The 126,724-nt window shown below is 44.9% G+C and overlaps 8 protein-coding genes, 2 long non-coding RNA genes and 2 pseudogenes across 11 annotated transcripts; 7 read left to right on the forward strand and 5 right to left on the reverse strand.

The window, feature by feature from the left end:
• The first annotated feature begins 7,964 nt into the window (after positions 1-7,964).
• LOC136521825 (early nodulin-93-like) lies at positions 7,965-8,889 on the forward strand. Its single transcript, XM_066515589.1, has 3 exons — positions 7,965-8,130; positions 8,246-8,307; positions 8,451-8,889. The coding sequence occupies exons 1-3, from the start codon at positions 8,067-8,069 to the stop codon at positions 8,670-8,672; spliced, it is 348 nt and encodes a 115-aa protein (XP_066371686.1). The 5' UTR covers positions 7,965-8,066; the 3' UTR covers positions 8,673-8,889.
• A 2,741-nt stretch (positions 8,890-11,630) lies between these two features.
• On the forward strand, positions 11,631-13,068 carry LOC136521823 (thaumatin-like protein 1b). The gene is made up of 3 exons (XM_066515587.1): positions 11,631-11,789; positions 11,935-12,646; positions 12,752-13,068. The coding sequence occupies exons 1-3, from the start codon at positions 11,714-11,716 to the stop codon at positions 12,900-12,902; spliced, it is 939 nt and encodes a 312-aa protein (XP_066371684.1). The 5' UTR covers positions 11,631-11,713; the 3' UTR covers positions 12,903-13,068.
• A 2,901-nt stretch (positions 13,069-15,969) lies between these two features.
• On the reverse strand, positions 15,970-16,719 carry LOC136521824 (uncharacterized). Its single transcript, XM_066515588.1, has 3 exons — positions 16,632-16,719; positions 16,194-16,544; positions 15,970-16,100 (listed from the first exon to the last, which is right to left on the reverse strand). The coding sequence occupies exons 2-3, from the start codon at positions 16,497-16,499 to the stop codon at positions 15,981-15,983; spliced, it is 426 nt and encodes a 141-aa protein (XP_066371685.1). The 5' UTR covers positions 16,500-16,544; positions 16,632-16,719; the 3' UTR covers positions 15,970-15,980.
• Positions 16,720-20,719: 4,000 nt separating this feature from the next.
• Positions 20,720-21,406, forward strand: LOC136521826 (early nodulin-93-like; annotated as a pseudogene).
• Positions 21,407-44,020: 22,614 nt separating this feature from the next.
• On the forward strand, positions 44,021-85,662 carry LOC136523414 (early nodulin-93-like; annotated as a pseudogene).
• LOC136522580 (uncharacterized) lies at positions 46,940-50,998 on the reverse strand. Its single transcript, XM_066516387.1, has 9 exons — positions 50,824-50,998; positions 50,656-50,748; positions 50,479-50,580; positions 48,802-49,227; positions 48,620-48,712; positions 48,457-48,495; positions 48,271-48,366; positions 47,988-48,179; positions 46,940-47,199 (listed from the first exon to the last, which is right to left on the reverse strand). Exons 1-8 carry the CDS (start codon positions 50,899-50,901, stop codon positions 47,994-47,996), a joined length of 1,113 nt encoding a protein of 370 aa, XP_066372484.1. The 5' UTR covers positions 50,902-50,998; the 3' UTR covers positions 46,940-47,199; positions 47,988-47,993.
• Positions 76,418-79,669, forward strand: LOC136521343 (auxin-induced protein 5NG4-like). The gene is made up of 7 exons (XM_066515070.1): positions 76,418-76,738; positions 77,016-77,078; positions 77,178-77,294; positions 77,801-78,044; positions 78,484-78,642; positions 79,117-79,268; positions 79,398-79,669. Exons 1-7 carry the CDS (start codon positions 76,545-76,547, stop codon positions 79,549-79,551), a joined length of 1,083 nt encoding a protein of 360 aa, XP_066371167.1. The 5' UTR covers positions 76,418-76,544; the 3' UTR covers positions 79,552-79,669.
• Positions 85,663-89,382: 3,720 nt separating the features above from the next.
• On the forward strand, positions 89,383-91,063 carry LOC136523415 (glutathione S-transferase T3-like). The gene is made up of 3 exons (XM_066517103.1): positions 89,383-89,448; positions 90,005-90,418; positions 90,503-91,063. The coding sequence occupies exons 1-3, from the start codon at positions 89,383-89,385 to the stop codon at positions 91,061-91,063; spliced, it is 1,041 nt and encodes a 346-aa protein (XP_066373200.1).
• A 1,757-nt stretch (positions 91,064-92,820) lies between these two features.
• LOC136523416 (protein ALP1-like) lies at positions 92,821-93,444 on the reverse strand. The gene has a single exon (XM_066517104.1). The coding sequence runs from the start codon at positions 93,442-93,444 to the stop codon at positions 92,821-92,823; it is 624 nt and encodes a 207-aa protein (XP_066373201.1).
• A 6,976-nt stretch (positions 93,445-100,420) lies between these two features.
• LOC136522290 (early nodulin-93-like) lies at positions 100,421-101,542 on the forward strand. Its single transcript, XM_066516118.1, has 4 exons — positions 100,421-100,562; positions 100,723-100,784; positions 100,895-100,970; positions 101,145-101,542. Exons 1-4 carry the CDS (start codon positions 100,505-100,507, stop codon positions 101,288-101,290), a joined length of 342 nt encoding a protein of 113 aa, XP_066372215.1. The 5' UTR covers positions 100,421-100,504; the 3' UTR covers positions 101,291-101,542.
• Positions 101,543-106,256: 4,714 nt separating this feature from the next.
• LOC136522291 (uncharacterized) lies at positions 106,257-107,162 on the reverse strand. The gene is made up of 3 exons (XR_010775845.1): positions 107,081-107,162; positions 106,907-107,005; positions 106,257-106,821 (listed from the first exon to the last, which is right to left on the reverse strand). It is a non-coding gene; the product is annotated as an uncharacterized lncRNA (long non-coding RNA).
• A 1,195-nt stretch (positions 107,163-108,357) lies between these two features.
• LOC136522293 (uncharacterized) lies at positions 108,358-112,259 on the reverse strand. 2 transcript variants are annotated; one of them, XR_010775847.1, is made up of 3 exons: positions 112,183-112,259; positions 108,830-108,902; positions 108,358-108,716 (listed from the first exon to the last, which is right to left on the reverse strand). It is a non-coding gene; the product is annotated as an uncharacterized lncRNA (long non-coding RNA). The 2 variants fall into 2 exon arrangements; XR_010775848.1 differs by lacking the exon at positions 112,183-112,259 and adding an exon at positions 109,043-109,280.
• Between the last annotated feature and the right edge of the window lie 14,465 nt (positions 112,260-126,724).

Here is a 126,724-nt window from a genome sequence, read left to right on the forward strand (position 1 = left end):
GTCGTTCTTTGTCTTTCCGGTGGGTGGACAGAGATTCCCTCCAAGATCAAGGGATCCTGCCTTTCAATGACAAGCGTCCTATGCTTGGCCCTGGTGACAAGGTAGGCCTCTCCCAGTTGATGGGCATGCCGATCTTTGGCCTCCTTTAGAGCTTCTGACATGATAGTCTCATGACTCTCTACGGCTACCACACTGGCATGCGCTTTAGCGAGCTACACCTAGAGCATCCTAGAGAAGATCTTGACTTGCTCAGCTTGTTGGAGGCACTTCCTCAGCTTCGAGGCTCGCCGGTCATACTGCTCATCCAGAGCAAGCAAGTACGTGGTCAAGTGCACCACGGTGGGACTGTCTTCTTGCGTGTCCCACCCTTACAAAGCCTCCATGCGAGCCCTCCATACCCATCAATTCTTTTCCAAAGGTGGAAATAACCTCATGGAGGTATGAGCAATGGGCTCTTCATAGACCTAGCAAAGATGCCATAAGGCTTTGTGGGCCATAACTTGGTAGGTGTCAACGAAGCAAAACTCGGTTACGGTCACATTCTAGGCTTCAGTGATATCGGGGAACTCTTCACTCTTCCCAATATAGACAGTAACCTCACACCGCTGAGTGCCATGCTTCTCATACTCATGGCCCTCATACTCGGGATGATCTTTGACTCTGAGCTTTTGCAGGGAGGCATACAAAATTTTGGGAAAATCCTCAATGTTCAGGCAGTAACTGCTAACCCAGGCTCCTACCATCCCTGGTGGGTGGTTGCAAGGGAGGATTGAGTGAAAAGCTTGCTCAAAAGGAAAAGGTAGGCGAGCTGGAGTGCGTCGAGTGGTGGTACCATATGGCTAGGTCAGGCCCTTTTGTAATGGCAGAGTGGTCAGTGATCCTGGCGTAGTCCACCTTCGGTTCCTGCGCGAGGTCACTACAAATAAGACAACCAAAATTTTGCGCGCTCGATACGAGCGGTGTCTGAGGCCATAAAGGACTAGTATGGCTATAGGGCAAGGGTCCGACAAGAGCGCAGAGAGGAGTATGGAAAGACATGAGTTACGGTAGGCGTGAACCATAGGCGAACGTGAAGCACGAAGCCATAGTATAGCAGTAATTCCCGAACAAGGACTGGTTAGTTGTGCATAATGCGACACGCGTGATGCCTATAGATGGCGCACCTGCAAGCAATACGGGCATGACAACTAAGGCAGTACCAACGCGACAGACTTAAGGATTGTATACTGCGCGAGCGTTAGTCCACCAGAGAAAGCCTAGTTAAACCTATTCTGAATACTTAACCATGACAATAGGGCTACTTATACACTTCGTATGCAAACGTCCTAACTTATTTCAAAAATAGGTTATCAAATTTTAGTTTAGAAAAGGGTTTTGAAGCTTTATTTCCTCATTTATGCTCTGATATCACCTATGGTAGAACCGCCTAATCTAATGCCCTCTCAAGAGTACTTGTCTTCCATTAGACATGAAGTACCCAAGAGAGTGCACTAAATTGTGCCGTTCCATCGAGCACACCCCAAGGAAGAACTCAAAAATCCACATTTTTTCGTACATTAATTGCTATTGAATCTACAAGTTCCTAGCAACAAAGAAAAAGGAAAAACAATTAGGAAATACATTTTAAAAGGCAATGGACCGGCGCCAACCATTCGGCCCAGTGACCCGGCTTGGCCCAACGCGGGACGCGAGCACGCGCAGCAGGTCGGCCTAGCAACGGCCCAAGGCGGGCAACCCGCGCGCGCGGCACTTTTGCAAAAGAGAACCTGATCTTTTCTGAAACTATGTCGCCATTGTTTATTATTTCCCTCTCTCTCTAACTAATTCATTTCACCCCTTGGCTTCTTCCTAATTTCCCCACGCACGTCCCCAAAGCAGGACACGCGGTGGCGCGGCGAGCACGGGCACCGAACGGTCATGCTGGCCATCTAGGGTTTGCGCGGACTTACCTAGAGGGTCGATTGCAATCCCTGACCTAAGCGGCTATGCTGGGTGGCGGTGGAGAGCTAGGAGGTGCTCTAGCACATGCTGCAGCGGCGGGTAGTGGTGTACGGTGGCGGCACAGCCATTCCGGTGAACTAGAGCAGCTACCAGCCTATACAGTTATTGATTGAGCAGTAGGGGCTTACTACAAACCTAGCCATGGTGATGGTTCAACCGAGGATGCCCCGAGCAAGGCTAGCCACGTACGCGCGACGAGCGCGGCGACGAGTCGTGGTGGACACGACCGCATCAGCGGCGCCGAGGAGGTGGTAGCGGTTTCGCCGACGTGCGCAGGGTGGAGAGGGAGTCAGGATGAGGCCATTGGTGCAGCTGGTTGAGCCCGAATGGCAACTAGAGCGGGTTGCCTCCCACAATGGTCGAACATGGCCTTAACGGCTCGGCGGCGGGGAAACTCCAAAATTGGAGCTCAACCGGGCGCCATTTAAGGCAGGGTGGGGATGGGTAGCTGGGTGGGTTAATGGCGAGGCCGTGGACGCATTGAATCTACCCGAGATGACCTATCCTGCTAGACCGTGGACGACATTGTGACAACGGAAACTACAAGGGAGGGAAAATAGGGGGGGTCGGCCTGCTCTCGGCATGACATTCATAAAAGGCGAGGGCGATTGGGGGTGGTACGGCTGTCGTGGTGGGGTTATACGCACGTGGCAGCCACGGCTGTGGGCACGGCCAAGTGTCAGTGCCACGAGTGCGCCATGTGCGCACGGCAGGGGGCAGTGCCATCGGGCTGGGCCAGCGGCGGCACAGAGGCGTGAGGGGGAAGCACGGACGCGACGACGAGGCAGCCGCACAACTCAAGGTAGGGAGGGCAACGGGTGGGGCAGCCGCGCGGTAGGGCGGCAGCGGCGGCCGAGGAGGGTGCCAAGGCCATTAGCTAGCAGCAGGCGCCACAGCCAAAGATGGCCAAGCCACGGCCACGCCACGGCCAGGCCAAGGGTGGCCCCCACCAACCTGTGGCCACACGCGCGCACGACCAAGTGCAGCCATGGGGCGCACCAAAACGCAGTGACCGCGCACTCTAGGCCGAACGGGCAGACAACGTGCTATGCATGAATTTTAAAGCGTCAAAACCAACCGCTTAGAGCCCTGTTGAGATTAAAACCCGAGCTCAAGATTCTAGTAGACCCTAAGGGCTTCTCGTTCGAACAACGAGCACGGCCGGAGGATGAGCATCGAGGGAGATAGAGAGGTGCCCACGACATGATCTAGCACGTTCCAACGAAGTTTGAGAATTTTTTAAGAGGGCAACGTGACACCCAACCCCAGTACAACCTATACCATGCCCAAGTACCCACTTAGAGGCAACCAACCATACGAAAACATGAAGCTAGTGTTTAAACATTTTAGTTAGAATTTAATTACCAAAATAGCATTGTCTACAATCCTTTTTAGACTTAGAAAAAGGGCAAGGGTTCATAAATGACCATTAACACTTTTGCCATAATTTTTAAAATGTCTAAATCTTATTAACTTCAACCAACAAGTATTTCATGCAATAGTTCATACTCCATACCAACCCATAGGAACAGATTATTTAAGCACTCTTTAATTATTTTGCTCGATATAATTCGCCAAAAATGGTACTTTAAACAATAGTTCAAGTGTTTGCCGACTTAACAAAAAAGCTTATCTTAATTTCAAATTTGATCTTTGAGCTCTCCAGAACACTAATTAACAACATATGTTTTCAAGAATTAAAGTTGCATTTTCCACTACATCACTTGCTCACCATCTTCACATAAGCACTATACACAAGTCATATTTTATTTTGTTTATAGAAATTGTTTTTGGTACCAAACAATTAACTACTTATTTTATTCTTTTTGTTAGTATTTCCATAGTATTTTTACGCACCGAGTAAATTAACTTAGATTTTATTTGATTTCCCTCAACCATAAAGGTAGGTCGCACAGGGTTTGTTTATCATTTCATACGTGATTTTAAAATTTTCAACTCGAGAACTTGTTTTGCTAATTTCCCTAAGACCTTAACCTAGGTGCTAAGCAAGCTCGTAACACCAGAGGTGTTACAGGATCCGCGCCCTCTTCTCCGACTCGCGCGGCGTGTCCTTATTCTCGGCTCCAGCACGCGCGGCGGCGCCCACGTCCTCATCATTCATCGGTCAGCCAACGTCCTTGTCCTTGGCTCCGACGTGCGCGCGGCTCGCGCCCTCTTCTCTGGCGCGAGCAGCGGGCCCTCGTCCTCGTCTTCCCGACGCGCGCGGCGGCGCCCTCATCTCGTCCTTCGTAGGTCGGCCGGACTCGCCCTTGTCTTTGGCTCCGGCGCGTGCGGCGCCCTCATCCTCCTCTCCGGTGTGCGTGGCGGTTCCATTGCCCTCCTTGTCTCTGGCCTCGCCCTCATCTCCAGCAGCGCCTTCATCTCCGGCCTTGACATCGTCTCCGCCAGCGCCTTCTTCGTCTCCGGCCGCGGCCTTGACCTTCGTCTACTGCCAGGTGGTAATACTCGTTGCCAACCCCTTGTCATCCCTTCGTGTTGTGTGAAACCGGGCTTGGAAAGATGCTGAATTTTGATACATAGGGTTTATTGATGTGAATTTTGGTATATACAGACTTATAAAAAAATTGACTTCAATGATATACATATATGAATTTTGATATATTGACGTGTTACGCATTTTGATATATTGACTTATGTGATATGAATTTTGATATATAAAGTTTATTGATGTGAATTTTGATATATAGACTTATAAAAAAATTTGACTTCAGTGGCATACATATATGAATTTTGATATATTAACTTTAGAGTTTATGCATTTTTGTATATGATAAATATTGACTACACAGTGATTTGAATTTTGATATATAGGGTTTAGTGATGTGAATTTGGATATTTGTAAACTTATGAAAAAAATGACTTTAGTGATATGCATTTTTGTGTTTGAAAAATATTGTCTCCGCGATATGATTTTTGATATATTGACTTTAATGAGAAGAGATGGTTGGACGTAGTCGTCTCCCTCCGTCGGAAGTAACAGGTTTCAATGGCTATGTAAAGTGGATGGGATTCGATCCAGTATTGCCGGATGTATCGTTTAATCATCCAAGCATAGTAAGCAACTCTATATGTTTCCAATAAATTAATGTGTCAAATACGCTTGTATAAATATATTTTTTGATATGTATATATATGTGATTCTTAAATGGACCGTAGGTAATTGACCCAATCATTTGGCTTAAAGAGACACTCTCAAATTTTGGGGTTTAGGAAGTGGTTGTTCAGACCTTTCATGTAGATAATGGTCCATTAATCCAATATCGAATTGGCTTTTCCATCGCCGCTAGGATGGGTAGAGGTGTTGTACAAATCTCAGAGATGGGAATAAGGACACCCCAGCAGACTGTTGCACAAAAATATGTTGTCATTGCATGTGTAACTAAGCTTAAGAAATATTGGGTACACCTTGCCTACACTATCCTCCGTGCTGATACAAGCTATAAATATGGACATGCATCATGATGTTGAGGGCTTTTGTGCAAGCATTGCTCGGAATAACCGAAATGATGTGGTAAAGTCGAAGTCGATCTCATAGCTTATATCTGTATTTGTTGTTATATGTTGCAAAGCTTGGTTTTCATAACCTTTTTTCTGCCAACACTTACAGGTTGAGGACTATGACTTAACCTACAAAGGGTGCAGTTTTGAAGCCATTCTAAACCAGACAATGTATTAATTGGGTTATGATTGGAAATATGCTCATGAATGGCCAACACTCACTATGGAAGGATTTCAGGCAAAGTTGCTTGCGACTAAGAGGGGAGACCCACTAACTTCTCGAGCACCGTTAAACGTCATTAGTAGACCCTATGCTCGTAGTTGTGAAGCAAGAGAGAGTGCACTAGTTAAAGCGTTGGTCTTCATCAATGATATTTTTGGATACCACATCGGTGACCTACACTTCACCGAATTGAAAATACAAGAAAGTCAACTTCATTAGGTAGTAGTGGTGACATACGGGGGTGTTTGGTTTGGCTTTTGGCTGTAGCTTTTGCTCCTAAAAGCCCAAAAGCCAACCAAAGGCCCTATGGTAGATCTACAGCTTTGGCAAAAGCCAGCTTTCACGTAGTTCATTTTCTAAAGCAGTGGGAGAGCTGCTTCCACCGACTGTGGGGTGAAAAATTACCTGCAATGCCATCATTATGTGCGTACTGGTTCGATTTGCTCGTGGCTCGTCTTCTTCCGCGTGAAAGAAAGAGCGCCGCTCCTCCGCAAGCAGGCTCGGGCCGGCGGCGCATCTCCCCTCTGGCAGCCTCTCCTCTCTGGCGGCGCCCCTCTCCTCTGCAAGCAGGCTCGGCCAACGGCGCATCTCTCTCTCCCACTTGCTCGCTCTCACTCTCCCTCTCTGCCATCTCCCAGGCGCACACGGCATTGCCTCCCACACGAGCTCCGCCGACCAAATTCGCCACCATCATACCGCCTCCTCCCAATTTGCCGTGCACACAGCTCCGCCTTGACTCCCTCCTTCCTCCCCATAGGTTTGCGCCGTCGCTCATCTAGGGTTGAGGCCACTCAGGCCGGTTTTCGCCGCTGTGCCACCATTGCGCCTGAGCTCAAGCTCAGCGTGGCCAGGCCATCTCTGACCGTTTCTCTCCCTCCTAGTGCTTGGATCTAGGCGCGGCCACATCCCCAGTGCCGGCGAGCGCTGGCGTGGCCTCGTCCCATCCTCGGCACCGGCGGATGCGGGCGCAGCTCCGTCCCGTCCCCAGCTATGGCGGCGCAGGCGCGGCCCCGTCCTCGGCACCGGCGGACGCGAGCTATGGCCCTGCCCCAGGCTCTCTGGGCTCGCGGGAGCACCACCCCTCACCGGCCTCTTGTTCCCCGTGCTCATGGATAGACGAAGACGCGTATAGAAAAAAAACATGAGAAAAATATGTTGAGTGACTGACAAGTGGGGTCGGCTGAGACATGGGACCTGCTAACAGCTGCTTTTCCAAAAAGCTACAGCCGCTCAACCAAACGACTTTTGGCTTTGTCCACGGCTCACATCTCACAGCTGCTTTTCCAACAGTTACAGCTCACAACAGCTTTCTAAAAGCTACAACTCAACCAAATAGGCCCTATGTTTGCATGAACTTTGGGGAGTACTTGGACATGTAGTGTGTAATGACTTGGTTTAAATTTATTATGGTTTGTATGAAATTTAATTGTGGGATAGATGATCATTGTAGTATACAACATCTTATTTAATTAGTTTTACTCTTAATATGTGCGCACAATATTCAATGCAAAGAAACTGTAAAAGAAAAAAAGAGAGACATTCAGTCCCGGTTGGTAATACGTGGCAGCGCCTGGGGCCAGGCTAGAGCCGCCTTTACTTCCGGTTGGTATTACCAACCGGGACTGAAAGTCCCAAATCAATCCTGGTTAAGAGGACCGGGACTAAAGCCGGGCCTGTAGTCCCAGTTGAGAAACCGAGATTAGAGGGGATTTTCCAACCGGGACTGAAACCCACTCCTATACCAGTGTTACTCTTCTCTACTGCTAGTTTTCTTTTGAACCTTGAGTCGAAATAGCACACAGATGCCCAAGCTAGTCTAGTACCCACATCACAGCGACAGCATTATAATCCGTGGGTTGGGTTTTTTAACCTTGACCTGCACGTGGTTAGGCTTCAAATCTAACCCTCTAATCTACTAGCTAGTTTCGCGAGGATCGATCGATCAAGCTCCAAGGCCGGTGACGTGGCAAGTACTAGTCCCATGCACATGGTGTCATGCGACGTCTCTCTGTCCTGTCTATGCAGGCCAGCGAGTGGATAGCAGGTGAAACCGTGGTCCCCCTGCAACCAATCTCCTGCGCTGCAGACATGGCCTCCAAAACCACGTCCGCGCCCGCCCGCCCCGCCCACCGCTTCTCTCCACGTCAGCCGATCGTTTGGGGTCCTTGATGCCGCCTATAAATCCTCGCCCTCCTCTGCTTCTGGCAACACATCCATCGTCCTCACATCCTCTTCGCTCACTCCAACTTTCAGTGCCCCTCACTGCTGACAGAGCTGCTTCTTTTCACTAGCCAAGCCAAGTCTGCAACCGCAAAGATCCGAGATGTCGACGGTGAGCCGTGCATCCCTTGACCAGAAGCTTGCCCTCGCCAAGCGGTGCTCGCGAGGTAACTGCACATACTGCATGCACTAACTGGCCTCAAACACTAAACTTGGCTTAAAATAAAGGGCTATGTAGTATGTACACTGACCTGACTCATGCTTTTGTATGGATGTTTGCAGAGGCGACCCTTGCCGGAGTTAAGGCGGCAGCTGTGGCAACTATCGCCTCCGCTATTCCCACCGTGAGTTTCCATACTTTCATGCCATTCCATCCTATAAATCTCAGTTTTTTTTCCTTATGATGCTGGCTAGAGCACACGCGTAATCGCGAAACAGCCCTTATCTATATACATCTCTAACTTATCGTTTTGCTGCGGTTGTTCAGTTAGCGAGCGTGAGGATGCTGCCGTGGGCAAAGGCCAACATCAACCCCACCGGCCAGGTACTCATCATCTCAACGGTTGCTGGGATGGCCTACTTCATCGCCGCCGACAAGAAGATTCTCTCGCTGGCGAGGCGGCACTCGTTTGAGGAAGCTCCTGAGCATCTCAGGAACACCTCCTTCCAGGGCACCGGTCGCCCGCACCCGGCTTTCTTCAGGCCATGAGAATGGGATGAGACATACGCGTCGAGCTACCTCTTCAATTCGTCAGTAGTACAAGCATCAGATGCCGCTGATGTCTGAATAAACTGCTAGGCTGACGCTCTAGTAGCGCACTAAACATCGATGCACTAGTAAAAGTATTCTAGCGTTGTAATTACCTTGTACTATTGGTGCTCAATTCAGAAGATATAATGAATGCGAATTTAATTTCTGTTACCAATTACCTTGTACTATTGAAAGATTGTAAAGAATCATCTCCATACCGACAGTTAGTGGCCAAATATGTTGCCTTTGCAGGAAAAATAGAGATTATATACTAAATACTATTACTAATTAGAGAGAGTTTGATAAAACCTTACAGAATGATCATAAGAAAGCTCTACAAAATTATCATATAGAAATCAGAAACGTCATCCGGTAACCCCTGACAATAATAGCTATAGGATAATCCTTATATGTCATTACAAAAAAAAAACTCGATCCGTGGTGGCTAGACAACCCCAGGTATTCTAGCTTAAAAAGAAGATCTTTTCACGTAGATCGAGAAAACCCTGGACTTCTGCCCCACTCATACACAACGGCCCTTATCTGTCACTATAAAAAACACAACATAAGATAATCCCTAAATTTAAATTTACATTACCACCACCTCTGCAATTTTGAAAGATAGTATGACATCTAAAATAATCCTACTATAAATATCTAATTATCTATTATTACCATTACAATAGAATATAACCTATATAAGCCATCTTTACCGTAAGGGGGATCCGATCTGGTCACCGGAAACCTATACACAGAAAATAGGCATGTGTCTGCAAGGGATAAGCTATCCCTCAGTGGGCAGCACGTGGGCAGTCACCAGCGCGCGGCAGCCCAGTCACACTCAGATATACTGCCGCTGCCGAGCTGAAAACTGGGAGCGCCACACCAGTGAGTCCGAAAACTGAGGGCACAGCCACCAACCACCGTCATTTAGAAAATGCTTGTTTCTTTTGATCGGTGTTGATAGAATATTGTTGGTAGTCCTCCGAGGGTATTCCATGAAGGTAGATTGATCGGTAGAGAGGCGTGTAATCAAGAACAATAAAGCAACAGAGACACACGAGTTCGACAGGTTCAGGCAGAGAGGCGATGCCCGGAGTAGAGCCTGACGGCGCAACTGTTGTCGGAGAAGCAGGCCTGACAATTTGCTATGGCTCACTCCTAGGTGCTACCGTGCTACAATGTTGAATCATATAGGAAATGAAATCCTCCATTTTTCCTATAAAATTCCTGTAAACCAAAGTAGACCTAAGTTTCGGAAATCTGGTGGATGTTCTCTACGCACTTTAGCACACCTCGCTCATGGCTCATGGTCCTGATACAATTAGCTGAGAAAATGGTAGTAATTAAATTTCCACGAAGACGGCAGATTACTGAAGAACTTAATTACATATTGATGCCGGACCAACTTGGTGACAACTATCCTTAAATCTCAGCTAAAGGCACCGCACCTTTTAAATAATGGAGCGAATTCTATTAGCTGGTGTCCCTTTCTTTTTCGCCGGGATTTTGACTGAACAAGGACAGTGCTTTAGCCTCAGTGCACCCTTTTCATGGAAATAATGGTCATAAGACAACACAAAAGCATAGGACTTCTTTCTTACGAATTAAGCATTGATCAAGCATACTAATAAAAAATGGTGCACAGTTCCGCTTAAGCTAGCATGGGCGTACATGATCTTTTTTAGCAAGCAGACTTAGCCTGGTTTTGCATAGCTAGCTTGTGCAGGACAGTGGACTCTTTGGTTTTCTTTTGAATTTGATTTAAAGATTGGTCCACTATAATTTCCCGAAAGTATATAGAACATGAAAGTTCGCTGTGACCACGACGGTGGTAAATAATTTTTTTTGGTTATGATATATGTTAGGAAAAAAATGAAGCCATCTCCGATCCAATGCAAACAATTTCCGAACCGTCATTTACTCATTTTGCATTGCTGATGGCTTAATATTGCCTTGTTTCTCACTTAACTATTAGGACTTCCTCTATGTACCTTCTTGCACTCTATTGTACACGCATAAGCATTTAATTTAATATTCTATGCCATAGCACAATTGAAACATACACATAGGCGAAAGATGACATATTATCGTGTTAACACAATGATTATCACTACTATAGAAACAATTTCAGGAGATAGGGTTTTTATTTTAAGAGGCGGCACTTTTACCCAACTGCCTCTATAAATGATTCTAGGAGACAAGAGATCTAGGGAGAAGTTCAAAGCATATCCCACTTCTGAAAAATGGATTTTTAGAAGTGGATTTCTTAACTTGACCGCCTCTATAAATGTGCATTTAAAAAAATGGCTATAATAAAAGGCTTGTCTATGGAAATCCCTAGGGCATCTCGAACGAATTGGATGTCGAGCTCAATGTGCTTGGTTTCTCAATGATGTACGTTACTCCTGGACTTAAAAACCGATGAGATGATGTCGCGGACCGCCACGGTACCCTTAGGAATGTTGTAGTGTAGTTCACCTAGCAGTTGTCGGAGAGATGAGTGTGCATGCATACATGAGCATGTCTTAACGTGATTGAGCGAAAGAAAACGGACCGACAACTTTCATCCTCCGGTGGGCTAAATTGCCATGCATGAGGCCGAATCCAATCACAAGGCATATGTTGCGCGAATATACTATAATATCACGTAAATCGACACGCACTGGACTTTTGATTTGTTTATGGGAGTATGTTATATATAATAACAAAGTAATAGCACACATGAAAATAGGAAAGGCGTCTTGTTACAATAATCACGGAAATGCCAGGCCCCCAAGCATTTCGTCGCCGCCTACCGCCACTGGTCCCCAATGAGACCGTCGTGACCGTGTAGGGAGAGGGAGAGAGAACATGTATAAGTAGAGGACCGGGGGGACGACACCTACGACTCATTAGCAGCGCACCAGTCAGCACTCGCCGCCATTGCCAAGTTGAAGCTCAGCTCCTCACGTACTCGATCTTCTCATTTGCCCCTCACTTAGCTTAGTTGACTCGCAATGTCGGGGCAAGCACACCAAGCTCCATTCGCCCTACTCCACGTCATCCTCGTCATCATCTCCTTCCGAGCTGGAGGTACCGTATTATAACTAAGCTGCCAATCCATATAGTACAACATATGCACGTCGTCAAAGAGGACCTAGTGACCTACTTGTGCTCATTTAATTCTTTCTTTTTTCTTTCCCTTGCACTGTGTCTGTCTGGTTCGATCGATCATCAGGTGTTTGCGCGAGAACATTGACCATCACGAACCACTGCGGGCACACGGTGTGGCCGGGCATCCTGTCCAGCGCGGGCTCGCCGGCGCTCGAAACCACGGGCTTCGCCCTAGAACCGGGCCAGTCACGGTCGCTGCCGGCGCCGCACGGGTGGTCGGGCCGTCTCTGGGGCCGCACGCACTGCTCCGTCGACGCCGCAGGGAGGTTCGCCTGCGTCACGGGCAACTGCGGCTCCGGCCGGCTGGACTGCGCTGGCCACGGCGCCAAACCGCCCGCCACGCTGGCCGAGTTCACCTTCGACGGCCACGAAGGCCTCGACTTCTACGACGTCAGCCTCGTGGACGGGTACAACCTGCCGATGCTGGTAGAGCCGCACGCACCGCACGGCGGCGGCGGGGGCGCCAGCTGCCTGCTGACGGGGTGCGTGATGGACCTCAACGCCGCGTGCCCCGCCGAGCTGCGGGTCCGGGACAGCGCCGCCGGTGGCGCCGCCGTGGCGTGCAAGAGCGCATGCGAGGCGTTCGGGACCGCGGAGCACTGCTGCCACGGGGAGCACGGGAATCCCGACGCGTGCTGGCCGACGGCATACTCGCAGTTCTTCAAGAAGTCCTGCCCGCGGGCCTACAGCTACGCGTACGACGACGCCACCTCCACCTTCACCTGCGCCGGCGGCGGCACGTCGTACGCCATCACGTTCTGCCCGAGCACGACAAGGTGATCGATGCTGCAAATTCCTCCCACTAGTGCTAAAATTTTATCCATCTGCAGCGTAAGAATATCTCGCTAATCGTCTGGTTTTTGCTTCGTTGTTAACTGCAGTGTGAAATCGGTAGGAACAGATCCGCAAGTACGAGCGGCCGTCGGTGGCGGGCGACTGGCGTCGTCGTCGTGGCGCACCATGCCGTCCATTATTGAATCCAGCCTTGCCTTCCTCGGCGTCGCCATGGCGGCGCTTTCGTATGTCTTTTAATTTATAAGAAGTATCAACCGAGGAGCGAGTGGTTGCACACATGGGAAAGGGAAGAAATAAAGAGCCCTAGGGGCAGGCTGATTCATGCCATTTTTCTTAATTTATTTGTTAATCTGGAGCATACAGAGATTAAAAAAATCGCGACCAAGTAGTCATCAAATCAAATGGAATGAATTCATTGATCTCTACGGCATCATAATCTCTCACTGTCCATACAATAGAAGCTACTGAATCAACCTTTTTCATTTTTCTATATCCAGTATTATTAAAAGAAGACACGCATCACCTGTACAAGTCAGTCCTATGTATGATGAGGTGATCGAATCACTTACAGCGTGTGTGGTTAACGGATTGAGCCCATTCGGTATGAGTTGCTCCCGCATGCAAGTAGAATGGGTTTGTCCGTCTCTTTTCTTGGAATGGACCTCTCCTGCAGAAGCGATATATATATATATATATATAAGGAACCTCTTCTTGCTGGATACATCGAACTCGCGCTGCGAACCAAACAACGCCGCAGCTAGGTTCGGTCTCTCATCAGGCAACTCATGTGTGTAAGCTTCATGTATAATGAAACACATGCAGTAAGCTTCCATCTCTTCGAGAACATATTGAACCAGCACATTCTAAAATTAGACCCAAAAACTCCATCAAAAGTACGTACACGTCATGAGGCAAAACAAGTATGCACAACCAACACTTTATTAACTAAATCAACTGAAGGTTTAAACCCTCACTCACCTCATCAGGCAACGAAGACAAAGAAAATAATTAAAAGAACATGAACATACACCAAAAAGAGTCCCACCGACAACTGTTGTTTATAGTTAGGTTACAACAAAGGGCCACACATGAACCCTCCCCGATGATAACAAGAGACAAAAGCCTTACCTACTTCCCTACACCCTCCCTAACCAACCCCCACAAACGCAAAAACATATGTAGCCTCGCTCCAAACATATTTTTTGGTAATATTTCTTGTCCATAAATTATCTATTTCTAGAAACTTCTATAGTAACTTTTCTTTCAAAAAACATAGGGACAAACCCTTCACTCACCCCATCACGCAACGAAGACAAAGAAAATAATAAAAATAACAATAGATCGACAAAAAAGTGCATGGTGGACTGACTATTGCATACGGTTATGTTACGACAAAAGACACAAATGCACATGGTCCGACAACAAGCGGCAAGCACCTTCCCTACTTCCCTACGCCGTGTGATGACTAACCCCCTAACAAGGATTATAAGCTGGTCCTCACCCTTTTAAAATTTCAAGGTGGCACTAAACCAACCAACCAACTACAACCACACAACGGCCAACTATTACATGCTACCGATGGGCTGTGATGTTACACCTTTCATGCGTCTCTAACCTTGTTCTATGACAATTACATATTTTGAATCATAAATCTATCGCGTTACTTTGTATGTCACAAAGATTTATGACATTTTTAGTCACAGATTCTTTGACCGTGCCACGTAGGAGAAAAAACATAATAAATGTTGATGTGGCGCTAACTTGGCGGTTCATAAAAATGCCATAAACATAATCGTGGCATGTTAAACTCTGTGTTGCAGGTAGGCTTATAATGGGTCAAGCCCATTGTTAGAGCTAGTTTTTTCGGTCTAGCCCACATTTTAATATTTATGATTCTTTGGTCCATTTCCCATTTATTTTTACACATCTCACACCAATAGGCCATATAGATTAGAGATTAGTCCAACCCATATAGATCATAGATAGGTTAGCACAACCCATTTAACATCACATAGAGGCCAAGATCAATATATTTAATCAATAGTTCAAATACATAATTAACATATCTCGTCACATTTTAGTAATGACCAAAAGCAAAGAAACAACAAATATATTATCATATTCTATTAACACCATTTTCCTATATAATGAAACACCTACAACAACATGAACCAGCACATCTTGAGATTAGACCAAAAAAACCATCAAAGTACATAAGTCATGAGTTAAAACAAGTTCGCACAACCAACAGTTAATCAACTCAAGGTTAAACCCCTCATTCACCTCATTAGGCAACGAACACAAAGAAAATAGTTAAAAGAACATGAAACAGACACCAAAAACAAGTCTCATCGACAACTATTGCTTACAGTTATGTTATGACAAAGGGTCACATATGAACCCTCTCCGACAACAAGCGACAAAAACCTTCCCTACTTCCCTATACCCCTAACCTACCCCAGCAAGTGCGGAAACGTATATAGTCTCGCTCCAAACATTATTTTTTGGTAGCGTTTCTTCTCCACCATAACATAATCTATTTCTAGAAATTATTATAGTAATTTTATTTAAATAAGCACAGGGACAAACCCTCCACTCAACCCATCACATAACGAAGACAAAGAAAATTAAATAACCAAAAAGAACATGGCATAGATAAAAAAAAGTGCCTCGTGGAGATTTTTTTTAATTTTAACCCTTTTTTAATATAATTTTAAATCTAACACTGACGAATTTTTTTAAAACTAACACTTTTGGCCGCGCCTATTGCCCTGGCGCGGCCAAATGCCTGTGCCGCGCCATGCATGGTGGCGCGGCACAGGGCTGACGTGGCGTGGGGCGGCCGGGGGGTCGCTGATGTGGCGCGTCAGTGCCGCGCCGTGTTGCGTGGCGCGGCAGGACCAAAGATACCGCACGAGCACCCACACCTGCCGCTGCGCCCGCCGCTGGCCCGGGCTACCTGGATGGTAGAATCGAAACGCGTCGCGCCAGTATATTGTTCAGTTTTTTCACGGTCGAATAGAGAATTTGATAAGCCAATGATTAGTTTTTCGTCTTTCATAATACCGTTATGCACCATTTTAACTAATCAATTACAAAAAATTGCTACCGGTGTCCAGATACGCCGGGACTGCCGGTTCCCGAACGCAGGGTACTTAATCTCGTCGGCAGTGCTGCCACGACTCAACGAAACGAATAAGAAGCAAGTTGACAAGCTGCCACATAACATATTCATTGTTTTGACATAAGTTTGACATAAAATAACCAAATAAACCCACAAGTTTCGGATGTCACTATTCGATTGACCAAAACAAACTAAGACCTAGGAGTGTAAGGATCCCTCGGACGCCTCTGTCTCTTCGGATTTGTTGGCAACACATTGGGAGTGTAGCCAACGTCGGTATGGTCACGTCGACGGTGCGTACGGCTCGTATCCTACAGGTATATGATACGCACGATTACTTATAGTTCTTTATGATCGTTAGTTCATGGAGCCTACGTACTGAAACAAACTATCTTTGTTAGTACCTGTGAGGCTCCTTGGGTGCCAAACGGGGCACTACCTAGCTGAGACATGCCGATCTCGTCCTGCGGCCATTCGTCCCACTGGCCGTGCTGTCCGTGGAAGCCCGGGGGTTCGTCGTCGTCGTCATCGTCGTCCTCCTCGTCCTCGGCTGCAGGGTCCTTCCCAGCGCTAAGATGTGGTGGTGTACGCACTGTGGAAGTGGCACCCTGCGTCATCGCCTGAGAAGAGCCGGCTGGTGTCCTCAAAGAGGCTGAAGACGCGCCACCCGACCGCGCGGGGAGTGGCGGTTCCTCATAAGGGGTGTCCATGCAGCTCAACTTCTGAGCTAGCTTCCTGCAGCTCTTCTTCACCTTCTGCATAAATAGACGTTAAAGTTAGTTCATTAGCCAAACGCATATACAATAAAGAAATATTTTTGAAACGGACAAGTTTATGTTTACCTCCACAAAAGCCGCGAGAACGCCTGGCCCCTGCCCTCTAGACTCGTGAAGCTGGAACGCTGCTTCGTTGGACAGCCTTGACAATTGTGTCACCTGGGTACAGAAACGCGGTGGGACAGTTTTAGTACATATACTTAATACCAAAAGGATAACAAATTGTACCATTTAAGTATCTTACCACGTATCTTTGAAGCGGGGCTCTCTGTAGCTGTGTGTCCTCCCTAGTGGTGACGTCATACACATCTTCGATGACATCTTCCTCTGAGTCCTCGTCAATCGCCACGTCAATGTACGGGGGCTTGATATGTGTCCTCGTAGACCTATGAAGCCACCGCATGTACTCGTCGAAGGTGTGCTGGTCGTGTGGAGAACCCTCAAGGACCACATGTGGTACCCTGGTCTACCACAAATGGATGTACGAGCTGTGTGTCGCGCGCCAATCCTTGGTCTTATACCTCTTCCTGCGGTCAAACCTACAGCAAAACGATGTTAGTTGTACCAAACACACCTCTGAATTGTAGCATTGTTATTAATCGATAACGCACCCATGCAATTCTTGATTGGTGGAGTACAGCGGTGGTGGGCACCATGTCATTCTTCCGAACCGTCTGCAGACCCGGATGGGCAAGTGAATCTCGACCACATGGAAGAAAATAAGAGGGACGTCGTAGCGATACTCGTGTGACTCATCCCTAGTGATAGGACTCAGATAGTCCTGGAGCTCTGGAGAATCCTAAGGACACCAAAACACCTGAAATTTCGTAATTGTGTTAGGTTGTGATATAGTGTACATCGAAGAAGACACTGCTACGATAGTATAGAGAGCGTAACCTGGTGCTGTGTCAGGACGTCGAGACCGTTCGTATACTCCCCGTACTTGCGCCACGCATTCCCTCTAACTAACTGTGCTTCGGTTTAGATATACAGAGCTGTAGGGAGTGTATCATGCCCGTTCCATTGCTGCATTGAATACGATAACGAATTAGCAACAAATAATCTAATCATATTTAATTGCCTAGAAGAATATAATGAACCGAAGTACTTACCGGTAAACCATTATTAAGGGGCCTCCCAACGGGCAATCGTTCCCAACACCAAACCTGGAGTAGGTAGGAGCAACCCCCAAGGTTCGCATGTCCTGAGGTGCGACGACAGGCAACACATAGCTGTCGATACGTCCATGCCAGGACTGCGCTGCCCCAGTTGTACCCCGCTATGTTCTCCCACGGCTGGCGAAGTATGTCAAGGAAGATCCAGCTGATGGTGTTGCCCGAGGCGTCTGGAAAGAGGAAAGCACCAAGAAAGTGCCAGAGCCACACTCGAGCGAACCTATCGATCTGTGCCTCCTCAGCTTGTGGGTCCAAGTACTCAAAGCGCTCTGTGATCCAGGAGGACGAAACACCAAAACTTTTCCTGTAATTGATCAAAGAAAATGAGACTCGATTGTTGCAGGAAAGCAATGCAAGTATTAAATAGGCTTGAATTTCTCACTTATTTTTCTTAGAAGCCTCGTCGTCCGGTGGAAGAAAACCAGTAAACTAAGCCACCAGCTCCCTCTAGTGATCGTTGTCAACTATCCCTGTCACTGGAAGTCCCCCCAACCGAAGGCCTAAAATAGCCTTTACGTCCTGCAACGTCAAGGTCATCTCGCCACAAGGTAGGTGGAACGTGTGGGTCTCAGGCCTCCACCTGTTATAAGAATAGAACGACTGTTAGTTGCCTCCAATTTGTTACAAGAAAGTTTACGTACAAAGAATGCACTCGCACCTGTCTACAACTGCAGTAAGTAGTGCTGGGTTAAGGGGCGAAAGACCGTGGTTGACAACACGGACAAGCTCGAGGAAGCCGGCACGCCGTATGTACGGCGTATAACGCTCATACCACTGATGTGCCCTGGTGTGAGTGCGGGGCCTCAAAGGAGGCAAGGACACCTCTGCGTCGTTGTCACTCAAGATGTGTGCTCGGTGCTGGTCGTCGTACTCCACCTCTAGAATGGGGTACAACGGGTGCTACATGGGAGGGGCCATCCTGTTACAAATTGATAAACAAAGCGTTAGAGTATTCAAATTAACAAAATTTAAATTAACATTATGTAGCATTGCAAAATTTAAACTACTTGTAATGCAATATGAAAACACATGTATATATCGGCACAAGGCTAAGATAAACAAGCGAGCAAAAGAGGTAAAGCCCGATGGTCATGTGCTATGGACGTGGATAGGGGCTAGAGATCGTAAAATAAACACCAGCCAAGAAGCGAGGGAGCGAGTTACGCTCAGCGTTACGGCCACGGTAGGATTAACCCACGATCGAAACGTTCGAATGAATTACGATCCATCGACCGGCTCGCTACGATCCCTAACTAAATAACTAACTACAAACTAAATAATAAATACCTAATCAATCACCAACTAAATATCCTAAAACAATAATAATCACAAACTAAATAATCAATACCTAAAATCTAAAAACTACCTACGTAAATTACAAACTAATTATCCTAATACAATAATAATCAAAATAACTTTAAATCAAGAGAGGTACCTTAGGAGCGAGCGGCCTTGACGCGCCGGCGTTCGTGGCGCGGCCGGCGAGGGTACTGCGAGGCGCGGGTGGCCACGGCTGGCGGGAGCGGCCGGTGAGGGCGCGGGCGGGCGCGGCGTGGGCGGGCACGGCCGCGTGCGGGCGCTGGAGGCGTGCGCTGGGCGGCGGCGGGGCGCGGCGGCTGGCTGGCGGCGTGCGCGGGCGAGCAGGGGTGCGTGCGGGCGGGGGGCTCGCGCGCTATATTTATTTGGCCTTGCCGCGCCCTGATCCATGGCGCGCCCATGATGGGTGGCGCGGCAGGACCGGCCACGTCAGCGGCCCCCTGCCGCGCCATGATGGGTGGCGCGGCAGGACCGGCCACGTCAGCGGCTCCCTGGCCGCCCCACGCCACGTCAGCCCTGTGCAGCGCCACCATGCATGGCGCGGCACAGGCATTTGACCACGTCAGGGCAATAGGCGCGGCCAAAAGTGTTAGTTTAAAAAAAAATTCGTCAGTGTTAGATTTAAAATTATATTCAAAAAATGATTAAAATTAAAAAAAAATCCTCGTGGACTGACCAAAGTACACATATGCACCCGCTCTAACAACAAACGACAAAGCACCTTGCCTACTTCCCTACACCTTGTGACAAGGATTATAAGCCCGTCCTCACATCATTTATACAGAATTGTTATCATCAGAAAACGAGTGACTGTTTTTTTACTATTAAGAAACAGAAGAAAAATTATGTCTTTTTTACCTTTCCATTTGAGTCTGCTCACGTTTAATTTGTTTATACAGTTCAAAGTTTGTAGTTACAGCGCTGATAATTTGTTTATTTGCATACTTTTATACCTTTTATTTACACCAGTGGCCAGTTCTGTGTGTGTAGACCGGCACGCTTCACACTTGCATGCAGAGCGCATGCAGTGACAACACGTCTCGTTTGGCTGTTGTTGTCATGTCTCCCCCGTTGCATGCACCGCGTCATCACATCTTACAGATCATGCTTCATGGTCGCTTATCTTTCTGATACTTGTAGCACACAGATGCCGCCGCTCGAATCCACAGGCTTTACCTTCCTTTTTCCAATCAAAACCACGTAAGTCCCAATGGTTAGGTTTCGTTTCGGCAACCGACACAGAAGGCAGCATCATCTCGTGTGAGGCGATGCAAACAAACAGCCTGCATGCAGAGCAGAGCACACTGGCGAGTGCTACTGATAGGAAAGTGTGCAGCGGACGTGGCCGAGGACGTGAACCGCGCGCGCGCACCCTGCCCGTCCGGGCGGGCTACCACCGTTTCTGCTCACGCCCCGCGTGCGCACCCAGCGCCTTCTCAGGCCGCGATCTGGCCATCCGGACGTGCGCTTCGTCTGGGCCCCAAAACCACGTCCGCCGCGCCGACGACGCGCCCACCGGACATGTGCCGCCTCCTATAAATGGACAGCCCCCTCCAGCGTCTCCTGCATCCCAATCTTCCTCGGCCCTTCTATACTCATCAGTCACCAGTCATCAGTCATCACAACTGAGAGCGACTAGCTAGCTCTGCGCTCAGGATCACCATGCCGAACACCGTGACCTCCGCGTCCGTCGATCAGAACCTTGCGCCAAGCAATGCTCGCGAGGTATAGATTCAAACATATACGCGCATCTACACTGTGGACACAAAGACTGAATACTTTGGTGATGCTTTTGCTTATTACACGATGATCGGTTTCTTTGTGCACTGATGCTTGAGTACATGTCTATGCATGCAGAGGCCGCCCTCGCAGGGTTCAAGGCAGCAGCTATCGGGACCGTCGCCACTGCAATTCCCACCGTGAGTGTTCATCTATGATCGATCTATCTCAGCATGTAAATCTAATCGCCATATAGCATAATAAACCTGTACTATGTGATTTTGATATCCTCTCTGTTGTTCAGCTGGCTAGCGTCAGGATGCTGCCATGGGCTAAGGCCAACATCATCCCCGCTGGCCAGGCCCTCATCATCTCCACAGGTACATATATCTCACTCCTCTACGGCCTAGATGCCTTCACATGTCAGTGAAATAAACATGTTCTGTATATGCCTGTTTTGGTCCAGGAAAACTGGATCCTGCAGTTGCTGGCATGGCCTACTTCATCGCGGCGTTTAAGAAGATCCTCGCGCTGGCGAGGCAGCACTACTACGAGAACGCACCTGAGCACCTCAAGGACACCTCCTTCCAGGGCACCGGCCGTCCCCACCCAGGGTTCTTCAGGCCGTGAGCGAGCAAGCTACCACTGGAAGCACTAGTTCTCAGCCGTCGATGCAGCATGTCCAACAATAACCTACTACTACTACTAGCCTATATACTACTACTGGCTAGTAGACATCGGCGATCGATGTGCTCCGAGAAACTGTAATAGCTTATTAGTGCTCCAGTTTATTCACTGTATCTACCTTCCATCATATATTAATATATACCCTCCTATTTAATAAGTATACAACTTTGTGCGCTACATGACCGTGAAAAACGAGATGGCAAAAGGCTTTTCCTCTTCAGATCAATGGCCGACATAGTACAATTAATTGTAGTGTGCCATCCATGTCCAATTTAAGAATAACTACAGCTTTTTGTACAACGATGGTTTTTAGTTACACTCGATCATACACTGAGATATACATTTTCACACCACTAATTATTAGATACAAGTGGCCGGCTTTCTCTAACTATGCACACAAGCTCAAGCCAAACGGCAAAACACAGTTACATGTTCTGGATCAACTCGATCGACCTAACAAAACCTAGCTTGTTTCATCAACTGTTCTACTTCTACAAAATCTCACTCCATCCGATCAAGTTTGCACAACCAACACTTCATCAAAATTATCAACTCAGGGTCAAACCCCTCACTACTCACCTCATCAGACAACGAAGACAAATAAAATAATTAAAAAGAACATTAAACAAACACAAAAAATGCCTCATGGTAACTATTACTTGTGGTTATGTTACGACAAAGGGCCACAGATGAACCCTACCCGACAACAAGCAACAAAAATGTTCCCTACTTCCGTACACCCCTAATCCCCACCACCGCAAGTGCAGAAACGCATGTAGCCTCACTCCAAACATTCTTTTGTAACATTTCCTCTCTATAATATAATATATTTCTAGAAACTTTCATAGGGACTTTTCTTTAATGACGTAGGGGCAAACCCATCACTCACTTATCAGGCAATGAAAACAGCAAAAATAATTACAAAAACATGAAATAGACACAAAAGTGCCTCATCAAATTATTGCTTACAGTTATGTTACGACAAAGGGCCACACATGCACCCGCCCCAACAACAAAGAGACAAACACTTCGCTACCTCCCTACACACTGTAATCCACCCCCACAAGTGCGGAAACATATGTAGCCTCGCTCTAAAACATTGGTTTTTTAGTTTCTTCTCCATAACATAATCCATTTCTACAAACTTTCATAGGAACTTTTCTTTAACAATGCAGGAACCCTTCACTCACTCCATCAAGCAACAAAGTCAAAGAAAATAGCTAAAAAGAACATGAAACGGACACAAGAAGTGCATCGTTGACTGACTATTGCTTACAGTTATGTTACGACAAATGACATATATGCACCAGCTCCGACAATAAGCGACAAATAAACCTTCCCTACTTCCCTACACCCTGTAACGTCAACCCACCCTGCACATGTGAAAACGTATGTAGCCTTGCTCCAAACATTACTCTTTTTTGGTAACATTTCTCTCTATAACATAATCCATTTCTAGAAACTTTCATACAAACTTTTTTTTAACAATTCATGCGTCATTTGTTCCTCATGGACCAATTATTGCTTATAGCAGGTTTCTCATGGACCAACTATTGCTTACAGTTATGTTACGACAAAGGACCACACATGCACCCACTCCGACAACATGCGACAAATACCTTCCCTACATCCCTACACCCCATAAACCACCCCACATGTGCGGAAGCGTACGTTGCCTCGCTCCAAACATTACTCTTTTTAGGTAAGAATTGTCTCTGTAATGAATCCATTTCTAGAAAATTCCATAAAACTTTTCTTTAGCAATGCAGGGTCAAACCATTCACACACCTCATCAGAGAAAATAACTAAAAAGAACCTAATATAGACACAAAAAAAGGTGCCTTATTGACCAATTTTATTGCTTATAGTTATGTTACGTTAGAGGACCACACACACACCTGCGCTGACAACAAGATACAAATACCTTCCCTACTTCCCCACACCCCATAACCCGCCCCCCACACGTGCGGAAACGTATGTATCCTCGCTCCAGACATTACTCTTTTTTGGTAACATTTCTCTACATACCATAACCCAATTTTGCAAACTTTCATAGGAACTTTTCTCTTTCACTATTTTTTCCACGTAGTGTTTCTGAGAAACTTTTCATGGAACATTTTAATGAAAATATCTCCAATAATGAGTTTTTCAGACAACTTTTCTAGAAAACTCATTGATGTGTACCTGTACCACAGGTACCCTCAACAAGGCATGACCACTAAAAATCGCTAAGCACCTACCCGACTTCGATCAATTAGCCATAGGCTCGGAGGCTACACCCACTGGGTTCGCTCCTGATAGACTTGATCATAGTGAGGCCAGGGGACCCACATTTGACATCTAGGAAGGCCCTCCAATCCGTGTGGACTGAGATCTCCCTCTCTAGGATGCACACCGCGTCAAGCAACCACAAGAGCCAGGTTCCAAAGTCGGCTAGGGTGGGTTTTGCAATGTTGTCAAAATGCAAAGTATATATACTTCTCCATTGTGGTCCTCTCGTTGAAGCGATTGAAGAAAACAGAACATCTAATTGAAGAAAACAGAACATCTAATTTGGAGTAGATTCACCCAGGAAAAGCCGGCTAGGTCGGTTTTGAAACCAGTTAGGCTGGTTTTTGCAGACAAATCAAAGTTTGAAGTTGCTTTTTAACATGGTTTGTAATAGGTTTTAGCCCCCCCTGGGATAGGACCACCCCTACTTGTAAATACAAGGGAATCCATGCCAACTGAGGTATCCAATCGAACCAAACCCAAACCAATATACTCTTTACCTCTTTTGCCCTAATTTTTCCAACCCCATCTTGTTGCTCCTCTCTTGATCCAACGACCAAGGCTTGCTGGTCAACCTAGGGCAACCCGCCCAACGTCCACGCCTTGACCCCCTCCTGGGCGAGAGCTTCGACGATTCCTTTGCTAGTTTGCCCAAAAAGTAGCCGTTCTTCGCCAAATAAGCGTGATAGTCATCCTTTACCAGTTTGCTTGTAAATTTAGTCACCCTTCATCACAAAAGCATCATAGTTACCCTCCCGGACAAAATCTAGGAAACTTGGCGAGGCCATGTTGCAAAGTAGCTAGTGTTAGCCCGTTGTGGGACAATCTTTGCATCAACAAGCCTTAACTGAGTCAAACCTAGAATTAAAAGAACGTGTACTCAAATTTTCAAAAAACGACTGCTTCACAACGCCGTTTTTTGACATGTATAATTGATTATACCGTTGATTAGCAAAAATAATAGGTATTGAATGAATACCCTTGAATACCCCTAGCCCCACCCGACCTTAATATATGTTTCATGCAATTATTAGATTCTAGGATAAGCTCTTGGAAGAATTAATGTTTGAAGTAGAATAGGTTAAGGTTTAATTTTCTGTTTCAAAAGCTAGCTAACCTCCGTTTGGGGCATGTGATCCTTTCAACCTAGAAGGTGGCAATGCCCTAGTCTCTCTTTCATAAACCATATGTAGTTTCCATCAAATATTTCTTTTTCTGAATTTTGACTTTTCATTTGTTTTTCTCCTGTAGTGTTTTCTCACTCTTTTTTATTTTTCCTAACAGCTTTTTTGCAATGATACTTTTTTTTGCAAATTAATACATAGCACACTTCATTTTGCCAGTACTTACAATTTTTTTTTTGAAAATGTTTCTAAATAATTTTTGGTTCAGATCAACTTACCAACAATACCCTTACAAGCATTGTCCACATTGGGGAGGAGGTCTGTACCCATGCCATGGAGGCGTCCGGCCTTTGCTGCAGCCCAGCCGAAAGCCCAAAAGCCCGAAACTAGGACTGCCAGGCCGAGTCACCGACTCAATTCAAGAGAAGAGCCATCGACACCAAGACATCATCAGAAAAGATCCCTCTCTTTTTCACAAAGGGGACGCTTGGATCCCTTCAATTTGGAGAAATTAAAATCTACTTAATGGGTTAGATTATTTGTCGTAGAATTTGAGATTCCACAATTTTCTAAAGTTCACATATATGCCTATATGAAATTCATAAGGTGAGAGATGATAATTGATTCTATAGATTTTTTGGTTTGCACGTCTCTGTACTAGGATAGAGAAAAAGTTTAATACAACACGCCTTAACAGCGCCCTAGGAGATCAGAAGAGATATACATGGATGCTCAAACTCTCCCTAGTGTACTGAAAGCTACATTGTTGCATTGGACACTGATCAACCCGAGTTGCAGCATCGGCTAGGAGGCCAATGCCCGGGCTGCCGAGCTGCGGCGGTGTTGCCTGCATGGACCCACGTCGCCGTCCGGTGGGAACAACTCATGTAGCGCCTACATATTACCGGGGCCACCGCTATAGATTTCTTCGTACGCTTTCAGGGCCAACGTTGACGGAGACATCCCGCTTGTTAGTCCAAGGCGCTTCAAGACAAGGTGCTCACCTCGTTTGGACTCCGGGATATGTGATATACTCTGTGCCGCTATCCGCTTGTTCCTCTTGGGGAGCGCGGGTGGTGTACGTACTTGTTAGAGCCATGACCGTTGCTCCTGGGGTGGCTACCCCAACCAGCGCTGGGTCGGGGCGCCCCTCGGCATCCAAGACGCCGGCCTGTCCCTCTCATGACGGCGTGACCGATGGTGGCCCCTGCACAGGCGACAACGGAGGTGAGTCCGTCATCTAAAGGGCAGTCTTCGAAGGAAAACTGGTGTCCACCAGCAATGCGTTTGTTTCCTGGGCGGCTGCCGTCGAAGCAGGCGAGCATCTAGGCATTGGTGCTCCTGCTGGGGGCACACGACGAGCGAGGCGCGAGCTCCTACAACATTGGGTTGACCCACGCGGGAAGCCCCATGTAGGCGCACAGGTCCAACGCTAGTGGATCTGGCTTAGAGACGTAGCGTGAAGCAGTTGTAGTGTTGTCTCGTAGTCAATCGGCACACCCAAGCCGATGTCCCTCGCCGGCTTACTCGGGCGTCGCCACCTTCGCCTTTGGGTTCCGCTAGCATCCCCCATGGCACCCTGCATGGCCACATCCGAGCTCGGTGAACCATCGCGGGGCACGTCCTGGAGGCCGGTGGGTTGCCGCCACGAGCGGCGTGTCGAGGCCGACCGCCACCCTTCGTCGCCAATGTCGCAGCATGCCTTGGCTGCTTGCAATCCTTGGCGAGGTGGTGGAAGCCATGGCAGCGCAGGCAACGCCGCGGTAACCGGTAAGTCGCTACTCGGTGCGAGTAGGAGAGGCAGTTGAAACATCTGTCGCGAAGCTTTGTAGGGATCCTCTTGTCCTGCGGAAGTTTTCGGCCACGACGAGGCTTCGAGGCGACCGCAGGTGGTGCCTCCTGTCAGGGAAGGATTGCGGCTGAAAGCATCTAGGCCCCTAAGTGGATTTCGGTGATTAATGTCAATACAAGATTACTATGACTAACGTGTGTTTTGCAGAGGCAATTAAGTTAGGTCATGGTAATGGAGATCGATTGGGCAATCGAGGTTGTCATGCCCCTACGATGGAAATCGTTTCGGTTTTCAAAGGATGGACGACAAGGTTAAGGATAACTAGTTCTAAGTGTCAATTGAAGTTGGAGAGACACTTAGAGTAGTTTAGGACTTTGTTTTTTCCTTTGGCTGTACTATGAAGGGGGGTATGAACGGGTAGCTTGACCTAGTTGAGTCTAGTGAGTTAGGTGTGGTGCACACTTGTGAAAACTAGCTCTAGGTAGCTCCTATGAATGCCTAAAATCCTTTGGAGCAAACTTCATTCACATATGATCGAAAGTTAGAAGTGAATGGAGGGTCAAATACTGACCGGACGCTGGCTCCGGTGCGATCGGACGCTGGCCGCAGGGTCCGGTCAGTTCATTTGACTGAGGAGAACAAGTCTGGTGTGACCGGACGTTGGAAGGTCGTGTGACCGGACGTAGAGGGCCAGCGTCCGGTCGACTCCAGTAAGGGTCCAGACTTGAGAAAGTGCGACCGGACGTGTCCGGTTAGTGGTGACCGGACCCTGAGTATCCAGCGTCCGGTCGTTTACAGTAAGCATCCAAGAGCGACCGGACGCGTCCGGTCGGTACTAACCAGACCCTGACAGCGTTCGGTCATCACTTGAAAACTGTTCGCGGGTTGAACTGATCGGAGCGTCCGGTCAAAACGATCGGAGCGTCCGGTCACCCCGCAGAAGCTCATAACGGTTCGTTTTTCAGGCTGCCTTGTAAATAGAAGCTCCACTCGTGAGTGGAGTCACTTTTGCTCATTCCAACAGCTGAGAAACACGTTTGTGAGTGCCAAGAAGAGCAAGGTCCTAGTGAGGTGTTTGTGATTTGAGAATCAAAGAGAGTAGCCTCACTAGCAAATCAAGAGTAGCAAAGTGTGCATCCATCTTCTCATTAGGCTTCGCGTGGTCAAGTGAGAGTTCGTGCTTGTTACTCTTGGTGATCGCCATCACCTAGACGGCTTGGTGGTGATTGGGAGCTTGGTGATCACCCGGCGGAGCTTGTGGGTGACCCAACTCAAGTTGTGAGTGGCTTTGGGTGATTCGCCGTGACGGAGTGTCGAAGAATCAACCCGTAGAGAGCACTTGATCCTTGCACGGATCAAGGGGGAGCTACACCCTTGCGCGGGTGCTCCAACGAGGACTAGTGGGGAGTGGCGACTCTTCGATACCTCGGCAAAACATCGCCGCGTTCTTTTCTCTCCCTATTTACTTTGAGCACTTACTTTGAGTATTTACTTTGAGCAATTCAATACTTGTTTTACATTCTTAGAATTGCTATGCTATAGTAAGTTTGGAACATAGGGTGCAAGTCATTTGTGCGTTGATTTGATAGAAACACTTTTCTAGGTACAAGGGGTTAATTGGGCTATCCGTAGGATTTGATTATTGTAAGAAAATTTAGAATTAGCCCAATTCACCCCCCCCTCTTAGGCATCTTGATCCTTTCAATTGGTATCAGAGACTCGTGCTCACGTTTTTAAGCCTAACCGCTTAGAGCAAGATGTCTCACGGGGATGGACCTCCTCCTATCTTCGAGGGGGGTGATTTTCCATATTGGAAAATTTGCATGGAGGCTTACCTAGAAGCTCTAGATGTTGGAATTCTTAGAGCCGCCTCTCAAGGGTTCCCAACACCTAAGAATGCCGCACAACTTCAAGGCGATGAAGTAAACTATGAAAAATGGAATGCAAAGGCTCGCAACACCATCTTTAGAGGCCTTTGCAAAGATGTGTTTAATCGTGTAAGGAACCACAAAGACGCCCATGCACTATGGTCGGACGTTTGTGTGCTCCATGAGGGAACCAAGAGTGAGCGTGAGGAACGCTATCATCTTGTGATTAAAAAGCTAAATTCTTTTGAGATGCTTCCCAAAGAAAGTGCTAATGAAATGTATTCTCGTTTAAATGTTCTTGTAGAGGAAGTCAATGGGCTTGGACTTACTCAAATGTCACCATCCGACGTTGTGAGAAAGATCTTGAGTGTCCTCCCCATTGACAAATATGGGCACATTGTGACCGTGCTACATCAAGGTGATCTTTCCGCCGCTACACCGACACAAATCTTGGGAAAGATCAATGCTCATGAGATGTACATGCACATCACGCCACAAGATGGCTCATCCTCTACAAAGAAGAAAGAGAAGGACTTAGCATTCAAAGCTAGCCAAGATAAGGGCAAGGCAAGACTTGAGTATGAGAGCTCAAGTGATGAAGATGATGAAGAAAGTCTTGCTCTCATGGTGAAGAAGACCGCCAAGATGCTAAAGAAGCTAAACAAGAGTGGCATCAAGTTTGACGGCAAGAAGAAGTTTTTCACTAGCTCAAGAAGAAAGCCAATCTCCGAGATGGATTGCTACAATTGTGGTGAACTTGGTCACCTAGCTCATCAATGCACAAAGTCCAAGAAAGACAAGTTCAAGAACAAGGGCAAGAAAGATGATTCAAGTGATGAAGATGAAAAGAAAAAGAACAAGCCATACAAGAAGAAAGAAGGCAAAAAGAGAGACTTCTACAAGAAGAAGAAGAGTGGCAAGGCCTATATTGTCGGTGATTGGCTCACGGACATTGATTCATCAAGTGGATCATCCGATGATGAGAGTGACAATGAGAAGGTGGCCGCCATTGCTATTGATCTTGCATCCTCACCGCCACCATCGCCATCATCCTCTACACACCTATGCCTTATGGCCAAGGGTGAACGCAAGGTAACTAAGAGTGATGATAGTAGTGATGATGAGCAAGCTAGTGATGATGATAGTGATAGCGATGATGATTCACCCACATATGATGATCTTGTCAAAATATTAAGAAAATACACAAAGATCATTAGAAAGAGTAGAGCTACAAATGAAAAACTTGATGCTAAAAATGATTCACTCTTAGCTAAGTGTGATACATTAGAAAAGGCTAATGATGAGCTCAAAGAAACAAATGATTCTATATCATCCAAACTCAAGGAGCTCAAATCTTCTAAGAAAGAGCTTAAAGATAAACATGATAAACTTGAGTGGGTGCACAATGAGCTTATCACTAGTCACAATAAGCTAAAAGATGAATATACAACTCTAAAGATCAATTATGATACCCTTGTTATTGCACAAGAATTCTTACCAAATGAGCCACATGATGCTACTAACCATGTTGTTAAGATTGATATAGCTAACTCATGTGATGATTTAATTGATGAGAGCATTGAGCATGGATCTAGTAGCAAAGGCAAGCAAGTGGTTGAGTGCAATGACTATGATGAGTATGTCAAGCTCAAGAGTGACCATGAGAAGCTCATGAAAGATCTTGAAGAGATGAAAAGTCACAACACCATTGTGCTAGAAACTCTTGATCATGACAAAGAGTTGATCCTTGAGAATGAGAAGCTCAAAGAAGAAAACAAGAAACTCAAGGAAGAGAAGAACAATGATATTCTCAAGGAAGAGAACAAGAAGCTCAAGATGGAGAAAGAGCATCTCAAGGTGAGATTGAGCAAGTTTGCTAGAGGCAAGCATCTCCAAAGTGAGCTACTCATGAATACCGTCATGAAGATGGATAAAAGTGGCATTGGATATATGGCAAGTGTAGAGAAGAAGAAGGCTCAAGCTCAACACCAACAATCAAAGCCAAAGCTAAAGCTAAAGAGATGTTTTGAGTGTGGACAAGAAGGCCACTTTGCTCATAAGTGTCAAACTCCACCACCCCAACCCTTGCCCAAGCATGCTAGACCCTTTGCTTTCAATGCTCACTACATGCTTAGAAAAGATTCTAGTGGAAAGATGAAAGTCATGTTCTTAGGACCCCCAACAAGAGTAGGCCTAAGAAGATTTGGGTGGCTAAGTCACTTGTTGAGAAGGTGAAGGGCCCTCAACAAGTTTGGATCCCTAAAGCTTGAATCTCTTGTGTGTAGGTGAACTACAAGACCGGTGGAAGTCATTAGGTTATTGATAGTGGTTGCACTCAACATATGACCGGTGATCCTCGTATATTCACCTCACTAGATGAAGAGGTAGATGGACAAGAGAAAATAACTTTTGGAGATAATTCAAAGGGCAAGGTTAAAGGATTGGACAAAGTGGCAATATCAAATGATCATTCCATCTCAAATGTGCTCTATGTTGCCTCATTGAGTTTCAACTTGCTATCCGTTGGGCAATTGTGTGATCTTGGCTTCCAATGCTTATTCACCGAGAAGGAGGTTGTTGTATCCAAAGTAGATGACAAACAAGTGATATTCAATGGATTTAGATACAACAACTTATATCTAGTTGACTTCACCTCCGAAGATGCAAACTTGAAGACTTGCCTATTCACCAAAACAACACTTGGGTGGCTATGGCATAGAAGACTTGCTCATGTTGGGATGAGCTCACTCAAGAAGCTTATGAAGAATGATTTGGTGAGAGGGTTGAAGGATGTGAAGTTTGAGAAGGACAAGCTTTGTAGTGCATGTCAAGCCGGCAAGCAAGTTGCAAACACTCATCCAACCAAAGCTTTCATGTCAACCACAAGAGTGCTAGAACTCCTACACATGGATTTATTTGGACCAACAACATACAAGAGTTTGGGAGGAAATCTCTATTGTCTTGTGATTGTGGATGACTATTCAAGGTATACATGGGTGTTCTTCCTTCATGACAAATCCGAAGTTGCATCTTGTTTCAAGAAGTTTGCCAAGAGAGCTCAAAATGAATTTGAAGTGAAGCTCAAGAAGATAAGAAGTGACAATGGCAAAGAGTTTGACAACACAAACATAGAAGCTTATTGTGATGAAGTTGGAATCAAACATGAAGTCTCCGCAACCTATACTCCTCAACAAAATGGTGTAGTTGAGAGAAAGAACCGGACTTTGATCACTCTTGCTAGGACAATGCTAGATGAGTACAACACCCCCGAAGCTCTATGGGCGGAAGCAATCAACACCGCATGTTATGCATCCAACCGCCTATTTCTTCAAAAGTTCCTTGTCAAGACATCGTATGAGTTGCTCAATGGGAAGAAGCCGGACGTCTCCTTCTTTAGGGTGTTTGGTTGCAAGTGCTATATCTACAAGAAGCGGCAACACCTAGGGAAGTTTCAAAGACGTTGTGATATAGGTTTTCTTGTTGGTTACTCATTGAAGTCCAAAGCATATAGAGTATTTAATCATGCCACCGGCTTGGTTGAAGAAACATATGATGTGGAATTTGATGAATCTAATGGCTCCCAAGGAGCACATGAGAATCTTGATGATGTAGGTGATGAACCATTGAGGGAGGCTATGAAGAATATTCCGGTGAGAGACATCAAGCCAAAAGATGATGAAGATGATGTACAAGTCATTGACCAACCTTCTTCATCAAATGTACCACAAGATGGTGAAAAAGATGGGAGAGTAGAAAATGAAGATACTCATATCTCCCATGAGCAAATGGTGGTACAAGCACAAGATGTTGATGCTCCACAACATCCTCCTCAAGTGGTCAATAGAAGAAATACACCTCTCCTACAAGATCATCCACAAGATCTCATCATAGGGAGTCCAACAAAGGGTGTGATAACTCGATCTCAAAAACTTACTTCATTTATTGCTCATCACTCTTTTGTCTCTTGCTATGAGCCTACCAAGGTAGAAGAAGCTCTTAAAGATCCGGATTGGATCAATGCCATGCATGAAGAGTTGAACAACTTCACTCACAATGAAGTTTGGACTCTTGAAGAGCGACCAAAAGGTGCAAGAGTCATAGGAACGAAGTGGGTGTTCCGCAACAAGCAAGATGATCAAGATGTTGTTGTGAGGAACAAGGCAAGACTAGTTGCAAAGGGGTTCTCTCAAGTTGAAGGTTTGGATTTTGGAGAGACCTTTGCACCGGTTGCAAGATTAGAAGCCATCCGTATCCTTCTTGCATATGCATCACATCATGAAATGAAACTATATCAAATGGATGTGAAAAGTGCATTTTAAATGGCTTTATAAATGAACTAGTCTATGTTGATCAACCTCCCGGGTTTGAAGACCCTAGATATCCTAATCATGTTTATAGGTTGTCCAAGGCACTATATGGGCTTAAGCAAGCCCCAAGAGCTTGGTATGAGCGCCTTCGGGACTTCCTCATTGAGAAGGGCTTCACCATTGGGAAGGTCGACACCACACTATTCACCAAGAAGCTTGATGGGCATATCTTCATTTGTCAAGTATATGTTGATGATATCATCTTTGGATCATCAAATGAAGACTCATGCAAAGAATTTGGTGAATTGATGTCGAAGGAGTTTGAGATGTCAATGATTGGTGAGCTTACATTCTTTCTTGGTTTTCAAGTCAAGCAAATGAAAGAAGGCATCTTCATCTCTCAAGAGAAATACACAAAAGATCTTCTCAAGAGATTCAAGATGGATGAATGTAAGCCAATCAAGACACCAATGCCTACAAATGAACATCTCGACCTAGATGAGGGAGGTAACCCGGTTGATCAAACTCTCTACCATTCTATGATTGGTAGCTTGTTATATTTAACCGCATCTAGGCCCGACATCATATTTAGTGTGTGTATGTGTGCTAGATTTCAAGCTAGTCCTAAGAAAACACATTTAATTGCCGTAAAAAGAATCCTTAGGTATCTTAAGCACACACCAAGCATTGGTCTTTGGTATCCCAAAGGAGCTTTATTTGAATTAATTGGCTATTCCGATTCGGATTACGCCGGATGCAAAGTTGATAGAAAAAGCACATCCGGAGGGTGCCATTTGCTTGGTAGATCACTTGTGTCTTGGTCCTCCAAGAAACAAAATAGTGTGGCTTTGTCCACCGCCGAAGTGGAATACATTGCCGCGGGTGCTTGTTGTGCACAAATATTATACATGAAACAAACTTTGCTAGACTATGGAGTAGTTCTAGAGAAAGTACCTCTTTTGTGCGACAATGAAAGTGCGGTAAAAGTTGCAAATAATCCGATTCAACATTCTCACACCAAGCATATAGATATCCGCCATCACTTTCTAAGAGATCATGTGGCTAAAAATGATATATCACTAGAAGGTGTAAGATCCGAAGATCAATTAGCGGATATCTTCACAAAACCACTAGATGAGGCTATATTTTGTAGATTGCGGAATGAGCTCAATGTACTTGATTTTAGTAACTTCACTAAAAATTGAGCTTGTGTTGTCCCTTGCATTCATTGTAATATACAACATGTTTAATTTGTGGCAATGCACATAGGGCTTGTCTAACATGGTTAAAATAACCGCCGAAAAGCGTGTGAAGAAGCTTAACCTTGGATCAAACTTGACAAGCAACTAGACTTACTTACAAGTATTGCATATGCATGAATGTTGTTTTGTCGTTTTGTTCCATTTGCCCTCTTGTTGCCTATTTTCTTAAAAAGAATTATAGCCTAAGGCAAAATATTTTGAAAAATTTGAGGGTTTGAGAGAGGTCACTCACATCAGTCCCAATGGGTATTTATTTGGATCTTATTCAAGTTGAGACTTGATTGGGAACAGGCAGCGCGAAGGAAGTTTGAAGATTTGCTGGAAAAGGTGCACCGGACGCTGCACCGGACGCTGCTGTCCAGCGTCCGGTCAGTTCACAGGAGGTGAACTGCTGATGAAGGAGTGACCGGACGCAGCGTCTGTGCGTCCGGTCAGGAAGGGTTCAGCGTCCGGTCGATCGAAGGGTACACAAGTTGTACTGACCGGACCCTGACTGCGTCTGGTCATGGACCACCGGACGCGTCCGGTCCCGATTCCAGAGGATTTGGACCTCTCTGGAATCGACCGGACGCTGGGTGGTAGCGTTCGGTCGCTACCACCAGAGCGTCCGGTCAGTGGATCTCGCGCGTTTTCAGGACTCTTTTCCGTTTCCTTCTTTGCTTCGCTTCGGATCCTCATATAACCACGCCTCTGTGTTCCCTTTCCTTGACCTAACCTGCACCGCCTTATCCCCGTGACCAAGCCCTAGCCAGCACCGCCGCCTCCTCACGCCCAAGCTCGCCGCGCCGTCGAGCTACTACCTCGCCGCGCCTCTACAGCACCGCGCCGGCCACCTTGCGCCCAAGCTCGCCGCACCGCCGTCCAGCCAGCTTCGCCCGAGCTTTCCAGCGCAACCCCATGCCTGCCCGTCACAGCCACCGAGCCTCCCTTGCCGCCACTGCTCACCCGCGCCAGTGTCTCCTTCATCATTGGTAAGACCAGACTTTTCAATCTTGATCCTCTCAATGACCTAGATCGAATTGCAGTCTCTGATTCCCCATTACATTCAGGACTTTTACCCTAACCCTAGCCCAGTTCCGAGGATCCCCCGCGTGTCGCCTTATCTTTTCTCGGTTCGCGGATCGTCAGGTAGAAAGCCATTCGATTCAAATTCGCATCTCATTGCTTTCTCTATTAGGGTTTCGCATCTATTAGACATATGGTATTTATTTGTATATCCATCTATTCTATCGTGCAGCGAGTCGGTTCCGTTGTGGTTCTTGTGGCAGTTGGCAGTCAACTCGGAGCCAAGCTCGCGAGTAAGGATCGAGGCCAAGCCTCGAAAGTGGTAGTTTGACAGTTGATCTTCATCAGCGGCAGTTCACCATCTTGTCAGCTCAGATGGCCCACACCAAGAACGTTGGTGGTGGCCCAGGTGATGATGATCGGAGGCCCCCGCCTTGCCAGCCAGCCGGATCTAAGGGCAAGTCAACCAAGCAGGTGACATCCAAGAAGCGGAAGTACCCCGATGCAGAGACAGCGAGAGCAGCAGCTGTTGCAGAGGCCGCAGAGCGTGCCGAGAGAGGTGGTGCTCGCAGCAGAGTTGTCATTGCAGATCAGCCGGTTTCACCAGCACTGAGAGCTGCGATTGAGGATGTTGAGCGTCGTCACGGGAGTCCAGCTAGGACTACCACGTTTGTAGGACGATGGGTTGCCATTGAGGAGGGTCCGTCAGCTCAGCAGCAGCCCCCACCAACAGAGCCTCAGCCAGCCCAGGAGACTCAGGAGGGTCAGGAGACCGAGCCGGCACCTCAGCTACGCCGCTCGAGTCGTACCAGTGCTACAGTCCACCGAGGCTAGTTACACAGCGCAGAGGTTCACGTCCTCCGCCCAGACCTCAGGGTCCGCCTCCAGTGGTTCACCTCGACTTGAGGGCCGCCACCGCCAGACAGGTTCAGTAGCTGCGATTTGTTGAGTTTGAGGTTTGGTTTCCTCTGAGGAGGGATGAGAGAGCAGTTGAGGGTTTCTACATGCCACTACAGGAGGATTTCTACAATGCTTATCTCAATAGTGGGGCAGTGTTCAGATCTCAGAGAGTCTGTCAGATAGAGTCTATTGTGGCAGCAGCCGGAGAGAGCATTCGGCCATACTTGTCATATTTGCCAGGACTGTCAGATCTGATTGGACGGACGGGGATATATGTATCATCTTGGGTCCGTCAGTTTTATGCTTCACTCTACATCGATCCACATCACAGATTCATTCACTTTGCCTTCAAAGGCAAAGACTACAGAGTGACGAGTGGCAGAGCCAGAGAGATACTGAGGCTACAGGAGCAGCCTGTCAAGATGCATGAGGTCTATTATGGACAGCAGGAGCCTCCCAGGTGTCCTCATGGAGGGTTGGTGCCCCCTATAGATTTAGTGCGACATTGCTTCAAGGAGCCGTTTGGAGAGGGGTCGAGCAGGAACCCCAGTGACTTGACTCCTACAGCTAGGGTACTAGAGGCCATCATCAGGAGGACACTGCTTCCTAGGTTGGGACACAGGGAGGGCCTGACTCGCTTACAGCTCTGGCTTCTTAATGCCATCATGCAGCAGACAGTATTTGATATCTGGGATCTCCTGCTTTCAGAGATGGAGGATACTATAGCTGAGGGATTCAAGGGTCGCAGGCAGCTTCCCTATGCTCACTGGATCACGTTCCTCATCTGCAGAGTAGTGCTTAATAAGCCCCCTGGCATGATGGATGAGTATACAGGTGCCACCACAGAGTTCCTAGCTTACAACCTATCATAGAGGATCAGGCACACCACTCCTCAGGCACCCAGACAGCCTAGCCGTCGTCCCGACGTGCCAGAGTCCACAGCTCAGCAGGATGAGATCATTAGAGGGATTGCAACCACTGAGGAGGAGGAGCTAGAGGCACAGCAGGAGGTGAGCGAGTACAGTGACAGCTCTGACGATGACTACCAGCCTATACCTCAGATGCCTCCACGCAGACACGATGCAGAGGCCGGTAGCTCCAGTTCTGCTCCACCTGCTGCGCAGACAGACCCCGCTCTCATTGCTATTCTTGAGCGGATGCAGCAGGATCAGACACGACAAGCACAGGAGACAGCTGCCAACTTCGCACAGTTTCAGGCTCGTCAGGACGAGTTCCAGCGGCAGCAGCAGCTCCTTCAGCACTAGCAGTTACTTATGCAGCAGCAGCTCATGGGATTCATGCAGCATGTAGTGACAGCCATTGGGGTCCCACTGCCATAGCCTTCACCCCAGCTTGCACAGCCTCCTACCACTTCGACGACTCCAGCAGTACAGCCTAGTGGGCTCCAGAGTCAGGGACAGCCTCCAGCTCAGTTTGCTTCACCACCTATACAGGTGTCCCAGTGGTTAGCCTCACCTGTGGTAGCCCCGTAGTTCACTCCATTTCAGACGGGTTTCACACCAGAGCAGTCTTCCTCGCTATTCATGCCAGAGACGTCAGTCTCCAAGAGTCTTGGAGCATCCTTCAGCGAGTTGACCGGCATGCCTACTCCGCCTCATATGCATACCGCCGGTCCGTCTACAGCAGCTCCAGTCGCAGTGACTACTCAGAGGCTCCCCTTGTCTGTCGCCTCGTCCGATCCTACGACAGACATACTTGCAGCTTCACAGGCAGCACCAGCCCCAGCTCAGACCCAGACCGCTTTAGCGACACTTCCTACTTCAGAGGGTCAGTCAGTTCAGAGCTCAGGGTCAGATGATGATGGCGCCCAGTTCCATCTTGCTCCACGTACTTCAGCGCCCGACTCGTCCGCTGCAGCCCCACCGACCGACCCTTAGGTTTTGGTGTTTGACGCCAAAGGGGGAGAGGGCTTGAGTATGTAGACTCAGGGGGAGTGAGTTTTAGGGGGAGCTAGTTATCTAGTATTAGTTTATTATATACATTTGGAGTTTTATTTGTGTGATACACTATTACTTATGCATTCGTGTGTTTACTTTCATGCATACTATTATATATATGTGATAGTGCTATCTACGTGATTGTGATAGTTGACATGTGTGATTTCTACTTTGCATTATCTATATGTCATATCACTTGTGATGCTTATTTGTTTTTGCTTCCACGTTTATACTTCGAAGCAAATGAGCTTTGTTACTTGTACTCATGCTTAATTCATATTCTTTGAGTACATTGTGTTGACTTGGGTCATATAAGCTTGCCTAACTCTCTTGTTCTTAACGACAAAAGCTTATATGAACCAAGCCCTTCAAAAACCTCACTCTTTAATATACTCGAGGTGGTATTGCCATCAATCACCAAAAAGGGGGAGATTAAAAGCATCTAGGCCCCTAAGTGGATTTTGGTGATTAATGTCAATACAAGATTACTATGACTAACGTGTGTTTTGTAGAGGCAATTAAGTTAGGTCATGGTAATGGAGATCGATTGGGCAATCGAGGTTGTCATGCCCCTACGATGGAAATCGTTTCGGTTTTCAAAGGATGGACGACAAGGTTAAGGATAACTAGTTCTAAGTGTCAATTGAAGTTGGAGAGACACTTAGAGTAGTTTAGGACTTTGTTTTTTTCCTTTGGCCGTACTATGAAGGGGGGTATGAACGGGTAGCTTGACCTAGTTGAGTCTAGTGAGTTAGGTGTGGTGCACACTTGTGAAAACTAGCTCTAGGTAGCTCCTATGAATGCCTAAAATCCTTTGGAGCAAACTTCATTCACATATGATCGAAAGTTGGAAGTGAATGGAGGGTCAAATACTGACCGGACGCTGGCTCCGGTGCGACCGGACGCTGGCCGCAGGGTCCGGTCAGTTCATTTGACTGAGGAGAACAAGTCTGGTGTGACCGGACGTTGGAAGGTCGTGTGACCGGACGCAGAGGGCCAGCGTCCGGTCGACTCCAGTAAGGGTCCAGACTTGAGAAAGTGCGACCGGACGCGTCCGGTCAGTGGTGACCGGACCCTGAGTATCCAGCGTCCGGTCGTTTACAATAAGCATCCAAGAGCGACCGGACCCTGACAGCGTCAGGTCATCACTTGAAAACTGTTTGCGGGTTGAACTGACCGGAGCGTCCGGTCAAAACGATCGGAGCGTCCGGTCACCCCGCAGAAGCTCATAACGGTTCGTTTTTCAGGCTGCCTTATAAATAGAAGCTCCACTCATGAGTGGAGTCACTTTTGCTCATTCCAACAGCTGAGAAACACGTTTGTGAGTGCCAAGAAGAGCAAGGTCCTAGTGAGGTGTTTGTGATTTGAGAATCAAAGAGAGTAGCCTCACTAGCAAATCAAGAGTAGCAAAGTGTGCATCCATCTTCTCATTAGGCTTTGCGTGGTCAAGTGAGAGTTCGTGCTTGTTACTCTTGGTGATCGCCATCACCTAGACGGCTTGGTGGTGATTGGGAGCTTGGTGATCACCCGGTGGAGCTTGTGGGTGACCCAACTCAAGTTGTGAGCGGCTTTGGGTGATTCGCCGCGACGGAGTGTCGAAGAATCAACCCGTAGAGAGCACTTGATCCTTGCGCGGATCAAGGGGGAGCTACACCCTTGCGCGGGTGCTCCAACGAGGACTAGTGGGGAGTGGCGACTCTCCGATACCTCGGCAAAACATCGCCGCGTTCTTTTCTCTCTCTATTTACTTTGAGTATTTACTTTGAGCAATTCAATACTTGTTTTACATTCTTAGAATTGCTATGCTACAGTAAGTTTGGAACATAGGGTGCAAGTCATTTGTGCGTTGATTTGATAGAAACACTTTTCTAGGCACAAGGGGTTAATTGGGCTATCCGTAGGATTTGATTATTGCAAGAAAATTTAGAATTAGCCCAATTCACCCCCCCTCTTGGGCATCTTGATCCTTTCAGCGGCCACCCCTCAGTGTTCGGGACGGAGGCCCTTCCACGGCGCCCGAGGCACTAATAGGCAAGGACGCATCCATCCACTGGCCGAGCAGGCACGCCGTACATCAGATGGGGTGCGGCCGGCAGTGTTTCCTCTGCCTTCGCCCAGCACCCTATTGTCCAGCATCCACTCTGCCACGGCTCAGAACCTGAACTGAGTGAGTCTGGGCACGTGGTGGGGACACAGGGACTGGCCTCGCTGGGCGACGCATGACATCCAGATAGGTTGTTTGGTGGTCATCGTCAGACTCCTCACCGTTGTCGTCCGCCCACCAACGGCGCTTTATGCGCCCTCCCAAAGAGCAGCCCTTGAAGAACGGAGCCGCGATCGGTGACAGGGGGACGAGCTAGGGGTGGCCGATGGCGCCTCATCGACCTTGCTTGGTCGGTGGTTGGCTTGGTCGGTGGTTGCCCGTGGACCCAGAAGGCCCGGACTTGGTCCCAGACAGCGCAGATCTGAGAAGGCCGTCGATGGCGGCGGGGCAGCGCTCCCTGTGCTGGCATGCAGCATCGACGGCTGACGGGCCGTCCAGGACGCCACGGCGGTGGCGGCAGCCGGCCCCGATGGCGTAGGGGGCGGTGGAGCGCCAGATGCAGCGGCGGCAGGCACTCAGGAGGCCGCGGCGGCGGCGACAGGCGGCCCTGATGGCGTAGGGGGCAAGGGGGCAGATGTCGCGTCAGCGCCTGCGCTCTGCTGGGGCGCTTGCGGCTGGTAGCGGTCGGAGGCGTCGGGAGTGGAGGGGGCCGTCGGCTGCTTCGAAGAGGTGGCGGCGCATCCTCCAAGCGCGGTGGGGGCTGGGCTTGTGGTGGCTGGGGAGGAAGCAGGGAGGTTGAGGGAGGGGGGAGGAGGGGGAGGGGGAGGGGGCCGCCGGCGCCGGGATGGCGGCGGCGCGGGCTTGGGGGCGACCGCCAGGGTCTCCTCCTAACCCTAGGTCCCGTCAAAGGCTCTCGACAAAATTGATTCTATAGATCAGCATGGTAAGTTTCCTACTCTACAACTTGTAACATGGTCTTTAACTCTCTTCCTTAAAGTAGAAATACAACATATAAGAATCTCTCTCGCATGGCTAACAATAGTATACAAATTTATTCCATATACCAACTTATTAGCTTAATTAATATGCGCCTAAATTATAATTTATTAGAATAAATTCAATTCCAAGGATCAAACGGATTCTAAAAGGAAACACGATAAAATTTAAATGCCACTCCTTTTACCTGTATCCATGAACTCCCCGGTCTGAGTACCTACCGCTCGCATTTGTCTACAGTTGGAAGCATGCAGCTACAGCGCTGGCTGACCTGATAATACGGGGTCTTTTTCATTTGCTCCTACCTTAAACCAGTGATTTATGTGGTTATATAGGTTGCAGAGCAGTGAGGCAGTGACAGTAGCTTGACTTGCTACTTAGCCGTTGACATGTGTCCGATGCACCGTGTCGAACGTACAGTGGTGCAGGGCGTTTTATTTCCTGACAGTAGTTTGGTAGCATAGCACGCAGACGCCGAAGAGGCTTGTTCGGGAGTCCGTAAACGATCGTGGATTATTTACTGCTAGCTGGTTTGGTGCGAGAGAAAAACATTATTCTCGACTGGAAATTTACGATCGTTTACGAGCAAGCGAACAGGCTAGGCTAGCACCCTGCAAGATCTGCCTCCTGTATTTTGTTACCCAAACTAAACCACGTGCCGACACCGACATGGTTCGCCGGTTCGGTTTGGGGATTGGGCAACCGAGGAAGCAAAATCAGTTTCGTGAGAATCTGCAAACAGGCTACCTGGTACCGCAAAAGGCAGGTTGTCTTGTCTCGTAAGCACAGCCCCGGCCATTGCTTGCAGAGTTTCAGACGCCTGTTGTCTGCATGCCGCGAGTGGGGTGAAGTCTGAAGAAGAGAAGCTGTTAACTTCTGTTGTCGGTCACTACTCACTGCTGTGGCCATCAGGCTGTGCCGTGCCCGTTAGGCAGCTGTGCCTTGTAACTGCTAAACGACTGACAGGCGTTACTGTTCTGCAAAGTGTCGTAGACAGCTGGCGGAGTCAGTTTGGGCGCGCTGGAATTTTTTTTAAAAAAATATTATTTTTTAATGATTAATTACAAATGTAGCATTTGTTTAGAAAAAATTGCAAATATAATATCCAGTCGGCGACTAGAGGGCCGATAGGCACCTTATCGGCAACTGGAATCGACAAGAATCTATCGGCCGTCCAGAAGCCAACAAGGCTTGTAGCAGGTCTGGATACGATAGCCCAGTGGGCCATATCGGCTGCCTAGAGGCCAATGGATTTCTATCGGCGCCCCGCTGGCCGACAGGCCATGAAATATCTACCGCTTCGTCTTCCTCGCGCGCGCGCTCTCTCTCTCTCACCCAGGGCCGGCCCTGTGTTTTTAGGGGGCCAGGGTGAAACCAAAATTTAGGGGCCCCTTATATACACATGAACTAAGCACTTATACGTATAAATTGTTAATGATAAACGCTTAGTTATATATACAAAAGCGATATTCAGAAGAAAAAAAACTATTCATATATAATAAAATACCTTAAAATTTTATTATGATGTTCTCGATTCGAAGTCATTAATTATGATAGATACTCTAGTCCCTCGACAATAATCAGTCAACCATCACCATCTTGTTTGGATCTCTACGCTTGAATTACTCTTATAAAAAACTTACATATAGATCTCTCCGAGATTGTATTAATTCATCTACTCATGCTCACTTTTTTCTTTTCTCTATTTGATGAGATTTTGTACAAAATATTTTTTTTAAATAAAGGAAGCATGTAAGCTTTACTGTACGTGTGCATGCATAATCATGTGCGCTTTGAAGAGGCAAGAAGATAGTGAAGGAAACTAGCAAATTGCTCTGGCTTTCATGTCTTGTTTAATAGGAGAAGATGAAGAAAGCTAGTTAACATGGTTGCTCAGGGTCCACCAGATGGAGTTCGCAAAGTAGCTCGCATGAGGATCGTCAGGTTGTTGTAGAGTGGTGTACCTGCAGGTTAGCAACAGCGCAGACTATTCGTTGGCTCGCTGCTGAGCCTTAAATACGGTATTCCTGGGATGGGGCCCCATGGGATCGGGGGCCCAGGGCGGCCGCCCCGCTCGCCCGCCCTCAGGGCCGGCCCTGCTCTCACCGCTCTGTCCCTGTCACCGGCCACCATAAGATAATCTATTTCTAGAAACTATTATAGTAATTTTCTTTTAAAAAAACACAGGTACAAACCCTTCACTCAACGCATCATGCAACGAAGACAAAGAAAAATAATAAATAACAAAAAAGAACATGAGATAGATAAAAAAGTGCCTCGTGGACTAACCAAAGTACACATATGCACCTAGTCTAATAGCAAGCGAAAAACACCTTGCCTAATTCCCCGCACCCTGTGGCCAGCCCTGTGACAAGGATTATAAGCTCGTCCTCACATCACATATACAGAATTGTTATCATCAGAAAACGAGTGCCTGTTTTTTACTATTAAGAAACAGAAGAAAAATCATGTCTTTTTTACCTTTCCATTTGAGCCTGCTCACGTTTAATTTGTTTATACAGTTCAAAGTGTTACAGGCTTTACTTTCCTTTTTCCAATCAAAACCACGTACGTCCCAATGGTTAGGTTTCGTTTCGATCGGCAACCGACACAGAAGGCAGCAGCATCTCGTGAGGCGATGCAAACAAACAGCATGCAAGCAGAGCAGAGAGCACACCAGCGAGTGATACTGATAGGAAAGTGTGCAGCGGACGTGGCCGAGAGGACGTGAACCGCGCGCGGGCGGCTACCACCGTTTCTGCTCACGCCCCGCGCGCGCGCCCAGCGCCTTGTCAAACCGTGATCCGGCCATCCGGACGTGCGTTTCGTCTGGGCCCCAAAACCACGTCCGCCGCGGTGACGAAGCGCCCACCGGCTGCCGTGCCCGCCGATAGTTTACCGGACCTGTGCCGCCTCCTATAAATGGACAGCCCGCTCCAGCGTCTCCTGCATCCCATCTTCCTCGGCACTTCTATACTCATCAGTCATTACAACTGAGAGCGACTAGCTAGCTCTGCGCTCGGGATCACCATGCCGAACACCGTGACCTCCGCGTCCGTCGACCACAACCTTGCCCTCGCCAAGCAATGCTATATTACTTTTTAGTTTAGTTTAGTTTTGTTTATTTTGTTAGTTTAGTCTGTTTAGCTATATTACTTATTTTATTTAGGTAGTTTATTAATGTTTATTTATTATTTTTTAGTTCGATTTCTTAGTATATTTAGTTTTATGGTTAGCAATGTTAGGGTTAGTTTAAGTTGTACATTAGTTTGTATAGTTTGAGTTTTAGGTTTAGTTTTTTACGGTTGGGTTGTACGTTTAGTTAGTTGTAGCTATTTTAGTTATTTTTAGTTAGGTTGTAGGGTTCAATTTACTTAGGATTAGGTTAGTTGTATTTTTAGTTAGAGATAAATGTACCGTATGTTCATCAACTTTTAGTGGGGTGTTATATAGGTCTATCAACTCTCAAACTGTATTTTTTTAGTCCTTAAATTTTTGAAGTGGTTTACCAGAGGTCCATACCCCATCATTTGAATAATAGAGCTGATGTGGCAAGCCATGTAAGCATCCAACGTGGACTCTGTGTCACCTGACAGCGCTGAGTGGCCCCCCTTTTTTACGGATATCACCCTCTCCTTTTCTCCCTCTCCCACTTCACCCACTGTTCGGCTCCTCTCCTCGAGTCCCCGGGCAACATGGACAGTGCGTGTGTGGAGGAGCCCATCCACTGCCGTGGACAGGGCTGCGAGGAGCACCAACACCGACGACGAGCAAGGGTGGCGTGGCCGTCAACAACGAACGAGCCCAAGCCAAACAATTTCGTGAGCAACCGCCGCGGACGCCGGGACCGGGCGAGGCTCAAGCCTCGGTCCCGGCCGCTGCGAGCGAACTCGAGCCGTGGCCTGGGACATCGTCGGGTGGGTCACGTCCGCAGTGGCGAGGGCCGCCATGGAGGTGGAGGTGGACTTGCCGCCGCCGCCGACAAAAGGGGACGCCGGACGGTGACAAAAGCACGGCGCTCGTGGAGCAGCATGGCGACTTGTTCGTGGCCACGAACTCGTTGAAACGCCTCGCGCTCGTGCGGTTCAGCCTCCTCCATGCTATCCCGCCGTCCTGGCCAGCCCAGTCAAGCTCGCGAGTGCGCGCGCGGACGGGTGCGCTGCGAGCACGTGTCGTGGTTGCGGCAACGGTGAACGGTGTGCGCACACGACGACACACGCGAGTGCGGGCGTTGTGAGTTGTGTGAGCAGCGCATCAGCATGCATGGGTGGGCGGGAGTACGGGAGTGGGTGCAAGGCGAGCAAGTCGTGAGGCTGCTACAACAATGTGCGTGAGCAGGTGCAAATGGCGCGCGGCCGCGATGATGGCGTCCGTAGCGGCGGCACGGCAAGCAGGGTGCGGTGATGGTGTCTTGAGCAGCGTGGCTAGCGGACCGTATGTCCGCCCCCCTAACTTAGGGTTCTCTGTGCATCATATATCAGTCCCTGGATCAATAGCTGATACGCACAACTCGAACAAGGTTGATATCAAAAACCATACTTTTATTGCTAATGGAAAAACACATTACATGGTTCGGGTTTACATAGTTTGGGCCACTGGCCTTCTATCGTATATCAGAGTTCTAAGACAGCAGTCCTTAGTCAACGTGGCTCCATTCCTATAGGCAACTTGGAGTGCGGACGTAACCCTAGACTTATTCCTTAAGCGCATTCCTATATCCCAATCGTCATAGTCCTAGCGTAGCTCTCTCATATGGCTCCGTCTTCGAGTATCCTATCCTTGCGTAGCTCCAGGTAGGTGCTCCTGTAGCTATTCTCCTAAAACATCGAATGGAGGGGGTTGAGTACACAAAGTACTCAGCAAGCCCTAAACTTTGGGTGGAGGGAGGTGGATAGAGAAGGCTATATATGGAGGTGGGTGATGGTGGTTAAGGTGAAAGTAGTAGGGTGAAGTAGTTATAATTATAGGTTGGATCCTGGCAGAGTATTACCATTCTCACCAGTTCTCGTTGTTCATTATAATTACCGAATTAGTAAAATACATCTTACCAGATTATCACAATTGTAGAAGTCTAATCATAGTATCACATCCTAGCATTTGCCCATTCCAAGGACGTGGCTATTCGAATAGATTTAGTAAACTCCGTAGAGGTGTACAAATTTCCCCACAAGATAGACACAGTCCGACACCATCGTCATGGCTTAGACAGGTCTAACGAGATCACGTACCTGCTTGGGAGGTATCCTAGATTTTTCGTATAACTCTACCCCGGCTTCTCAGGGGTTGAAAACACAAAAATCAGGAAGATACCAAATCCTCCCAACGTGATGATACCAAATCATGACAAAAGAAAACATGGCTCCACTACTAAATTTTGACCCTATTGCACCGTCAAATTTTTGATGTTATAGGTCTAAAATAGATGCAATAGTTCGGTTTCGCATCAATTTCTCGTTTGATGCCAGCCGATGCAAGTGGTCTTGATGCAATAGCCTTTCGCATCGGTTACTTGTGGTTGATGCGAGAAGCAGCTATTGCATTGTCCATCCGTTGTCTCTTGCATCAAAATTGAGAGATGCAATAGCTTATTGCATCCAAATCATGTTGATGCAATACATCTATTGCAACGGCTATCGTTCGATGCAATAGACTATATTGCATCCATATTAGGTTCGATGCTATATAATCTATTGCATCGCCATTTTGATTCGATGCAAGTGGTTCTATTGCATCACCATTTTGGTTTGATGCAATACGAACTATTGCATCGACGTTATGTTCCATGCAATTCGAAGTATTGCATCGACATGAGGTTGGATGCAATACAAACTATCACATCGACATGAGCTTTGATGCAATACAAACTATTGCATCGACATGAGATTGGAAGGACAACCAATTATTGCATCGAATTCATTGCACAGAAATTCATAAAATTACAAAATTCAATGGCACAAAAAGGCAATCATATTAATAACTTGGATCATAAGCATTCAATAATTTGTACAATGTGAGGAAGTCAAATGACTTCCTATTTCCAAATAGGTAATTGCAAAGTCGAACTGCATTACAAACCACTAACTTATGCTACAAATAGGCAATCATAAACAAAAATACATGTCTCTTAGCACAGATCAACATGATATATTTCTCGTTGCACAATATTTGATTCATTTCATCTTGCCAAGACTCCCTCAAGGTTGATCTTCCTAAAAAAGTCAAAATGACATGCATTAGTAATATATACAGTTGATCACACAGTTGGAATCAAACATAGACAACATGGTAGATGCTAATCAAGGTTTTACTCATGTTTACATGAGAACAGGGGAGTTGATTAACATTGGACACTTTCTGCAGGTTTGAGCAACAGCAACAGCAGCAAGGACATGTATTTCTTTGCTGTAAACTACAACTGAAATTTTCTAAATAGAAACTAAATGCCCATCTATTACTTTGCTGGTAACAGTTCATATTGAAAGTTCATTTGCTTTGTGAGTAGCAGCCGCATTATCTAGTTTACAGTCAGCCCAAAAATACTAGTGACTACATTATCCATTTTGCTCTACCTATTCTAGCATACAAGTTTAATAATATGTTAACCATGCACTGCTGTTCGCCCTACAGCACGAGTTCAGCAAGAGGAGCTGGGCTCTCGCTGCAGGCCAGAGTTCAGAAAGCTCTAAGTTTGTTGGTTTCTACTTCAACACACACACAACTAACAGTGCCATTTGGTGACAACTATATGTTGATTGATATTCCTGTCAACAATTGCTACAGCCTACGGGAGCAACATTTCAATAAATGTTCTATCTTTATTTTGAGACTGAATTTAGTCTTCCAGAGAGCAAACAAAGGGTTATAGTTTTGACACTGATATTTCTTTGCCTAAAATAATAAGTAAGATGACACATGATTCATGTATAAGTGAACAAAGTTAATGTTAATAATCTGGACAACAACTTAAAATGACACCTGATTCATGTATAGCTCATACCTTTCCTCATTTCTTTCTCGTAACTCGCTTTTTATTTGCAGCATTATTCCTCAGTGTATGTGAAGTAATAAATTTCACAGTCTCATTACTGCCTCTGTCATTTGGGAAAAGTAATATGTTGGCATTGCTACGAGTGAGGCGACTAGGTTGGATACTCATCTTATTGCTCAATAATTCACTGTCTGCTACAGTCTGCAAAAACCAGAAGATTTGAAGGAGCAATCACCACTTAGCAATTCTAAGAATCTGTTCAAGTACAGGTGATATTTTTGAAGTACATTACCTTTTGCATTTGTTCTGGTCCTTGGCTGGGAGTGGGAACAACAGCAGGCCCATTAGAAGGTGCATTATGTATGCCCAACGCAGATTCTGTACCAGCCTTCATTTTTAAAAAAAGATGCACAAATTACCTCAAGATTAAATGTAGTTATCCATTACATTGTAGTTTCCATTTATCAAAAAATAGTACCTGTGCTAAATCTGCAACTTCATTTGCACTAACAGCAGCCTTCGTATTTAAAAAAAAGATTCACATATTATGTCAGATTAAATGTAGGTATCCATTACATTGCGGTTTGCATTCATAAAAAAAACAATACCTGTGTTAAATCTGCACCTTCATTTCCACTAACCATATTTTCAATACCAGTAGCATTGGTCGTGAATTCTGAAGGATGAATGGTTGTTTCTGCAGGCTGAGGGGCTGTTGTGGTTGGTGCAGCATTCTAGCATTGGAGTTATAAGGAGAAACATTAGCAATCAAGCTTTACTAAAATCAATGATGTTGGTAACAATTAAGAAGTAGTATTAGTACCAAAGGCGGTGCATGATTCTGTTGTTTGATTAGTGAAAACAACTCTTGCCTTAGTTCTTCTCTAATCTTGCTACTTGTACTCTCCAGTTGATGTTGCAGCTGCTGAATTTTTTCCTTGTTGCTCTCCCTCTCAGCGGCTTGAACGGTAAGCTGTTCTTTTAACTTGTCTACCTTAGCTTGCATCTCAATATTCTTCTGTTGGGCTGCTGCAGCTAATGCAGATGCACGAGCTTGCTCTTCAATTCGTTCATTCATAAGTTGGCTTCGGGTCGGATACTTTGCCATGTATCCATGTCCAGGACCTTTCCTGCTCCTGCATCCAGTGGTTTCCTTGTAGGTTTCATGAAGAATGTGCATTTCTTGTTCTTTTGAAATCACAGAAGCTTCCAACTCAATTCTCTCTACAATTTTGGAGAAGGCGCTTGCCTAAATTTAAGAACACAATTAGTGTTTTCAACTTTAGCAAGTAGCAGTTCAAGTATAATAAGAATTAGGTAAAATGGATACTTTGGAAATCAAACTATATCAGTTAGATTCATGTACTGATTACTTCCTAAAAAATCCAAGTCCATGTTAATCATGCAAATATGATTCCTAGCAAAGCATGTTGAGAGGTAGAAAGCAATGGACAGTTGAACGCTAGCATTTCAGAGATATGTATGACATTGGAGATAAATGAATAAAACATGTTATGAGAACATACATCACTGGACACTCGTTTACCGAGTAGCCCAGCTCTATTCAAATCACTTTAAAGAACATAACTTAACTACATAAAGCACCTAACTTAAGCAACTTGCTTTCCAGCAAGTTCCCAGAAATCTGGGTATGCAACAGCTGTACAGAAAATAAATCATATCTGGAGATATACAAGTCCAAATGACTTGCAATAGGACATTCTGGAAAGCTTATAAAATTCTCCAGATTTCATCTTCAAACATCAAACCATGATTCAGAACTTAAGTACTTCGAAATAGCAGAATTACAGAAACTACTCTGCTGAAACAGAGAGCAACAAAAAACTGGGAGCTAACTTCAAACAGCTGTAACTTTGAAACTAGTAGGCCAAATGACCTCAAATTTGAACAGCAGCTAGATATGACAATTATCTTCGACTTTGGTATTCACAAGTTTCCCAGGAAACCAACTTATGAAGGTGAACTTCTCTAAGTCCCCAGATCTGTCCAGATGGGACCAACATCTCACTTAAAGAAATAACGATGTTCCAAACTTACATTTGGACCATACCAACCATATCATGGCAACATACATAACTCATGGACACCAGAAAATATGATGGCCATCATAAAATAAAATTATTTGATAATTTTCTCAATTTAAATAGATACAAGGATGCATAAAAGACCATATACAAGACTTGCATAGAAAATTCTACAAAAATTACAGCAGCTACCATATGCTATCAGGAGACCACAGAAAAAGTTTGGAAGCATTTGGCTCATCCAAACTTGCTATACCAAAAAGAACAGGTGGCACAGCTGAAAACTGAAAATAGCATAAATAAGAAACTAAAGATAGGATTGCCAAACCGAACACAAGGACAAGGAGATGATGACCTTTTATCACCCAATCAGGGCATGTACAACTAACAATATAATAATTATGTTATATATAATTGCAACATCACTAAGTACTAATGAACAAAGTAGCACTTACATATATTTCCTTAGCAGCATCAGAAGACCATCGGCCCTCCTTGGTGCGTGTACTCCTCCAAAATGTCAAAGCATCTGGCTCTTCACCAGTCTCCAGGTTTCTCTAAGATGTGAAAATTGAATATTGTTACTGTTTGGGTAAAAAATAAAAGAAGAAGATTAGGTTCCATATCATTACCTGCTTATGACTAACTTGTGAAAAAGGTTTTGATCCTGTAAGATGTATTGTCTGTCGATGCTGGGAATTGCTAGAGTTTGTGGTGCTTAATCGCTAATATAAACACAAATATGTTAGTTGCACTACAAAATACAGACAATAAACACATATATGTCAGAGGCTTGGAACCTGGAATTTGTCACTTCCAAAATACAACACCAAGTAGTGCCACTCCACAATGTCCAAATCATCTGGCTTATGTCTCATTCTTTCATGATAACTGTTGTATGCCTTGTATGTGGCACTGAATTGAGCTCGCCATCCTTTGTAACGATACTATGCAATCTTCCATATCCTAGCCTTCTCATCATCATTGTCTCAATGTTCCACCTAACCTGTAGAAAAGGGATACCAACAAATTGTGAACAAATAAGATATTACAAAGAATTATTTTATCATATGCGGGAGCAAGACTGTAACGTACCATTATATCTCGTGCTATTTTATCTTTAACAATCTACTTGACATCTCCCCACTTTTTAACTCCAATAAGTGGAGTCCTTTGTCTTGTAAACCAAACTATTTCATCAACGAACGAGCGATAGTTATCTCCTATAGGACCGCCTTTTGTGGATGAGAAATCTATACTAAGTTTCTCAGTGCCAAGTTTAAATCTCTTAGCTTCGACCGATAAACCTTTCAAGGTTCCACGCCCAATCTTTCTCTTGTCGCCAACCCCTACTGTAAAATTGATGTTATAAAATGGAACGTATGTTAACATTATAAATCAGCATTTTTATGTTATAGTAATGTATGAACACGAGGCCTTTGGCCTACGAGCATGAGCGGGAAACTGCATTGGTGTTGCGCTATTGTCACCACTTCCGTCTTCTTCAATGGTTTCATCATCTAAATATGTATCTGCACATACAAAAAAGTGAAAGTACACAGTTACAATGGAGTATATATATATATATATATATATATATATATATATATATATATATATATATATATATATATATATATATATATATATATATATTAAAGCTTCCACTAATGCCAAGATAAAACAAAATTAGATTACATATATCTTGAAGAAGCCCTTCCCTCCTCAACCATTCTTTATATGTTGCAACAGTATTCAACCGGGTGTCATCCTTAAATTCTGCGAGATGCATATAGATGTTATATATATAGTGTCAGTTTGAGAACTGTACCTAAAAATGATTGAGATGTATTTTTCTAGTACATTAGTACCTGGGTTGTTTTCATCCTGTGGCAGCTCCTGAAACCACACCTTGTACACATCAATGTCTTCATTCATAATTTCATATTCACTAACTTCCTCGTGTGTACTACGTTGCTTAATCGGTGTTATTGCATCTTCTCCTTCCTGATCTTGGACAGTTTCTGAAACTGCTAACCTAATTTTCTTCTCTTCTATACAATCTTCAACCATTGCTAATGCATCTTCTTCGTAATCTATACGCTGCAGCAAAGTTGTATCGTTGCCACATCTCTTGAAATAGTACATGAAGTCCCTCGCAGAATAACCCATCTTAACTTTGAACTTCAATAAGTGGCCAAAGGTAATTTTAGCACGGTCAATGTCCAATATGGCACATTTCTGGTCCTTGGGTCCCCCCAAGAAATCAATAAGTACTTGCCAAGCATATCCCGTTTTCTTGCGTGTTTTCCTACAATTGTCAGGAAATAAATTAATTGATGCACATGTATATTTGTTAAATGAATAAACAATGTGCTCATACTCAAATATCATGTATGGATGTTCAAGCTACGTAGTGTATGCCAGTAGTTAGAGCAATGACAGGAACAATGTGCCAAATGTCAAAATTCAGTGGATAGCATTTTGTCAATGTCAAAATTTGTTAGTTGCAAGTGCTATGTATAACAAATACCTGCAACAAGTGCATTATCTCTTGGTCTGATTACACAGAAGAAAGTGGATGTTTGCATAGTATAGATTAGCAAGAATATAAGCAGACTACATCCAACTAGACACTATGGCATTAGTGAATTCACTTCTAAACAAGCCATTAAAACACACAAAAAAGTTATAGTGAATTTTAGGCACTTCCGGGCAATGTCAAGTACAATTTTGTATGTGGTGGAACCTATCTGTGAACCAATAAAGGGAATGCACCAGGGCGATGCAGCTGTGCACTACAGTGGAGATACTTGCCAATATGGGAGTAGATATCAGACAAGCATATCCAACAAATAAAAGGCCTGTTATTAAGATGGGTGGGATTCCGAGAATGTGATCAAAAGAGAATTCTTGTGGTTCCCTGACCTTTGTCTTGGTTGAGTTCAATCATTACAAACATTAAATCAAAAACATACCTTAAAGCCTCTAATTGTGAAGATTGTCCCATATGAGGCAAAAATCAATTCTGACTAGAACCACAAGCGTGGCAGCAAAGCTCTATCGTGTACTTCATTCAACAAATTTATCTTATGATTGAAAAATCAATTAATGACTGCAATATGGCAAATTCCTAACAATTTTGGGAACAAACCATATAAAATTAATGCCTGCAATATGGTCAATTTATGTCTGGACACACTACGCATAACCATTCGAAAATCCATGCTGAGTTGTCAAAAATTGAAAGATAGAAACACCAAAGCATGAACATTTTTCAATGCAAAGCCAATAATAGGACCCCATAAGAAGGAACTGTATCACAAATGCTTAAGTGAATTGTAGCATGATGTCAAAAATTCTGCAATCTTAAGAGAAGCAACCTAACTTTTTATTTCATATGGCATGTTAAAACTTCTAGTAACATATTCAAATTTCCCCAATATCTAAATTCCTAAATTGTCACATAATTTTTGTAGGGACTGTAACATCATGTTGTCAATCACACATTACACAATAGCAAACATCCAATTCCTCATCCACACTGTTTTAAGGATTTCACTAGGACCTTGTGAACAATAGCAAACATGAGAAGACTGATCTGTAAGGAAAATGGACCCTAGGCCCATTTACTTTGGATTTTGGTGTTTGATGACTAACACAACCAAATTGGACTAATGAATTTTAAGTGTTTGTTTTGTAGTTCAATAGGGTGCAAGACGTAACTTGGATGAAGGTGACGTGATGATCCGATGATCAACACCTCAAGCAAGACCTTAGGAGCACAAGAGAAGACCCAAGAGATCAAGCAAAGTCTAAGCATGAAGATTGGAACCAAGCCGTATGCAAGATCGTGAAGAAATGAGCTCACTGTGGTGACCGGATGCTGGACCGGACGCTGGGCAAGTGGCTCGGCAGACAAGCGACCGGACACTGGACCAGACGCTGGCGGCAACCGACCGGACGCAGGACAGCAGCGTCCGATCGAGTACAGAGAGGTTCCAGAGCAGCAAATCTATGACCGGACGCGTCTGGTGGCAGGCGACCGGACGCTGGCCAGCGTCCGATCAACACATTACCGGCTCAACGATCGGGATGACCGGACGCGTCTGGTCAGAACGATTTAGCGTCCGGTCAGTAGCAGGATTGCGGGAGTTCGACCCCAACGGCTACTTTCTCAGTGGGGCTTATAAATACAACCTCCAACTGGCCATTTGAGAAGTGTGGAGCTGAGGAAACATACCAATGGTGTTGATACACCATTTTAGTGATCTCCACATGCATAGTGCTTAGTGTTTTATTAGGTGATTAGCATAAGTGCTTTGCGAAGTGCTTAGGTTGATTAGACCACCGCTTATGCGCTTGCTCTAGGTTTATGCCTAGTGTTTAGTGAGGTTTGCATACCTCTTGCCACCCCATGCTTGTGAGCACAAGTGTTGTACATCGGAGGGGCTTGAAGTCTTGCGAGATCATACCAACCGCTTTTGTGGTGTGGCCGCCACCGTGTACCGGAGGGAACAAGGCCCATGGTGTTTCGGCCGGAAGCTTGATAGTGAAGATGGCGGGGAGCATCCGGGAGAGGTTTGCCGAGAGGCACATCAGAGACCCACTTGCGTGTGGGGAAGGCCCGAGGCTATCCACGGAGTTACCCGACCGGGAGCTTGACCCTTGCGAGGGATTCCTTGCGAGGGGCTCCAACGAGGACTAGGGGGAAGCTTGCGCGCTTCTCGATACCTCGGTAAAAATACCGGAGTCATCGACGGGAGTTTGCATATCTCTACCTTGCTCTTTAGCTTCCGCATTTACATTGATTACTTTACTACGTTTGCGGTAGAGATAGCAACACACTAGCAAAACCATAGTTGCACATCTAGATAGTTTATCTATTGCATAGGTTTTGCTAGGGTTATAAAAAGAGGCCATAGTTTAGAGTTAGAATTTTAAGTTGCCTAATTCACTCCCCCCCCCCCTCTTAGGCGTCACGGTCCCTTCATGATCAACACAAGCAATTTGAACCCTCTACAGCTTATGACAGGGACACAAATGATGGATAATTGAATTTTTGTAAACAGAGTTCAATTAATTAATTAACTGACCAACCAATTAATTAACAAAAATTCTACAACCAACACATAAACTGCATATCGATAGGTACCTGGGTTGGTCATCTTTTTGCTTCTCGGGTCCATCTTGTCGACGATGAGGTGTGTCTATGACACCTTCAGGGCTGGGGCTGGACCGCGTGGAGAACCTCCTGCTGGACGGAGGAGATGGCGAGCTCATGGAGGGAGGAGGCGGCAACCTCTTGGACGGAGGAGACGGCGACCTCCTGGTAGGCGGCCTCTGTAGAGGCGGTGGCGACGGCGACCTCCTAGTACACGGCCTCCGTGGAGGCTGCAGCAACGGCGACCTACCGGTAGTAGACGACGACGGCGCGCGTGCGGTCATCTCGCGCCTCGGAGTGGAGAAGATGCGTGGAAACAACCGCTAGGTTGGGGCGGCGGCTCCTCTTCTACCATGATGCAGATTAGTACCGTACTGTATTAGGGAGGGAGAGTAATTAGCGGCCCAGGTTGTTTTTTCGCGGGAGGAGGGCGCGTGCTGTGGAAATTTTCGCGGATTTGGGAATTTTGAGCGCCAGGTTTCGCAGACGTGATGAGGACTATAATAAAAAGTAATAAATAAAAGACAGTTCCTGATGTGAAATAAATAAAGAGAAAATATAGAAAATTGTAAATAGGTTTTAAAATAGTTTTAATAACTATGATATATAACTAGATATATGCCCGTGCGATGTACGGTGTAAAAAATTTTATTGACATATACTTAGATTTGTAAAAATAATTAACAAATATACTAATCTAATTACATGATTTATTTTTGTATTTGTGTGGTTTATTTTGTACTTTTTCTAATACTTGTGTGATTTTTTTTACATTTTATAATTTTAAGATAATTACATCATATTTAGAAAAATAATAAAATGATAGTACATGATTTTGTATTGGAACAATAAACCATTTTCAAATTCACTTAGGCATTTTTTCTCTTTGTATCATTGTTCGTGGTGGGGCGCCCTCGGCTGCAAGTGTCGTCACGGTGGTATTCGTCGCTATATTTGAGTTCCACGATGAGAACCTAGCTCACTCCAAGTCTTGGTGCGTCGGTAGCGGCAGCATCCAGGGCTGGGGATGAAGCAACGGTAACAGGACACCAACATAGTCTTGCTGCCGAGTTGACTTGGGGTGCTTGTCGCCTCACTCATGTTTTGAGATCTGTTGTGGCAGGGGCCATAGTTGGCATGTTAGGGGTATGACGCCAATGTTGTGAGATCCGATGTTGTTGGTGCGTCATTGATGAGAATAAGAGCAACGTTAAAGGGGGCGTTCTTCCTCATGAGGATCAAATCACTATGTTTCCATAATTGGTGTCTAGGGTGGGCTCGATTGATGGTATGACGCCCATGTTGTGAGATCTCAAAGGATGCATCAACTTCACTGCACGATCGGAAACTCGGTGACATATGACAATTAGGTACTAGCTGGACATGATCGGTAACCACGATAGAAATTGTTTTCAAAAATTTATAAATGTTGTTGGAATGTTGAATTTAAAAAGATAAACATAAATTGTTAAAAAACACGTTGAATTCAAAAAGTTAAACAAAAATTGTTAAAAAAAACATTGATTTTCAAAAGGTAAACAAAAATTGTAGGAGAAAAGCACAAAAATATCGGCGCTGGACTAGCCAGTGGCGCGGCCTCACCAGGCTGAACCCTAAAGGGCAGCCCAGCAAAGCCGGCCTGGCTAGAACAGGCCCACAAATAACAGCTTGGTCTTGGTAGTCATTCAGGTAGTGAGTTCGACCAAGCTTGCAGCCTTGAACTTTTAAGCTGGTCTCTACCTCGCTGAATTCGCGATGTGGGACTAATGCGCATGCTCGGTTGGAGAACAGGCAAACAATATCCTAACTGGGCCAGCCTAGTGATTCATGAATATGAAGAGGAACACCTCAGCGATCCACCGTGTCTCGCACCCCCCCTGACCCACCATTGACTCTCCCGTGACTCCCCCACCCGTTCCCATCCTCTCGAGTCTCACGGGCGACTGCGGCGGCGGCGGAGTGAATCTAGGGCGGCGGCAGAGTCAATCGAACGGAGGCGCCGGCCATGGCTCGCGGCAAGCGCGGCCACCACGCCCGGAACCAGCATCGCAATGCGCGCGGCCAGTTTTGCCGTGTACGAGGTGATCTGCATCATCGACGACGATGACGTCCAATCGGAGGTGCGTGTGCCCCGAGGTAAGCGCATCAAAGGGGATCCTTCAATCCCAATCCCGACGAAGAGGAACATCAAAGGGGAGTCGTCGACCCCAACCCCGGCGAAGAAGAACCCTAACCCAGGCAACAAGGGCAAGAACAAGGTAAGATCTGCCTTTCCCCTCCTTCTTACTTGACTTTATGTTATCCAGCAAGCTCAAACGTTTAGCATATAATCCACGAACGACTACTTGTATGAAAACCGAGGCACATATCATAGGATAGATCCATCTGAGGTAGCCATCCCTACAGAAAAAGAAGGCAAGGCTCCTGTACGTGTAAAGTACTACTTGGATCATTCATGCAACGTGATTATTAAGTTGTAGATTTCATTAAATTATTCAAGAGTGGTAATGTTTGAAATGAAAGAAATAATAAACATGTTTCTTTTTGTAGCCTTTACCAACAGTAGATATGTCATAATATTAATAAAAGATTGAATATGGAGCATATTGATCAAATTGACATATTTAGGAGAATCATGCAGATATCTGTATAAGAGACTTGACCTCTGTTTAGGTTGTGATTAGAGCTGGTAGGAAATATACTATTCATTGTTCAAAAAAGGCTAGATAAAGTAGTTTTGATCGATTGGTGAGCCAATGTTTGCTAGCCTTAGATGTAAATGCTTAAAAACAATTGGCTAGTTTATATGAAGAGAGAAACGTATGCACTGCTAACTTTGTTATTGGGTTTGAAATTTTGGCACCTCATTCAACATATTGTATATGAATTCTAAAGTATTCGATGTCGTACCTACCATAATGACAAGAGTACATCAGAATCATGATCTCACTTGTAGAGTTGCAAATATTCAGGTCATGAGCCAAGCCTACAAGTTGTGCAGCGAACTTGATGCGTGCTACGAGACACTCTTCGTCGAAGTCGAGCATGGCGTGCTGACTCCTCTACAAGAGAAGATCAAGAAGAACAAGAAGTGAATTGCTGTGGTCTGTGCAACTAACGTGTGCACTTTATGTGCTGTTGGTAGTTTAGTAACTAATGAAAGAACTGTATGTGCTGATGTCTGGTACTTTGTAAGACCGAATACAAGCACTGTATGTGCTTGTGTATGGAACCACTAATAGAAGCCTAATGGAACCAGTATGTATATTTGCTTGTCTCTGGACCTTTTTCTCGTTGCATGCTTGGGTGTCCAGTCACCAAAATTTATGGAAGCCTGAAGGGTGTGCATAGGTGTGTTAACAAAAGTCTTGTTATCCAATCTGCCTGGAAAATAGCTATAACAAAAGTCATAGTGTTGCAACACCTGTTCTCCGGTCAGTGGTTGTGGAGCCTCCCTAGTTTCTGTCCTATTGTTGAAACTGACCTTGTTTCTGCGCCACTTGTGGTCCATAGGCAAAAAGCGACGATGCCCCATGTAGCAATGCTTCCACCCATGCTTCAACCATAAGTAGTCTGTTTCCGTATGGCAGTATGGACATGCAAACTTGCCTTTCGTACTCCATCCAGAAAGCATCGCATATACTGGAAAGTCATTAATTGTCCACAGTAGAATTGCATGCAAATCAAAATTCTTCCTCTCCTTTGCATCCCATGTTCTGACACCCTCTTCCTAGAGAACTTTGAGCTCATCAATTAGAGGCTGCAAGTATACATCAATGCTAACACCAGGCGATCTCGCTCCTGGTATCATCATCGACAACATCCAATACGACTGTTTCAAACACAACCATGGTGGAAGATTGTAAGGAATTAAAATCACAGGCCAACAACTGTATGACACATTCAACATACCAAACGGATTGAATCCATCAGATGCCAGACCAAGCCTAACATTACGAGGATCCTCTGCGAACCGTTCATAGGTTGCATCCACATGCTTCCATGCTTTGGAGTTCGCGGGATGTCGCATTTTTCCATCATCCACCAATTCTTCCTTATGCCAACGCATATATGATGCTCTAGTCCCTGACATATATATCCTTTGGAGCCGTGGAATCAGTGGGAAGTACCGTAGGATTTTACGTGGAACACGCTTGTCTGAGCCAGAACTACTACCAACATCCTGTACCTTTTTAGACTGCTTCCACCTTGTCTCACCACATTTTGGGCAATTATCTAGGCCCTCATATTCTTTCCCTCTAAATAACACACAATCATTATAGCATGCATATATCTTTTCATAATTTAGACCAAGATCTCTAACAACCTTTTTGATCTTCTCCATACTATCTGGGAGGCAGTGTCCTTTAGGAAGAATAAGCAAGAACAACCCAAGTACGTACTCCATGCAAGCATTACTACAACCAAACATGTACTTCATCTGAAACATTCTGACAATGAAAGACATCTGGGTAGCTTCCGTGCATCCTGGAAACAACTCCTTCTTGGCCTCTTCTAGCAATTCAAAGAACTTCTTTGCCATCTCATTTGGCTGTTCCTCATCGATTTCTCCACGTATAGTACCCCTGATCATAGAATGTAATAATTCTTTGGTAGCAGCCCTATCATCAACATCATCATCATCATCAATAGCCGAACCTTCACATATACTTTCCTGCTCTTGGATGAATACTTTCCTGCTCTCGGATGAAGCTTTCATCAAAACCTTTCCGAAGCAAATGCTTCTGAACATCTGACCGTTTTCTAAATGACATGGAACGACATGCTGAACATGGACATGGTGTCGTTCCTCCTTTAGAGCTGCCTCCGAAGGTGCTATCAAGATAATCTGTTAATCCTTGTTGCCACTCTGCAGATGCCTTATCTAGCCGCATCCAACTACTACCCTGGTGTGACATTGATTCGAAGACCTGACAAACACACGCAAAGATAAATAAACATGCTACGGATTGGAAACAAATGCAAAGTAAATAGCAATATGATTGATTGTAACAACCTACTGCTACCAATTAATATTGTAACAAAAATAGAAAATTAGGGCAGCACTTTATTTCAATACGCAGCAAGAACAGTAATATTTATCTCAAGCATAACAAAAGAAAAAAACAAACATATATATGAAAAACTCCAACAACTTAGGTGTTCACCATGAATTTTATTTCCATCATCTACTACGGAGGCAGAAATAGTTTCTAGGGCCTTGTTTAGTTCCCTTCAAAATTCCAAGTTTTTTCACTCTCTCTCTATCACATCAATTTTTAGCCATTTGCATGGAGTATTAAATGTAGGTAAAAAAAATAACTAATTACACAGTTTAGTTAGAAATCACGAGATGAATCTTTTGAGCCTAGTTGATCCACGATTGGACAATATTTGTCAAATAAGACGAAAGTGGTACTATTTATCAGGTTGAAAAAACTTTCAATCTAACGTGGCCTAGGTGTGGCGAGTTTATAAAGGCCACCGCCATAAATAGTCGCGTCAGCATCTAGCCAAGCGTTGCCATAATTTGGAGATATAGTAGTCTGTTGTCTAAATTTTTTTTAACCGCTATAAATATAACATGTCTATAGATGAGTATATGAATTGCAAAACCCAACTATATGGAGAAAAAAATGACATACAGAGTTCTGCACGAGTCAGGGCGTTCAGACTGGAAGAGATTGAGAGACACAAAAGAAACCTGACCTGACTAAACGAGCAGGTTAATAGGGAGACCGGAGACGTATACCTGCACTCAACTATGCTATCGCTCGTAGTCCCTGGTCGCTCGTCGTCCGGCGCCTGTCGCCGGCCCGCCGCAGCCGCACGTCCGCACTCCGCACAACACATGCAATAGGGGGATACGAAGGAGTGTAGATCGGCCACGCGTATTCACGGAAGGCGCACACAAAGAGACGGCCGGATAGGTACCGAGCAGACGAGCATATCCCTCTGCGTGCTGGTATCCAGGCAACCAGGCCCATCAGGCCGCTCCCGCCGTATTACCGTATCAATGTGTATACTTCATCAATATATAATATACATTTATTTACTAATATATATAATACATATATTCGGTATTTTATATATTGTTTAGGTATGGCGCGCGCAAAATAGATGTTCCTTACGTAAATACACATACAAAGTCAAAACATGATTAGATAATAGTATAAACGAATAAATATGCTAGTCCATGCAACAACATGCAACTAGACTAGTGGTTTGTCCATGATTTGGACAATCCTAAGGGCACAGGTTTGACTCCTCTGCCCCTCACATTGGTTGTTATTTTTTTCAAAATAATTAACAATTCACTTATTAGACTTCTCATTTTTCATTAAATTAACAATGCACTTATTAGGTAGTCACAAGGTGTTATTATTTTCACGTTAGTCAATTTTATTCCAAAAAAAAATTAACTTACACGTGGTCCCACCAACTAGCAATTCACTTGGACGTGGTCCTAGCTCTTATTTTTTAAAAAAAATAAGAGTACTCAAAAAATAATTAATAATTCACTTTTTAGACGTGTCATTTTTCTTAAATTTAGCAATTCACTTATTAGGTAGTCACAAGGTGTTATTTTCACGTTACTCAATTTTATTTCAAAAAAGAATTAACTTGCACGTGGTCCCACCAACTAGCGATTCACTTAGACGTGGTCCCACTAGCTAGCTAGGCAGTCGCAAGATGTTTTTTTCAAGTTAGTCAATTTTATTTCAAAAAAATAACTTACATGTGGTCCTACCAGCAAGCTACTCAGTCGCAAGGTGACCTTGCATCAGACACAAATCCGCTGCAATAGTACTTCCTAATTGCATCTATATTCTAAACCGGTGCAATACCACCTACATATTGCATCAAAAAATCAATACTAACGCAACCAAATGTGTCCGATGCAATAATTTCTACCTATTGCATCCCATGTTCGAAATGATGCGATAGATCATACCTATTGCATCGACATGAATTACTATCGCATCCAACTCATTTTCGATGCAATAACGACCACCTATTGCATCATATTTTGAAAATTGATGCAATAGCAGCCACCTATTGCATCAGATTTGTGTTCGATGCAAGGGGACATGATGCAATAGGGTCAAAATTTAGTGCTCGAACAAGGCAAGAAAATCAAGGGCCCGAACATGGCCAAAAACCAAAAGCTTAACGTGGAAGATCACATAGCATCCACGCTAACCGGACCACGGAAGAAAACCTATCCCCGTGTCGGCTCCTGATATTTCACTGCCTACACCGGCCTTCTAGTAGAAATTATACTTCAATCTAACGGGGTGTGAGATTAAGTCTACCCATATAGACATGTGGTTGTACATAATATCTCACTAGGTGAGAGGGACTACGAACCGGTCCTTATGTGACCGAGGCGAGTATCTCCCACAGGAATCCTCTCCAGGCATTCCTGCCAAGGCAATTTACCTCCAAATTACCCCCACTCGCCCATGTTGCGGTTTAGTCAAGTTTTACCATTCAAGTTCTATAGTTATTATTTTCAAGTTCATATTACTTATATCATATCAAGGTAACCATCACCTTATCACATTATCATAATTAAGCTCATATTTATAGTTTCATTAACTCATGAGGGGTTTCAAGTATTAGGGGTTGGGTTATTATTCAGTGGAGATGGATAGTGGAAAGTTTATGGTGGAGGCTAGCATTATGTGGCGGTGGTGGAAGGGAGGTGGTTAAGGGATGGCATGTAGTGTAGAGGGAGGGGTTAGGTGGGTGTTAGGACTTGCCTCCATTTGCTGATGATTATATGCTTCTTCTGATTCCTGTGTCTCCTGTTCCTGTCTTCTAGACTCGGGTTCTCTTCACGTCTCCTATCCTATGCGGTCTAGCGTCGGTAAACAAGAATACACAAACAAAGAAAAATAACAAGCAAGGCATGTAAAACAAGTATCGGCAATCAAATGATCCTAGATGGGTTGGTCCTAGTCGGGTGATGGGTTGTTATCTAGGTTATCACTATTATGTCAATCTGAAGTAAGATTTGGACAGAGGTATTCTATTCAGAAGGTAGGGTTCTACAGGTTAGGTTAAGGTGGGTGGTTGGTGTGATGGAAAACTAGACCACATTATTAGGGTTCACTATTATCTGAACCTAAAAGAGAAAGTCTGACCAAGTCATCATAGATGACCTATCTGACCTCTACAGGTTCACTAGGGTTAGCGTCACATACGCATGTGCATATGTATATACCCATGATTAATTAGGATTGAGTAACTAGGTTGCTAGGGTTAGCCATACATAGACGTATACCCATGTATTGGGCATATCCTTGTATGTATAGGTATCCTATTATTTTAGGTGATTGGGTATGGATATATTCGAGTATGTGTCATGGTACATACACATACGCGAATATACGGGGTTAACTACTACTACGACGAGGGGCTACTATTATAATTGGTATTAATTTAAATACAAGAAAGGAAGCAATCAAACTAGAATTTAAATGGGCATAAATAATTAGAAAAAATAATATTATTATGTAGGGTTTATTTTAGAAGATTTATGGTGAAAGAACTACTGAATTCGGAATCAAAATGACCGGGTTATAAATCATCTTGGTTTAGTGGCTAAATGCTAATGAATAGAAACATGGAAATTATTTCTACAATTTTATCTAATGAAAATGAGTGGCAACTATCTAGGTATGATCTAGGGTGACTCTAGTTTATTTAGAATTTTTCTGGGAATTTTTCTATAATTAATAAGTTTACCTTTTTAATATTCCTGTGTACACTCCCTGTGTGCACCTAGTATTTTCTTCCTAGTCTAGTGGCTGACGCGTGGTCCCACAGTCAGAGGTCAGGGCTGACCTACTGCTCCCGTGAGCCGATCTGGTGGACCGGCTTCCTCCTCTCTGTGGTCCATGTGGACCGCACTCACAGAGAAAGGAGAGAAGGGAGAGGGGCTGTGCTGCTGCCGTGTGGGTCCCGTGAGGTGGCGTGGCCCGCTCCCATTGGGTGGAACGACGTGGCCGGGCTCGGCTTAGGCCGAGTGCGGCGTGTGTCCGCTCCTCCCCGTCCCCATTCGGTGGTCAACGAGCAAGAGAGAGGAGAGAGCAAGAAACAGAAGGAGAGGGAGCAGGGCGCTGGTAGAGGCAGGGCGGCTGCAGCGGCGGCGATAGGTGATGAGCAGGGCAGAGGGAGAGCGAGGCGATGGGGGAAGCAAAGCACGGGGCAGAGTGGTGGTGGCTGGGCGCTCGGCGTGCGCGGCAAGCGTGACGAAGAGGAAGCGGAGGGAGAAGGGGAGAGCAGAGGCGCGGCGACGGCGAACGCCTCGGCTCCAGCGAGCAGAGACGGGCGCGACGGCGAATGCCTCGGCCCGGTCGCGCGCTCGGCTCCGAGCAGAGCAGAGAGCAGAGGAGGATGAAGATAGATGGGGGAAGGAGGCAAGCTCGAGCTCGATGGGGCGAGGCTCCTCGGCAGGCCATGGCCGGCCATTTATAGCCGTGCGCGAGCTGCTGTAAGGCGGTGCGGGCGGCGGAGATATTTTCCGGCCTTGGAGCTGCTCATGAGCTGTCGACGAGGTGACAAGGGAGGAGGTCGGCTGCCATGGCGACTTCGGCACAGTGAGTCAGCGAGGACAGGGCGGCAAGGCGACAGCTTGGATTGGCGGTGCGGCACAGGGAGTCAGCGGCGGCGTCGACATGAGCACAGCGCCGTCGTTGACCTTCTGGGGAAGATGAAACTGACGGGTGGACCCCACTGGTCGGAAAAGAAGAGAGAGGGAGAGAAGAAGGGCTGCTGTGCCGTTGGGCCAAAGGTTTGGCTTCGGCCCATCGCGGGAAGGGGGAGAAAGGGAGAAGAGAGGGAAAGGGAGGCGGGTTGGGCCAGCTGGCTGGGCCGGCCCATCGCGGGGGTAAAGGGGAAAGGGGAGAGGTGAGGGGTGGGCCGCGCCTGGGCTAGAAAGGGGAGAGGGATAAGTTTGAGCCCGTTCGGGAGGGAATACACAGAATACATTTCCTATTTCCTAATTCCCAGAAAATGTAACAATGTATATTTATGTATTATAGATAAATGATGTATTGCTAATTAAAGAAAAGTAAAGAATGTAATACAAGTATAATATCGTATCCATGATATAGTTCTATATATTTACGAAAATGTATCTATGTATTTAATATGATATATTTCCTAGATATTATATATTACTTTATAACTATGATAGAAATTAAAAGTAATGATCTCATATTTCTAAGTTTTCCTAATAACTATAAATTTACCAAATGTAAATTTAGAAGGGAATATTTGAAGGAATAATTAAACCTATAAATTATCAATGTGATGGCTATTATGATTCCTAGTGAATAAAATATTATTTATATATGTGACGTATTATCTATCTCTATAATGTAAAGAAAAGGTTTTAAATAAATTGAGAATACATTTGGTAATTAAGGGAAGTTATTTTGGTGCCGCAAATAAATTCCAGAAGAGCAATCAATCACGCAATCAAGCAATCAAGCATTTTAAACAAGCATTCAAACATACACTCAACCAACAAAATGCAGGCAATGGAATTTATATGCGAAGCGATCTTCTAATCCTATAAATTATTCCTAGCGCTACAACTAAATCCTACGTGGCACACAAAATGCATTTGGTGGGTTTTGATGCAGAGTTTTGGAAATATATTTTCAAAACGGTTTTGCAGTAAATAAATAGTCAGGGTTTTAATTTGCTGTAAAGTTTTAAAAAGTTTAAAATTTCAGTGAATTTTAATATGATGCAAAAACATGGGTGTTAGACCGCTCGACAACGGCAACGGCGTGGGCGGACGAGCGCACAACGGCCAAGGGTGCTGGCTCGGTTGTGAACTGGCTCGGCCTAGCACCGGCGGCGAGCGGACGCCATGGCGAACCCAGCGCATGCAGCAAGGCAGGTCCCATCGTGGCCCCACAAAAAGTAGCGAAGAAACGACACGTCACAGGTTTCCGGTCGCTCTCCCTCAGCCACGTCCGGGACCACGCGCACCTTCGCGCCCAACGCCGTCGTGCTCCGGACTGCGTCGGCGAGGTCGGCCGAGCTCGACCGGGAGGTCGCCGGCCTACAGAAGCGGCTGACCAGGATGACGCATCTCACACCGCTGCTGTTCGCCACTGGGGACGCCGTTACTGACCAGCAGAGGCTGCGCGCGCTCGACGCCCACGCTCCCACTATCTGCACTGAGCAAATGAAATTTGGGCGGCGGTGAGCACTGAGCACTAGCATGGAGGGCAGGAGCGCTGCCGGCAAGCACAAGCATGGATGGGCAGATGGCGACGATGGTGGCGCTAGAGGCCGGAGAGAGACGGGGTGAGGAGGCCGTGGAAGTGCAAGCCCAGCACATGACGGCGCGTGCGCATTAGCAGGGTCGGAGTGGCAAGCATGCGTCAGCAGGGTGGCCTCGTGGTGGTGGGCGCGCGCGTCAACGGCAAGAAGCCAGCCTTGCTGAGCGGTGGGCGTGGCGACTGGGCTCGTGTGCGCCGTGCCCGTGCGGTGGCTCAACATGAAAGAGGAAAAAGCAAGAAAGGGGCTAATTATAATTTACACGCCACGTTGGCTGATGAGTATATGCACGACATCAGATCTAAACGCTAAATAAAGTGTATGGAACTCCGGTGAACCATTTAAAAAGTTTAAGGACTCGAAAATGTATTTTGATAGATGATGGACTTATATGACACACCATCAAACAAAAGTTGATGGACCTATAGTGTATTTATCTCTTTTAGTTATTATTTTTCTATTAGGTTGGCTTTATTTTAGTTTAGTTAGAATAAGTTAGCATGGTACCGCAATTAACTTACACGATATTTTGCACGATGCAAACAAGAATGTCGACCGATTTAGTTTCTTTCATAATTTACTATGGCAACAGTGAAATCAGATACGGAGACAGCGGGGTAAACCTTAGCGAGTTCCAGTTGTTTGACACATAACTGAATTTAACTATTACCTTCCTGATTTCTTATTTACTATGTACCTAACATGCTATATCTAACCTAGCCTTTTTGTATAGGTACACATGCTTCTTGCAGTGACTACACGGAGGGTACTAGCAGCTTCGGGACCTTTCACACGGACGACACTCCTCCTTGGTTCCCTAAGGACGTCAGGCCCTCACAGCTTTCTGGTGCACCTCTACCGACTCAGGGTACTGAGCATATGGACTCGACCTCACCGACACGATAGCGACGCTCTCTAGGCTAGTGGACTTACCCTAGGCCTAGGTTCGTCACTGAGGTGCGCAGGCACCTAGCATGGTCGTCGTGTAGGTTAAATGTGTAGGATTGTATGGTTATATGCTAGCATGGATGTATGGATGCGAACTAATATACTCTTGGATTTGTGATGCGAACTAATAAACTAATGTACACACTTTTGCAACAGAGGCAACACTCCAATATAGTCTCTCGCCTGCATCGAGGCAAAGGACAATAAAACATAAAAAGGCATTGTTTAGCCTTTGGTGTGAGTATTCTATCCTTTTTTTGAGCGTAACAAGGGCATTTGTGATGCGAACTAATCATGTTTTTAGTGTTGCTCAAAAAGTGGCAAAATTAGTTTTCTATCCGGAGAGATGGTCGTGTTCGTGAAAATGTACCACATCGGGTGATGGCTGTGTATAGAAAAGAAGGAATACAACATGAAATAGTGTTGTCGGCTGCGTGACGCCGATAGTTCTATTGGCAAGTGGGCTTCGGACTTCGCTGTCGGTGATCCAAATGCCGACTGACCTATCAGCCATCCAAGGGCCGACTATCCCTGTCAGCCCTCCAACTTCCGATAGGATCCCTGTGGCGGGCGACGGCTGCCACATAGGCCTATCGGCTAGTGAGATACCGATATGTCAAATTTTTGTACAACAGCTTCTACATTTGTAATTAAACATTAAAAATATTATTTTAAAAAATTCAGCTGTATATAAAGGCAGCGCATGTAACCGAAAGGGGTATGAAATGAATAGTTCTGAACTCTGAAACTATGTGTTGTTAGGATCGATGTGTACCTCTGTGTGTAACCGTAGATCCGGGTGAACATCCTCGTTCTTCTCCGTGGATGCACCTCAGTGGGTAGACGCCGATGCCGTCGGTTGAAAGGTCCTAATATGGCTAGAGGGGGGGTGAATAGCCTATTTAAAAATCTACAAATCAACTAGAGCAATTTGATTAGTATGACAAATAGCGTAATGCAAACTTGCTCTAGCTCTACAAGGGTTGTAAGCCACCTATCCAACAATTCTAGTTGCAATGAATACTTAGGCACACAAACTAGCTATGTAATTACTCACTAAGAGCTCTCAACCTTGCTACTCTAAAGAGCTCAACTAGATGAATGTAAATAATAAAGCAAGCTCTCAATTCTAATTACACTAAAGAGCTTGTATCAACTAGTTTGCAAGAATATAAATGAGTGGGTAGAGTGATTATACCGACGTGTAGGGGATGAACCAATCACAAGATGAATATATAGCCAATCACCGGGAGAATGACAAAGAAGAGAGACAATCGATTTTCTCCCGAGGTTCACGTGCTTGCCAACACGCTACGTCCCCGTTGTGTCGACCAACACTTGGTGGTTCGGCGGCTAAGAGGTGTTTCACAAACCTCGTCCACACGATTGGACACCGCAAGAACCGACCCACAAGTGAGGTAACTCAATGACACGAGCCATTTACTAGAGTTACCTTTCGGCGCTCCGCCGGGGAAGGTACAACTCCCCTCACAATCACCGAAGGCGGCCACGAACAATCACCAACTCGTGCCGATCCTTCACCGCTGCTCCAACCGTCTAGGTGGTGGCAACCACCAAGAGAAACAAGCAAAATCCGCAGCGCAACACGAATACTAAGTGCCTCTAGATGCAATCACTCAAGTAATGCACTTGGATTCTCTCCCAATCTCACAATGATGATGGATCAATGATGGAGATGAGTGGGAGGACTTTGGCTAAGCTCACAAGGTTGCTATGTCAATGAAAATGTGCAAGAGTTGTCCCTTGAGCCGGCCATGGGGCTATAAATAGAGCCCCCATCAAATAGAGCCGTTGTACCCCTTCACTGGGCAAAACACGCTCTGACCGGACGCTCCGGTCATACCGACCGGACGCTGGCCCTCAGCGTCCGGTCGCCCGATGGACGCCATGCGTCACCAGCTTCAAACGCTGTTCGTCAGATTTCAACGGCTACGAAGCTGACCGGACGCTCCGGTCAAAACTGACCGGACGTTGAAGCCCCAGCGTCCGGTCGTTTCCAGTAAGCTCCCCGAGGCATGTTTTTTCGACCGGACGCGTCCGGTCCACCTTGACCGGACGCAGACCAGCGTCCGGTGCTCAACCCTAGCCACTGTGCCGTCTGATAGCTCGACTGGACGTAGCCTTTCAGCGTCTGATCGCTGAGTGACCCAGCGTTCGGTCAGTAGACCGACGCCAGCATCATTTCAACCAACTCCATTTCAACTCTAACTTCTTCACCCTTGCTCAAATGTGCCAACCACCAAGAATTTTGCATCCGGCGCAATAGAAAATAGACATTTCATTTTCCCAAAAGCGCCGGACCTAAACCCATCTCAACCCTGTAAACACCTTGTGCACATGTGTTAGCATATTTTCATAAATATTATCAAGGGTGTTAGCACTCCACTAGATCCTAAATGCATATGCAATGAGTTAGAGCATCTAGTGGCACTTTGATAACCGCATTCCGATACGAGTTTCACTCCTCTTAATAGTACGGCTATCTATCCTAAATGTGATCACACTCACTAAGTGTCTTGATCACTAAAACAAAATGGCTCCTACATTTTATACCTTTGCCTTGAGCCTTTTATTTTTCTCTTTCTTCTTTTCCAAGTTCAAGCATTTGATCATCACCATGCTATCACCATTGTCATGATCTTCGTCATTGCTTCATCACTTAGAGTAGTGCTACCTATCTCATAATCACTTTGATAAACTAGGTTAGCACTTAGGGTTTCATCAATTAACCAAAACCAAACTAGAGCTTTCATCGGTGTAGTAGGCATCCATCGCCGTGGAGACGATCACCAGTGGCCCGGTGTAGACCCAGTGGCGTTGTGGTGAACCGTACTGGTATGGTAGTGATCCTGCCGTGGGCCGACGACGAGCTTGGTGGGCACATCCCGTCGCTGGCAGCACGGCCTTTAGATCGGATTAGGGTTTTCTTTAGGTGGGTGTGGCGGCTCCAGTGAACCTCGTAGTCTGAGCCCTCATCCCCACCTTCCTTTTATGTGTGCTGTGCGACAAGGGCCCACCAACCGGATTAGGGTTGGGCTCCCCCGATCAGGGAGTAGAGATAAGGGCCCAATAGGCCGTTGGGCCTATTGGTGGAGATCAACTAACATTCTCCCTCTTGATCTCATTCCATCTTTCACTTTCATATCATTTACTTTTGTTCATTCCATTACAGATTAGCTCATAGAGCATGTTTCATCGTCACGGTCCATTGCCGATAGACTTAACAGCTACAACTCACTACTCTGTTCTAAAATAGATACTTATCTTTAGGCCTTCTTTTGTCTAGGAATTTTCTAGGCTTTCCCTTAAACCTATGCTAGCTACATGTTCTCTAAACACCATATTCTCTGAACATGTTGGGTGGTAAGCCTTTTGAAAGCGAATCCGCGAGCATCTTTTCTATACATATATGCTCAAGACTTATGACTTGATCCTGGACTTTATCTTTCACAACATAATACTCTATGTCAATGTGTTTGGCAGCACCACTTGACTTATGTTGTGAGCATACTGTACTGTCAGATTATAATCGCAGTATAACTTTAATTGGTCTATAGATGTCGTCAACCACCTTCAAACCGGGTATGAACTTCTTTAGTCAGTTCACCTGTCCGTTGCCTCCTAACACGCTACAAATTGTCATACATTGTGGACGATGTAGTGACAGTTTGCTTTGAGCTTTTCCATGAAATAGCTCCCCTTTGTGAGATGATAGAAAATCCACGTCTGGATATGCATTTACTCTCGCATAATCAGAATCTGAATATTCCACCATGTGGAGTGAATCAGATCTTCTATATGTCATCATGAGGCCTTTCGTTCCTTGCAAATAATGCAAGACTTTCTTTACAAATTTTAGTGTTCTATTCCAGAATTGCTCTGGAATCTGCCAAGTAAAACCTGGTAACAAATGCCAAGTCAGGACGCGTACATACTTGAGCATGTTGCAAGCTTCCGACAGCTGAAGCATATGGAACCACTTTCATTTTATCGATTGAGCTCATATTGGTTCCTGGGGCATTTAAAATCCCCATATATGTCGCCCTTGACTATAGGAGCAGGTGAGGGACTATATTTGTGCATACTGAATTTCTTTAAGATCTTTTCCATGTATGCCTTTTATGACAGTCATTATACCATTTTTCTTCTATCTTGGTGAATCTCGATCCCTAAAACGAACGAGACTTCATCAAGATCTTTCATATCAAGTTTTGAGGACAAAACTTCTTTGTCTCTTGTAGTAGACTGACATCACTATTAGCAAGCAAGATATCATCCACATACAGGACAAGGAAGATAAACTTCCCATTCTTAAACTTTGCATAGACACAATTGTCCTCTACATTCTCTTTAAAACCCAAAATTCTTTATTGACTGATCAAACCTCAAGTACCACTGTCTTGAAGTTTGCTTTAATCCATAAATGGATTTCTTTAGGCGGCATCCCATTCGTTCTTTTTCTTCCATGACTAAACCTTTCGGTTGTGCCATGTAAACATTTTTCTCTAAGTCTCTATTGAGAAATGTCATCTTTATATCCATCTAATGTAATTCTAAATCGTAATGTGCCACTAATGCCATTATGATTTTGAAGGAATCTTTACATGAGACTGGAGAAAATGTCTCATTGTAATCAATTCTTTCTCTTTGCATAAAGCCTTTTGCCATAAGTCTCGCTTTATATCTCTCTATATTCCCTTGAGAGTCAAGCTTTATTTTGTAGACCCATTTACAGCCTACTGTTTTGGCTCCTTTAGAAATTATTTCTAAATCTCAAACTTTATTGGCATTCATCGATTTCATTTCATCTTCCATGGCCTTAAGCCACTTTGATGAATGATCACTTCTCATGACTTCTTCAAATGAGGTGGGATCATCCTCCATTTGAAATTCTTTAGTGTTATACACTTCATAATCAGCAGAAATAGCTGTTTTTCTAACTCTTTGAGACCTTCTAGGGGCCTTCACATTTGGCACATCTACTGTTTGAGGCTGTTGTTGCTCCCCCTCATATGTGGCAATAGGTTCTATAGAATCCTGAAGAACAGGTTCCTCATTTTCATTCATTGTTGCCACAGGTGGAATAACAACAGGTGCTGGCACCATAGTATCTTGCACTATCGGTGCAGCGACAGCATGTAGTGAGAAAATTGGTTCATGAATTATTGGAGTGGGCACATACACCCGCTTCACTTCAAGGTCAATTTCTCGAGCTACCATGCTCCCCCTCATCTTTTCATCCTCTAGGAAAACAGCGTGTCTCATTTCCACAAACTTTGTATGTCACTCTGGATAGTAGAAACGAAAACCTTTTGACTTTTCTTTGTAGCCAATAAAATGACAACTTACTATTTTGGGATCTAGTTTCCCAATATTTGGGTTAAATACTTTAGCCTCAGCAGGGCTCTCCCACACACTCAAGTGTTTAGTGAGGGTACTCTTTCTGTCCACAACTCATACGGTGTTTTGGGCACCGACTTACTTGGTACTCTTTTGAGAATATGAATGGGGTTTTTAACCCCTCCATCCATAGGCTCAACTGTAAGGTGGAGTAACTTATCATACTGCCCATACTGCCCACCATATCCATCAGGGTACGATTGATTCTTTTAGTTACTCTATTCTGCTGAGGTTCGCCCGGTGTAGAATATTGGGCTACTATGCTATTTTTTTTGGGTATGCCAACCGTAGTACTCCCCCACGATCAAACCTGACTATCTTTCTCTTTAAATATCTTAAATTTATCCAATGCTTCTGTTCTTTCTTTAATTGGATAAATATAGCCATAATAGGAGTAATCATCTGTGGATGTTATGAATGAATCATAACCATCCACACTCTTTATGGGAAAATGACCACAGATGTCTGTGTGAATAATCTATTAAATTCCTACGCTTCGTTTGTCATCTTTCTTAATCTTCTTTACATACTTTCCTTTTATGCATTCTCTGCATTGTTCTAAATCTAATAGCTCTAATGGAGGAAGAATGTCATTCTTAACTTATCTTTCTATTCTCTCCCTCGAAATATGGACTAAACGACACTACCATAATTTCGAAAATGCATCGTGAGCTCTCTTATGCCACCACTTCCAGATTAACAATCTATCACCAGCTGCTTCATCAGCTGAGTGGCATATATCTTTGAAAAGCCAGTGAACTGACTCTTTATATGTCTTTGAAGAGCTAGTGAACTGACTCTTTATTCTATCGAGGTACTCGGTGACCGTATCATATTATGGGATTGAGCCCATAATTGCAGGTTCAATCATGTTCTTTATCACAGCCAAACATTTCTTGTTGGTAGTGACCCACTTCCTACGCTCAAAAGGCATAGGACATCTTTTGAAATTCAAAATCCTTTTGTTTAGTTGTCCAAGTGGCATCATTCTCTTTTGTCTCCCTCACCGGTGCCACAACCTCAGTGGAACACAGTGAGGTGACTACCCAGTCCACCTTAGACAAGATGAAAACTAGGTCAAAACTTTTCTTAACATAAAATTAACACCATTTGCATGCCTTGATTCCAACGTTGGTCAAAATCAAAACATACAACTATTCTTATACACTAATTCTACATCACCGTTGGGCAGAAATAGAATTAATGCATAAATCATTAACTTTTACAACTGTTCTCATACACTAATTCTACATCACCGTTGGACAGAAATAGAATTAATGCATCAATCATTAACTTTGACAACTGTTCTTACACACTAATTCTACATCACCATTGGGCAGAAGTAGAATTAATGCATAAATCATTAAAATTTACAACTCTTCTTATACACTAATTCTACATCACCGTTGGGCAGAAGTAGAATTAATGCATAAATCATTAAAATTATGATATTGTTATTAACAACGTTGGTCAGAAAATAACAACATCATAATCATGTCAAATCTCTTTTTCTCCAATTAAATACCACATTGGTTCAAAATAACTGGAGAACCAACATTCTCTTTTGCAGCGGAAAAAATCTCTTTTTATGAATTTTACCCACAGGGAAAAATTGCTTTTTCTATTTTCTTTAATCTATTAATCAATTTCCAGGAAATAAACATTACTGGAAAACTTTCTTTTTCTCTAGTTAAATATCACATCGATTCAAAATCACTGGAGAATATACTTTTTCTTTAGCAGAGGAAAAACTCTAACTCAATTTCTTGAATTTTACCCATAGGTAAAATACCTTTTTTCTATTTTTCTTTTGAGTCATTAATTCATTTTCTAGGAAATAAAAACTTTACTGGAAAATGAAAAAACAAAAAACTGATTGATTCTTTCTCACTGTTCTTTGATTGGGCTAGAACTGCCACAGTGGCCCAGCCCACCATTGCCTTTCACTCTCGCGCGCGTGTGACGCGCTGACCCAGGCCGCAACCTGGGCCTGGGCCAGCAAAGCAGCCCGGTGTGCCCTCGCCCGCCTGGGCCGAGAGCGGCCCGGCCACTTATAGCCGTTCGATTAGGATCGACGGCTCGTCCGCGCATCTCGGGAGATCAAAAACCCGCCGCGGTCTGAGCACCGAAAACCCTAGAGTCATTTCGCTTCCTCCGCTTCTCTCTCTACGCTCTCTCTTCTCAGCGCTGTGAGCACTGAGCGGTGACCGAGCGGCCGAAAACGGTGGAGGGGCAGAGCCATGGCGCCATCGCCGGCCCCCTCGCCGGCATGCGCTCTCCCCAGCGGGTGAGCACGCCGCCGTCGAGCGGCCTGGCCGCGGCGCCCCCTTGGCCGAGCCCTTCTTCTCCCACGCCGGCGAAAGTCCATCCCGACGCACGGCGAGGTGAGTCCGTCCCCCTTTCCCCTTCTTCCCCGTCCCCTTCTCTCTTCTGGGATTAACCCGTGGTGGGGATGGGGTCAAAATTAGGGTTAGGGTTTCGCTTTTCGATTCGATTCGGCCGATTCGGTTTTCTGTTCTTTTGAGTTCTTTTCTTTTCGTTCATCCGAATGGGTTCCCTTCCCATCCGAATATGTTCCTTTCCCCTTCTCCCTTTCTCCTTTCTTCCTTCTGGGATTAACCCGATTTGGGGATGGGGTCATGATTTAGGGTTAGGGTTCGGGATGGGGTTTCACTGTTCATCTTCATACGCCGGCGAGGCGACAGCCCTTCCCTTCTTCCCCTTGTTCTTTTCAATTTGGATTGATCTTCTCTCTTTCCGTTTATGTTCATCCGAAATCGAGATCTAGGGTTAGGGTTCGGGTTTTCAATTGATTTCTTTTCTTTTCTTTGATTTAGGGTTCGGCTCTGTTCATCTTAAGGCCGAAACATTTTCTTTTCCTATTTGTACCGAATCCCTCTTTTCCCCTTTCTGTTCACTGTTGTTTCACCCGATTAGGGTTAGGGTTGGGATAACCCGAGAATCTTGCCTGTTGTTGTCTGAACTTCTCTGTTCTTGCTATTCTACTCTCTGAATTCCGATTCTACCTGCTCCAGCATTCCGTCAGGATCTTGACCCGGGTCCTGACAGGCGGACGTGGAATTAATCGAGAAGCGGGTGGATAGTCGAACCGCAGCAGGCCATCTCTCGCAGCAAACGTATCTTATTAGCATAAAAAAGTGTCATTTCAGCTACTTTCATCATACATTTTGCGGCATCGTCATAAATCTGTATTATCAAATCAGCATCAGTAAGCATCATAAATCCCACGTAAACGAATTTTAGTCTGTTTGTTTGGCTGTGGCTTGTCGTAAACGATCGTAAATTTCCAGCCAGAATATTATTTTTCTCAAAAAAAAAACAGCCAGCAGTACTTCTTTACGAACCAGCAACGATACGAACCAGCCAACCGAACAGGCTAACAGCACTCTGTGCCAAACCAGAGGCGCTTAAATCGCCACGTGATCCAAATTTGACTTTCAACGACCTGGTAGGTTTTGTCGTACCGGCAACAGAAACATAGACATGCATTGACAGCGCCATCTGACCTGCTGGCTGCCTTCCAGTCCACACAACAACAATCATTATCGAAAGGGCACAGATTCAGCTTCATTATTGTACAGTTTCGTTCTCCTCCGCTCTGCTCTAGCTCTTCCGATCCTACAAGAACTGTAGTGAGATTAGTCTGGAAAGAAGAGATCCATGGCGATGGAGGAGGGTGCCCTGGCGAAGGTGAAGCTGGTAGCGGCGGTGGTAGTGCTGGAGATGCTCATAGCGGGCTTCCACGTCGTGTCGAGGGCGGCGCTCGACATGGGCGTCAGCAAGATGGCGTTCCTCGTCTACAGAAATGGCTCGGCCCTGCTTGTGATTGCTCCTGTTGCCTACTTCCTCGAGAAGTGAGTATATGTAAACTCTGGTGATCTCCTAGTGCTCTAGAGAGTTACCACTAGAGAAGAGTTCATTTCAAAAGTGCTACTGATAAAGCATGGGCACGTATATATGGACTCCTAGCACCCAAATTTTATGAGCATGCTTGCTATTTCTTGTTAGAAGTACTTGGTATTTTTAGGTGTTTATTAATTAACACTCGAATCTAAGTTTTGGAAAATTTTGGGTACTATCTCAGTCCAGAAAAAAACTTACCTCATTAATTATGTGTTGATTGACTTACAGGAAAGATAGGCCACCCCTCACGTTACGTTTGATGATTGACTTCTTCATGTTGGCTGCAGTTGGGTAAGGTGTACAATAATTGCAGTATTCATATCGATCATTTTAGGATACTTAGCTTTTGTACAAGTTAGTACAGTTCTAACTATAATGTAATCCGTGCAGGGTTACATTCACACAGGGGCTATATATTCTTGGTTTGTACTACTTGTCACCAACTTATGTCTCCGTCATCCAAAACTCTGTCCCTGCAATCACATTTGTGATGGCTGCTGTTTTGAGGTAAATAGCAAATGTGAAGTTTTATTTATTATGTAATTTGTATTTACAAATAATGAAAAATACGTTATCTAAAGCAAACTTTGATGGCCATGAAATTAAAATGAGCAATTGTATATAAAATTTACATGGTGTTGGGCCAAGGTGGCATATAACAGTTTGATGAACTATATAAAAACAAAGACTTAGTAATGGTATGAAGATCCATATCTATGTTCTTATTGTCTAGAACCAAATCTACATGCCTGAGCTAGCTGGATCTGAAATCCCAAATCAGGGAAATTTGACCAGCTTAGCTATGTTTTTTCAGACGTTCTCTAATGTACCTTTCTATGCAACTAACTAATATTAGAATGATCATACTTGTTATGGTCGCTATTATTGGAGATGATGATGATTAGAGTCTACCAAATTAAAATCTAGATGTTTCTAATTATTGTGAGAATTCTTAGAACTTATGTTTTTCTTTAGTGTCTCATGATATTAAGATTTGTTGTCTTCCTACCCAGAATTGAACAGGTAAATATTAAAAGCAGACATGGGCTGGCAAAAATAGCAGGCACGGTGATTACCATAGCAGGGGCAACCATCATAACCCTCTACAAAGGGATGCCATTAACGACAACACATTCAGAGGGTACCCACAAACTGAAAGACGTTATAGTTATCCTGAGTCCAAGATTTACCTGGATCGCAGGATGTCTCATCATGTTTGTGAATTGTCTTTGTTTGTCTGGATGGATGGTTCTGCAGGTTTGTTACTACTATTTCGTGTTATAATTAACTTCTTTTAGTGTTTGCCTATGTATTGGCATATTAATTTGTATTTTATGCAGTTTACATTATCATTTCTACCAAATAATACTAATATCCAACGAATGAGACTGGATAACTGAAAACTTAGCACAAAGGAAAACTGTTAGCAATGTACTATATATAGCCATTTCCCCACTATAACATAGAGACGTAAAAATGTTGTTTCTAGTAATTTACATAAATGTATGTGTCAATTTTAAATTGAGGTCCACAGCACGATTCCTGGCTTTTGTTATATGGGATCATTGCTTGAACTTTTGTTGTTTTATTACAATTTTTTCCTAAAAAATCTGTTTCAAATTTTAATTCTCAACAACAAATTTCTAGCCTACATAATTTGTATTCAGAACTTTTGTAACTTATTAACCTTTAACAGGTCCCAGTTTTGAAGAAATACCCAGCTAAGTTGTCATCTTTCACTATCACTATGGCATTGGGGTTTATCCAACTCATCGTTGTAGCACCATTTTTTGAGAGCAACATTGAAAGGTGGAAGATCCACTCTGGAGGCGAGCTTCTCACCATCTTATATGCTGTAATTATCTTTTCTAACAAGTTGATTATATTGTGCATTTCTAATTATATCTTATTCAAGATCTTGTTAAGATCTTATTATCCAAATCAAAGTCATATACTGTCGTTTCGTGCCAATACTTTTAAAAAAGCGAAGTCTATATTGGTATTTAGCTTGAGGGCTTTGTTGGTCAACAAATTTTATACATTGAGTTTATAAAAGTAAACATGAACCGGAGAGGGTTTTATGAAGATTTTGTCATGCTAGCTTTGGTGGAAATATGTTTCTAAAATTGGACTTATGTTTATTGGACTAAGAACTTTAATATACTTGATTATTTATGTTGTTGATGATATCTCAATCGACAACATGGAATTTCAGGAAGGTAAACATGGAAAGAGGCTTAGATATAGGATATGTTTCTTGGGGATAATGAAGAACCTTATATATGTGAGTGAATGTACAATAATGCCTTGCTTGTACTAATGAATGTAGGGTATTGTGGTACTCGGTATTGCCTGGTATATTATGATTTGGTGCATAAATAAGGGAGGGCCTCATTTCGTTTCTGTCTTCCAACCGTTGCAAACTGTCATGGTTGCCATCATGGCTTCCATTTTCCTTGGTGACAGACTCTACATTGGAGGGTAAGAAATACACACCATTAAAGTTGTGAGTTATGACAATAATATATGGCATGAAGCAACAACAACAAATTGGTGTTTACTCACCAAATCTTCTGACAAAATTTATCTCTTTTCCCTAATCATTTACAGAGTTATAGGTGCGGTGGTCATAGTTGCGGGCCTCTATTGTGTATTGTGGGCAAAAAGCAAGGAGACCAAAAGCAACGGTGACCTGCTTTCTGAAAGAAGCTTGGCACAGAATCTCCTTCATGAAGAAAGTTACATTATGATCGAAGATCTATAAGAATTTTTCTACTACATACTATGGTTGTATAGTAGGACGTGTATGTGTGTGTTCTGTGATTTGAAAAAATACAAAATAAAATTGGAATATTAGTTTTGTTCTTGTGAAGTTACTGTAATTTTAGTACAGTGGTTAGTGGATACTACACATCCCTGCAAATAACTGATCGCCCATCTCTGGAGCCTGCGGGAGATAAGCGGGGTCCACGAAAGGCATGCAGCTGCCCACAGAGACACACAGTGACGCTGACGTCCATGGGAATGGGGTGTTGGTGCCTGCTGCCCTGCACTGCACTACTCCTACTGCAGTGAGAAAATAGGGAGCGTCACCCTGGTTCCCTCCCAAAACTGAGGGTCCGAGCGCATCTCCAGCAGTCCTCCAATACCTTCTCTTATTTTCATAAAACTGTTATATTGGGGATTGCTATATTTTTTTCTTGCTCCAGCAGTTCTCCAATATCTCTCCATTTTTTTGGTGGCCACCAATATTCCCTCATCTCCCCTTAACAAAAGGGGATACTGTTGATGCTATAGTATCACTGGGATCATAGATCTAGCCGGTAGAGTGGTTCTATTCAGAATAAGAGACGCAGTACATCCTAATACATGTAGAACTAGAGAGACAGAGAGGGAAGGGAGAAGGTGTTGAACCTGACACCGCAGAGGGGGAAGGTTCAGAGGACGCCATCGCATTCGTCGGTGTAGTCTGCGCACAGGCAGCGATGGTCGGTGAAGACGGTGTCGGTGATGCGCGGTGGCGACCGGCGGTGAAGGCAGTGAAGTCTGGTGACGCAGGCCGGAGGCGGCGCGGCTGGTGGCTTCCCGTCACTGGCTGCGCGCCCTCTAGATCGGATTAGGGTTTGTCGGTGAGGAGCTTGGCTCAGGTCAACCTCGTAATCAGAGCCACCGGCCCCTATCTCTTTTTATAGCGCAGTGTGACAGGGACCCTCCAGCCATGGTGGGCTGGGCGCCCCCGATCAGAGCACGAATCAAAGGCCCAACTGGGCCATTGGGTCTAGTTAGGATTAGAGATCAATCTAACAATATCCCCCTTAATCTTCTTCCATCTTTCATTTTCATATCATTTACTTTTGTTCATTCCATTATAGATTAGTGCATAGAGCATGTCTCATCGTCACGGTCCATTGCCGATAGATTTAACAGCTATAACACACCACTCTGTTCTGAAATAAATACTTAACTTTTGGGTCTTCTTTTGTCCAGGAATTATAGGCTTTCCCTTAAACCCATGCCGGCTACATGTTCTCTGAACACGTTGGGTGGTAAGCCTTTTATAAGCGGATCCGAGAGCATCTTTTCGGTGCTTATATGCTCAAGGCTTATGACATGATTCCGGACTTTATCTTTCACAACATAATACTTTATGTCAATGTGTTTGGCAGCACCACTTGACTTATTGTTGTGAGCATACTGTACTGCCGGATTATTATCGCAGTATAACTTCAGTGGTCTATAGATGTCATCAACCACCTTCAAACCAGGTATGAACTTCTTTAGTCAGTTCACCTGCCCCGTTGCCTCATAACACGCTACAAACTAGGCATACATTGTGGACGATGTAGTGACAGTTTGCTTTGAGCTTTTCCATGAAATAGCTCCCCCTACGAGAGTGAATACATATCCAGACGTGGATTTTCTATCATCTCCCACATAATCAGAATCTGAATATCCCACTATATGGAGTGAATCAGATCTTCTATACATCATCATGAGGCCTTTTGTTCCTTGCAAATATCGCAAGACTTTCTTTACTAATTTTCAGTGTTATGTTCCAGGATTGCTCTGAAATCTGCCAAGTAACCCGGTAACAAATACCAAGTCAGGGCGTGTACATACTTGAGCATATTGTAAGCTTCCGACAGCTGAAGCATATGAAACCGCTTTCATTTAATCGATCTCATATTGGTTCCTGGGGCATTGAAAATCCCCATATAGGACGTTGCAGCTAGCGCAGAGCTTAGGGTCATGCCCTACTCCCATGTCTTTCACAAGGACTGTATCTTTGAGTGGCTTAGGCGTAGCAACATGTGTCCTATTTGTCGCTATCAGCTTTCTAGCAGGAATGATGATAATGATGTGGAGGAGGTCTAGGAGTAGTTTTGAATTTAATATTTTCTTTTTAATGAATGTAAGCTGGGGTTGCATTGTGTTATGAGTGTTGAATGTTGAAAGTTAATTATGCTGTGATTTGCATATTTCATCTCTGTGATCTAGTTCTTTGTCTTGTTCATTTTCTTCTTTTCTTTTTCATTTCTGGATTGATTTCAGTATTAGTCGTCTGATGGCATGATAATTTTTCATTAATCAATTTGTCAAGATTCAGTACTGGTATCCTATCTGATCGTTCTCTGATGTGTTTCTTTCAATATGTATGCTTATTCATTGTACATGTTCATTGTTTTTTGCTAGCAGGTTGCTATTCCAGCCACTTGTCAATTGGTTTCTTGCTTGTACATGTCCTGTTAATTGTCTTTAGTTCTAGTTTTATTTGATGTTTGTGTCTTGTGATTTTTTATTGAATTGTTTCAATTACAGTTTATTTGGTCTGCAATTACAGTTTGTCTTTACAATTTTTACAATGATTTTTTCATTGTAAATATCTTGTATGGTTGGTGTAATTAGGTTCAAGTTGGCTCATTTTTTTGTTGTTCTACTTGGTTATCTTCTAATTTCCCTTGCATAGAACAGATCTTTATATTTATTCTGTGTTTTGTTTTCATCATCATCTACCAGCTTTCCACTATGTTAGATGATGATGTGGAGGAGGTCTAGGAGTAGTCTGATTAACTGATCCAGTTTTAGTATTGTTCAATGTCTATTTAATATCTGAAAATTGTATCTACGTTATCTGTTAACTTTTGTTTAGTTTTTGTGTTGATAAATTTCTGTAAATTAGATGGTCATGGTCACTATCATCTTTTGTTTCTGTAATGTAAAGTTTCAGTTTCAGTGAGAATGCAGTTTCTGTGTTTGTTCATTTCACTTGAAATGTGTAGTGTATTTTTTTAATTGTTGGTTTTATGTTATTCTATATCTATTATAACTGTACAAAAAAATTTTCTTTGTCACGTGTTCATAGGCATGGCTGCTGTGAAAGTATGTTTTGTATCTGTTTTTCATAGTTTCATTTTATTCTACTTTGTTTTTAATTGCACATTGATCTAATATATCTATCCCATATTGTTTTTTTAATTTTTTTTAGAACAAGCGTTCTCCCTACACCTATGAGAACAGGCGTGTGTCTTATTATGTGATAGAGTTTCTTGAGCTTCAAGTTGGCGAGCAGGATCATTTGATGGCTGCTAGAAATATGATGAAGTGGAAATGTGAAGATAAAGCTATCATGGTTGCTCGTGCTGCTAAGCAAATTGGTTCCAAAGCTTTTGTCAAGAATTTCAAGTTTTGCTACGATGAGGTTGATGAGACTGTTTATTGCCCTGTTCACCGTGATGGTCTAGTTGCTGACAAATGTCGTTTCTGTTATCATGTTGCTGAGGAAACTGTTTTCTTCTTTGAAGTCAAGAGTATTCTTGAGAGGGAGAATTCAAGAAGAGATTTCCTTGATATGGAAATTCGGATTAGGGTATGTTTCTTATAGTTTTTTTTATTAGTTTTGGATGTTGCTTTTGGAAACTTAATTTTCTAAATATTTACATGTATTTAGCACGTCAGCAGACTTCTGAAGAATGAACTATGATGAATAGCTGAACAGATTGAGTTCTGTTTTAATACTTGTACTGTTATGCTTTGATACTAAAGCATAATAATGATGATGTTTATTTAATCTACATGATACTATTTCATTTCTTTATTATTTGTTTTTCTTTTTTAGGGAAATTGTTCTGATTCAACTGTGGACAATGAAATTGTTTTATTGTTTGTTGTTGAGCATCTGGATTTAGTTCTTGAAGCTCAAAACAGACTTCTTGCTGCAAAGGGTCTGGAAAACGAAGACAAGGTGAAGCTGGTAGCTCGTGTTGTTCGGCAGAACCGTGGTGCGTCTTCTCTGCCAAAGTTAAGTATGCTTATCTGTTGGTTGGCGACGCTCAGGAGGCTAAGTTGATGGCTGGTCGTTCTTTCAAAGTGGGAGGTCAACTTATGAGTTTTTATCGTGTGCTTAACATTGAGACAAGGTCTGCAGGTGATGACATTTATCAGTCTGCTTCTGTGCGCAAGGTTTGGCCGCCTAGTGCTGTTTAATTCAACTTTGGTGAGGTATTTGGTTATCTGATCTTATTGTGGGCAAGGTGACGGCAAGTAGTAGTTGAAACTGTTTAAGTTGTTAAATTAGTTAAGTAATGGACTCTTATTAGAAGAATGTCTTGTGTATCTGAACTTGTGGTTTCTAAATTCCTGCTTATGGATGTTGGCTTGTAATATATATGTCTTCTTATAATTTCTGATTGTGTTTCTTTCAATATGTATGCTTATTTAGTTTCCAGGATGAGTGTTTTTTGCTAGCTGGTTGCTATTCCAGCCTTATCTCTATTGATTTGTGCTTGTACTGTAAATTTAGACAATTTCTGTTGTTTGGTTCATGTGCTTCTGTATTGTTTCCTTACATTTTACAGTTTCAGTGTACTGTAATTACAGTCAGTCATTTCATGCTTTACATTGGTATGTTCAGTGTAAATTTCTTTTTTTAGTGGTGTAATTTGTTTTAAGTTTTTAAATCTGCATTCTGTAATTTGTTTTTCTTTTTGTTATATTTGAATTTCTTCCAATTTGTCTTACATAGAAAAAATCTGTAAATTTTTCTTCTATTTAAATTTGCATTTTGTGAATCTGTTATCTTTATTTTGTATTTCTTTCTGTGATATTTGAATTTCTTCCAATTTTCCTTCCATAGAAAAAATATGTATATTTTTCTTCTATTTAAATTTGCATTTTGTGAATTTGTTATCTTTATTTTGTATTTCTTTCTGTTATTTTTGAATTTCTTCCAATTTGCCTTACATAGATAAAATTTGTTTATTTGTATATTTGATTGTGTTCTTTTTTTTTTGTTGCCTTTGGATTTGGATCTCGTGGTTTTTGAAAATCGGGTGATTGCTAGATTGAAATCACTCGATTCTGATAGAATCGAGTGATTTATGGTTCGGCCTCACTCGGGTGACCAATCGTCGTAAATCACCTGACATATCAGTAGACAGACCCTTATTTTATTTTATTTTATTTGATGTATATGCACTAGTAGTACTAGTACTTATCTGTTTATATATAAGAGTCATAATGGCAAAGACCAGCCGCCTATTTTAAGGTGATGGCCGATTGGAAAAGTCTCTACACAATCGACACAAAACAAATCTATTATTATCGTTTTTTTATTTTTCTTCTACTTTTTCGCATCTAGGTCAGTAGTCATGCTTTGCTAGTTTTCCGCAAACAAGCCACGTGTTCCAGCGTCATCGGAGTATCATTCTTCGCTGTTCTTACTTGTAAAGCAGCCGGTGATTCTTCGCCGTAATCGAAGAAGTTATCTCTTTATTAGTTTGCTCGAAAACTAGTCTTGTGCACCTCTACGAAAGTGAGGCAATCTATATATCGGCGACTCCTGGCGTCAACACTACTCTGCAGAGGCGACCCTCGCAGGGGCCAAGGCAGCAGCTGTAGCAACCGTCGCCTCCGCGATTCCCACGGTGAGTTCTCTTCACATCACCAAACTCAAAACTCTTTTTCCCCCTATAATCATAATAAGTGTTTGTTGTTTCAGCTGGCGAGCGTGAGGATGCTGCCATGGGCGAAGGCCAACATCAACCCCACCGGCTAGGCCCTCATCATCTCCATAGGTACTAACTCCCGCACACACTTCTCTGCACCTCCATCCTTTGCTTCTTCTTCAACTGAACAGTGAACAAGTACATGTTTTTCAACATATATAATCACTCACTGAACTGATCCGATACACGTTTTCCTCAACGACAATTGACTACTCATGCATGCAGTTGCCGGCATGGCGTACTTCATCGCGTCGGACAAGAAGATCCTGTCGCTGGCGAGGCAGCACTCGTTCGAGAACGCACCGGAGCACCTCAAGAACACCTCCTTCCAGGGCACTGGTCGTCCCCACCCGGCCTTCTTCAGGCCTTAAACCACCAAATGATGCAGATATCTGTTATGATGTGCCCTGCTACATCTGTACTTCCATTTACATATAGTAAGCGTCTATGTATGTTCGTTGCAATAAGCAGGCCCCTGCATTGCAGACCAGCAAGTAGCTGCGAGCCTATTAGCGTAGCTTCTGCGGAGTGGCGTAATCTGCTTTGAACATGCGTTCATGCTGTGTACGACTATATCGTCAGTGACATGATATGTATCGCAGTAATGAAATACTTGTACACCTTCTTTCCATCGCCTCATCGTTGCACAGTGGACTCTTTCATTTATGAACTCTATCTATGCAACACCAAACTGATTAAAATGGCTTAACTTTGAGCTGACATGAGTGAAAAAAAGAATCTCCTATCATCAGGAACCAGTGAAGACTATCATGCATATGTAGTGTGAGGTTTTGGAGTCGACAAGTTGAGCATAATCTTGCAGGTAAGTAGGTGCGCCCCGTTTGTATGGTTTCACACAGGATGGGCTTCAAAGTCCCAAGATATATACTCCTATCTTCTTATTACTAAAGCACTACTTCAGCATAAGCAGAGGCGGAGCCACCACTAGGGCGGAAGCCCTAGGTCCCCTTGGCCGAGAACCATATCCCCACCCCCTGGAGGCCGCCGGAGTTCGAGCTGAAGGGCCAAGACGGCGGAGGCGCGGCGCGCGGCGCTGGTTTTTTCGGCGAGGACAAAGCAGAGCGCCGGACGGCTGGGGTAGAGGGGTCGTGGGCCACGGTCGTATACTCGTATTGGCCCAGACTAGGCCCAACAACAGTTCGACGGCGCCCCACTCGGTCCCACTTAGGTAATCGCGGCCGCGTCCCACCTCCAGGCTCGCCGCCTCACGCTTGCCCGCTCGTCGCCTCCGCTCCGCCCTCCAGGTTTGCCGCTCGGCGCTCGCCATCGCCGCCTCGGCCCCCAGGCGCAGACGGTGGATCCAGTCGACGCGACCCCGCCTCAGCCCTCAGCCCCCAGCCGCTACCGCTCGGCGCCGCCGTGCTGGCCAGCAGCCAGCTCCCAGGCAGCCGCGGCCTGCCCCCGCCGGCAGCCGTTGGCGCTCGGCCGCCACCCGTCGGCCAAGTAGCCGACCCCATCCCACTGGCCAGGTAGCCAGCCCCATCTGCTGCTTTGGGAATTTGGTCATTCACTCATTTGGTGATTTCTGATTTGGGAATTTTAGGATTTTGCTGATGGATGGGGGAGTAGATGAAGCCGTTATGTGTGGGGGAGGAGATGAAGCTGGAGATGTGGTTCGTTCAAACCACGCCATTATCTAATTGACTTGTCTTAAAACTGACAGGTTTTGTACACATTTCTCTATTGAAACATCTATTATTGATAATTTAATTATTAAATGGTAACATCTTATTGATTGTTTTACATTTTTTTTGCCAAAAACATGCATGTTGTCTTTATTTTGTGGAATATGTTGTCGTTGGTAGCCAAAATTTTATAGTACTAAGTCTGCCCTAGGTCATTTCGCCGGCTGGATTCGCCACCGAGCATAAACATCAGTATAAGCTAAATTTCAGCGAAACGAACAGGGCAGCCGGCAGTTTGCTCTGTGCCTCTGACGGTTTTGATTGAACAATCCAGCGGTCGGTCTTTCATTCCAGCAACAATGCACGTACTCCGTATATATGCATGCCACGGACTTGCACACAAATATATATATATATAATATAATACATAGTATGATCGTGGAATTGCGGCGAACAGTAGCCGTACGCCCGCGCCGACACGCGTATAGAGGAATCTACAGTATCAGTGCCTGGAGGCGGCCGGGACTGGCCGATGCATGCTTGACACTGACTGACGAGCAGAAACTGAATTTATCACGCGAGAAAGGTTACAAGCAAGAGAGACGCAGTCCTACGTGCGTCTGCTCACAAGTCACAAAGTGGTTAAAAATACTATTGTCTCGTTGTGACGAGAGAAAAATATTATTTATTAACTAAAAAATACGACTTATAAATCAAACAAACAGGACGCTCATGTACACGTACCTGAATATTTTAGTTATATATATAGAGCGAGTTGATCTGATCCAATGGTCGGTGAATTGATCCAGCATTGGAAGACGAATGAACCTTTAAGAGCAACTCCAGTGAAGTCCCTAAACAGGCTCCTATTTTATTTTTAGGAGCTCAAGTAAAAAAAGACTACTCCAATGGGCCTCCTATTTGGACTCCCATTTTAAGAGACCTCCCAAAATTTAGTTGGAGGCCCCCAGGAACCGGGGGCTCCTATTCCCCACGCCCGACACCCCGACTGCCACACCGCCGCCGCCACCCCGCCGCCGCCGTCCGCGGGATCCGGCGAGGTCCGGTCCGGCGAGCCGCCTGGACTCCATCGCGGCCGCGGAGCTCGCGGATCCGCCCTCCTTCGCGTCCTCGCCTGCCTCCGCGTCGTCCCGCCTGTTCCCGCCGCCCCTCTTCTTCCTCCTCGTCCCGCCGGTTCCCGCCGGTCCGGCGACCTCGCCTGCGTCCGCGTCCTCGTCCTTGTTCCTCCTCTCCATCCCCGCCTCTCCTCTCCATCCCCGCCTCTCCATCCTCGTCCTTGTTCCTCCTCTCCATCCCCGCTTGCGTTCCCGGCCTCCATCCCCGCGCCCGCCCCTCTTCTTCCTCCTCTCCACGCCCACCACGCCGACGACCAGCAGCAGCGCAACCAGCAAGACGCCCACCACGCCGACGCCCACCACGCTGCCGGTTCCTCTCCCATGGACGGCAACGCGTCCCGTGGCTTCTCCGGAGGCGGGCTGCCTCCCCGTCCGACGGTGGCTCCCACGCGACGTCGCCCATTCGTCGCGCCGCATCCCCGTCCGACGCCGCATTCGTCCCAAGAACGTCCTTCTCCCGGCGGCGGCGGCAGCGGCTTACCTCCTCGGCTCCCCAACGAGCAGCCTCGACTCGGTCCTCACGCGTTGACCTTCACGGAGCCTCACGCCGCCACCTGGGACGCTGGCAGCACCACAACATCACCAGCACACGTCTATGAGGTTGCCGGCGACTTGAGCCCCAACCATTGGACGCCTGATGACTACTCGGTGAGTTGTGCTAATGTTAAGAGCTCATTGGTAAACATTTTAGATAAGCTATGTGCATGTGCTATGGCAATCACAATCATATGTTCTCTGATCTTTTTTGTATGTGCTATTACTTTCTATAAGATTGTGTTACTAACTGTAACATTATACAAGTACAATACAAAAGAAATCTAGTATAGACATTGCAGAAGATACTTGGCCTTTCTTGCTGGTCACTCACCTATTTTTGCTTGTTCCACATTGAGCTCAGTCATGTGCCTGTTCAGATCAGGCAGCCATTATTTTGCTTTTGTTTTGGTTCTGAGCTGTGTTATACTTGAGCTTCTGAAGGGCTGAGGCGTGCTCACTTGTCTGCAATTTGGGCCACGATGAGAACATATAGTACAATTGTAGCATGTTTGTTAACTGCCTGGTGTTTAGCTGTCTAGCCAGAATGCCATGTGATACTTTGCTGTCTAGCCAGAAAGTGCATTTGATCAGCAAATACTTGTCAGTTTGGTTGTCCGAGGCAACACTTTCCGTGAAATAGCCCTACTCATTGCTTCTCAGTAGAATGGCAGTGGTGTTATACTGTTCGAGAATCTATGGTACAATTCGTAGGAGCAAAGTATGTTGCTCCAATAGAGCTAAAATGGCAACTACAATAGGATAGGAGGGAGTCATGGTAGACAAGCTTTCTGTCATGTATACTAACAGAGGAAGTCATGGTAGACAAGCTTTCTGTCATGTATACTAACAGTTTGGTAGGATGAGATCAGATAGTTTTTCAATTAGATGCTATGTATTACATGGATATCTGAGATACCAAAATACTAAAAAGTACCAAAGCTAACAATGACCATAGGTACATTCATGTCTGGTATATTCCTCTGGGCAGTAGAACACTGGATGTTAGCACAAGTCCATATTTTCATGAAAATCTTAGTTATAGGCCTACTCTTTTTAAGTAAACTCGGATATATTCTTAAGTAGTTTGTCGCGGTGCAATTTCAAGCTGCAGAGAGAGTAGTCATTACTTCAAGAAACCATTTTAATCTAACATCAAGCTCCCTAAAGCATTTGCAATTGTACAGCATGAACCATCGATTCAAAAACTCACAGAGAGAGTCCTCAAGTCAGCCTTGGCTTGTCATGGCAGCCATGGGCAACGGTATTTTTCAGCCTCCCCGAAGCCAACGGGACTGAACTGACAATCTGGAGTCCTTCATTGATTTATGTTTTTTGCACTTGCATTACATTGCATGGGACTGAACTGACAATATGGAGTTTATGTTTTTTTGCAGGAACCAAGGGCTTCAAGTGCAGCAGGAAGAGGAAGAGGATATTTCACAACCATATTGACACAGGAAGCGGATGATGATTTGGAAGTGCTGAGGCAGCAGGATGCCACTCCAAGTACTGGCGGCAAAGGATCATCCAAGCGAGGCAGCAACTACACTAATCTTGAGGATATCCAACTTTGCAAATCTTGGATTCATATCAGCAATGACCCTATCATAGGGAATAACCAGCCAGGGAAAACTTATTGGGAGAGGATCGGAAATGATTTCCACAGCAACAGGGACTTTGAGTCCGATAGGACTCCCAATTCACTCGAGCATCGCTTTGGGATCATACTAAAGGAGTGCATGAAATTCCAAGGCTACTACGAGGAGGTCGAGCGTCGTCATCCAAGCGGCATTCCATACAAAGAGCATGTAATTGGTTCATCCCATACCTTGTCATTGCTATATATCTTGACATTGCTATATATCTAATCATGCACTTGATCTTTGATGCAGCTGCTTGAAGCCCAAGCAAGGTATGCCAGAAAAGCGAAGGGCAAAAATTGTCAATTCGAACATTGCTGGCTCACGTTGAGGCATACTCAGAAGTTCGAATCGACACTTGAAGGCAACAAGAGGCCAGCCAAGTCCAGAGAGCTCAACCTCCCAGTAGGAAGTGAACAAGACGATGAGTCAACCGCCCAAGGCCAAGAGAGCTCCTCAGTCCCTTCTGCCAAGAAAGCCCGACCTCCGGGTAGAAAGCAATCCAAAGAGAAGCTGAAAAAGAATGAAGGAGATGACGAGTACAAGGATATGATGCAAAACTTGATGGTAATGAAGACCGAGGAACATAAGATGAAGAAAGAAAGGTGGGAGAAGGATATGATGCTTGAGCAGCGCAGGATTGAGATGGAGGAGCAGCGGCTGCAGTGGGAGCAGGAACAGAAAATTATGTTTTGTGATGTGACCACCATGGACAATGATCAAAGGGCATATGTGTTGGCCAAGAGAGCGAAGATTGCGAAGGCGATGAGTGCTAGTGTAGGCGAGACTGCTAGTGGTGAGAGTGGAGTGTAGGTTTGGTGAGAGTGGAGTGCTAGTGGTCATTTCTTAAGTTTATGTGAACTTAAGTTTATGTGAACTTATGTCTGTATTATGTGAACTTATGTCTGTATTAGTGTAGGCGATGGATGCTAGCTGAATGTGAACAGTTATCTGGACTGCATGTGACTGCTGTTTTATTTTAACTGTACTGTAGTCCAGAAAACTGGAGTTTGGCATATCCTGAAATGTGAACAGCTATCTGACTGTTGTCTTCAGTTCTTGAACAAGATCAGTTCTAACTGCTGTCTTCAGTACACAATAGGTTCAGAGTTTTATTTGATTTCCTTGAACATAGCAATATATCAGTATGGTCAGATCTTTACCGTTAAAAATTATTTTCTTATAGTGTGTGAGTGTGATTGACTGCTGCATAGTATGTCTGCTGGTTTTCCTGCTTTTACTTGTATTACTTTTATCAATGTGACACCTAAAAGGGTCCTGTTTCAGCAACCTATAATTCTCTGTGTAAGGCACGTTCCCTCAAAATTTCTTGAATATACCCTTTCTCGCAGAACAAAATTGAGTTTTACAAGGTGGAATGCTGATTGGAAAAGTGCTACTTCCTTGTATGAGCAAGCTGGTCGGTGACTTTACCATCCTCCTTATTTTTCTTGATAGCAATTTTTTCACCGGGGAGCATATAAGTGAAATTCATTTCTTCTTTAAAGCAATTGCGTATAGGTTCAGAAAGGACAATGAGAAAGCAAAAGATGCATTTGAGAAGGCCTCAAAAGGATAGGAAATGATCTCCTCGTATCCTTCGGAAATTTCTCTGCAGTTTTGGTTTTTTAATTTTTCATATCATTATACAATTACCTAGTGTACCCTTAGCTAATGAAGTATCTGATTTCTATCACAGAGCTTCAGAATTATACCGTGAATGTGGAAGGCCACAACCTGCATCCGATGCTCTAGCAAAGGGTGCCAGGTAAATTTAAATGACACCTCCTACAATTGTGACATTATGGATGCTTATGTTCTAAACATAATATTATGAAACCAGTGCATTGGAGGAGAAATCTCCAGAAGAAGCTATTAAAATGTATGATGAGGCTTGTTCAGTTCTTGGCTATTAAACATAATCCTTTTTTTTCTAACTAATAACTGAAATGTGCTTACATAATTATTCAGAAACTCCATGTGTATTATTGATTTGAGAATTTTATAAATTGGCACATTATATTTGTATCTTGCAGCTTTGTCTGTGATCATTTCTTGAAAACAAAACTTGCTTCATGAATGTCTTGAACACAAAACTTGTCTCATTCCATTATGTTGCAAGCAACTTGATCAGCATGAGCTTTACTGTAGTAGCAAAACAGACATGTCAAAATTACCAGATGTTTCACTATAATACTGCATACATGATACTAGTCACAAACACACATCATCCTATACGGCATAAAAGAGGTCTTTTCTAATGGCACACTGTCATCTGCGTTATGGCATAAAAGATATACTGACAGCTATAAACACAAACTCATTCCCAGGTAATGCAAATGGCAGGATCAATATACAGAAATTAAATTGATATGCATTATGAAATAACAATCATTGGAGCAAGAGTAAATTCTAATTATTCAACAAAACCACATGGCTTGAGATGGTTAAAACGAATCCTCAGATTCTTCCATATAAGTAGCAAGCATGATACTAGTCACAAACACACATCATCCTAGACTACCCGCGTTATCAACATTACAAGACAGGGACAAGCTTGAAATCTATCACTAGCTTGAACTATGAATTGCCCACAAGTGCTCTACAAGATCATCACGAAGTCGCTCATGTGAAGACCTATCCTCAATCTCGTCGTGTATCTTTAGGAAGTCCTCTAGCACAAGCGGATTACGACGTTGGTAGTCCATAGGTTGCAACACAGGGACACCCTCCTGATGGTAGTTAAAATCATCTTCCTCATCTCGCTCACCCTCAATGATCATGTTGTGCAAGACTACACAAGCTTGCATTATGTACCATAGATCTTCCTTATGCCACATTCTTGCAGGACCCCGCACAATTGCAAAGCGAGCTTGGAGCACCCCAAACGCTCTTTCCACATCTTTCCTCGCTGCTTCTTGTGCCATTGTGAAGTGGATCTTCTTGTTGCCCTGTGGATGTTGAAAAGCTTTGACAAACGTTGCCCAGGCTGGGTATATCCCATCAGCAAGATAGTACCCCATTGTGTACTTGTTTCCATTGACCATGTATTCCACTTGTGGCGCCGTCCCAGAGGTCAGACTTTGGAAGAGTGGAGAGCGGCGCAAAACGTTGATATCATTTAGAGAACCTGGAAGGCCGAAGAATGCATGCCAGATCCATAGATCTTGTGATGCAACGGCCTCAAGGATCATGGTCGGCCCATCTTCTTTCCCTTCGTATGCTCCTCAAGAAGACCAGCAATGATGAAGAGGTCGTCATCATCAGATTCATCCTCTTCATCCCACCCTCGACGAGCTCTAGTTACAAACCTTGACATCTGCCATAGCAACAAAAAAAGGGAAAAAGTTAACAGAAAAGTTTGTATTGCTATTGCTTTCTTCTACCTATAAAAAGTGTAATATTTTGATTTCGACATCTCATCTTCCACCTTAGTGCAACAAGAACAAACATGGAGCAATCAGTTACAACTGCTGGTGTTGATCGCCAAGAAACTCTGCCTACTCAAACCACCTCTACCCTCCCAGAGAACATGGATTGGCAGAATGATTCTCCTACAACTGCTGCGTTGATGGTTGAACCAATGTTTGCTTCCCAATCTGAGCACATTGCAGAACCCAAGGCAATTGATGAAACTTCTGTTATGCAAGTGGAACTGGCAACTAGTACAGGGGATGAATGTGCAGCAGAGGGTGACATTGTTGTTTCATCTGAAACTGTTGTGGAATCGGAGCCTGTTCAAGAAACTGTTGTTCCTAGTCAAGGGGGTAGCATAGAAACTAATGAAGACTGCTGCTGCCTTGCAGGGACGGCTAAACACCGAGCTTGCTCCTAGTGGCGAAAATACAGAATCTAATGAAGCTGACACTGGGAAACAAGAGACACCCGTGTCTGCTGAGGCTATGGTAGAATCATCCAGCGAGCCTCCCAGCGATGAGGCAAAGGAAGCTACAACCACTGACCTGTCTGGGGATGATGAAAAAGCAAAGTCGGCAAGGGCTGCTGTTGTTGCGGAACTTTTTGGAGATGCAACAGAAGGTGGTTCGGATCAGCCATTGCCGTCTCCAAGAGAATAAGGGAAGGAAGGAGAGGCCGATGGAGGCTTGTAGAGTAAAATTATGCAGATATTGTATTAAGAGCTACTAGAATCTGTGTAAGTAAGAAATGATATTAGTGCTTAGTTGTAACTGTTGGAAGCTTTTACTCAGAATCAAAAGCAACGTGCTGAGATTACAGCAACAGTAGCCCACGGCAGTTTACAACTGTTTTGTGCTAATAATGTGCCAGCTGAGTTTTATTGAGAGACAATTGATCTGTCTCTTCTTGCATCAAAGTTAGCATTGCTCCATGTTATACTACCAGTCAAGGAGCTGTTTGCTTTCTTCAATCAGTTAATGGTCCTAAATTTTTTATCAAATAAAAAAACAAGAACAAATGGAGTTGGGTAGGGGCGCGAAGGCCGGGACAGGCCGGGACAGGGGCATCGATGCGCGAAGGCCGGGACAGGCATGGGAGGTCCAACACAGAGGAAAGGAAGGGCCTTGGGCAGGGGGTTGCTCACTAGGGCTCGTGAAGATGTCGTCCGGGTCGCGGTTCACGGCGAGCTGGGACGCGGCCGGGACGGCGCAGCGCGAGGGCGTCGCGCGGCGAGGTGGTTCCGGCGGTCGACGTCGAGGCGGCTTCGTGCGGTCCAGGGGCTTCGACTCGCCGTCGGTGGCGTGGATCAGGCGGGGCGCCGGAGCTGGCGGCGCGCGGGCGGGGCGCGTGTGCGGGGCGCCGGCGGCGCGTGTGCGGGGCGTTCTTGGGCTGGAATAGGGTGTTGGGCTGGAGTTGGAAGCAAATTTGGGTCCCTATTTTTTGCAGGCCAGCATGCAAATGAAAAAAATAGAGGCCCAATTTGCATGCTGGGCTGGAGTTGCTCTAATAGAGTATTTCCTTGTCTGGACAAATGTTAACTCCTCGTTGGACAGTACAGATCCGGCGTGACTAGCTGCTACTGCTAGTCCGGAGTCCGGACGATGGGAGTATTCTGACTGCCACGAAGAAGCAGCTACCATCCGTTTGGTTTGGCCCCCTACGATGCGGCGCCATATTTTTTTTGTGTAAGCCGTGCGCGCACGCGTGGATCACGCACGCTGGTCGGTGCTTCATTCCATCCCACTTTACCCCTTTTTTTTCCTGTGTAGCGCTCGTTTTATTATCACCATCTCAGACTGAATATAATGTGCATTCGGCTGATCTGTCGACTCTTTAATTTGTGAGGTAGGAACCGAAGAGATGCCAGGTCACTGCAACAAAAACGATTTGCAGTAATGTCTCTTTTTTTTCTACAAATAGTAGTCAAATGGGCCGTCCCTATAAATCCATTTGTAGGGGTTGCTGGTGTTATGAGCCGCCTCTACAAATTTGATAATTTTTTTTCTAAAAATTTCTAAAATCATGCTCTATCAATTTATTGTATTCTTACAGCTATTATTTTATTCATCTTTTTACGTGACTGTGTTTTATCTATTTGAATTTTGAATTTCAAAAAATGATAACTTCAAACATCATTTTAAAACATTAATGATTTTAGCTGAAAAAGTCATAAACTATAAAGTTGTATAACTCATCAAGATCTACAACTTTTATTTTTGTCATTTCTTCATATGACAAAGTGGTAGTAACATTATTCACAAAATGAACATATCCCTCTTATAATTTTATAAACTATAAGAGGGATATGTAAATTTTGTGAACAATGTTACTACCACTATGTCTAATGATCAAATGATCAAAATAAAAGTTGTAGATCTCGGAAAGTTATAGAACTTTGTAGTTGACAACTTTTTCATTCGAATTCATTTTGTCAAGGAAAACTACGTTTGAAATTCTAAAATTTGAAATTTGGATTTTTCAAACGATTTCGGATGGAGAAACAACCAAAATAAAAATTGTATATGTCGAAAAGTTATGAAACTTTGTAGTTGACAATTTTTTGATTTAAAATCTTCTTGTTAACGAAAATTACATTTGAATTTTCAACAATTTGAAATTTGATTTGTTTAAACGACCTCGGATGGATAAACAGGAAAAATGAAAGTTGTAGATCTCGAAAAATTATGAAACTTTGTAGTTGATAACTTTTTTATTTGAAATCATCTTGAGATGGAAAACTACGTTTGAATTTCTCAAATTTAAAATTCAAATTTTGTTAACGGCCTCGGATGGAGATACTACCAAAATAAAAGTTGTAGATCTCGAAAAGTTATGAAACTTTGTAGTTGACAACTTTTTTTATTTAAATTCATTTAGGGCCTCAAACAATCAATTTATGTTCGGTTTAGGATAATACGTGGGGAACCAAAATCCAATATAGACACATTTGAATATTGGGTGGAGTGGTTAGAGGAGGGAACGCGCGAGCCTGAGGTCACAGGTTCGAACCCCGGCAGCCGCGTAGCGCGATTTTACGCGAAAAAATGTGCGAATTTCTGGAAAATGATTTGTAGGGGCGGCTCAAATTTGTAGGGGCAGTTAGCCAGCCGCCCCTACAAATCCGTGGATTTGTAGCCACCCTTTGGTAGGGGAGGCGGGTAAAACCGCCCCTACAAACCATCTGGAGCCGCACCTACTAGTCGTTTCTGTAGTAGTGGGTGTCCATTAAATAATTAGCTGAAATAATCTCAACATAAAACGAAATGTTTCTGTAGTAGCGGATGTCCATTAAATAATTAGCTGAAATAATCTCAGCATAAAACGAAACGCACGCCCATTTCAGATGCTTATGCTGAAATTTGGTTGTTGTAGTGGGTGTCCATCAAATAATTAGCTGAAATAATCTCAGCATAAAACGAAACGCACGCCCATTTCAGATGCTTATGTTGAAATTTGGCTTATGTTGATGCATATGCTGAAATGTTGTGAGAAAAAAATAATGTTGGTTCGCTGAAAAGTACTGCTGAAGTAGTGCAACAGAACAGGTCTAATAAGTTATCCCTAATTCATTCCCTACCTCACTGGAGAGCTCGTATGCAGACAACAGCTAGCCATATACAAGTGTGGTAGTGTGGCGCAGTGCCATGATTGACTAAGGGTGTGTTTGGTTGAGCTGTGGCTGTGAAAAAAAGCTGCTGTGGGCTGTGAGCTGTGGATAAGCTGCTGTGTGATGTGAGCTATAGAAAAGCTGAAAGCTATTTAGTTAAACAAGTATAAAATATACCTTCTATCTTTATCTCTCTTGAAACAACTATGGAAGAGTTTTTTATTCCACCAATTTCGAAAAACAGAAAGCCAAAAATCAAAAGCAGGATCAAACCAGTTTTTAAAAATGTAATATGGAAAAGCAGCTGCTTCTGAAAAAGCAGCCTCAAAAGCAGCCCCTTTAGTTGGGCTTTTGGCTTTTTGGACCAAAAACTAAAACCAAAAGCCCAACCAAACGGACCCTAAGTGTGTTTGGATGCAATGTGTAACTAGTTCAAGCAGCAATCCTCAGATGCCCTACTAGGAACAGCGTTTAGGATCGCTATGGTTTTTTTATTGGTAGGTCCTGACCGAAATACCAAAATTTGGTCCAAATTTTTGTGATATTTCTATAATGCTTTGTACAATAAGCCGAGTTTTGAGTATTTCCAATCTTTATAAGTACTTATCATGATTTGTGAAGCCATGAAGCACTCTAAAAATAAAAGATGCCCAAGAGCTATCGAGTTGAAAAAAAAGGCGATGCAAACTACTAGGGTTTAGACTTCAATATATCACTTTTTTCAAAAGGTTCTGGTCGAAAGGCACTAAAATTCCTAAATACTATTGACAAAAATTTCGGTGATATTTTCAACACTATCAAGACCGAGCCTGCACCTCCGGGAGAGCCTATCGCACCCACCCCAGCAGGAGTTGACGGTATGCAATTACATCGTCGATAATATATAGTACTAGACGCGAATACTAAACAGGACCAAGATTAAAGGTGAATGAGCAGTAAGTAAAAATTAATGAGAAGTGAAACGAATGTGCACGAAGTGAAAATAGCTGACAGTGCAGAACAGTGTTTTGTACAGTTGCCAAAGCGCGGAGGAGACAGGAATTTATTCTTGGTCGAGCGATTGGCTCCGTTTGCAGGCCGAAATACTGTTTTTATTAATTTGTCGTGAGAGAAAAATGTTGTTCCGACTAAAAAATAAGTTAAAAAATATGGATTATAAGAGAAGCAAAGAGGGCCACTGTATTATATGTAAGTGCTTGCGTACTCTCACCTTAAACCCAGCAACTATTAGTGCTGTGTACACGCAAGCAGTGACAGCATGTTGACATGTTGACCGTTGAAATGTGTCCGAGCTCCATGCACCGTGTCGATGATCTTGCAGTGTTGCATGGTTCCTTGTGTTTCACTTTTGATGATTAGAATATAATATGTAGATGCTGAACCTAGCGCTAGCATCCATGACCCAACAAGAAGATCTTTCCCTCCGTTTCCCAACTCTCAAGCTAAAAGCCTAAAACCACGTGCCAGACACTATGCTTCGTTTGGGCGCCGAGAAAAACGAATCTGCAAACAAACTAGCCACGGTAGTGTAGCGCAACGAAGGAAGATTGCCTAGTAGGCGCGGCTAGCTAGGCTTAGAGCGAGTCCGTATAGTCAGCAATTAAGTGATCTATAAGGGCAACCATTGCTTAAAAAAATATCGTTACATATAAAATAGAGGATTCACGTTAAATCTTTCTCTTCACTTTATCCTCTTTCCTTCCTCTTCTTTCACCGTGCGCCTGCACCTGACCTCGCCCGACCTCAACAGGCCGCTCGCCCCTACTGCCTCCCCCTCCCGCCTAGTGACGGCATCCCCGCTGTGTCCAGCAGGGTCCCTCCTTAGCATCCATCATATGTGCCTCCGACTCGTTATCTTCTTCATCTGCAGTAGAGTTCCCCCACCGCCTTCGCCGCTGCTTATGACCGCCACCATGCTAAACCGATGGAGGTTGTCGGGCTATCTCCGTCACATTCTTACCCTTTCCACGCCCAACCGCCTTCCCCCACTACCCGACCGGCAATGCTAGTGCCACCTCACCATGCTGCCCCCACACCCGCCACCATTTTTTTCGAGCTAGCCTTCTCCCCTAGCAATCTTTCTAAGCCTGCCAAATTTAGGTAAGCCTCTGAACGCCGAACCCTAACCTTGTCGGAGTTAGGAATGAATACCACGTGGCATTCTTGAATTGGGCAAAGAAAATTGAGTGAGAGAGGCCTCAAAGCATTCGAGTGATGTTTACCTTTACTCCAAATCAAAGTCAAGGGTTGACAACCTTCGCTTCTTTGTTTTTCAGGATGACAAGTTTTCCAAAATATGAGGCCTATATGTTAGTTTCGTCTCTTTCTTGTATTGGTATGTGGGCTCCACATGTCACTATTATATTCTCGCACAATCACCATGGCACGCAGACGGATCAACTTAGCACATTTATTAGGGACCTGGGTGTCTATTTTAAAAGTTTGGGAACCTTGATGGCACCTTGAGACCAGTTCAAGGATCGGTGATGCAATTTAGGGGCTCTTTTAGGGCGCAACTTATTATATTGAAAATTTTGCCCCTAGGCGTTGCTATTTTTCCAGTACTACATAGTTGAATAGCCATGGACGTCTCCAACGAATAAAGCTTCCTTTCTTCATTGTTGCTTTTCCTTTTTCTCTTACTATTCCTTCCTCTCTCTTCCTGGTGACCAAGGCAGTCCTCTAAGAAAGTGCCACCATCTAGTAGCCTCCCTGGTTTTTCTCGTTCTCGTTGCTTACTCCATCATCTATTAGGCAAAATGGTGGGCAGAGGAGGCCCGTGCCCGCCGCATCCATCTCCAACCCGCCACGCCACTAGTGGGATACCACTGGATCTGGATAGGAAAGCGTGGTCCGGCCAGGGGCCTGGAATGGAATCACACAACACGTCGACACGAACACGTCCCCGTCTAGGCTCTCGTCGCCTTCGCCGGCCACTCTCTAGTCTGCAGTCGGCATGCCTTTTTGCCCCCCGAAACCGAAACCACGTCCGGCCCGCCGGTTCCATGCATCCCCCTAGCTCCTCGCCCACCGGCCACCGCCGACCGTTTGCCGTCCCGGCAGCCGATCGATGCGCCGATAGCTGCGGCCTACTATAAATTCACGGCCTCCCCTGCCGCTTCCAGCAACCAGACGTGCTCTGCTCGCTCTCTCTCTCTCTCTGAGCCAGTGCTGCGCATCGCACTCCACTAGCTTGATCACGAGCCTCACGAACAGGATCAAAATACACCATGTCGACGACGACGTCCCTCGACCAGAAGCTTGCCCTCGCCAAGCGCTGCTCCCGAGGTACATGCAAACACTGATCCGATCATCTAGCTAGTACACTGCACGCTCGTCCTTACAGCTTGTCTTCCGATGATGGATGTCTGCTTAGTGCTTACTAAGCTAAAACGCTTCATACTACTACTGCGTGATGTTTGAGTACATACATGTGTGATGCATGCAGAGGCGACCCTGGCAGGGTTCAAGGCAGCAGCTGTCGCAACTGTCGCCTCTGCAGTTCCCACCGTGAGTGTCGTTCAGGTTCCATCTATTTGAGCATATGCATATCGCCATACCATTATAAAGTTGTACGTATCTATCTGACAATTTCGAGATCCGTAACCTCTGTTGTTCAGCTGGCGAGTGTAAGGATGCTGCCCTGGGCGAAGGCCAACATCAACCCCACCGGCCAGGCTCTCATCATCTCCACAGGTACATATTCTTGTTATCTAGTAGGGTAGTACATCCATCTTTTGATTCTTCCTCCGCCTGAACAAGACTCACTTCCCTCTGAAAAACTTGGAATGTTACATGATAACCTAGTGGTAATAGTACTCATACAACATAGAACATGCCTTGCTCAACGTCAACAAATGAACCTTGCAGTTGCTGGCATGGCCTACTTCATCGCCGCCGACAAGAAGATCCTCTCGTTGGCGAGGCGGCACTCATTCGAGAACGCACCAGAGCACCTCAAGAACACCTCTTTCCAGGGCACCGGCCGTCCCCACCCGGCCTTCTTCAGGCCTTGATGATGATAAACAAACAAGACATGCAAGATTTGTTCTACTGCTGTATGTGTGATCGAGCTACTTCATGCAATAAGCAGGCCCCTGCAACTGCAATGCAGACCAGCAGGGGGCTTGCTGCGAGCTTATTAGCATAGCTTAGCTTCTGCCGAGTGGTGCCGTCTGCTGTGAACATGCATGCATTATATTCATGCTGTGTGCTAGCTAGTATTGTCTGTAACATCTATCGCAGTAATGAAATACTAATAGCCCTTATTGTCATGGTGTACTTTGTGCACGCCTCATAAGACTCGTATAAAACTGTTCACTCGAATAAAATGAAAGCAGTTGAAAAAAAGGTTTTCCTACTACAGGGAGACGAGTACGAATGAAAATCCCTAATGCTACAGCTGATCGAGTAAACTAAATATGGCATGAACTGACTCACAGTGAAAATTTTTCTGTCATGGGGATTAATCGAGGAACCGGTGAAGATATAATATCGCGCATGTCATCATAGGAATTTGCAAGTTTTTTTTTTACTTGCCGGCAGGTGCAGTCTCCCAGTCATACTACCACCCACCACTCCCTAAAGGTAGCGTTGCTGGTTCCACTGACGCAGGATGGGCTTCAAGAAGTCTGCAAAGGTGAAATTTTCGTATTTTGATCTCTTTTGAAAACAATTTCTAGAAAAATACCAACGCCAAAACAATTTCTGAAAATAGACCATTTTTAGGCGTCTTAGCACATGACGCCGAGATATGAGGCTCGGCGTCGTGTCACGCCACGCCGAGGTTCTGCCACGTCACGGACGACCGGGGTCGTCGTCGCCACGTTGGCGCGTGGGTCCGAGACGTCGGCGTCGTGTCAGCCGACGCCAAGTACCCAACATCGGCGCGGTCGGACAGAGCGCCGAGCTCTGGCCCCATCCGGAGCGCGGCCCAGGCGGCCCAACAGAGGACGGTGGCCCAGAAGCTCGGCGTTGGGTCACTTAACGCCGAGACTCCAGACCTCGGCGTGATCCGACTCAACGCCAAGGTCTGGACCCTTTAGGCCGCGCCGAGGCCCCTTCTTCTTCTTCCCTCCCCTCCTCCATTCCCCCACGGCTCCCAAATCCCCCACGGCCCCCACGAAACTCTAACCTCCAAAATCGACCCCCGGTGCCCGGATCTCGTCTCCCGAAGCTTCCTCGAGGTAATGGTCCCTGCCCTCCTCCATTCTATCCGCGTAGATGTGCTTACATTGTCCCTAATCATTTGGAATCATGGTTGTTTGGTGATTTGGTATATTTGTGTTTGCATTTGCAAAATGTATGGCTTAGGATGATTGAGTGCATTGTTGTTTAACTGTTATATGTGATGAACATGTTAGGTTAGTTTGGTTTCTAGTTATTTTGGTCATTAGGGTTATTTGTTTATTGTAGGTGTCATTAGGGTTAGTTATTTGTTGGTCATTAGGGTTACTATGTATTTTATTAATTTGTTGGTCATTACATTTCAATTTGTTATGACCAAGGCGTTTTCTTCGTAACGTTAGGATGCCAAGACGTGGTAAAGCTCGTATTCCAAGGTAATCCCAATGTTTATTCATTATCTGTGCAACAAATAGAAAACCCTAGGTTTAGGTTTGGTTCTCCGTTAATATGACTAAATTCTTTCAATTGTAGCTATGGTCGCCAGAGGGCAAATCCCTACGACCTAAAGCCTCTCCCTGAAGGTGTTCCTCGACCAATGTGCTTTTGTGGTGATCCTTGCAAGGTAGACATCTCTGAAGATGAGGAAACATATAGGCAGAGGTACTGGATGTGTCCCAATTATGCATGGGAACCTACAAAGCAACAACGCCGTGCATCGTTTGTGAGGAATTTTTATTTTGTTAATTAATTTTCTTGTGATATTAAGTATTGCTTATTTATTTGTTTTGTAACAATTTGTTTTTCTTGCAGACCGTTCCACCACTGTGTGACTTTGAGCAGTGGATTGACACTGAGATCAAGGAGTCGGACAAGCAGCGTCTAGAAGGCCTGAAGGAGTGGGATGCGGAGGTTAAGGAGAGGTTTGAGCAGAGACGCAGACTGGAGGCTATAGAAAAGGAGCATAAGGAAGAGGAGGAAAGGAGGCGTGTTGCTGCGTACCGGGCGGAGAGGGAGAAGAAGATTGAGCGTGTGCGCCGAGCGAAGGCAGCGATGGAGGAGAATCCCGATGCCGAGAGGAAGGGAAAGTGGCCTCGTTGCACTCAGTAGGTATTTGGTTCATTCACGAGCGATGTCGTGTAGCCCTGGACTTTTTTTACTATGTTGTAATGCACTCTGCTTTTATTTCAGATGAACTTATTCCCTGGAATTTTTTTATTATGTTGTAATGCACTATGATTTTATTTCAGATGGTCTTATGCCATGTACTTCGTTAACTATCCGAAGACTGTAGTGGTACTGTTTGTATAACTGAAAAGACTACTTGTGTTGTTGCAGTCACTGAAAGGGCTACAAGTACTGTTGCAGTCACTGAAAGGGGTACTAGTCTATTTGAAAACTCACTGAAAAGCCTAGATTCATTTACTGTTGTATCTGTAGACGCAATGAATTAATATCAGAGTGATGTACTGCATTAAGATGTAGTGACAAAACACAGGTGTAGCCTTTTCAGATGAAATGACCAGTCATGGTTGTAGGCTTTTCAGATGAAGCATCTAGCCTTTTCAAATTCAATAAATGAGTAGGCACACATGTTTTTTGTCACGTAGCATTCATGGTGAACCTGCCTTCATATCTATATATAGTGCTCCATGTCTTGCTCCACATCCACACAACTTGTTTTCTGGTTTAGTTTTAGCAAATGTCGAGCGGAGGTTCCTCGAGTGGAAAGGGTTTAGGTGGAGGGAGAGGAAAGGGGGTGAGGAAGGGACCTCCGATTATGTGGGAGGGTTCTCTGGGTCCTGATTCTTTTGAAGAAGCAATAGAGGAATTTCCTTTGGAGAGGAAGAGTGACTTCACCCGTGAGAGACCTCTTAGATCATACGATAAGCGCATTGAAGATTGGCCAAAATGCCGCCACGGTTTGGATTGCGTTGTGCAGATGTACAACGACTGTGACGGTGGAGGCCGTCGTTTCTTCAGATGCCCGCGAGGATTTGTATTGCCTTTGAACTCTCTCCTTTTTAAGATTTGCATGTAGTTTCTAGTAGTACTTATTGGTAGATGGGTTTTCAGGATTCAAGCTGTCCAGATAACTGTGGCTTCACTAGATGGGTCGACCCTCCTCCTATCTATCCCCATCAATAGTACATCACATATCTACAGGGACGCATCTTTGACCTAGAGTATGGCCCTGGAAGTGGTAACAAGGACAAGTCGGACGACGACAACAGCAATGATGCAGAGGAGGCACTATGCAATAATCCGTACTGTGAGTGCACGAACCATAAGAAGGACGGACCTCCTTCTCCACCGCCACCGCCACCGCCACCACCACCGCCTCCGTCAACTGGATCATACTATGGGGAAGGCGCAACTCAGTTCAATATGTGGGAGCATTATTAGGACCAACATTTGTTAGTCAATCCGAATGTGGAATGCTTGTATGAGTTGTTCTTTTCAATCTCGTAAGGCATGCTAGGTTTAGTTTGCAACATGCCATTGTTAGTTTTTATTTGAGTGTGTTCCCTTTGTAATGTCTGTATCACTTGTTTCTTTCAATCCCCTAAGACATGCTAGGTTTAGTTTGCGACATGCCATTGTTACTTTTGATGTGAGTGTAATCGTTGTGCCTCCGCTATTTCATAAATTGCAGTTTACCTACCTCTAAGTTTCATGTACTATGGTTGATTCCCAAACTGAATAAAAAGATTTGAGTCTCCCTAAAAATAGGGGATTGAAATCGAACCAACAATCGGTTTTTCCTGCAGGAACAAATATACAAACATAAATATAACTTGTCTACTCTTATTAGTATAACTCGTGTTAGTCGAAGAGGAATCGTTGAGAAAGATTTTTCATTTGAATCATGCAAATAGGATCGCAACATATACCAAATGGTTTGGGTCGGCGTTTACGTGTTGAGCTGAGGCTCCCCTAGGGTTTGGGGTGTGTGAGGTGGGCTGAGGCTCGGCGTTGAGTCGGCCCACGCCGACCCTAGGATTTGGCGGCCGTGTGTGAGGTGGGCTGAGGCTCGGCGTTGAGTCGGCCCACGCCGACCCTAGGGTTTGGCGGCCGTGTGTGAGGTGGGCTGAGGCTCGGCGTTGAGTCGGCCCACGCCGACCCTAGGGCACGCCGACCCTAGGGTTTGGCGGCCGTGTGGTGGGCTGAGGCTCGGCGTTGAGTCGTCCCACGCCGACCCTAGGGTTTGGCTCGGCTTTCTGCGAGTTGGGCTGAGGCTCGGCGTCGAGGCGGCCCACGCCAACCCTAGGGTTTGGAAACGGCCGTGGCCCGGTTTGGGCCGAACCTCGGTGCTTAGTCATAACACACCGAGCTTGGGCACCTCGGCGCTTCGATGCAAGGGTTTCCAGGAAGCACCAGGGGTCGGCGTGAAATGACTAAACGCCGAGCTTGGGCACCTCGGCGCTTCGGTGAATTGCTTTCCAGTACGTACCAGGGGTCGGCGTCAAATGACTAAACGCCGAGCCCCTGTGTTCACCAATATATCATCTCTTCTTTGCGTGCTTCGTCCCCTTTGCGTCCCCTTCGCTAGCTCCCCGACTCTCCTAACATGTCACCGTGGATCTTCTTTGCGTGCTTCGTCCCCTTTGCGTCCCCTTCGCTAGCTCCCCGACTCTCCTAACATGTCACCGTGGATCCAACAGAGGTTGATCGTAACGTGAAGGATGGGGATGATGACACCCCTTCTTCCTTGTGAGTTGCGACGGAGGCCCTTAATAGCTGGAAACATGAAACATGGCGACCTTCCACACATTCACATAACACATGACCACACCGACAGACACATTCATTCAACATCCGTACATACAAAAGGTCCAACACATTAAGCATCCAACATAGTCCAACACATTCAACATCCAACATAGTCCATACATATGTTTCATCAATCAACAAACATAGTCCAAAACATAGTACAAGGTCCAATGCATACATAGTCCATGCACAAAATAAAGCATATGAAGTCTTTGGATCTTTTATCGCTCCTTCTACCTTAACGTGGACGGCGAGCGTAACGCTTTCCCCTCCCAAACGGATAGGTACCTGGAGTGTACCTATCCACTGGTCTGAGCGTCCTATGTGGACGTCCAGAACCGGAGGGGCCTTGAGTTCCTTGGGGTGCATCTCCAAGCTGGGACATGCCAATCTCATCATACTCATGATCATACTCTCCCTGTCCTTCATCAACTTCATCATCATAATGACCATGTCCTTGACCACCCTCTGCAGTAGTTGCTGCACCATGTGAAGAAGAAGTCATGCCACCATGTGCACCATGTGAAGATGAAGTCCCTCCAACATGTGCAGTAGAAGGTCCAGCACCAAGCTGTTGTGGGACTGCCACATCCGGGGAACGTCTACATCCAAGGCGTGCAGCTACCTTTCGTAGGCGATGCATGGCACGCTGCATTTTGAAAGCACTATTAGTAAGTGGGGTTGGTCGCAAAACTATATAAAGATGTAACATCAACTGAATGAGAGAAGACTACCTGAATGTGTTGTCGTAACATGGAGGCCTCATCAGGATCGCCCACAGGAATCATCAATGCCCTTCCTTGGTCGGCCACTGTCCTCATTATCTCCATGCTCTATGCAACAAAAACAATAATTTATGTCTCTATCACAGTAAAGACCTCAGAGATTGAAATAGTTGTATCACTTACAGCTCTGGCTAACGCAGGGGCGATCTCAACTTGCCTGCCTTCTCGGGTAGCTTGGTCATATGGGTTGTTGCCCTCATCCTCGCTTGCAATGTCAGCAATGTCTTGCTCCGTCCAAGCGGGCCTCAATTGAAGCCTTGTTCGTTGACCAAACCAAACAAGGTAATCATGGAATGCCTTGTCACGATGGATGGCGTGGATGCCCATGTTGTTCTACTCCATCAACATCCACTCATCAATGTAGCGATGGTGCTCCAGCTGCCAGTTGGTGATCTTCTTATTTTTTTGTCTGTTGAACCTGCAAATTTTACACCAAATCGGCAATATGAAGGCCTACTCAATGATTCTTTCATGTGAAACGAACAAAATATTGTATGTTACGTACTTGTGGAGCTGCCAACCGGTGGAGAAATCATCGGGCGGAGAAGGCTGCAGCCTACCAAACTGCCGTGCTACACGGTGAGGGAGATGGTACTCAACTGCATAGAAATAAATAAGGGGGGTCCTCATCGTCCAGACGTCCTCGTCTGCCATGCACAAGGCGCTCAAGTTGAGATCCGTTACTTGCCTCCGCCGATATGGGCTCCATTGAACCTGTACACAACGTCGTCATCAACTAGTCGACGCTCAATTTGTGCACATATCCTCGATTAGGGCAAAAGGGTGGGAAACTTACATGCTGTGGCAAAAGGGTGTCCAGCTCGTTGGTGAAGCTGATGTACGCGTGGCGTGACACATGGTATGTTCCATGGGCTCACTCGTAGAGGTGTGCCACGGTAGGGGCGACAACTGCGTCTCCTTGAGGAAACCAAGGTTGTGGGGGATGAAGCTGATGCGGTCTCCCAACTGGAAGCCTCTCCCACATCCAAATCTGCAAAAAAGAGTGGAAACATGAATGTTAATCACTTTTGTTAAGAAAATACATTGAATTGTAGTGGTAACTTGTACAACTTTGCTTTATTACCTGCAACAGTGTGATGCAGCCTGACATTGTAGCGTGCGAGCCTCCAGGACGGCGGCAAGCCTCGCAAAGCTGACGGTACAGGAAGGCAAGTATAGCCGAGCCCCAACTCCTATTGCCGGCATCCTCCCAGTTCAAAAGGCACGGAATGTACATCCAGGACGCCGTGTCTCCAGTGCCGTCAGGGAAGAGAACCGTACCTAACATGTGGAGGACATAGGCCCGACAGTAGTATGTCATGGTCTTGGCGTCTACGTTGGGTGGGCACTCCCGAAACTGCTGACGAAGCCACCTCAGGAACACCCCACTGCTGCGCCGTTTCTTGCCAGCCTCAACTGCCGCTAGGGGCCGTCCCAAGAAGTGCTCAACCTGCTGCTGCCATCCTTCAGACTCCATGTCTCCTGTCACTGGGAATCCTCGGATTTTGACTCCAAGGATCATGGCAACGTCCTCGAGAGTGACCGTCATCTCCCCGCATGGTAGGTGAAAGCTGTGTGTCTCCGGACGCCACCGATCTATCAACGCCGTCAGCGCCGCTGGGTTGAAAGGTGGCGTGCCTCGACGACAAACACGAGCAACGGTAGCAAGGTTCGCCACCTTCAGGAGGGGCGTGTACCTCTCGTCGTAGACCATGGTCGTAGAGGCCTCATGTGTCATTGGCCTCAGCACATTCAAAACCTGCAAAAAAAACAAGCATGAAAAAGTATTAGTGCATGTCACTTTATAAAGAGCATGGACTATAGAGCAAAACATGAACAATGCAGTGTTTTCATACGAATTATTGAATATACCTCTCCGTTCTCGATCCTCCGAGCCCGGTGGTGCTCATCGAACCTTGGATCAAGAAGGGGGAACCGATCCATCCTGCAACATAAGCAATGACAAACCATTAGTGTAAGTTAAAGCATGTGTATGTGGTACGAAGTAACATAAAAATAAAAAAAACAAAAGTAAACCAATGTACCATTACACAAAGCAATTCTAGTAGCTAGCTTGATGGATACCTGTTGTCTAAGTAGTTCAGGACATTTTCTCTTATTGTGGCCCGGCTTATGGCAACCAGAGCAACGGCTCTTTTGGGTGTCCTCTACAAAATGTCTCCCAACCTTACTCGTGGTTGATCTACCTTTCGTGGCTCGGTCCATGTCCATCCTGAACCGCTTCCGCCGCCTAGGTCCTCTACTCTTCCAGAGTAAACCAAGATCAGCCACATACTTGGGGCCATCATAAGTAGGCCATTGACTCTCGTCAAGATATGGCTCGAACTGAGGATTCCAGGTGCTCATTAGGTTCCTCAAAGAGAACTCCGCGGCCATACAGGGAGGGACCTCAGGGTCAACACGTCTAAGGCGACAGGCTGTAATCATGTGGGAGCAAGGCCTATGGTATATGATCGGTTTTCCACACGTACACTTGTTCTCATTGATCACTACTTTATGTTTTTGAGCACCACGGTCTTCACCACCAATGTTAGTTCCGCCACCCTCTAGAATCTCATATCCATGGTTGATCGGATCGAAACATGAACCCTTCTGTCGTTTAGACTTTTTCTTTGAGAAAGCTAGTTCCTGAGATGCTAAAAGTGGCCAAGCTTTGCCTGCTGTCCATAGAGACCTCGCATGCTTCTTCCTCGAAACGAACCAAGAATTCAACTTGTAGAAGGTGAATGAGGCAATAGCAGTCACAGGCAGACCACGACAACCTCTTAGAAGGCTGTTGAACATCTCTGCCATGTTACTAGTCATGAAGCCCCATCTCCAACCACCCGTGTCATATGCAAGTGACCACTTATCCTTCGACGCCATCAACTCGCTCAAGAATTGCCTACCATCAACATTTGTGGCTAACTTCAGGGCATCTAACTTGTCTTTGAATAATTGAACCTCTTGCTGCCTGCAAACCTCCTCAAATAATTTGAAGTTGTCCTTTGTGTGATCACGCCTTATAAGATTCTGAGCAAGGTGTCTGGTGCACCACCGGTGATGTATTTGGCCGTAACCAGGAATCTCTTGTTCTACGGCATTCAGAATGCCAGCATGCCTATCGGATATCACACAAACATCACGTCCCAGACCAATTACCACTTGTCTTACTAGCCTGAGAAACCAACACCAACTATCCGTGTCCTCCTTCCGAACAATCGCAAAGGCTAATGGCACAAGCTGGTCCTCTGCATCTGTCCCAATACAAATAAGCATTGTGCCTTCAAATTTCCCTGTAAGAAAGGCCCCGTCAATTGAGACGACGGGCCTGCAATGCTTGAATGCTTCGATGCTCTGCCCGAACGCCCAAAACGCCCTTCCAAATACCTGGCTACCATTCCTTGTTTCACCCTCCTTAGGTAAATACTCGAAGTGCATCCCAGGATTTATGGCCCTCATTGCGTTCAACATTACAGGGAGGCGCTCATAAGCTTCTTCCCAATTTCCAAATATTATTTCCAGTGCACGCTGCTTTGCCCTCCATGCTTTCCCATACTTGACATAGTAATTATACCGTTGGAAGATGATCTCAACCAATGCAGACACCGTAATGGTTGGCATATGCTTCACCACGGGGCATAATTGCCTTGCAATGAATCTAGAATTGAGCTGCAGATGGTTCTCTTCTGCCTCAGCAGTGGCACAAACATGTGGTTGCTTCACTGAGGTAATCTTCCATTTGCCTGCCTTCGTCTTCCTAGCACATACTCTCCAACCACACTGTTGTTCTTCACAAGCAACAGTGTACCTCTTCTCCTTGAATGAATTGATGACCCTAAAAGGTCGGTTGTGTACAATGGAGTACTCTTGCAACCATGATTTCAACTCATCCATGGTAGCAAACAATATGCCCTTCCGTATGATGAGGCAACCGCTAACATCAGGCACAGTTGTATCACTTTGCCCACCATCAGCTACTGCCCTATGACCATGGCTAAGGTCCTCGAAATCACCAACTAGTGGATCTCTCCAAGGCAAGACCCTAGACAATATCTCTATTTCCCTTAAATTCAGACGACCAACAGGGCGATCGTCATCAGAGTCTTCGGCTATCTCCTCTACGAAGGACTCATCATCTCCAGCTATCTCCATGTCAAAACGGTTCGTAGCCCTAGCATCACCAAAGTCTTCTTCACTACTAAGATCATCTTCGTCGCTAAGCTCATCCTCAATAGAAAAGTCTCCGCTAGCATCGTCCAAACCTTCTTCTGCATCAACAATTACATAATCATCATCATCTTCATCACTATCATGATTGCCCTCACCATCGGCAACCGGATTCTCTTCCTCATCTCCACCGTAGCCTAGTTGTGTGACAAGTATTTCTTCTTTAGGCAAAGGACCATAACCTATGTGAGCGGGGGAAGATGGCCATGCTTCGAAGTTATCATTTCCTAAGCCGGACTCCTTACTTACTACTAAATCCAAAGATCGCACTTCTGAGGCCAATACAACTGCCTTGTAATCATTCCATTCAGACTCGTTTGTAATTTTGAGCAACCGCTTGATCCGAGGACCCTTCGACGACCCAACATCTATGACACCTTCAAACTGAACATGCACGTCTCCTTCATTCCAGCCTAACTTAACCTTCACTCGCTCCACTAACTGGGTCAAAGATGGTGTTTCAGAAAAAATCAACAACTCCTCACACATGTCCAGAAATTCCAAACTATCATCTCTTGTCCTAACAATACGGCCTCCATGATGCAACCTCACTAATTTATCCATCTACATCCATCACACAACAAGTAGTGTAACATATGAATATATTTCAATCCAATAAGTAGAAACTAAAATATATCATTTCATCGTTTTTCAACCCCAACAACATAATCATTTCTAGTCATAACAAATTGAAATGTAATGACCAACAAATTAATAAAATACATAGTAACCCTAATGACCAACAAATAACTAACCCTAATGACACCTACAATAAACAAATAACCCTAATGACCAAAATAACTAGAAACCAAACTAACCTAACATGTTCATCACATATAACAGTTAAACAACAATGCACTCAATCATCCTAAGCCATACATTTTGCAAATGCAAACACAAATATACCAAATCACCAAACAACCTTGATTCCAAATGATTAGGGACAATGTAAGCACATCTACGCGGATAGAATGGAGGAGGGGAGGGACCATTACCTCGAGGAACCTTCGGGAGCCGAGATCGTGGCACCGGGGGTCGATTTTGGGGGTTAGGGTTTGGTGGCGGCGCGGGGGAGAAGAGGAAGAGAGGGAGGCCGGCGGTTTCAGAATGAAGGGAGGAAGAAGAAGGGGCCTCGGCGCGGCCTAAAGGGTCCAGACCTCGGCGTTGAGTCGGATCACGCCGAGGTCTGGAGGCTCGGCGTTAAGTGACCCAACGCCGAGCTTCTGGGCCACCGTCCTCTGTTGGGCCGCCTGGGCCGCGCTCCGGATGGGGCCAGAGCTCGGCGCTCAGTCCGACCGCGCCGATATTGGGTACTTGGCGTCGGCTGACACGACGCCGACGTCTCGGACCCACGCGCCAACGTGGCGACGACGACCCCGGTCGTCCGTGACGTGGCAGAACCTCAGCGTGGCGTGACACGACGCCGAGCCTCATATCTCGGCGTCATGTGCTAAGACGCCTAAAAATGGTCTATTTTCAGAAATTGTTTTGGCGTTGGTATTTTTCTAGAAATTGTTTTCAAAAGAGATCAAAATACGAAAATTTCACTCTGCAAAGCAAGATGCATATGCAAAAAGGCGGCGGTTTGCTCCGTGCCGCTGACGGTTTTGAACAATCCAACGGTGGATCGTCATTTGGTTTCTTTTTCACTTTTTCTTTTTTTTATTTATATATAATCATTCCATCAATCTTGCATGTCCGTATGTCACAAACTGACACTCTGACAGTGTCTACTGACTACTGCACCACTCATATATGCTTTTTTTTTAGGGGAAAACCACTCGTACTCCTATATGCTAGTAGTACTCCGACATACTCCTATATGGCTATATACTACGAGTCGTCGAATTGCATGATCAAGCAGTAGCCGTACGCGGCGCGTACATGGCTGTACTGTCAGTGTCAAGCATGGCTGTATATAAAAAACTGAATATATCAGTGTCATTGTTGGAGGCCTAGATGGATCTGCCCCATGCTTCACACCGAAACATGATTTTATCATGCAACAAAGATTATACACAAATTTTGCTGCAGGACATCCAATCCAACTACAATGAAATTGATGCTATTGTGATCAAATCTCTCAGCAAGCTGTTGTGATTGGTTTTCAATGTGTAGAATGATGGTTGCTTTGCTTGAGATCGATGGGGGGAATTGATGCTAGTAGAGTAGAGTGGTTTGTCTGTCTTGGTGATAGACACTGAGGAAAAGAAGGAATAGCTAATTGATGTTCCACAAACCTTTGGCTATTCTGGTCACAAGTTTTCTAAAATTCTTGGAATAATGGGAAAACTCGATTGGTCAAAGGCGAAAAAGAGCAGGCATGATGAGATAGATCTCCCTCCTCGTTGAGGTCTTTTTTGGTTGATGTACCTCAGTTGATCGATCGTCCTTGTTGGCCGAGGAAATGTGTGACCAAGCTACTATATATATATGATCACCATAACAGCCAGGAATTAATCCAAGCTACGAGAAGTTTGTGCTATGCTACTCAATCATGGGTGAATGTTGGAGGACTCGATACTTCCTGTGCTACCAATGATTTTAGCACCAGGAAGATCGCCTCTTCCTGTGCTACCAACAACAATAACCATTTGAATGTCAATACTCCGCATATGCTGAGATATAATGACATATACTTGCAGTTGCAGTTCAATGAAAGCCAAATGTATTTTTAGCTTGCCCCAGGCTATGTACGTCAAACTAGAGGTAATGTGTACCGTCTGATTGGATGCTCAGTGCTCACCGTAATGCATATCTCTCTCAAGAGAGTTTTTAGCTCTTTCCCTCCTTGCCTCACTGGACAACAAAAGTAATCTAAGCTTGAGAAGAAAACATCCTTGGAAATGAAAGGAACAGGGCACCCAGCACCACGAAAATTCACCCACAATCAGATACAAGTTCTTAACTTTTTAATCCCACTGCAGCAACAGTGGCAGAAATAATATCACAATTATACCACAGTTCTACAAAAGGATTTCTCTGAAATGCATGATGTAAAGAGAAGACATACAAAAAAACATAATAAACACTTTCATGCAATTTGGAGTACCTCAAGGAATAAAAACAATCACAAAACATTGACACACTATCTTAATGGGATGTGAATATGGTAGAGGCTTTGCCAGCGTATTGGTTGCTTGTGCCTAATGAGGACCTTTTTGTAGGGAAAAAAAGCAAGACAAATAGATGAAAATTGAATCAATCCCAAACCTTTAGGATCGACTTCAAAGCAAGACAAATTATCCTCAATCTACAGCAGTAGTAACAACAAAGACTTAATCCCAGGCAGGTTGCAGTAATAAACAAAAAAACGCTATCTTAAAACTACATTAAAATTGCTAGGATTCAACAAATGATTCAACCTCACAGAAATATTGATCGTTGCTTCTGCAGCCACTTCCAAGTTGTAGGGGACCGTGACGCCTAAGGGAGGAGTGAATTAGGCAACTTAAAACTCTAACTCTAAACTATGGCCTCTTTTTCTACCCTTAGCAAAACCTATGCAAAAATAAAATATCTAAATGTGCAACTACGGTTTTGTTAGTGTGTTGCTATCTCTACCGCAAAAGTAGTAATACAAACAATGTAAATGCGGAAGCTAAAGAGCAAGATAAAGATATGCAAACTCCCATCGACGACTCTGGTATTTTTACCGAGGTATCGAGAAGCGCGCAAGCTTCCCCCTAGTCCTCGTTGGAGCCCCTCGCAACTCGCAAGGAATCCCTCACAAGGGTCAAGCTCTCGGTCGGGTAACTCCGTGGATAGCCCTAGGCCTTCCCCACGCGCAAGTGGGTCTCCGACGTGCCTTCCGGCAAGCCTCTCCAGGATGCTCCCCGCCGTTTTCACTATCAAGCTTCCGGCCAAAACGCCGCGGGCCTTGTTCCCTCCGGTACACGGTGGCGGCCACACCACAAACGCGGTTGGTGTGATCTCGCAAGACTACAAGCCCCTCCGATGTACAACAATGGTGAACGCAAGCACCGAGTGATAAGAGGTATGCAAACCTCACTAAACACTAGGCCTAAACCTAGAGCAAGCGCATAAGCGGTGGTCTAATCAACCTAAGCACTTCGCAAAACACCTATGCTAATCATCTAATAAATCACTAAGCACTATGCAAGTGGAGAACACTAAAATGGTGTATCAACACCCTTGATATGTTTTCTCAACTCTACACATTTTATTTGGCCGGTTGGGGGTTGTATTTATAAGCCCCACTGAGAAAGTAGCCGTTGGGGATGAAATCCTGCTTTTCTGCTATTGACCGGACGCGTCCGGTCATCCCGACCGTTAGAGCCGCGATCAATTGATCAAACACTGCCAGCGTCCGATCACATTTTTGCCGCTCTGGAACCTTTCTGTACTCGATCGGATGCTGTTGTCCTGCGTCCGATCGATTTGCCGCCAGCGTTCGGTCCAGCGTCCGGTCATTGCTGCTGACACCTATTGCCAAGCCTCTTGATCGGAGCGTCCGGTTGCCTTCCTCCAGCGTCCGGTCTAGCGTCCGGTCACCTCTGTGATCTCGTTTCTTCGCAATCTTGCGTACGGCTTGGTTCCTATCTTCGTGCTTGGCTTTGCTTGATATCTTGGGTCTTCACTTGTGCTGCTAGGGTCTTACTTATGGTGTTGATCATCGGATCATCACGTCGCCTTCGTCCAAGTCACATCTTACACCCTATTGAACTACAAAACAATCACTTGCAAATTCATTAGTCTAATTTGGTTGTGTTGGTCATCAAACACCAAAATCCAAAGTAAATGGACATATGGTCCATTTTTCTTACAATCTCCCCATTTTTGGTGATTAATGACAACACGACCAAAGCAAGCAAATAATAGAATTTTGAAATTTGAAAACTACTTACTTGCTAGGATGTAATGCAAGGGGCAAGGTTATATGATGTTAAAAAGATATTACTTGTAAGACTAAAAGATACCGCATAAAAACTTATCTTGCCCTTGCAAATATCCCCATGTGGCATTATGGATTTAAGCCTTGCTTCCTACAAATTCTCTTCATTACATAGGCAATCCATAATCCACTATCCTCCCTTTCTCGGACCATTACCACTTGTAGACACCACTTATAAATCATTACCACTTGTAAATTATTATGATCTAGCTTTTGATCCTACAAATTAATGATTGCTTTTGGTCCTCTAAATTCTTCCCCTTTGGAATCAAGCACCGAAAAGGAAGACATTAGTAGCACAAGGGAGGGTCAAACTTTGTGATCCTTTGTATGTAGAGTGAAATAGATCACAAAATTTGACTCTCACATTATATAGACTAAGCTCCCCCTAAATATATGCATACATATGGTAGAAGCCAAAGCATATGCATAGTTGGCAAATTATTGCTCAAGGGAATTTAATCTATATAATGCATGGAGAAAGCATATAAATATCAAAATGAAATCAACATGATGTATCGGTTTAGAAATACCACATATGGAAACCAATTTGATTTCTACCACTTGCAATAGGTGGTGGATATTTGAAGTATGGTGTTTAACTCCGGAGACTCCATTTTCCTTGCAATGAGACTACTACGCACATGATAAGCTTGAAAATGTGTTAGTCTCAAAGCATCCAACTTATAGAGTAACCTCCCCCTAAATTTGTGCACACAAGTGTAGGATACTTGTAGAAGTCATGCACATTGATTTTAGAATCAATAATACCACTTGAAAGATGATATCTCATGAATGTGAGAATCATTTTCGAAGATGATATTCGGGAGAAATTATCTACAATTTAGACTTTGACACATATTAGATGAACAATCAAAAGACAAGCTATGTGTCGTGCTCCTAAATAATTTTAAACCATGTAGGTTTGCTCCAAGGGTGAAGAATAAAACCGAGCAAGCGTACCATAAGATATACCTAGTGTATGCATGACAAAAGATATAAGCATGCAAATGCAAACATAGGCATGAAAAGTAACTAGATGCTTAAAGATATTAATTTGTAAGAAATACCACTTGTAGGAAATGTAAATTGATACTACTTGAAGAAAATTGAATCTAGTTACCTAACATGGGAAGGGAAATTTGGGTCCATAGTATTCACTAACCCACTTGACAATGATTTTGTCCATCATGATGCACCCCATGAAATACACCCATACTTTGTCAAGTCTCCAAATTCCCCAAAGTCCATTGGACTTCTCACTTCCCTTTCGGGATCCAAACCTTCTTGGTGCTCTTCATGTTGGAAATGATTTTCTTTGGCACCCAAAAGCGTTTGATCCCATTGTTGGCTCGCTTGTTCACCTTGATGGCCACCACCTTGTTATTTTTCTTCTTCTTTGACAAGTATGGTGTGGAGGCCTTCTTGTCCACCTTGTTGGTGTAGGTGTTGGAGAGCTTGCTTGTTTGCTTCTTCTCTTTCTTCTTTGCTCCTCCCCCATTTTTCACCTTGCACTCATAGTACTTGTGACCTTCCTTGTGGCACACGTAGTAAACCATGGTTTGTCCTTCATCAAGCTTCTTCACTCCCTTGACGGTGTTATCTTGATGAAGTTGGGCTTGCTTCGCCTTGCCTTTCACTTGAGTCAAGTTCTTGGTGAGGTGACCTACTTATTGCTTGAGTTGTTCATTCTCCTTTGCAACCTTTTGTGTGCATGTATCTACAACAACTTTCTCAATACAAACTTAATTGTACAAAGATGAGTCTAAACATAAATCATTACAAGAAGTAGAGGCATCATTTTTAGACATGTTGAAGATAGAACTTTTCTTTTTAGATGCCTTGGTGGGGTTGTACTAACGGCTTCAAGATTAGTAACTTTATTAGTTAGCTCATCACAATGTTTACACATGGTTTTTATTTTAGCAAGCAAACTTTTATAAGCGTCTTATGAGCTAGCTAACTTTTCTTTTAATTTTTTTATTTTTCTTTACAAGTTGCTCATCATTGATTGTGCATGCATGTGTTGTTGCACTAGCCTTAAGTTGCTCAATTTTAGTACATAGTTCAACATTGAGATTAGCAAAGTTCTCATATTGTTCAAGCAAAGTTTTGTATGCTTCTTGTGAACTATTTAGCTTTTCTTTTAATTTTTCGAGCTTGTTTTGTTGACTAGTGCAAACTTTAGCCTAATTGAGATTTTATTGCACAATTTCCTCATAGAAGGCATTTTATCATCACTATCACTCTCACTAGAGGATGAGCTTTCGTTACCTCGTGTCATAAGGCACATACGAGAAGAGCTTGATGATGAGTGCTTGTGCCCCCGCCTCTTGTGATAGTGTTCTTCTTCACTTGAAGAGTCATCCCATGACCTTATTGATGTGAGGGCTTGGTTCTTGCATGCCTTTTTCTTTGTCTTGGGTGTGGGCTTGTTTGGACAAACTTCCACAGAGTGCCCCAACTCGCCGCATCCATAGCATCCTCTCTTTCTTTGCTCATTTCTTTAATTGGTGAAAATGAGATCTTGAATTTGGATGGACACACCCTTGACATTCAGCCTTTGGATCATCTTCTCTACCTTGTTGATTAGTTTGATTGATTCTTCATCAAGGTCGGAGGTGGAGGAAGATTGATCATCTTTACTTGAATCTTCATCATCATCATCATCGTCCTCATCTTCTTCTTCTTCTTCACTTGAGGAGCTTGAGCTTGAACTTGTCTCAACTTGTTTGCCCTTCATCTTCTTTTTCTCGCTACATGTGAGAGCTTTACCTTTGCTTGATGAAGAGGCTTCTTCTTGACCCATCTTACGTGACATTTCAAATGCCACTATCTTGCCAATGACTATGCCCGGGGTCATGGTGCTCAAGTCCTCCATGTTGTGAAGGATGGTGATGATGCTTGCATATTTTTTTTGTGGTAGCACGGAGATGATCTTCCTCACGATGTCCGTATCATCTAGCTTTGTTAATCCTATTGAATGGAGCTCATTGACAATTAGATTCAAACGAGAATACATATCACGAACAAGCTCATCATCATTCATTGTAAAGGAATCAAAATTTTATTTAGCTAGACAATGTTTTTGCTCACGAATATTAGATGTGTCGTCATGGAGCTCTTGAAGTTTTAACCAAATTTCATGTGTCGTATTTAAAGTGAACACTTGGTTAAACACATCTATGCTAAATGATTCAAACAAATAATTCTTAGCTCTAGCATTGAAATGCATTTTCTTTTCTTCACTCTTTGTGGGTTTATCGGGATTCTTAATGGGTTTCATCCCGTCACGAGTGACTCTCCAAACACCCAAATCAACCGATTCAAGGTGGCAAGCCATTCTAACTTTATAATAGGGAAAGTTAGTGCCGTCAAAGTGCGAAAGTCTAGAGGTATCCATCCCAACCACTCTAAATAGCATCGGCTCAACGACGGTTAAGCCAAAGGTCTAAATTGAGCCAACCGTCTCTGATACCACTTGTAGAGGACCATGACACCTAAGAGGGGGGGGGTGAATTAGGCAACTTAAAACTCTAACTCTAAACTATGACCGCTTTTTCTACCCTTAGCAAAACATATGCAAAATATAAACTATCTAAATGTGCAACTACGATTTTGCTAGTGTGTTGCTATCTCTACCGCAAAAGTAGTAATACAAACAATGTAAATGCGAAAGCTAAAGAGCAAGGTAGAGATATGCAAACTCCTGTCGGCGATTACGGTATTTTTACCGAGGTATCGAGAAGCGCGTAAGCTTACCCCTAATCCTCGTTGGAGCCTCTCGCAAGAAATCCCTCACAAGGGCCAAGCTCCCGGTCGGGTAACTCCGTGGATAGCCTCGGGCCTTCCCCACGCGCAAGTGGGTCTCCGACGTGCCTTTCGGCAAGCCTCTCCCGAATGCTCCCCGCGATCTTCACTATCAAGCTTCCGGCCGAAACGCCGCGGGCCTTATTCCCTCTAGTACACGGTGGCGGGCACACCACAAACGCGGTTGGTGTGATCTCGCAAGACTACAGGCCCCTCCGATGTACAACAATGGTACACACAAGCACCGAGCGGTAAGAGGTATGCAAACCTCACTAAACACTAAGCCTAAACCTAGAGCAAGCGCATAAGCGGTGGTCTAATTAACCTAAGCACTTCGCAAAACACCTATGCTAATTATCTAATAAATCACTAAGCACTATGCAAGTGGAGATCACTAAAATAGTGTATCAACACCCTTGATATGCTTCCTTAACTCCACATATTTCATTTGACCGGTTGGAGGTTGTATTTATAAGCCCCACTAAGTAGCCGTTGGGGACGAAATCCCGCTTTTCTGCTACTGACCGGATGCTGATCACGTCCTGACCGGACGTGTCCGGTCGTCCCGACCGTTAGAGCCACGATCAACTGATCGGACGCTGCCAGCGTCCGGTCACATGCCACCGGACACGTCTGGTCGCATTTTCGCCGCTCTGGAACCTTTCTGTACTCGATCGGACGCTGTTGTCTTGCGTCCGGTCGATTTGCCGCCAGCGTTCGGTCGCTGCTGCTGACACCTGTTGCCGAGCCTCTTGATCGGAGCGTCCGGTTGCCTTCCTCCAGCGTTCGGTATTTGTCCGATCATCTCTGTGAGCTCGTTTCTTCGCGATCTTGTGTACGGCTTGGTTTCTATCTTCGTGCTTGGACTTTGCTTAATATCTTGGGTCTTCTCTTATGTTCCTAGGGTCTTGCTTATGGTGTTGATCATCGGATCATCATGTCGCCTTCGTCTAAGTCACATCTTGCACCCTATTGAACTACAAAACAATCACTTGCAAATTCATTAGTCCAATTTAGTTGTGTTGGTCATCAAACACCAAAATCCAAAGTAAATGGACCTAGGGTCCATTTTCCTTACACAAGTCATCTTAAATCACTTAGAAACAAAGGTGTCTAAAGCCTGTGACCCTGTACAACTAAACTTGAGCACATTTTTTCTCACCATGTCACTTATTGTCAGTATCAACCAAGGCGAATACTTCCAGGATTATGACATCTACATGGTAGACTAAATTGCTAAAAGGCTCGCCATTGAAATAGGATATGAAGCTCCAATCACACAAAGGAACTACTTTATCATCATTGTGCTTATTCTGAACTGGTACACAGAGCGTTACAAAACAAATAATCCGAATCAGAAGATGAAAAAAACAGAACTAGGTTGTATATCCCTTTAAATTTTAAAACTAAGTCAAGGAATTCCATGCAGGTTGCAGAAAGAATAGAAACCAGAGTCAATTTATTTATTGTTATATGCAGCAAGTTTTGCTCAGGAGAGTGAAAGCTAGTAGATAGATTCCATCCTAGACAGGGACTTTTCTAGTAGGGAGGCAGGATTCTTCCTTGTAAATTTGAAAAGTTATTGCTCCGTTGACATCAATCAAGCTACAACTTCCTCTCTAGCTTCGGCCCATCGCGGCTCTGTCCTGCTGCCTAAGCGTCTCGCCTTCGCAGCAAAGATAGTCATTGAATTTCTCCTGCCAACATGTTAAACAATACATCAGAATAAAATCTTGATTCCTTAAGAAGAAGGATGCATAGAAAGAAATATCTATTCCACGCAGCATCTACAGAATAGCTGGCTTCAGCTTGGACAAGTTGGTAGCCCTGGGAACCTGACCACATTACTAAATACTAACGTACTGGCAATGGCAACCCAAAATTACAGAGCATCTGCCTGAAATCAGGCCTTGCTAGCCCTCGATAGACCTAAGCTAACCACAGAAATCTCACCCTGCAGACAACAAACTCCATCGCACCCAACGTCTGCCCCAAATCTATACCTGTCACTGGACATTCATACCCAGTCCCCCAAATCCACGTCGACACCAAACAGGTAGGGTATGGGTAAAAAAAAACTTTATCCATTAGGGTAACAGGTATACCCACTGGTAAAAGGGTATGGGGAGGGGATCACTCGTTTGTCCAGTCTTACCCATCACAAACTTTTCTTCACAATGACAAGGGAGAGACGCCAGCGGTGGTTCAGTACTCGGCGATAGGAGAAGAAGATAGCAGAAATCGACGACGACGAGGAAGAGCGCCCCTTCAAAAGGTACATCAACTCCCCATCTGATCCCAATCGAATCATGTTCTTCTTAAGCTTCTTCAACTTGCAGACAGTTGCGGCTAGTGTGATTCGGCCTGACGGAACACGTGGCGGTCACGCGCTGCTTTGTCACCATGGTGATGATTCTGGGAAGAGGAGCGCCTGGCACCAGAGCTGGCCGGTTAATCAATTGTTCAGTGATTCAGTCTACCAGTGGCGAAGCTTGGAACTAAAGCCAACAGGGGGGGCAATCATTAATGAAGAAGGCTAACATTTAACATTTATCAAGGGAAATGGCTGCAACTAATGGAGTTTAAGGGGTGGCCGGGCCCCTATTGGCCTGTGTGAAGCTCTGCCACTGCAGTCTACTCATCCATTTTCTTAACAGTCGTCTACTTATCCATTGGCTTCCCCAGCATCCAATGAATTTGGGCAAAATGGACATGGGTACAATTGGGGAGGGTGGGGAACGGGGATCAGCCAGGTAGGTTTGGGCTTGATCAAGCTTGGATTTGTCCAAACCCTACCCAACGACAGGTCTACCCAAATCTAGGGTTCGTAATGGTCACCACCGATCAAACGAAGGAATAGCTGAAACAAACACCGTACACGGCGCTCCAGAGAGGGAATCGAGGGCGTTACCTTGCCGCCGAAGAGGAAGATACCGGCGAGGCCGGCGGTGGCGACACTGCCCCAGATTACAACCGTCGACGAGAGCAGCGACCAGTTGCGGTAGATCATCTTCGCCCTCCTCCAATCTCTCTCTTCCGACCCTTGGCCTCGCCTCGCTACGGCGCGTGCAGGTGTGGCGGCCCTCCTCGATGGAGCTGGTCAGCCGGATGGATGGAGAAGAAGAGAAGCAGAGAGGAGGCAGGTCAACCAAGGAAAGAGCCATGTGGCCCAAAGTTATGCAGGGCCCAAACGTATGAGGCCCATCATTACAGCCCATGATATCCGTGGGCCGGCCTGTCTTCATCAACAGGTTCTGATGTCTCAAACCGGACAACTGGATGCCCATGCTACGGCGGCGGGCGGTGAGCCGGTGACGGCTCCGCGCCTCTCCAAGGTACACCGCCGGCGAGCGAACGCCGTCGACGGATCGAAGGCTAGGGCCATGAAGACATTATTACCTGCGCATTAACTGCCTCGTTGTAGGTTTGTAGTTGTAGCCAGCGACACTCAACTTACCTGCGCATTTGGGTGGAATCATGGTTGTCAAAATCTCGATTCTATGTCTGATTTTACTTCTCTAAGTGATCAGAGTTTGAGATTCTAATTCTTTGATACTAGTATGTTTCTGTTATTTTTATGTCTAAGATTTAATGATTCCAAATTTATATAAAGAACTCTTATTCGACTTTGAATCTACTGTTTTAACAACCTTGGTTACAACCAAACTAGCTATGAGTCGTTCATTCAATTGTCTGTTCAAAGGTACGGCGTTGAGAAGTAGGGTATATATCAATGGTGTAGGAATATTGGTTTGACTAATAATCCTTGGCAAGCGATTAGTGACAGAGACGACGTTCAATAAGCCTTAATTCGGTTGAAATTTCCTTGATATTTCTGTAATGCTTTGTAGAATATGTCGACCCTTGAGTATTTTCAAAACTTTATAAGCACTTATTATCATGATTTGCATATCCATACAATTAGTGTGAAGTCATGAAACACTCTAAAAATAAAAATATGCTCAAGCATTGTCTAGTGGTTTTTTAATAGGTTCAGGTCGAATGCACTGAAATTCCTAAATATTGGCCAAAATTTCGGTGATATTTTAAACCTTATCTAGGAGCGTGAGGGCTCTGTTCTCGCTGATTTACTGTGAAAGAAAAATATTATACCATTCAAGCAAACCGGGCCATCATCAGAAAAGGAGAGCCTGTCGCCACCACCTCAGTGGAGTTGGACTGTTGGAGGTATGCAGTCACAGCGTCGATAATAATACTGTATGTTCCTTAGTCTCACCTCAAACCCAGCGACCTGTGCTGTGTACATGCAAGCAGTGACCGAATTTTTTACTTTTTAGCCCTTTTTTGAAAGTTTCTCACAAATAGACCCCTGGCGGAAAGAATTCAGAAAATGGACCCTAGCTCGGCGCCACCGATGCTGGCGCCGAGCTCGGCGCCATCGTCCCTGGCGCCGAGCCCCTGGGCTGGGGCAAACTTACATGGAAGGAAGCTCGGCGCCAGTCACTCTGGCGCCGAGCTCGGCGCCGTAGATGCTGGCGCCGAGCTCGGCGCCGTTGACGCTGGCGCCGAGCATGCAGTACGACGTGCGTGAATAGCAAAGTACGACATGCGTGATTTTACAGCAGAGGTCAGAGGGCCAGATTACGCCAGAGGGGGAGAAAGGAAAGAAGAATCCGCTGGATCAGGGACATGCAGCCGAGCGGGCAGGGCCAAGCCTTGCCGTCCGTGTGCGTCCCAGACGGGTAGGGCTGAATACCAGACCAGTCTGTCGATGGATCGATTGATGCGCGAGCAGAAGTGAAATTTTTGTATTTTGGTCCCTTTTGAAAACATTTTAACCTAGCATGTTGCTTGTGCCGGGAAACCATTCAGAGCGGTAGAGACGATGCTACCGGAGGTAGTGCATGCCCGCTGCCTAGTCTGTTGCGGCAAGCCAAGGTAACGTCTCGGCGCTATAGGTCATGGCGCCGACCACTAAATTTAACCTAACACCCTAGTTTTACCATGACTTGGACATTGTTAAATTCTAAGTTGTCCATGAGATGGTAAATTTACCATGAGATGGACATGCTGAAATTTGTGGGACAGACATATGCAAAAATGGCTAACTCTAGAGTTCTACCATGACTTGGACATTGACAAATTTAAAATTTTACCATGACTTGGATATTGAGAAATGTGACTAACTCTAGAGTTTTACACTGACTTGATATTTGAGCACTTAAAACAACATAGAAATACTTAGGATAAAAATGATCTAGGGTTCATGTTGATGAACGAGCCTAAAATTGTTTCTAAGTGTTGGATCAATAGTTAACACCCTTTTTCATGATGCAGTTTTGACCATAGTAAAACTATAGTTTTTTTAGATATAAAATTTGACCTTTAATAGAAGTTGTAGTTTGAGTTGAGTACAACAAACTTTGTTTTTGGACCTAAACCTAAATCAGTTTTTAACATGGCCAAATAGTGACCACAAGTTTGAATACAGTGCTATGTTATAGCAGTGAATTGACATGTTTGCGATATTTTATCTTCCAAATTTGTATAGCAACTCAATTTAATACCTTACTACGAGTTTGAGTACTCTCTGAGGATATGACAACAAAACAAGTCTCGTCAAGTTTGGACTTAGCCACGGTAAAAAATCAGACCATCTCGTGGTAAATATACATATGTCCATCTCATGGTAAAATCATAGATTTAGACAGATTGTAACATATCCAAGTCACAATAAAATTCAAATTACATATCCATGGTAATTCTAGTCTCTAAGTCATAGCAAAAATTCAGACTTAGCCATTTTTGCATATGTCTGTCCCACGGTAAAAATAAAATTTGACAATGTCCAAGTCATGGTAAAAATCCAGGCTTAACAAATTTCAGCATGTCCATCTCATGGTAAATTTAGGGACTTAGCCAAAATTTTATATATCCATCTCACGGTAAAACTAGGGTGTTAGCCAAAATTTTATATATCCATTTTAGCATGCTCGGCGCCAGCGTCAACGGCGCCGAGCTCGGCGCCAAAGTTACTGGCGCCGAGCTTCCTTCCATGTAAGTTTGCCCTAGCCCAGGGGCTCGGCGCCAGGGACGATGGCGCCGAGCTCGGCGCCAGCATCGGTGGCGCTGAGCTAGGGTCTATTTTCTGAATTCTTTCCGCTAGGGGTCTATTTGTGAGAAACTTTCAAAAAAAAGGGCTAAAAAGTAAAAAATTCGGAAGCAGTGACGGTAGGTTGACTTGTGTCCAACGAATAAAGCTTCATTTGTTTTTCTTGCTTTTCTTCTCTCTTGCTCTATCGTCCTAAGGCCAGCCTCACGCGCCATGTCTGCCCAATGCCTCTGGCTCACACAGATTGATGGCTCCGCAGAGCGTCAGAGGTACCAGAAGAACCGAGTGCCCAATCTGACAAAAGTGTGAAGCCATGGCTCTGCAGGCGCTGTGGAAGTGCTCCGTGTTACCTTGTCACGCGTTTTTGTAGAAGATGAGTGAGGGTGTTCTGACAAAGTAAAAGCTGCCTTTTGGTTTTGAGTGTTGGCCTAAGGTACGATTAAGATAGCCTTATATGTTCTCTATCTACATCGCATGTTGCTTTAGAGCGTCCGCAGTGTGCTCATTTGCCTTGGTTCTGTAACAGGACGATCTGGTCCTATACATTGCGCACGTCGCTTCTATACTCTGAAACAAAGAATCAGCTCCTATAGATCGAACCGGCTCCGATCAAATAAAATATATTATTCTCTCTCCCAATCTTATCTACTCCCTCTCAGACATTGCAACTTTTTTCTTGTTGTAGGTCCACACCTCAATGATGATGCCGTTCCTATACATTGTGACATTTTGAACAAAG

The sequence above is a fragment of the Miscanthus floridulus genome, chromosome 18 (genome assembly GCF_019320115.1).
Source record: "Miscanthus floridulus cultivar M001 chromosome 18, ASM1932011v1, whole genome shotgun sequence".
Lineage (NCBI taxonomy): Eukaryota > Viridiplantae > Streptophyta > Magnoliopsida > Poales > Poaceae > Miscanthus > Miscanthus floridulus.

Bases quoted from the DNA above. Each gene is read 5' to 3' on its own strand.
- LOC136521343 (XM_066515070.1), top strand. From the start codon at position 76,545: ATGGCGATGGAGGAGGGTGCCCTGGCGAAGGTGAAGCTGGTAGCGGCG. The intron at 77,079-77,177 runs GTAAGGTGTACA...TAATCCGTGCAG, and splicing joins TTCATGTTGGCTGCAGTTGG to GGTTACATTCACACAGGGGC. The intron at 77,295-77,800 runs GTAAATAGCAAA...CTTCCTACCCAG, and splicing joins GTGATGGCTGCTGTTTTGAG to AATTGAACAGGTAAATATTA.
- LOC136522580 (XM_066516387.1), bottom strand. From the start codon at position 50,901: ATGAGACATAAGCCAGATGATTTGGACATTGTGGAGTGGCACTACTTG. The intron at 50,749-50,823 runs GTTCCAAGCCTC...TGTTTATATTAG, and splicing joins TTGGAAGTGACAAATTCCAG to CGATTAAGCACCACAAACTC. The intron at 48,713-48,801 runs GTACTAATACTA...CTCCAATGCTAG, and splicing joins AGAATCATGCACCGCCTTTG to AATGCTGCACCAACCACAAC.
- LOC136523415 (XM_066517103.1), top strand. From the start codon at position 89,383: ATGGTAGACAAGCTTTCTGTCATGTATACTAACAGAGGAAGTCATGGT. The intron at 89,449-90,004 runs GTATACTAACAG...GTTTTTTTGCAG, and splicing joins GTAGACAAGCTTTCTGTCAT to GAACCAAGGGCTTCAAGTGC. The intron at 90,419-90,502 runs GTAATTGGTTCA...TCTTTGATGCAG, and splicing joins GCATTCCATACAAAGAGCAT to CTGCTTGAAGCCCAAGCAAG.
- LOC136522290 (XM_066516118.1), top strand. From the start codon at position 100,505: ATGTCGACGACGACGTCCCTCGACCAGAAGCTTGCCCTCGCCAAGCGC. The intron at 100,563-100,722 runs GTACATGCAAAC...TGATGCATGCAG, and splicing joins CGCCAAGCGCTGCTCCCGAG to AGGCGACCCTGGCAGGGTTC. The intron at 100,971-101,144 runs GTACATATTCTT...TGAACCTTGCAG, and splicing joins GGCTCTCATCATCTCCACAG to TTGCTGGCATGGCCTACTTC.
- LOC136521825 (XM_066515589.1), top strand. From the start codon at position 8,067: ATGTCGACGGTGAGCCGTGCATCCCTTGACCAGAAGCTTGCCCTCGCC. The intron at 8,131-8,245 runs GTAACTGCACAT...GGATGTTTGCAG, and splicing joins CGCCAAGCGGTGCTCGCGAG to AGGCGACCCTTGCCGGAGTT. The intron at 8,308-8,450 runs GTGAGTTTCCAT...GCGGTTGTTCAG, and splicing joins TCGCCTCCGCTATTCCCACC to TTAGCGAGCGTGAGGATGCT.
- LOC136521823 (XM_066515587.1), top strand. From the start codon at position 11,714: ATGTCGGGGCAAGCACACCAAGCTCCATTCGCCCTACTCCACGTCATC. The intron at 11,790-11,934 runs GTACCGTATTAT...ATCGATCATCAG, and splicing joins CATCTCCTTCCGAGCTGGAG to GTGTTTGCGCGAGAACATTG. The intron at 12,647-12,751 runs GTGATCGATGCT...TGTTAACTGCAG, and splicing joins TTCTGCCCGAGCACGACAAG to TGTGAAATCGGTAGGAACAG.
- LOC136521824 (XM_066515588.1), bottom strand. From the start codon at position 16,499: ATGGACACCCCTTATGAGGAACCGCCACTCCCCGCGCGGTCGGGTGGC. The intron at 16,101-16,193 runs GTACTAACAAAG...ATATACCTGTAG, and splicing joins GCACCCAAGGAGCCTCACAG to GATACGAGCCGTACGCACCG.
- LOC136523416 (XM_066517104.1), bottom strand. From the start codon at position 93,444: ATGATCCTTGAGGCCGTTGCATCACAAGATCTATGGATCTGGCATGCA.